Source organism: Lonchura striata, chromosome 2 (assembly GCF_046129695.1).
Source record: "Lonchura striata isolate bLonStr1 chromosome 2, bLonStr1.mat, whole genome shotgun sequence".
NCBI classification, from domain to species: Eukaryota; Metazoa; Chordata; class Aves; order Passeriformes; family Estrildidae; genus Lonchura; species Lonchura striata.
The window spans coordinates 8,735,263-8,879,441 of NC_134604.1; the positions used below are offsets into that span (position 1 = coordinate 8,735,263).

The 144,179-nt window shown below is 40.0% G+C and overlaps 1 protein-coding gene across 8 annotated transcripts; it reads left to right on the top strand.

Annotated features, from left to right (window-relative positions):
• The first annotated feature begins 13,637 nt into the window (after positions 1-13,637).
• NRIP1 (nuclear receptor interacting protein 1) lies at positions 13,638-86,563 on the top strand. 8 transcript variants are annotated; one of them, XM_021532371.3, is made up of 5 exons: positions 13,638-13,918; positions 20,502-20,586; positions 36,302-36,394; positions 63,654-63,702; positions 77,739-86,563. In XM_021532371.3, exon 5 carries the CDS (start codon positions 78,095-78,097, stop codon positions 81,581-81,583), a length of 3,489 nt encoding a protein of 1,162 aa, XP_021388046.1. In that variant the 5' UTR covers positions 13,638-13,918; positions 20,502-20,586; positions 36,302-36,394; positions 63,654-63,702; positions 77,739-78,094; the 3' UTR covers positions 81,584-86,563. The 8 variants fall into 8 exon arrangements, with proteins under 8 accessions (XP_021388046.1, XP_021388044.1, XP_021388045.1 ...); XM_021532375.3 differs by lacking the exon at positions 13,638-13,918 and adding an exon at positions 14,118-14,179; XM_021532369.3 differs by lacking the exon at positions 36,302-36,394.
• The last annotated feature ends 57,616 nt before the right edge of the window (positions 86,564-144,179 follow it).

Here is a 144,179-nt window from a genome sequence, read left to right on the forward strand (position 1 = left end):
TTGCCTTTCTTAAATCTTCACCATTTACTTCTAAAGTAATCCCTTTTCTTTGTTTTAAATAATTTCTCTGATTCCTTGATATCCATGCATTGCAATTAGTTATATGTAGATATTTTTCATACCACCCCCATCCACTTAGCTGGTGAGTAGACAAGTAATGCATACTTAGCACTTTTAATTTTACCTCAGAAATCAATCATCATCGCTCCAAAATCAGTTACATTTTTTCTTAAACCATCATTCAGTACAAAGAGTCCATTATGCATGTCTGTGAATAATACATTAATTGTGTGGTTTAAATTCATAAACAATATTATACAATTAACTTAATAAAATTGCTCACTTTAAAAATTGTGTAGCTACAATTTCTATAATAGTAGCTAAAAGACAACAGCACTCAGCCAGGAATTGTCACTTTGAATTGCCACTGGTAAAGCAGAGGCCTCTTAAATGTGCAATTATGACAGAGAGAAAGTGTTACAGATTCATTCTTGTGTTACAAATTCATTCCTTTAAGTTCTTTCTCAAAGGTTTTCACCTTGTTTTGTGCTGCTGTGTACTAATGGTGTAAGACATGATTACTTCAGGCAATGGTTTTACTAATATAAAGAAATATTACTCAAGGATTTTTTTAAACTGAATTTTTTTTAAAAAGTATCTTTTTCATTGTGTTTTATTCCCTATCAGGTTGTTAAAAAAAGATTTTGGTCTTTTTTTCCTTTGGCAAACACTTTTCTTGGAATGGCATGAATAGCAGGATCTACAAGAAAAGGGTACACAATCCAAAACCAAAAGGAAGCATATTTATATGTTGATAATTGTTTGTTCCAAGTTTGAAGACTAAGCTGAGATCCATAGGCTAGACAGCAGTGAAGGTATTTCTGTTGTATTTACAGCATTTAGATAAGGTAGAGAAAGAGTTGAAATAGGCCTTTTACATCTGGGAAACAGAGGTGGGAAATGTGGTGAAGGAATCTGCCCAGCATTGCAGAATTTGGCAGGACAATCAGGAGCATGAGTTCCGGCCTCACCATTGAACCGATCTACAAGACTGTATTTATTCTATAATCTGTTTTTATGCTCTTTTCTATTTAATCTTCGCCTCACACCAATTTTTATAAGTATGTCTGCACAGAGGACTCCGGCAGAAGGGATGCTCCTGCAGATGAGCCCTGAGGTTTTTTTGTAGTAACGCTGAATGATCATTCCAGGGCGGTGCTCGGCTTTAGGATCGCGCACATCCCCACTGGCAGTGCCCCATTCCAGCGCAGGGAAGGAGGGTTTGCTGGCTCTTCTTGCGCCCTGCCATCGCTCCCGGCCGGCAGCAGCCGCTCCTTACATAATGTCACATATGTCACATATGTCCCGCCAGATTGCCCGATCCTGCCGGGGGCACGGGAGGCTCCGGCTCGCAGCCCCTCTCCCCCCGTGCTGCTCTCACGGGGAGGAAAATCCTGCGGAGTCCCGCTTGGGATTCTCCCATCGGGCTGCTGGGGATGGGAGCTCTGCGCCTCTGCGAGCGCCGCTGCCTGCGCAGGGAGCGGGGGATGCAGGGAGCGGGGGATGCAGGGAGCCGGGGATGCTGGCAGCATCGCCGGGCTCCCGGCCACTGCCGGGCAATGCCGGGGGGCTGCTGGCTCTGCTCCCCTTCCCACAGCGCTCTTCACCTCCCTCAGCTTGCCTCCTGCCCCTCCTTTCCATTTCTCCCCGTCATTCCTCTCCCGAGACTTAGCGCTGCCCTCCCGTCACCTGGATATTGGCACACAAGGGCTGCGTGGTCAAAATCAGTGTCTCACGGCCATTCTTAACCTCTGCTGCATAACTTCCCCCAGTTTGTTGTTTTTTTTTTGTTTTTTTGTTTTTTTTTTTATCCCGTGGCCTAGAGCTGTGGTGTAGAAATGCACTCAAATGAAAGCCCAGGCATGGAACGAAAGGATTTGGTACCCTGCTACACAAAGTAGAACACAGCCAGTAGCTCTTTGGCACAGGGTACCAGTTACTGCACATGTTATTTGTTTAAATTGAAGATTCCACCACTGCTGAGCTGCACCACACTGTGAAACTCCAAATCTGCTACCATTCCAGATTTATAAAACAGCATTATATGGAATATAGGCCTATCAATTTTACATTCTTATTTCTGATTAGATTTTACAGCACCTCTGATGAACTGCATAGATTTTACCCATTAAAAATGATGACCATCCAGTTCTGTCATTTTAAGTAGAATTAAAGCTAGTATTGCTAAGTATGATAATGTCTCATGGAAAAAAATGAACCAACACACACACGCACACACACACACACACACATATATATGAATTTAAATAACCCAGCACCATGTTATTTATCTATAGGAAAAGAACCTTTGCCAAGACAGTGGGACTGTTGCCTGTTAGTGCAGTCAAGAGCCTGTGGGTCTGACAGCTGACATCAACAGAAATTCTCCATTCAGGCTGATCAGGTTAAGTAATATTTCCTAGCACAGCTGGGTAATGTGTCTGTTGGTAGTTAAAAGAGTCTGCTAGAGCTGGTTAAGGAAAAGCATAGCATGAAGAATTTTCTATCAGAAAATAGTTTTGAAAAGAATTAAAATCTGTAGCATGAGTATGCCTTGTCTTAGAGGAAACAAATTGTTTTTTTAAAGAGGAAGAAGAAATCCAAAACTGAAACAATCTGTTCTTGGTTTATTTTAGATGCAGACTTAAATAAACACCCCCAAAACCAAAAATGGAAGTGTTTCAATATGAAAATAAAACTTCCCTTTTCTATAATGTCAGTTTTAAATTTGGGGAAGGGACTTACTCTGATTTGACACATCGCCAGATTCTGAAACCAGACATAAAATGACATTCTCACTTGGGACCTGACTTTCCATTTGCATTTGTAGATGCAAGGTACGTTTTTTAGCCCTGATTTGCTGCACTAATCCTGTTGACTTCACTTGAAAAGAATGGCACGTTTCCCACTAACTTTATTAGTGGCAGGATTGGGCCTTGATGCAATACCTCATGTCACAGCAGCAAAACTTGTTGCCAATAGTCTGTCCCAAGGGAGGAGATTTCCAGTAACTGCTCCCTGAGAACTATTCTAAAAATGCAGCTTTTTTCAGTCCAGCCATTGGGATAATGATATACTCCATCCCTAAAGAGAGGGGCATTGACAGAGCTTCATTGATGGCACCAGAGGTCCCTGCTGGCTTGTTCACTAAACAGAACTGGCAACTGACTCTGAAGATAAAAGTTCTTGACGTTTTTCCAAGCTGGTGGAAAAATGGAGCTGAGTGACACTTAGAAATAAATAGAGGAGGGAATAGTATGATCTTGAATGACAGAGGAGCTTTCATGAAAGGTTTTCATGGGGGAAATGTGGGATGTACTGTTCCAGGCTTGAGTCTAGGGGATTTGTTGACAGTTGGATAATGTGCATGTTTTCAATCACTTATGTGAAATTTAGAGGGAAACAAGGGGAAAAGCTCCAAATGAATCTTTAATTCCCACTTAAACAGTTAAACCCTAATACAGTGTATATCTCTTCCTTCCCAATAACTGACTCTACAAATTGCCAATCTCTTTGGAAATCTCTTAGAAGAACATTCTCCCTCCCGACAAGGAAGAGTGCTTCATGCAAAACATTTGTCACTTGTCTGTTATCATAATTCATGATCTTATCCTTCATTCTCTTGCTTGTTTAAGCACACAGAAATAGTACTTTTAACCTGAGACTTCAAAGGTAAAAATATTGTGAAGAGGTCTCCACTCTTTCTCTTCTCATCTGTGATCTCAGCCTTTGAACATCAAAGTGGCTCAAAGTTTGGGGTAAGTTCTTAAGGATCCAGTTACTAGAAAGAAATCAATTGATTTTCCATGTTCACATTCACGATAGACCAGAACAAATATTAAAATTCAAGAATAGTTTAATTTAATAATTTACAGCAATTAAAACAATTTGCTGCTTAATCTTTTGCTCAGTACAATGAAGCTCACTCATTCCATTGTATTGATATATGAAAAATCCTCAACTTCTGTCAGTCAGAATTTGCCAGGAAAAAAAATCATAGCCTAGGAATTACAAAACAATTAAGAATGTAAAATAAATTCCCCAAACAAAGAATGCTGCCATTTTAATTACAGTATCACACTGTCATGTAAAAGGTTAACACTTAAAAAATGAGTCTTGTACCCTCAATCTATTACCCCTAAGCAATTCTTATTTTCACATTAATTTTTGCAGGCTGCCATCTAAATTAAATACTTTTCAGCTCTCTCTGTTTATATATTCTCATTATAGCAGACTCTAGAGCCAAAATATTTTAAGCTTCAGTGTAATCTGTGTAGGCTCATATTCTTAGCTACAACTTTAGGGGTTCTACAACTGCTCTTTTCCTTTTAAATGGTGGCAGAAATTTTTTTTGCAGAAATTCATGCTCTTGTAATGACTTCCTATAAGCAAATATGTTTTGCAGTCTGTTGTGAAATTACCTTTGTTTTCAGTGCTAGAGACTTATAAATCCTCTTACTCCCTTCCAGTGGCTCTTGAAGTTCTGTGTTCTCAGGAAAGGTTCTAATGACACTATTCTGGAAGTTTTAAGTTCTGGTCATTTAAAAGCTGAGTCCTGGGAACAAAACTGTTAATATTTTCTTTTTTACAGGGAAGACCGAAATAAAATTAAACAGCTTAGACATTAAACGCTTTTTAAGCATTTCATGGCAGCTGTCAGACATAGCTGAAGCCAGAACCCCTCAGAAAACAATTCAAATTGTGAGCATAATCAGACCATCAGCAGGCAGAGTAGCCCAGAGTGCCTCTGTCAACCCTAGTGCTCTGATCAGCCTGGCAGAAGGGTGGTGGCACATGAGAAGTCTTCCTTTAGAAGAAAGTCAGACTTTGCAAAGAAACAGTGCCTATACACAGTCTTATTTCAATACACAGGGTGTAGCCACAGTGCACAAGCACTGAGATTCAGGGGCTGAAAAATGCTTCTGAATCTGCCAGTTTGGGATACACCAACACTTTCTGAAATATATACAGGATAGAAGCATAAATCCACCACCCAGTGCCCATGCAATAGCTTTAAGATCATGAGTAGACAATATGTGGATTTACCTCTTTTTTTTTTTTTTTTTTTTTTTTTTTTTTCTGTCTGAAGTCAATGATAAAGCTTCCATTATCTTAACCTGGTAGAATCAGCCCCCTGACAAATATCTCTTATAATAAGTCAAAGTTCATGAAAAAACTTGGTAGTACAAGAGCAGTAGCAGCTTAAATAGATTTTGTGGTGTATTAGTGACCACTGTGAGAGAACAGCAGGTATGAAACATGCATTAGTCTGTACAATACTTGCTCTGGAAACAGCACTTGCTACACAAGATGAAATTTGATAATTGGCCTCCTCGGCGGATCAACAAGCTGGGCATTAAAATAATCTAGCCTAGGGAACATAAAAGCATGGGTGAGCAATAAGCAAAGCACATTTAGTTCAACTAATAGTAAGAAGCCTTAATCTTTTGACTGCAACACTGAAAGAAGAGCTTGCAATCATAAAACATATAGGGTTTTTAGCCAATGAACTTGCATTGAATTTTAAAGCTGGGTTAGAAGTTCAAGAGGGTGTGGGTTGATGGCAAGAGCCAGCCATGAACAGCTCAGGGTTTTTCTCTGATTTTAACTGAAGAAAATTGATGCTTGTAGAGGCTTTTATGCTTACCAGTTTGTCAATATGGTAATAGCATCATCTGAAATTGCTGGTTTGGTTGAAATATCTGTGTCTTGTCAGTATAGAAAAGAAATCCAGGCCGATGCCAGTGACCAACCCTGCTCACAGGCAGCTTCAGATTGCTGAGTAAGAACAGAGCCAGAGTGGACCTACAGAGCACAATAAAAAAAAATGCTCTGGGAGAAGGACACAAATTATCCTTGAAAATATAATGCAGGTAAATGTTGGATAAACATGATTTAAGCCAATTTAGAACTGTGCCAAGCAGGAAGATAAAGCTCCTCAGGCATTCAAGAAGAACATTAAGATCTAGCAAAATGAGAGGAGCTGGTGTATGAGAGCCTGCCTTTAGGAGAAGGTTACATCTCTGCTGTCCTGCTGAATATTTTACGTAGCGGAAACCCCACCCAAAATATAGAATCCATTTCCATACTCACTGAAGTCAAAAGCAAATCCTTATGTCTTTTGGTGATGCTGATTTCTGGGGATGTAAAATAACACAGAAATTCTTAGAGGGATTTTATGTTTCCTGTTGTGTATCAACTTATAACAAACAGAATTATTGCACTGAGTGGCAATTCTTGCTTTCTTCTAGATTCGAGCAACTGAATAATGCTATTGCTACTCTTTTTTCATTTAGCCCAGAAGAGACAATAAAAAGATGATTAAACCTAATTCTAGGATGACAGGTTCTGCAAATCATTATTTTTTAAATAAATGTTTGAGAATTTAGGAACAAAATTCAGTAGGTTACTTTTTATTTTCTGATGTAGATTTTCTTTCTACCAGAAGCATTCTAGCAGGATCAGAAAGTATCAGTGAAAATGTTCAGTGCTATTTCTTCACTTCTCAGAGAAGTGATAGGGGAAAGAAAGAATGAAAACTCAAAAGAGAACAGCTGTTCAATCAGAGGAAAAGTATTCTCATTTGGAGTGTCTGGGCCATATAAATTATCCTAAAAACAATAATTAAAAATTTTTAAAAAGGGGGTATTTTTGGATATCAAGGTGGGAACTGGAAAAAACCTGATGAGTCATAGAAAACAAAATTATGTGTCTTCATGTCATGATTTACAGTGTGTTTTGCTCATAAATCCAAGTACAGCTTATTACTGGAATTGCAGTATATCTCTTATACTGGGAAAGAATTTCAGTAGAGAATAGTGAGAATCATAACACAGTAAATTGTTTATACCTTTTCTTTTTCTTTTTAGAAAGGACATGGACAAAATCTATTTACAATTGAAGTAATAACTCTGGAAAGCACATGAAACTATTTGTTTCAAAAATCCAAGAACTTATCTGATCTGTTGTGTCATTTATTATCTTCCTGTAAGCATCCATACAAGTCACATTAATCAGACAGCGTGAGTGGAAAATTACAAATAACTGGTATATAAAGTGACTTGGGAGAGGTGAAAAAATATTTATGGACTTAACTTTTTTTTTTTGCTGTTGCAACCTGGCCAATTTCACTGCTTAATAATTATTTGTTAAATAATTGTAACTAGTGATCACCTTTTCAGGAGTTTAGATCTGCTCTAGGCAAGCCACACAGACGATTTTTTTTTTCAAACAACTTTTTTTGTTTCTGCTGGTAGACAATGGGCCAGGCCATTGAAATAAGAGTTATTAGGGATGTGGAACATAACGTGTTAGGAACTGCCTGCAACAAGCAATGTGAGCCCTTACCCTTATATTAAGAAAGTTAAGAATAGTATGATGTACCAAGAGTTTCAGTATGGTTTACAATAAAGAAGGGATTTTAGGGGATGGAATAATTTTGAAAGAAGTTTTTCAGAAAAACATGGATCCATTTGCATTTTATATAAGATTACAGTATTCTGCTTAAATAAAATAACAAAACAAAGCAAAAGTTGGGCACAGCAAGTTAGACAAAATTCAGCAGGTCAAAGTCTTGTTTCCAAACCAAATAAATATGAAACAGAATGTTCAAATTATTAAAAAAATGCAGTTATCTTCTCTACTTAGTCTTTTATTTTTAAGTAGTTGTTTTGGCCACAAATGCAGCAAAATGGATATGGTTAAAATTAAGAATATAACCCAGATATTCTCTGTGCTAAGTCATCAAAACCCAGAATGAATGTTCTTTTCCACAGAAAATACTTCCACCTTTTTTTTTTAATCATATATCAAACAAGAAAAAAGAGATGCAATTATTCCAAAATTAGAATTACATATATAGAAACAGGGCATAGTATCTGCTGTTTATATATGGCAGTATCCTCACATTCCCACTCCTTTTAAAGCAAGGGCAGGCTTGGCTAGGCAGCTCTCTAAGATATATGCAAAAAGTGGGAAGGGAAATTCCCCAGCTCTGTGAGGGGATGTAACTTATGTGACCAGAGCTGTTGCTTTGTGGTTTATGGTGACTTGAGTCCCTCCTGTGCCTCTGACAGTTTTATGTCAGATCTAAACTGCTGGTGTGATGATCAACAGCAGCAAAGCTGGATTTGTTATATACCTAACATTTAGTGGAGCTAATGTCTCCTAATAAAACCTAGATATTTGTATGCTAATAAAAATATGCAACGATATATAGCTGGATCAGTTATAAAAGCACAGCTAATATGATTCTAATAAACTCTTCATGTAAAATACAATCGAGCAGAAACTTATCTAACTTTTTGTGGCCCAGTGATTTGAGTTCTTTAAGTTTTTTGATACACAATTTAAATTGATTTTCTCATTAAGCATCTGTATGTAAACAGAAACACTAATTAATCACTTGTGACTAAATTTGTGATGTTAGGTAGATAAGCAACAATTTTTTTGAGAATATTTCATCCTCGGAACTGGAACCATGTTTTCAAAACAGTCTCCATTTAGGTACCTAGAGATAAAAGCCAAATTTTCTTCATTATTTCTTAGCTGTATATAAGCTAATACGTGGGAACGAAAACAGATTCAATAAAAATACATGAGATGCACAGTTTAGCTTAGCACAGCAGTTTCCTGTACTTGAGTCAGAGCACCTAGTATCATTTTTACTAAAGAATATTATTGTAATTTTAATACTTAATTAAAGTGTTCATATATTTTAAAATGTTTGTCCAGCACCTGTGTTATTTTGAAGGGGAAACGCAGGACACTTAAGCTTTGCTTTTTTAGGTGCTTCCTAATGGTCCTCTCCAGAACTTTATTCATGTGCAGTGTGGTATTGGCTGCCAGATCGTGTGTGTATAATTCGTACGTACTGTTCATTTCATTTTGGAACATACTGTTTCAACAACATGGCTTGTGTCAGCCTGAGAACCATGGCAAAGGGTTACCCAGAGCTCGTGTTAGCCAGCCAGCAAAATGGGGCTGTGAAGCAAAATTGTCACTGAGAGTAACTCCTGAAAGCAGAGGGTGAGAGAGGGCATGATTCTTCAGTCCTCTTTCAATCTCTTGCTGCTGACATGGGGAATTCAGCTTTGTCAGAGAAAAATTCTGAAAGGAAAATGAGTGTTCTGAACAGCTCCAGCTGCATGCCTATAACCTTCTCAGACATTATCTTTGCATACCCCCAAGTAGGAGCAGTGCTTGTGCAGTGCAGTACCTGCTCTGCTGCTGCTTTCTCCTGCCAGTTGATGAGCAGGGACTCCAGCATGGTTATTTTCTGGATGTGCTTTCACACTACCAGGAACGTGACTCATCAGAACAATGTTCTCAGAAATATAATCTTCATGTTTGTGCAAGTGGGATGAAATGGAAGGAAATTCAGGAGTACAGGATGCTCTCTTCTGGATAAAAAAATCCTGGTATTTTGTTCTGGTAAAATAATTAATGTAAGGTAGTCATATCAATTTAGCGCCAGCCCCTTTGACTCTTCTATAAAAGGTGTCAAGTAGTGTTTATTTCCTGCCACTAAATGTAAGACCTGAAGTGTTATTCCTCATTTAGGGTCAAAAACCTGCAGACCTCTACCCCAAAAACACACATGGCAAAGTAAGCCTCACCCTAGCTCGTGCCTCAGAACAGATACAGCGTGCTGGAGGCATGGCCAAAACTCACCAGATGCTGCAAGCATATGATTCCTCCATGAGAGTTTATATGGTACAGCTGTCTTTAAATGTTTCTGTAATTGAAAAGACTCTAGCATCTGGTCCTTTGCTTATTACTCTTAGAATAAATAGTCACGATCTGAAGTCTACTTTTAAATAATGCAAGGAAAAAAAAAGTTAATTTGAGCTACTAAGGGTACATTCCTCTCAGATGACCTGCTTGGAAGTACTTGTAAAAATGGAAGTAGACTCTGTAATTAAAAAAATGAAAAAAAAAAAAAAATAGGAAGTGGAAAACAACTCCAGTAGGGAATGATAGATGTATGCATGCAAATGCCTTCATAATTTTAAATCTAGGTAGATGAAAAAGCACTGGTGTGTAGTTTTTATAACTTTCAGCCATAGAATATCTTACTCTTCCTTTTACACATCATTGTGTCATTCAACTCTACCACCAACAGCTGCAGACTTGCTGCTGTCAGGAGGAAAACAGGAGATGTCCTGTGGTACCCCCCTGCAAGAACCCTTCCCTGGACCAGTTCTTCCCTGATAACACTTGTAAGGCTCCCACTGATTTCAGGTACTCCCAGACAGTACCCCTGAAGAACAGCAGAATTTTGCACCTTACTACTTCAGATTTATGGATGAACACTGATATATGATGATCATTAATTTAAGCAAACCTCCTTTGAAGTCTTTTATTGAATAAACAGGATTCATCATAATTCCTTTTTTCTTTTTATTTTCTATTTTTTGGTGTGTGTGTGTGTGTGTGTGTCTCCCTAAATTCTGGAATAACTAGGTGATTTAATCCTCTGTGAAGGCACCTTTGGAATGGTGGCTAATCTGACATATTACGTGAATTGAACTAGGCTGAGTCAAGGACAGAATTTCATTATTTGTCTATGTAAGGCTGACAAACTATTTTAGAGGAAGATTTAGTCTGGAAATGCATTTCTGTAAAGCTTCTCGACCACAACCTAAGCCTCTCATATCATGATTGGATGCCATAAAGCAAGGCCTTAATTATTGTGATTGAAAAAGGTAGTTTCAGAGTGGTTAGCTTTTTGAGAGGCTGAGATAACCTTAAATAAAAATCAAAATAAAAGCAACTGTAGTTCTCCCAAGCTCTTCAAAGCACCTTATGTGATTTAAAAATGAGCTAGCATTAGCTTAAAAACATTTGGGAATAATAAAATAGCATTTGCATTTACTTTTTGATGATAATATGTATCTTTTTACCATATGGCACACACCAATGTGTTTTGTTTCAGTAAGTTGAAGACAAAGTTTGCTACTGAAGATGAATCCTTGCTTATCTTTTTTAAATGTACTATTGTAATCATCAGAATTATCAAAGATAAGTTGTAGGTACATCAACATTTATTTAACCATTTTTTAAATGGTCAGACAGATTAATTTTGTTCTTCAAGAATGTTAGAATCATAGTTATATTTTGGTTTTGATAGAAGTTTTCCTAGGTCAAAAATGCATTAGGATATATTTTTTTAAATATATAAAAGAAATGGTTTGCTGATATTACCAAAGTATGACACCAATAGCTCTCCACTAAATGTTTGCTTTTCTGGGAGTGAGTTCTAATGTAAGCTCTATAATAAGTTTCTCCCTTCCAAGACTGATGTAAAGGTAGTTTATGCTTCCTTGTCACAACTGGCCTTCCATTTAACATCATCTTATAGCGATGAATTCCCTTTGAAAAAAAATTGAGCAAAGTGTCCAAAATTTTGTGATGTCTGTAGGACAGTGAAGGTATAGACACCACCCACAGATGGTGGATTGGTACAGCCATGGATGCTCACCTTTTATGTTTGGGGAGTGAGAGTGTGTTTGGGTTTGGTTGAAGAACGTTCAGAAAGGACCAACAAGTTCACATCAGTACTTTCATACTTCTTGAGAGATGGAATTTACTACGTGATGCATTTTTTTCCTTTACTTGTACAGGGTATTTATTCGGTATATTGTTTGAATTCTCATAGTTAAGTAAACATGGACTAGCGGCACAATTCATTGTGATACAACTATTAAGCAGTGGAAACAACCTACTAAATCTTTATGTTTTATTATTTAATACAGTCTCCGTTGATTGTATCTTCTGAAACTTGTGTCCTCAAGCAACTATATGTTACCAGACAACAATCATTTTAACAAATACTCCACACACACATTTTTTTTTTATGTTGCTTGTCCAAGATTCCTCATTTTGTAGGTCTCTCATCTACGCAATACATTCCCTAAGGTTAAGAATGAAAGACGTCTCTACTACAGACACTCTTGATTGAAATAGCAGATAAATTGCTGCAGTAATGAGAAAATTTCCTTTTCCCCAGATAACTCAGCTGCTTAGCATTGAAAAAAATTTGAGATGAAGATTCTTTGTGAAATAAAAAAATTAGGGATAATTTCTTTACGATCAAAATTTGCTCATGAGCCTATAATGGAAAGGAAGAGAAAACCCATTCTTTTCATGGAAGTACAAGTAGGCTATATTATGAGACTTATGCTCTTAAAAAAAGGGACTTGTATAAACACTGTGACATGCAATGGCTTTAGAAAATGCTGCTGCATGTCTGGAAGAAAGTGGTTAAAAACACATGATGAAGTTAACCTAAATCTTTCATTGGCTTAAAAAAATAGGTCAAGTAATACATTACTAGCTCCACTCTAAGCCTGTACACAATCTGTACATTCCAAAGTGAGAGGTTTTATTTAACATTCCTACATCTACTTTCATTCATGTTATCACTCAGTTAAAATACTTAGCTTTTCATAAATGTGACTCCCTTTCGCTTTCTTTAAAGTGGAAATTCCTGTGCTCTTTAATATTAGTCTCCCACTAAAAAGACGCTTGAATAGATCATTTATTTTACCTGAGTTTTAAAACTAAAAGGTGGGCATGTGTTAATGCAGTAATTACCATGCAGTTTATATGTGACTTGCAAACAAATTTGTTTCTCTTTCGTCAGTCTTTGACTTGTAGAAGTGAAGTATCATGAAGTATTCTGTAAAGCGTTTGGCAGACAGTGTGCGACACGGCGAGACGTTTGTTAAACACAGGCACACAGGAGGTGTGATGAAGGTCGCATGCACTTTGTAGCTTCGTTTGTACAGCCAAGCTCAGCCTGTATCTCTGCGTACTCTCTTTGGTGGCAGCAAAGTCTAAAGAACAACTTGACATTCCGTGCAATTTCTGACAGCAGAGCTTTGGGGGACGTCGCCTAGCAAAATATAGGGCTGACTCTTCTTGGGAAGCACTGCTCTGCTCCGGGTTGGTTTATTATTATTATTATTATTATTATTATTATTATTATTATTATTATTATTATTATTTCCCTCCTAAACTGCATTTATTTGCCACGTGGCTTTAATGAGCTGGTGTGCCCCCCCGTCCTCCTTCCCCGCGGCACAGGGAGCGCCGGGCAGGGATGCTCGCCGCTCCCGGTGCCCTGGGAGAAGGAGATGCGCCGGGAAGCGGGGCAGCGCCACCCCGGAGCAGCCGCAGGTGCCGGGGCCGCTGCCGGGAGCATCCCGGCTTTTCCTTCAAAATAGCGTAGTAACAACAACAACAATAATGATAATTATAATGATAGCACTGAACTTTCTAGCCCGTGGTTTTTTTTCGGAGGAAAGGCTGAAAACTTAAGCTGTAAACTGACAAGTACTAGTAGCACGAATAGCGCCCTCCCCCCTATTATTCCAAAGCAGCCGAAGGGGGAAAGGAAAAAGAAAAATAAAAAAAGGGAAAAAAATAAAGTGTTATTTATAAGCCACTGCCGTTTTCATCCGATACGGGTCCTCCGGTGCTGTCGCTCGTGAGTTTCCCGGAGGCTCTGCGATCTCAGTCAGGTTAATTAGAGGGGGCAGGAGGGGCTGGGATTCGCGTACGTGCGGGCGGCCGCCCTGCCCTGCCCTCGCCGCGGCGGGCGGGGCGGGGGGCGCATCCCTGCGTGCCCGCATCCCGCCCCGCCTCCTGCCGGAGGTTACCAAAGGGTTAAGAAACTTGGCTGGAGAGATGAATGGCGCGGCGCGGGGAGGGGCCGGGCTGCGCCGCGGCGGGCGAGGTGGAAGGCGGAGAGGGAGGATCGCGGCTGCGGGTTAGGCTTTGAAAGTCAGCCTCGCAGGCATTGCAGCAGAGCCCCGAGCCGCGGAGAGCAGCGCAGCGGAGCTCGGCTCGCCCCGTATGTGCGCGGGGATGCGCGGGGCGGGGGGGACGCGCGGGGCCGGGGGTGGCGGGAGGCGGCGCGTCCTGCCCTGCCCGGCCCCGTCCTGTCCTCCGGCCGCGGGGACCCGCCTGGGCACTCGGCTCCGGCAGCCGCCGCTCCCCGGGGCTCAGCGCCGGGACCGGCCGCGGCAGCAGGGCGGCGTGCGCGGCGGCTGCGGCCGGAGCGGCTCCGGGGGGCTCGGGCGGCCCGGCCGGGAGGAGCCGCGGCGGCCGCGGGGTGAGCGCGGCGCTGTTCCGCCGGGGAAATGGCCGAGCGGGGCCGGGCCGGGCCGGGGCCGCGCTACCGGGGAACAATGCCGGGGGGAGCCCGGCGCGGCGGCGGCGCCCGCGGTGCGGGCGGAAAGTTTGCCCGGCCGCGGTGGGTTTGGGGGAGCCGCCGGAACGGAAAAGTTACTATTCCGCCCCCCCACCGGGACCCGCGCCGAGCGCACGGCCGGGCCCCTTCGGCGGGGACCCGCGCCGCCCCGCCCGGTGCGAGCGGCGGGCGGGCGGGCGCTCGGAGCGCGGCTGCGGCGGGCGGGCGGGCTCGCTCCGGGGCTGCGGGCAAGGCCACGCCGCCCCGCCGCCTCCCGGCGCTGGCGCTGCCCGCCCGCCGCCACCTGCGGGCCCGCCGCCAGCCCGGGGCCGGCCCCGCGCGGCGCGGCTCCCTGCGCCCCCCAAAGATGCCTTCTCATCGCTTCGGGCTCCTTAGGGACGTCGCTGTTTCCCTTCTAGACTAAAGGTTACTTTTCCAGACGTGGTGGTTCTTTTTTTTTTTTTTTTTTGGTGTGTCCCCGAAGCCCTCTAAAGGTGAATTTTAATTTTTTTTTCTTCCTGCCACTGCCACCCTTCGTTTTTCCCTGCAGAACGTGTTGTTTGAGGCTTTTCGTTCTAAGTGTCAGCGGGTGATTAAGTTGGGAGGTAGTGAGACCTAAGGAAACGTAGTGTAGGCAAAACGGGGGCAGCGTTGTAGCGAGCAGACAGCCTTGTGTTTGTGCTGCACCTTTCTTCTTCTCTCTTGTGTATTCCTGGGGATTTACTGGGCTTTTAATTTAAAGAAGGATTCAGATAAAATAGCTTGACACATGTTGGAGGTGTTGGGAAAAAACAGCAGGATTTCTGGCTTTGGGATTATGTTGTTGTTAAGAAGGCTGAAGTGGAAGTTGTCCTCTTTTGCCTCATCTCTCTGGAATCTGGCGACTATATTATTCCTTGTTTTATTTTGAGGGGACCTGCTGCAGTGTCAGACAGCTCGCAGGCTGATTAGAATTTAACTGAGTCATGGCACTATAAATGCTCAGAGATACGGTAAAGCTTTATTTAACAAAGAGTGTGAATCCAATCTGTGAAGACCTATGGGGAGGAAGCAGTCACTTGTGGAAAGGAGGTGGTGTATTCCTGAGCGAGTAGGGAACATTTTCTTTAATACACAAATGCGATTTACTGCTTCTAGGGCTGACTGAACACATGAGAGAGTGACACATTAAGATGCCAGATGACAAAAGCTCTCTGAGCTGAGGATATCTTGTGGTTGGGATCAGATTTTAATGGTATCTGAGTAATTCTGCTCCATGGGTATCAGTAGCTAACATCTTGGAAGGCACAAGTTCTCATCGAGAACAGTGTTCAGGCAGCTTTGGGGTTTTCGCTATCTGAGGCAGCTGTTTTCCCAAACTTGTGGTAGAGAAGTTTGACTTGTTCTGTCGGTGGTCTCCTGAGATAGAGTTGACATGGACTCGGAAGGAAGACTGAGTTGATCATGAGTGAAATGCGAATGTGAGGGTGTTTGTGTTCTGTGAGTTCCATGGAGGAGGTAAGGAGTAGTGACTGCATGTTTTGGGCAGGGTGAAATCTGACCTGCTGTTAGACTGGCCTATGCTTCTGGGTTACCTAATGAGCAAGAGCTATCAATGGCTTTCAGGTTTTGTAGGCCATGCATGCACAGAATGCAACATGCAGTCAAAAGCCAAACCATGCTGGATTGAGGTTTTTGGGTTTTTTTCCCTTTTAGTCTTTTGGCAGAAAATTGCAGATGGAAAGATGCTCTTCTTCTCTGCTTCCCATGCTTGTTTCTTTTTCTAAAGTGAAAGGTGTGCTAAGCAAAATTTATTATAGTCATAAAAACTATGTTGATAAAGAAGTAAAAGTAAATAATGCTTTTATATTGTAAACTTAAAAGGGTGATCTAATCACTGGCTGTATCACCTGCAGTGTTTGATAGTTGTGTTTGGGATAAATCTGTTCTGTAAAAGGCATGAAGACATTTTTTTAAGTGATTCAGTTAATTCAAACATGAATTAACTTTATAATGCTCGTATTTGCCTGTAGTTTTGCTTATTGCAGGGATTGCTTAAAAGAATTGACAGAGTCCTGCTTGCTTAAAACTTATTTTGTCTCTTCAGAGCTAACTTTATTTTTCAGGCTTTGAGCATTGGCAGAAAGTTCATATAGTGCCAGCTTTATTATCATAAGCAGTGAGAGCACTGTTAATTCTACCAGCGACAGTGCGGGACATGACTACAATAAAAGAGAAAACCTGTTTTGCATTGAGCCCAGCACATGTATAAACTTGCCCAAGGCATTTCCCCAGGTCAGCTGTCCTGCTCTAGGGCTGTGCTAAAGACCATAAAGACCATAAGATCTTTGAATTATTATTTTAGAATAGCTCTTCAGAGCTCGCCTGTACTTCAAACCCCAGAAGTCTTGTGGTTGTGTTTCTTTTTCCTGTGTGTGAATGTACAGGGAATGGAAGGAATCCAGAAGAGAGCCTGGGGAAGTGTGGGGTTCCCAGCTGGGTGCTTGGTTTTGGGGGAACAAACCCCTTTTTCAGGGGGGGCTTTGGTGGCCGCCCTCCCATGTGTGGGGCCTGTGGTAGGGCAGGGATCATCTCCCACGTGCTGAGTGATGGGTTAGGTGGTGAGCAGGTGGCAGGGTTAATAGGATAGCTATCCTAAAATACCCTTTTGGGACAAGAAGTGTAAATTTTGAAGTATAAATCATTGCTGCTCAGGAGGAGGCAGTGACAAACAAGCAGAAAGGTACACAGGTAGGGAATGAAGCCTGAGCAAGAGGAGAAGGTGTGAAAGAATATGCATAAATGTACAAAAAAATAGAAAGCATAAATTTGACAGTCTGTCTAAACAGTCTTGAACTAAAGACAAAAAGGTTAATGGTAACAGCATTTGTGGTTTGCTCTTTCTTCCTGCCAGCAGGCCAAAACGATAAGAACAGTAACTCTGAGCTGGCCTGCAGCAGCAAACAGGGGGAGAGCTGGGGGAAGGTGTTTAGCAGGGTTGTGGCATTGCTTTTCCACATTCTGGTGTTAAGGATTCACTGGTTGCATTAGAAAAGACTGAATTAGAGAACAGCATGCAAGGGTTGGCACCCAGTCCTTCTGGGTGAACATCTGGGATCATGTGAAAACTCATGTGCTTCCCAGTGGGAAGATATTCCTTGGGAAAAGTGGGCAGAGGGACTCTTTTGGTCAAGATGAATGCCTGCTCTTTAGGGTTTCCGGATTATTTATTTCAAATACTTGGAAATGCTTGCAGACCTATTTAGCACTTGAAAGAATTAATTTGGTAATTTATTTGGCTGTCTGTTGCAGGTCACTTGGCTTGATGGTTGAAGAAGGAGAATAGAAACTAAAACTCACGTAAATAAATATTCATGTGTAGAAAGGAGAAGAAGCAGTTGCTAGACATCATAGCTTGGGTCAAACCCCTCCTAGCATAGTCTTCTCATACTTAAATTGTTATTGGAGTTCATTGCTCTTGTTTAATTGCCTGTCTTGAGTGAAATTCTGTTTTCATACTACTTATTTCTAAAATGCCTTCAGCAGAGGAAAACCAATGTTGCTTGTAGACAAACTCAGATTAAAAGCAGAAGCTACAAATCTTCTGTTTTAGTCACTGGTTTCTAGGACTGTGAGTTTAAAGTAGGAGAGAAACTCGGTGTTGGGAAAGATTTTTGAGGGGATGATCTTCCTCCTCTCAAGAGAGGAAATTGTGAGGGAGTCCTTGTGAAGAGATCAGGTGCTAGATGTAAAATGTGTTCCAGTCCTGGGTCAAAGTGTCATTTGAAAATAAACAAGGGAGTATTTAATTTTCCCCAAAAAAATAGTCCATGAAGTTCTGTATTGAAATGTAGCCAAGCAGCAAGTCTTGCTCACAGATGAACTGTATTTTTGTTCTCATTGGTTGGTATTGTTGTTCTGATATTTTTTCCATGCCAAACTTTTAAGGCTCATATCTACCTGCTTTCTGCTTCTTCTCTGTGCCCCATCCCACTGTAAAAAGAGATAGGGAAGTGAACTGAAAAGGCCTTTTCAGTGATGTCAAAAGCAAGGCTTGCCTCAGATGTAAAAAGAAATGACAGTTCTTGCCCCAGGAAATGGCCTTGTTGGTGGTGTTCATGTTATCGCCTATCCTGCATTTGGTAGTCCATAAAACAAAACAAATCAACATTCCAAAAACCATAATGTGTGTAAAGCAAGTGGTTCAGATACAAAGAGTTTGGGAATAAAATATTTCTCTGGAAAAGTTTTTTATTTCTCCTCAATTTTTGAAACATACTGAAGGAATATGGTATTTTTACCAGAAAGAGCAAAATCTGTTGTTGGCTTTTCACTGAACTCCCATAAACCTTTTGTAGTTACTTGGAACAATAAAAAAAAAAAAAAAAAAAAAAAATCTGTTGAATACTGACCTAAAGGAAATCCCATCTATACATTGAACCTTGATGGCAATACTCTATGGAGTGCATTTTTATTTCTTATTCTGTGTTTTTCCCTATTACATTGCAATCTCTCTTCACTTGGAAGTAGGCATGATTAAATTCACCCACTTTTTAGTGTTGAAAAACATTTTATCTACGTCTATAGCATAGAGCAGTAATAGTGAAATTAACTATTTTTCTCAAATTCAGGTGGCTTGTTATTTATCATGCTGATTTCTTCTGCTCTTTGGGACCTCTTGTCCTGTTTATTATTGTCTAAAAGAGATTCCACATCCATCTTATTTTCCTTTTCAGTAAAATGGAGTTGAGAAGGCTTTGAACTGTGTTTACTGTTTGCTAGCACCTTTGTCACTGTACATGTAATTTCTCTGTTAGTTTTTACTGTGATGGTAGATAATTTTTTCCCCTCCTAACTGAATACAGATTTTGAGGATTGTGCCCCTTCTATGGTGCAGCTTACCTTTTCATTTTGTGATGTATATGGAAGAAGGATTTAAAATAGTGTCTTCATGTAGTGTTCCAGGGTATTTACTTATTTTTCAGCTTAATTGGCTCTATTGCTGGGCATCTTTTGTTAGGTCTTGGTGCTGGCAGTAGTCCAGCATGCTGCTGTTATTTCATATCCCTGAAAGCTTTAAATAGGTGTTTTCTTGGGTGATGACCCACTGGTCAACACCTGTATCCTTTTCCCCAGTTATCAAGCACATTGCAGTGGTAAGAGTTAGATGTTTCCTCTAATCTGGCTTGGACCCAAGTGGTTTTGTGGAAGATGAAATGCACGGATGTACCCCCAGCACACACACTTCCCACTCTTCCCCCTCTGTCCTACCCACCTGTGGGGTCCTCAGTGCTAGAGAAATTCTGTGATCAAAAGTTTTTGTATGCATTTTTTGTGGGAATAGAGGCTAAAGTTGTTGAAATAAGGAGAGGAACTCTCCCATTGCCAAGTAGAAGCAGGGAGGGGAAAGTTCAGCTAAGTGGTGGGGAAAGTCTCTTTTTTTAAATTTTTTTAAACTCTATTTTATTGTATTTAAAGCTGACTCTATGCATAATAAGCTTGCTGCTTTGGTGGTAACTCGAAGGCCTTTAATACTGAGGCTTGTCACAAAAACAAAGCTGAAATAGTAGAAATAAGAGTGATCTGGGCAAGCTCTAAGTTTGCAACCTTTAGCAGAATTTCACTTAATAATGGACAAATGCTGAGAAGAACTTTTAGGGTTGGGATTGTAATGGATAGATGGATAGCATTCTCAAAATAAAATAGTGTTATATACTATTGTTAAATCTCTGAAAAGCAAGTATTTCTTCTACTTGGTTTAATTTTTTTGTTGCATTTTACATTGCACTCACCTGTTATAGTATACTCTTGTCTTTTCCTTGTGTATATGTAAATTAATAGAGGCTCTTTAGAAACTGATTTTGATGTTCATGGGTGCAGGTTTGAAGTGTTAAGCAGTAACCACTACATAGGAAGGAGGGCTTTCATGTCACAGCTGTTTTTTGAATGAAAGGAAGGAAAAGAGGATTCTGGCTTAGAGTTGAATGTGGATTTTGTTCTTGCAGAATAATGTCCCTTAGTGCAAGTCCAGACAACATGAGTTGTTTCTACTAGTTTTAGTCATGGTTCTGTCTGGAAGGTTTTGATTTCTGAAGTTTGGAACTACATTTTTCTTCTGATATAAAAATATTACTTGCAGTTTGTACTAAACAAAATAAAGCATTGCTTTCTGTTACACCAACAGTAAGAAAGTAGATCAAGGCACATTAGGTAGGAAGGAACGATTTGTAGATTTTCATAGGGTGATTTCTGCTGTTCTTTTCAGATCAAGCATGAAATTTTTGAGGAAGAAAATTAATGCATCCTTGGACTCCTGAAGGAAGAGCTTTCCTAATGGAACCACATTCAAGGTAAATCATTTGTTTGGGTTGTTTACCTTGTCTCTTTGGTTTGGGGTTTGTTCTTTGTCTTGCCAAAGCTGTCAGACAGCTGTGTGCCATGTATAAGCCTTTTAGGATTATAATATGTTTTGAAGTGATAAATGTTGAAGTTAATCCCTCTCATTTACTGTAAGAGTTTTTTTTCCATATGTGTGCTGATTAAAGAAAAATAAGTATTTTTGTAATGTCTGAACTTTTTCTATGTAATTTGCTGTTAAGTTCTGAAGATTTAGCCCACTTGTTTGGGAGGTAGCTGAATAGTGAAGAACTTGATGTACATGTAATTTCAGAGTGAAAGAGAAGATTAAATAACACTTACTGTGTTTCCATCTCTGTTATTTTTTAAATAAAACAGATCCAAATTGAGCTTGTGTGGCAAGGGACTGTCACAGTAAAATCATTATTAGATATTACATTACCATGGCTTGTAGACATTTAGCATCGCTGTCATTTTGTTTGGATCTGCTCCCTTGGTTCCCATTTCCTAAATCCTATTTTTCTTTGATACCAGGGAATAATTCCCTGAGTGTTGTCCAGTGATTGCTTATGTATATGGACTTTGGGTTGTTGAGTCATTTTATTCACTTGAGTAGCCCCACTGTCCTCGGTGGGCCTACATGCGTGCCTAAGAACTTGAGAATGCTGATGAGCATAAAGAATACAATTTGGGCATGTAATGGTTGACAAGCAGTTGTTGTTTTGTTTCTTGTCTCTCTTAGGACTCATTTGCATTGCCTCCAGTGGCAACTTTTGTGAGCATTAGTAGGGAAGGTCTAGAAGCTGGAGGCAGTCATACCAAATCCCAGCCTGCAGAGCTTTCTCATATCCATTGTAATGACACAGATTGCAGATGCAGGGATATATTTTTCTCTTATTTTAAATAAATCCATGTGTTGCTTGACTTTACTCAAATACAACATTGGTGTAGTGCTGTTTGAGCATCTCCAACACAATAGAATATAGCCAAGTGAAATTATTAGAAAATATATACATTGTAGGGATTTGGACTTAATCAGAATCAGTGCTTTGGAAATAACCAGAAACTGAGATTAGAAATCCATTTTTCCCTCCACAGTGTTATTTTTATTTGACTTTTCAAAAAAAGAAGTTGAATGTTGCTGTAGTGCATTTTATAGTTGTCTGCGCAATTGTATTTACAGGAAAGTTAATGGTATTACTTGCTGGTCTCTGAATCGGTAAGACAGGCATTTTGGAATTAAAACATAATTAATTAATTAGCAATTTAAAACTGGAGAATTGTTGTGATCAGCAGCAGATGGTCTCTTATAGAGCTTTAATAGAACTTAGTAGACAGTGGCTTTTGTGGCAGCAAGCCTTTTGAAATTTTTCACATCTTCAAAGTAATTCAAAGCTTTGGTTCAAGATTATTTCCTCTTTGTGAAAGGAGTTTTATTTAGTCAGAGTTGCAGAAACATAAACTGTAAAGAAGGATGTTGCACTAAGTGTTCAACTTGTCAGTAAGGTGGTTAAGCTAAAGATTTGAGAATGTGTTTGTACACATGGCTGTAATCCCCGCACAGTTTGCATTCTTTCTGTTTCTAACCTATATTATAAAGCAGTTATGGGCAGTCATCATTGGTGTTTTGGAGTGGGGAATAGGTTTGTTTACTAGTTATGAGCATTAATTGTGGAATACCTCTGTTGGTATACCAAGCTTGCTTGCATACATAAATAGCTTTATTGTGGAGTCCAGTAGTGTCTTGATCAGAGGTTTGTTACTGTCACTGGAATTAGAGTTCTTGTTTAAATCAGAGTTCTGGACCCTTAGGGTAGTCTTTCTCCAAAAGAGTACTGCTTTAACAACAGATCTACTGCTCTTGTTTATGTTGTGTAGCCTTCGTGAATTAAGAGATAGTGGAGCAGGAGGCAGCCATGCTTTACTTGAGCTTGCATAAAAGGAAAAGTGTGTAGCTAGAATGAATAAATTATGTCTTTGTTTAAGTCTGTGCAAGTCTGAGAAACTTCAAAGGATGCAACTCACCTGGAGATGGGTATGAGAATCACATACTAATAGTAAGTGTAACTATCTTGTCAAAAGAGCAAGATGGTGACTCAGTGTGAGGAGAGTTGGCAGAGGCAGCCTTCAATTGAAGAGAAATTGGTCACTGTAAACCAATTATGTCTTATTTTTAATAATGGGTTTCAGAGAACAGGAAATTAGTGCAGTGTGATCTTGACTGATAGCATGTGCTTTTCTTGTTGGATAAAGACCCAAAAGCCTGAGGATATGAAGTTGCTTGCAGAAGTTTCACTTTTTTTTTTTCCCACTTCACCCTGCTCTGAAGAGGAAAAAGTAGGTTATGCTAGTGGAAGAAACTCGACTTTTTTTGTTGTTAAACTGATTAGTGTTCGATCATATTTTGTGTATGGGGACTAACACAGGTGTTGGTAACTTGCAGGGTAGAGAAGCATCCCTCATTCTTTGTGTAGCTTGGCATTTAATATTAAAAGCAAACTTTTAGGTTTAACATATTTGAACTTGTACTAGATAGGGTTAATAGGCTAGAACAAAAGGTCAAAGCATAAGGCATTAGGCTTAATTAAGGGAGAGCAAGAGTGGCGGGAGTATGTGACAGTTAAATGGGTTTCCCACAGACTAATGTCTGTTACAGTGCAACCATGCCTCAACTTAAGTGGGTTATTTTGTGCAAAGGGCAGCCTCGATTAGCAGTTTGACATGCCAGACGTTTCTGGCCAATCCCATCTGTTTTGGAGGTTAAAAAGCATACCTTTACGAGCTGATAGATTGATTTGTATGCCCGTCTGGTAAAGATTAGGAGTCCAAGGCCGATGCTGTAAATGCCAGTTATGGAATATTGTTCTTTCTTCGCCGCTCTTTGTTTAAACTGTGGTGCAATGGGGCCAGCAGCTCAAGAAGTGACCGCGTGGCAGGGGTGCCACGGTGAGTGTTGGGAACCAGAAACGCTCTGGGAAGAACATTTCCTCCTTCCTCAGGTTTGTTTTGAATGTGAGCCTGGAGGCTTTGGGCGTTCTGCAGCGCTTTCCTTGGAAGGGGAATCTGGCTGAGCGCGTTCCCACGTAAGGCTCACGCCTCTTCCTTACTGCAGCCGCTGCTCGTGTGCTGTCCAGAGGTTACCTGCCTCAGCAGGAACGCTTCTGCAGTTCCAAGCACAGCTGGCTGCAGGACAGTTTTGGTACTTGAAAGGTTTCAGCATTTGTCTGAACTCATTATGTTGTCTGCATCCTTCCTGCTCTGCTGTTCAACTGGGACGACATATGCGTATTCTGTTGTTTTACCTTTGTAGCTCTTACTTTCAGGATGGTTTTTCTGATTGTGTCATGAGGTTGCCTTAGAAGCCTAAAATAAAATAGGTAGCACAATAAGTCTTGACTGTGTTTCTCGTCATCTTTATGACTTTGTAAAGTCAAAGTTACATTACTATTAATATAAGACTATTAATAAATCGTTGATGCAATAAAACTGTTTTTGATAATGTTCAAGGTTCACACACAGTTGAAGGTGATTATCCTATTTTAAAATCAAGTAGAGGTCAGACTGTATTGTAAGATAACTGACTGTGGCCCAAATGGTATGTGATAGCTTCAAATCAAATGACAGTCCTCTTCACTTTAAATATATACATGGTTTAGAAATAAATTGTAAACTTAAATTGCATTTTGTGTGAGATGCTGATTAACTTCCAGTACATTTTGAGAAAAACAGGGAGATAGATGCAGTCACCTAAAAGTTATGCTTAAAGCTCTCATTTTTAAGGCACTGTGTAAGGTTTCCCTGTTCTGTTTGTCTTCCATTCAAGCAGTGACACTTGTAGCTAAATATAACTGAGACGTATTAGAGACAAATTAGCATTTGGCTGCCTGCATTTAGCATTTCTGCATTAACTTTTAGAAGTAGTCACCTGTCTAAAGTTTCTAGGTTTTCTCTTTGCAAATGTGATTATATTTCCCTTCTCCATTTAAAAGAAAATGAAATTGGATGATAGCAATGATTTGCTATTCATGCTGTGAAGATTCCATGTACCTGAGCTATATATTTTCTGTGGCACCTGTGACCTGTTCCTAACGAGAGTTCCTAATTTGCCAGTAACTTGTCTTCACTTTAGGAAGCTCTGTAAGAGCCACCCTAGTTTTTCTTTTTTTCTTGTGAAAGTGTCTTCCTTTTACTTCTGTTTAAAATGCCTAGAAATATTTACAGTGTCCTTTAGGATGAGCAAGGCAACATCATTATCTTGCAGTTTATTTAGTAACATGGAGCTGAAATGGGCATATGCAGCATCATGTTCTCTATGGAATAATATCTATTTAAATGATTTGGATCTAATACATATTTACATGAAAAAACGTCTTGCCCTTCTCTGTGGGGAGAGAAGGTGAACAAGCATAAATTTTATAATACTCATTGCTTCTCTTGCACTAAATCATACTTAAATTGCAGAAGGTTGCTGGCTTGAGAGTTGTATAAAAAGTGCTTGGCTAGTAAAGTAGGGTGCAGGGAGATTTATCTAATTTAATACTAAGAAAACGTTGTCAGCTGCAGTGTATTGATATTGGACTGCCTAAATCCAAAAGCTGTACTTTAGATTTTTGTATATGTATATTAGTAATAATTTAATGGTTATAATACACAAAATGTAATCCTGAAATGATCCATCAGTGCAGTGTGCATGTGTGCTCCATTCTGGCTAATTTGATTGCTATTGATCATATCTGAGCCATTATCTAATATCTTAGGAATGGATGGACTGTGTCTATACTTTTCTGCTGTTTCAGGGCATGTCATGAAGTTTCTTGCAACAGTCATTGTTAAAAGTTCTTTCTAATTGCTGCTTGAGCATTATTGGCATTTCTCACTCCAGGTGTATCATGGATGAAGCAATGAAAGTGTTCACGTAGCATTCTAAAAGTTGCAAACTTGTCAACTTAGTGTTCCCATGTAGGAAGGCACTGTACCAAATATTCACTAGTTCTCAGTGATATGGATATATTTTTTAAAAGTATATTTTTTGTTGTGGGTTTCATTTAGAATATTATAAAACATTTGCATAAGGTGTTCATACAGCTGGATTGGGCTTTAGGCATTAGAAACAATTCTGAAGTATCTCTTGCTTTTGACTTTGAATAGTCTTCAAAAAAAAAAAAAAAGGGAGAGATGCGAGATGGGCTTTCTGTTTGGTGTTTTAGAGGATTAGCTTTTTTTGACCTAATTGATGAAAAGTGAGTACTTGGTTGGTATCCCTGACCCTTTGCAAACTGGGTTAGAAAGATGCTGCATAGTCCTTGTGAACTGGCCGACTATGGATTTCTCCTTATTTTAGATTTCCATACTCTTTGACCTTGTAGTTGTTGACTTTGGTCTGGAACAATTTCAAAGTCATGTAAATGAATGTAATTAAGGTATTGCTTATCATCTCAGAGAGTTCACAATGATGCTTATTGGCTAGAAAGGTTTGTTTACTTAATATGGAAGGTTAATAGAAGGTTAAATTTTACTGTGTAAAATGGCTTCATAATGTTTTTATTTAGCAGCTGAAGAAAATAGTGTTTGAAAAGGCAAATAATAGTTTTATTTGACCTCCATGTGTTTCCTGGAGCTTGCATTATTGGGAAAATTTATCTTCATTGCATAGTCTTATTACAGTTTTCCTTTCTCCTTGTTTTACAAAGGGAACCTCTCAGAACTATTTGGAGGCCTTTGTGTACAAAAGGAGCTACATTAAGGAAGGAAGTGCAAAAATGTTTGACAATAATTGCTATAAGTAGTCCATCCACTTCCACTCTGTCTTTTGTTCCCCCTCCCTGTTTTTGCCAGAATGAGATTCAGGCTTTGTTCTTTGGTGGTGCTTTTGTCTTTATTCCCACTGCTACAGAAATACAGTGAGAAAGCAGCATGAAGCAGCAGGGAAGAGCATCAAGATTCTGGTTTCTGCCTTCATTTCTCAGGCAATAGAAAGAACTGGGCCTAGGCCTCTATTTTCTTGCCAATAGCCTTCAGCTTTGTTTGACTGTAGTTGTTTTGCTTATCGTTTATGGAAAAAATTGCTTGCCTGAGTGGGTTGGTTTTTTTCCCCCTCCACTCAGGAGTTTTTGTAGTTGGCAAAGAGATGAGTACGTGACAAGTGTCATATTAAACAGAACAAAAAGATCCCCAAAAAACTTTTTCCCACGTTTTTTATCTCATGGTGATTTTCTAGGATTTCAGCTTCCAGATGGAGAAGCAGACGTCCCTGCTGGGTTGGAGGATCCAAACAAGAGTATTCTTCCAGTCCTATACTGGACTGAGTTTGGTGGGGAAGGACAAAGCTATCTGAAACATGGTCACAACTATCTGCTCAGATTTCTGGATCCATTTGGGCAACAAGGACTGCTGGCTGTGTTTACCTTATTTTGCAGAGTGCTTGGTTTTTGTGATTTCTCTTATCTAACAAGAGAATCATATGGGCTCCACACTGTTGAGGTAGCTAACGTTCTTCTGTTTACTTGAATTTTATGTGCTAAAGTAATTATGCAACAAAGAGAATATCCTTCAAATGCTCATTAGTTCAGTGAACAGTCTTGTTTGACTGTTTCTAGATTGTGGGGATGCTCTGCAACTCAAACCCAAGAGCTCCCTTTGCCCTCCTATCTTTGCAAGAGCTAAAGGTTTCATGTTCTCTTCTTCCTAATTGTGAAGATAGAACATTTTTCTTGAATTTATAATAACCATAAATTGAAATGATCTAAAAGTGTTTTCAGAAGGTGGATAACAAAATCTCTTTGGGTGAGATGTGAGAAGGATAAGAAATTAAAGTTCAAAACCACAACATAATGATCCAAAAGGCTTGGGGACGCTGGGGAGGTGGAACATCACAGATAAGTGTGAAATCCTTCTTCAGTTTTGAAATCAGGAGTGGTGGTGTTGAGTTCTCAAAGTCCAGAATTTCACCTGAATTCCATGATCATATGTTTAAGTCCTAGAACTCCCAGAATAGTGGATATCTAGAGCTGTGTGGCTATAGGGAGGAAAGGCAAAACCAGCAGAAAAACCCCCATAATCTGTTAGTTTGGTTCCTGTTTATGGAAAATAAGGGAAGAATCTATGCCATTCTGTGCATCTTTGCTACTTACTTTTGCTTAGCTAACATAGTAAAAGCAACACTGCTCCAATCTGGTAAACAGTGGCCATGTAAGAGTGCAGAATTTCTTGAAGAAAAATTTTGTCTTGCCTCTGGAACTCCAAAGGATTTTTCAAGAATCTGCCCTGGTCCTCTGACTTACTGGTGTTTCAGTCTCTGCTACCTTAAATTTTATCCTGCTACAAAATAAATACAAAAAGACCATTTAATAAACTGTGCTGATACTATTTTGTAACCTCTTTGCACTCCCTCACATAGGTTTAACTGTTGAGATTAAAAGATAACAAGGTTGTGCAGAATCACATTTACTGTTTACTGAACTCTGGCTCATCTTTAGATTACAATATCAAACATGAAAATTTGAGTGTGTCTCATGGATATAGCTCTTGAGCACAGCTGTCTGGAGTGCTTGCTCACAAACTTTTTTTTTTTAAGCTTGTTTGTCATATGCCCAAGGCTATCTGAGCATACATATGACCCAACTGGTTTTTGATCTGAAATGCATAAAAGGTCACTTTGCTGAAATTTATCTTCTGGACTTCAAGTTTTACCATCAGTGTTACTCTACTGTGAATTTCCTAAATGGAAAAAAGGATCTGTTCAGTGTGCCCTTCAGGCTTTCCAGGCAATTTCACTTTTGCCTTACCCTGCTCTGCTTTTGTTTTCAGAGTATTCTAACACTTGCTAGAGGAAGTGAACAGCATTTGGACACTATTTTTGGGGTAATGCTGAGTATTTTGGGTTGCAATGCTGTATTCCTCTAGCTCTGATGTCTTGTCCAGACAAATGTCAGCTGCATTGTCTCTGCAAAACTGAACTTGAGCATTAAGGCTGGTCATAAAATATCCTCTTTGTGCTGATGATCACACTACTTCTGTGTCTTCTACCTCATGACTTTGTTGTTACTTTCTGAGGAAAAATTGTGCATGCTTCACAAGATACCCGGAGCACAAAAACAATCAAATTTCCTCTGTTCTGGCCTTCTGGGGATATCATAGGCCACTGCTGTTCTGCTTCTTAAGTAGATTTGGAGCCTCTGATACCAGTTACTCTTTTGGAAAATGGATTGTATGAATTTAACATATAAGCATGCTTGCCTCCTTTTCCTGTCCTCCGTAAAGGTCACTGTACAGGAGGGAAAGTTGAGTCATGGGCTATAAACACTTGGAGGTCTGCTATCTGATCTAATTTTTGTTAGCTTATTGCTCGGTGCTGTGGCAGGTGGACTTTGTCAGGTTTCTCCGTGGCAGTGCTGCTGACCTTGGTGACCTGCTCCATTCCTGTGCAGAAGGTCCCTTCCCTGCAGGGAGATGGCACAAGTCAGGGCGTGTCATCTCCCCACTCGCTTCTGTACCTTGCTGAGCAAAAAGTTGCTTGGAGATGCAGCTGTCCTATGTGTCTTAATTCTACTTTTTTTAAGTCTAAAAACATGCCGATGTCCCATGTACATCATCTTTGGTATTCAGAAAACTCTGGCAGAATGTCCTGCATTGTAGAAATAGCAGTGGTTGTTTAAATAATTCAGGAAAGTAACTTAAGATACTGCAGTATTTCTGTATATTGTAGCTATCATGTTAATAGGAGAGAGACTATGTGAAAGGGCAAGTCAAACAGGTATAGTAGAGCTGATGATACTGGGAACAGCAAATACTTCTAAGAGTGAGAGGGAAGTAATGGATGGGAACCATTTTTACAGTTTCTGAACCTCTTCATCTGTCTGGGATGAAACACCTACTGTGATCAGCTTTTTAGGTGTTGTCAGTTCTGGGGTTGTGTTTTGTTAGTTGGTTTTCAATCCCGGTTTAGATTCTGTAGTTAAGATATCAATCAAATGACCTCATACATTCTTGTTTGGAAGAATTAGGGCAAAAAGCCACTTTATGGCATAACTGAACTTGTAGTGATGCAATTTACTTGTAGAAATTTTAGGGGAAAGAATGTGTTGATAGAAGTTTAGGAAGGGAAATGTTGCGGGAGTTTGTAATATGTGTTAGTTTTGCATCTTTTGAATTTTTCTGGTGAGAGCCTTATTCCTTCTGGGCAAAATAGGTCTTGCTTGGATGGATCAAATGTTAAATTTTTAAGTATCAATTGTGGAAAAATTGTTTGGAAGCTACTTACGATTGATTTGAAGAGTTCAAATAATGCAATGCTCTTCAGTTGTAATACATAAAAATGAGATGGAGAAACAAACACCTTTCAGCCTGCATAAACAGCCTTGTTAATTAAGATAAGGGCAAATATCCTTCCTAGTTTCCTTTTTGATTTAATCATTAGACTGTATTAAAAATGTGTAAACATAATTCATAAACTCACTTTCCTGAGTTCTGACTCCCTGTACATGTGCTGGTGTGTTCCAGCACTGTTCCTATATTTGTTATTTACAAGTGAGTCTCTTAAGAGATGTAGAAATAACTGGTAATTACTAAAATGAGATCACAGAAGAGAAGAAAAAGATGTAATATCTGTGCTTGTATTAGCTCTTCTTGGTTACCTTGTGTGTGCTCTTAAGGCTTTGCAGATTGCTCATGTGTAATGTGGGGAACACGTTTTTGTCTGGAAATGCAGTAGTTTATTTGAGGAGTTCAGTGGCCATGGTATGGCTGGGAGACTTGTCTGGATTTGACCTGCACTGGATATTTTGATACACTGTGGTCTGTGGGCACAGCTTCCTCTCAGTTTACAAGTGCTGTTTACCACTCCTTGGGACTACACGTAAATAACAGAGGTCTGAACTAATGTCAGATTGAATTTTAGTCCACAAAAATTGCTCACTGAGCATCTTACACAAAATAGCTGGTTAAATCCCTCTCCCCCTACCCACTCCTTTTAAATCACCATTGCATTGTTTTTCTCAGCTGTTTGTAAATGGAATGGGAAGAACTGGCTTAGTCTAAAACAACTTACTACTCCTTAAATAGTTCACACTGACATCAAGGGTTATCCGAAACCCGTTTCCTTTCAAAAGATTTATGATGTATACAGGCTTTCAGGTACAAGACCCTTCTAAATAAAAGCATATAAGCAGGCTTGGGTTAAAATTGTCACATTTGTGAACTAACATAGCTAAAGCTGTAGAATTCTATCTGGTAAAGAAAACTATAGGTTTAGTTATGTATTTATCCTGTAAAGTCTCTTTAGCTTCTTAGAGAGATACTGTCAAGCCTAAGTCTGAGCTGGTTACTTTATAGATGAAGGCAGGTATGCTTATTTATACTCTTTTCCTTGAAAGAGGTACTTTTTAAACCTTGCAGCATTTAATGAGATGGCTTCAAGTCATCATCTGCTGTGACAGAAAGTACATATAATAGCATGCCTGCTGTAGGAAGTTATGGCTCTGACCCTGTAAGTGCTGTGCCCTGTTCGTTTCTACAGGCTCTCTATCCTTGTGTTGTTTTAATTTTAGTGGGAAAGGGTGGGATGCAAACCTGTTGCAGGCTGACTTCCATGTCCTTGCAGCCTGCAGTAGTGGAACAGACTCAACATGGATATCTGGGCAGAGAGAGAGGGTGAGAAGTGTCCAGACTCAAGTTTAAAAATTAATCTAGGAAGGACATTCTAAAAATAGGTTAGAGCATGTGAACATATAGCTGTGAGAAAGGGAACGTACAATATTTTGGTCCTAAAAGAGGCTTTTTAAAGGGATAGATGTTTGCATCTCTTTCAACATGCTAAATTTCATGTTTCTGGTGCTTAAAAATATTTATTCAGTTTTTGAGGGAAACCTGTCCTGCTTTGCTTTCAGTGCTTCCTGCTTTCATAAGCTTTGACACCGAGTGTGAAAGAACATCAGGCTTAAAAGGAACACACCTAAATTTTGGGGAAATAGCCCTACTGCCTGCACAAAGTGAGCTCTTTTTTAGAGGTAAAGGTTGAGCTTGTGACCAGTTTGCACTGTTTCTAATATGCTAACATTTGTTTTAATTGTTCCTTTTAATAACTACATTGCAGTAAATGTGTTTTTTCCAGGGAGGAGTCAGTCCCTTAACCTCATACTACTACTGATTTCAGGGGGAGCTTAGCATGAAAATTGGTGAAACTGTAGGGTCTTCTATGAGTTGATGGTTCGGGTATTGTTGTTTCCTTTTGCTGGAAGGACCTAGGGAACAAGTGATTCCACCCCCAAGTCTGGCCATGGTTTTCATTTCCTATGCTAATGAATATTTTGTAACACAGGAGTACAGAAATGGTGGCTGGAAATAGCACTCCATTGTGTTTTGGAGCAGAAAACCACATGCACACACTAAAACAGGGTAAGAATAAAATTTGACAGTATTTGTGGGGTATGTGTGGGGTATTAAGTTGGCCAGAGGATTCAGAAGGGAAGTCTGCAGCAAGAGAGCCATCCCAGGGTCCCAGGGGCTTATGCCAGCATTACTTGAGTTTAGCACTGACAAACACCTGGTTTTAGTTGCATGGAGCCATTATTTAATGATAGAACACTGGAAAAAGATTGCATAGGACTGGCAGGAAGGGTGACATCTTTGTGGCAGTGCATTGTATGAAATTAGCCTGTGGAGGAGACAGGGACAAAACTAAGGCTTGGTGTGACAACAGGTAACCCTCTCACCAGATAGTCTATATTCAGAAACAAATAGAGCAAATATCCCTTCTTTTGGTTTTTATGTTTATTTCTCTTCTTGCTAGACTTGGAAATTAGAAGGCACCTGTGCTTTAGTCTGAGAAATTAAAGTACCTCTCTAACTTGAGCTCATCATGTGGAGGCAGAAGCTCTGCTACCTGTGTGAATGAATGATGCAGTCGGGATTCAGTGTTAGTAGTGGCAGTGGTCTAGCACCCAGTAAAGAATTTTCATTTTAAACAGCTGTCAAATAATGAGAGATTTTGCATGTACAAAGACTGGCATTGCACATGTGAGGGAAAGCTTGGGCATATTCACTTAATTTGATATGGAAATACAACAGCATAGCAAGAATGACTCCTTACAGATAAAGACAAAATACACAGATTGATATTGCAGCTCAGTTTTCTGCCACTTCACTGGTACAAGCTTGGGTTGTGGTATTGCCCCTGTGGGAGCAGTTTTAAAGACATACAGTTATTTGTCATATTAAAAGCATAAATGTTTGTGCCATCTTCATTTCCTGAGCCCACTGCAGGATGAGAAAAGGGAATGGTGTTACTGATCAGAGGTGGGAGAGCTGGAGGATGTCTAAGGAAGGCTTTGGATGAGAGCACAAGTGGAAGTAAAGGAAAGCAGGAGACTGAAAGTGAGGGTTTTTTATATACTTTATTTCTGCCTCCCTCCTCAGTAGGCTCGCTTGAGCCTCTTTGCAGATAATCGAGAACAGCAGCAAGAGTTGGGTTAAGTAAAAGTTAATAAATAAAATGAGTAACATACGTTAGGTGATTCTCTGAAAAAAATGGTGACTGTTTCCTTCTGAGAGACTGTGTCAATGTTCAAAGTTTTTTGGGTGTTCCCCCCCCCCCCCTTTATTTTGTCTTTCTTTTCCTTTTTTTTTTTTTTTTTTTTTTTTTTTGGCACTTCTCCAAAGTAAAGAAAACACATAATCAGGTATTTAAGTAGAGGATGTTTCTGAATCAGGTTTATGAGATACTCTGCTCCAGTTTTGCTAAAGGAAATTTTATTAAAACACAAGTCCTGACTCATCTGTTTTACATCCTTTCATTGTAAAATTCAACTCTGCCAGGGTTAATAAATGACTATTTTAGCCTAGTATTGGATGAAAAGGCTAATATTGCTACAGTAACTTCTGAATGCATCTGGTAATCGGAACTAATTTAAACAAACAAAACCAACAAAAAAGAATTTATGAAGACCACTCATTTCCATCTTTAATCTGTGCAGCTGATCAGGTGTCTGCATTAGGACATTAGGAATTTCTGTAGGTAGCCCCTGGTATTCAAGAGCTTTGCTCTGAAGACCTCAGGAGACCTATCTCAAAGTATTGACATCGTTATGTGAATGAAGGGGTAGAAAAAGCACCTTTGGATATTTCCAGATCAAAAAAGCCTTTTGAAAACTCTTAATAGGTAATCAACTTTTTGATGACTAAAAATATGTGTATAAAGTCATGAAATGTCCTGATTTGGAAGGGATCCATAAAGATTGTTGAGTGAGTGCCACTCCTTGCAGGACTACCTAACACTAAACCACATGACTGAGACTGTCATCCAGAGGCTCCTTGAACTCTGACAGCCTTGTGCCGTGACCACTTCCCTGGGGAGCCTGTTCCACTGACTGTCCTCTCAGTGAACCACCTTTTCCTAATGTCCAAATGGGCATGGGAGAGATCTGATCTTGTCCATAATTGCTGGGAGGGTCAGCAGACTTTCTCCCATTAATACAAGCAGACTGTTTTGCTTCCTGTTGGCATACATGGAGAAGTGTTATGCACTTCTTCCTACAAGTATTTTTAGGGTTAATTTTGATTGTCATAATATTTAAATGTTTTATGCCCTGCTGATCTGTAAAGTAGAAAAAACACCCCAACTTCTTAAGTAAATGTTTTAGATTGTATGTTTTATATTTGCGTTGTGTTGTTGTTGTTAATTTGATTTTGATTATTTATTTTTGAGTGGCACTGGCTAGGGTTTTAGGAAATTATCCTTGACATAGCTTTGTACTTAGCCCCAGTCTGTTGTTTGTAAAATTTTGGACAAAGTGCTAGTTATCTTTACCAGCCAAAGAGCTTGTACATGGGGGAAATAAAGCCTTTTTATATTGTCATTGGACTGTATAAGCTGTCAATTATCCATAGTATTGCACGTGCTGTAACTGTTGAATAGTTCCATTGACTGATAAGTTCTTTTTCCCAAATACTGTTCCTGCTTTGAGGAGTTATTTTGACACCTGTATTTTTAAACTTTTGAATAAAGTAATACAAATACTGTTGAACTTGCTGTAGTCTTTAGGTTTTCCAGCTGTGTTTGGGTCTATATGGGGTTATCAGGTTTTATGCTAAATATTAGCTAAGAGTCTGCTACTTGAGTATTGTATTACAGTACTGTAAAGGAATTTTATAACAATACAAATGGGAACTTAACCCATATTGGCTTTGCAGAGAACTTCAAAAACTACAGTCAGACTCTAATCACATACAGTTATCTATAATAAAATTATTATTTCTGGCACTTGGACATCTAAAAATCATTAAGATTCAGCAGTTCTTAAATGCAAAAGAAAATATTGATTACAATTTGGAAGCCTGCTATGAGTTATGGAGCACAGCTATATATTTTCATCTTTTTCTCTTTAAAAATTAATTTGTTCCTTTTCTGCCCATTGTATAAATGGATGCATTGTTCAAGGTGTGTGGAGAAGTAAGATGAGCCCATAGCTGCTTTCTTTTTCAGCTATAAGAATTGAAAAGGTTCATGGAGTTGTTTCTTCTTGTCATGAACACATTAGGTACCTGAAAATTGTGTCATCTGCTGCAAGATATTTTCAGAAATAACTGGAATATGTGGAAGGACATACCCTTCACATGGTAGCAGTTGTTCCTCCTTTGACAATCTGACCTCTTTGGCATTGGGTTTTCTGAGTAACTGAGTCACCTGGTCTTGTGCTCTGGTCAGTCAAAAGATGACTTGCTTTTCCAGGTAATCTTTCCTTTGCAGTTGGAAATGGCACATTCTTTACCTTCAGAGTATGTAGAGATAAAAGAAGCAGCAAACAGAGATAAAGCAGTAAAGGCAGGTGCTACTATAGTTTACCAGCCTCTGGAACATTTCACCTGTCCTTTTATCTAAGTGTTTTGTAACTCGCTGGTTTTCTGAGGTAGGTACAGCCAGCAGGCCCCCAACCTTCTGCGTGAGGACACAGAGAAATGTCCTCGGGAGGTGGCATGTCCCAGGGGCTGCCTGTGACTCTGTGACCTCCGTGTGGAGCCGCGGAATCGCCGGCCCTTGGTCAGCGCTCCCCGGGGCAGGAGCGGCAGGAACACGCTCGGGCAGTTCTTCAACAGCTGCCTGGCTTCCTTCTGGCTCCTGGGTACATTTCAAGGTTTTGGCCTTGCTTTCTTTCAAGCCTAATGTGACTTGAGCTCCGGCTAAGAGGCTGCCTGCTTTTTTTTTTTTTTTTTTTTTTTTTTTTTTTTTTAATCCAACATAGCAATTAATGTCAACTGGGATACTTGACCTAGATCATCCTAGTTTTTAATGTCAAGTAGCCATTGGCAGGAAGTTCTTCGAGAAGTACTTCTGCCTGTGGAATGTGCTCCCAACCTGGGCTGGTGGAGTCGGCTGGCTGGGCAGGCTCTGCGCCAGGCCGATCTTATTTCTTTGCCTATGGAGATGAGGGATGGCTCAGGGCATCTCCTGTTCTCCTTTGCCCCGGAAGAAAAGCAGGTTAATGTGAGTTTATAATCACTGCACCAAGATTTTTCTACTTGAGCCATGTGGGAAGATAAGTGGAATGAATATATGTGAAAGAAAAAATAGCATGCATGCCTTAGTATGGAAGGGCTTTCTTCCTGAGAGAATTTAATTGAATGTTTTGCATGAAATGAAAGCAAAAGACGTTTCCTCACACAGACCAGTTTAAAAGTGTGACAAGTTAAATTTAGATAAGTGCTATTTTCTTTCAGCTTTGTGAAAGACTCTACAGCCAGGCATGGAAAGTTTCCTTCCTGCTGGGAGAGATTTGTCAAACCACTAAAGCCATCACTAAATGCTTTAAGGTAAATCACCATCTCCAGGTTTCACAGCTGAACAGGCTGTGCTGATAGGGCCCACTTTGGCCCAGGGAAAGGTGTTTGGTGAATTTTTGTAGCTGTGTCGTTCGTTGTTTAGTTGTTGGACCAAAATGTTCAGGATCAAAAGCAGTTTTGAGGAGGAGGGATTTTGTCTGGAGTGCTACATGACAACTGCATGCCAAAGCTGGAGTGACAAACTGTTGGAATATAAATACAGTCCCAACTTTGGCCTGGAAAGGCTCTGTTCTACAACCACTGTGGGATGTCTGAGGGTTTGTTGGCAAATGCTCAACAGCCAACCGAGATGACTGGTTATAAAGGATGTGAGGAAGGAAGAGGGGAGATAAATTTCACCTAAAGCAACTAAGACTTGTTAGTTCAGTGTGGAACCAATTTCTAACAGTACATCAATATCATGTCTCTTTTTGCTCAGGTGAGACACTGCTTGGCCCTACAGAATGAGGGAGTTCAGCTTGCCATGTTTGCTTTGGACAGCATAGAAAAAAAAAAATTAGTTACCTCCCTTTCCTGAACATATTTTAACCCTTTTCTTGTCAGTCTGGATTCTGGAGTGCTTTGGGAATATGGTTTAGGAGGAGAAAGAAGAGGAATTAAATGTTAGAAGTAAGGAAAAAAAAAGTTATTTGTTTCTGGGAAAGGCAAGGAAATAAATCAAAAGTAGAATTAGGAAACCTGAGAATACTAATTGCTATAGTTCTTGTCTGTCTAGTAAAAATGAGGACTCTACAAGCATAAGTAAGAGATAATGGAGGTGATAAACCTGAGCAGGTAGCTTGTTTCAAAGTCAAATTAAGATTTGCTGTTTTCAGTAGATACTGGGTAATATTTTTAAGTATAGGACAAAGGGAAAAAGGTTTAGGATTTGAGAACTTGAGGAAATAAGGTAGAAGAAAATATATAGGTACACCTAAAGAGAGATATTTTGATAAAATGTTCTTTGAAGACTGGCAACAAAAAGGAAGTTTCCGTTCTAATGAGAAAAAGTTGCTACCCAGAATCAAGCAATTCTTGTGACATCTGAGAGGAAAGGTACTGAAGGAATAAGTACAAAGTGACAATTAATAAATAAACACATTAATTTGAGTCATGTAACTGAAAGCAGTTGTGTGAAGGACTGGTGTTACCCGGGATCAGGCACCCACTGTATTGAGAGGGAAATGCTGGGAACTTATAGAAACAGTGCTTTGTTACTCATTTCTAACCTGGGAGGATTAAGCTGATGTTAGGACAGTGTGGATTTTGTCTCACCTGTTTTATTAAGGTCTAACTCTTGAGTGGAGTGGAGGGAAAGCCCTAAATGTATCCAGCAAAGAGAAACAGGAATCCTGAAGAACTCCTGTCAGGTGAGAAGCAGAAGCAGGCACTTGTAGGATGTGATTCATTTGACCTCCTTTTGACATGTTCTGTAGGAGGAGTTCAGTCCAAGAGCTGAGTTCTTCCCAGGGAGGCAAACATGACCTGTTCAGATACAGACACCTACACTGTAAACATCTTCATTTGGTCAAGTGAATCCTGGCTTGGCATCCACATCTAAGAATGGGAAGAGAAGGTTGCTCTGTTATTATGGCTTGTGGTTAAGTGTCAGATGCCCTCCATCCTACCTGAGTAAAAGACTCAACACCTTTCCAAAATGGAAGTTGGCATTCCGGGGCCTCCAGAGGTCTGCCCAGGTCGGGCCAGCAATTCCTGCTGAGGCACTGTGAGGGCATGGCCCTTGTGCCATCTCTGTGTGGGCAGTCACCAACCCTGGTGACTCCCTGCTCCTCTGGTGTTGGTACCCACGGACACCGGGGTGGATCCCAGCTCTGGAGGCACAGTCCTGGTGGGACCTGAGCGCACGTGGGCAGCTCTGGAGCAGGGGCACGCTTCCAGGAGCTGGGAGCAGTGGTTGATGGAGTGTCCCTGTGGCAGTGAGTGATTTACAGGTGAGCGTGTGCGGGTGTGACAGCCGGCTACACCGTGAGCTCCATGGGGACACTGGTGCTGAGAGCAGGGGTCTGTGCTGCTGACAGCCCTGGTGCTCACCTGTACATCACGCCGTGCGAGCTTGGTGGGCCATGGGCAGCAAATGATTTATTGAACCTGGTTCCTGGGTGAAGTTGGAGTGTTGCCCTGTGTTGGTGAATAGGGTCACATAAAGCACAAGAACCCAGGTTTTTTTGTTACTAAGTCAGTAGTTTTGGACTATAAGTAATATGCAGATGTTACCACTGTGTTGTTTCTGTTATATCCATACAAATGTGTTTTTATTGCTTCATGGGCTTGAGATTTTTGTTTATGCTGCAAAACTCCCAAATAAATAGACACGTGTATCTGTATTTAGTTGGAAAACTCTGGGGTTTTTTTCTCCTGAATTTTTTGGTGGTTTATTTAGAATACCAGCATATTATATGGTAGGTGCAGTATTCTTTCCCTGGGTATGCAATATACGTGATGTCTCTGGAAAAGATTTTTTTTTTTTTTAGTTTTTTAAGAACAAAACAGAATAGCTTTACTATTTCATCATTGTGAAATGTGTTCAAGTTAAATTTTGTGGGAAGTTTTGATACAGAAGAGATTTATTCTCATTACCCTAATTTTAATTTGATTTTAAGTTGTATTAAAATTGAAGGCACTGGACTAATCCTTTTTAAAGAAAAGGACAAGTGTCACATTTAGTGTTATTATGAATTGTTTTATTCAAGTATATTTTAAAAAGTAGCCTTGTTGAGAATGTCTTCATTTTTATTGCAGAAAAATGTAAACATATTCTCATTATTGCACCTATTTTCTTAAAGTGCTCATTGTCTCTGTGCAGGCTCATTTTATAATGTATGCATCTGGTAATGAAAATAATAATTAAATTCTTTCACAATGAAACAGTGATTGGGGGAGGGCTGGGGGCGGAGAAAGCTCAGGCAATAGTAGCAGCTGAATTCATACCCAGCAAAGCTATAGCTAATTCACTAGTAAGGCTGATTCTACCTTTAATGCATTTTAAAGCCTAATGTTACATTTTTAAAGAGATGGTTCTCACTTTTTTTTTCCCTAATTGGCACTTCATATTTGGCAGTACCACTTTCCTTCTTCCCTCCTTTTATTCTTCCAGTATTTTTTTTCCCTGTTTCATGCTCCCCAGCCCTCCACAAGTTTTCTCCCCGTCCCCATGTGTGTTTTCTGATCTTCAGCCATTGAGGAATTGCTCTTGTACTGGGGCTGTGAGTGACCCAGGCACTGACTTGGAAGGGCTTGAAGAAGATGCTACTGGGGAGGTTTGGGAGGTCCGAGAGATTGTGCTTCTGTTGATCTAAAAAGTGCACAGGGTTATGAGGCAGGCTGTATGACCAAACCCTAGCAAAGTCTCTCAGTTCTGGGAAGGACAAGGATGTCACCTGGAGCTGAGTAGCAAAACCAAGCTGATGTGGATTAAGATACAATATTTGGGTAAGTGCATGCATGCTGATTAAACGTAGGAAATGATGTAACATAGCTGACCAAAAGTATCTGGTTGATATACTTTTTTAGTTCTTAATCTCTTTGCTTTTCATTGTATCATTGCTAATTTTATTTGTTTGGGATGATGTGTTCTCTTAATTCTTTTTTATCTGGGTTGGGTTTTTTTGGTTGTTTTTTTCTGAATCCTTGCCTTTTTCTTTTTAAATCTGGGTTGGGTGCTTTTTGGTGTGTTTTTTGTTTATTTTTAAATTTTTTGTTCTTTATTTACGCCTTATGCCTAAGCAGTGTTTACTTTGCTGTATATCCTTCCTGTCTCTTTCATGGCACATTCAAAGACATTTACTCTTCAGTCAAGTCTTGAAAATGATAGAAGCAGCATCAAATGTTTTGAGACATTAGGAAACTTCTGAGAGTGCCCAAGCTCAGTGTAGCCCTGGATGTCTGTGTTAATGTTGTTGTGCAGGCACAGAATAATGCTGAAATAGTCTCACAGCCTTGGACTGTGTAATGATTCCTCTTGTGTAACACAGGGAGGGAAAATGAGGTGGGAAAGGTGTCAAGCCTTGGCTGGTATGTGGGATTCAGCCTGGGGGAGCTGTGGTACCAAGGCTCATCCTTTTCAGAATGCCTTTCACTCATATCTAAGGTCTGGGGTGGTCTGAATCCATATCAAATATGATTTTTGGAAGCACCAATCTGACCCATTATGAGTGCTGCACGTTTGGTATGGTGTCAGTGTTTCCTACTTGAGATTAATCACTGTTACATCTTAATGAAATGGATGTACAACCTACTTTATTAAAAAAGGCAAATGGTGTACAATATTAAAGATCTAGAAGGTGCACTAAAATGATGGCATGCAATAATAAGATTTACCTTGTGTGAACAAAAAGCAAAGTGACTGTATTTGAAGCTGCTGCTCCATCATTAATTTAGAAACTAATTTTGGTTTTCCTTGAACTTGTATAAGCACGCTGTTTCAGCCACCACCTGCAGTAATTCATTCTGCCACCCTTAGCATTTGGTACTTCTGCAGGACTGATCTATTTAATGTGTTTTCAATCAGTGCTTTGAAAATCTGTTATTTCAGAATGTCTTCTTTCTTGATGAGAATTCAATCTGGATCCTTTAACATCTTCATCACAAACATCTGAGGTCACTCTCACCCTTTTTTTTGTTTTGTTGACATTTCTTCCTTTAGACCTTAAAGGAGAACAAATAAGTTTTCCTGTTTGCCCTCAACAGCTGTATCCATCCCCCCCCTTCTTTTTTTTAGTGTAGTGTGGATTATTTAAAATATACTCCCCTTGTTACCTTCTTCTAGAGTAAGTGTTCTTTTCTGTAAACTTGAGGGGGGGAAAGAAAAATTTGGTGATGAAAAGCCGAGTTTGTCATGGCAAAAGTCTTGAGTTTCTTCGGGGGTTTTGCAACTTTGTGTGCCCATTGCAAAAGTTTTGTTTTGTGTGACAAAACCTGATGGCAGACTGTAAATCTGCAGCTTGGTTTCTGCTGTTCTCTTTGGCTGTTATGAGAGAAAGGAGTAGCCCAGGTGCTCAGCTGTACTAGTGGCTGCTCTGGAGGGGGGACCAGCAGATCCCAGGGCTCACCTGTTACCTGCCAGCCTCCATGGGAAGCAGCTTCACCATCTGGCATAGCTTCCCTCTCAAGGGAACAACTGCCAAGAACACTTTCTTTCTTAAATGGATCCTATTTTCAGGGTAGAAGACTGTCTACTCAGTGTTTTTGTTTACATCCACAGAACTAGAGTTAAGATGTCTTACATCTGACGAAAGGGACATATTTTACATGGATATTATTGAGTTCAGCAAGTTGTAATCATTGCTTGTTAAACTCTAATTTTTTTTAAAAGAGATTGTGGTGATGCTATACATTTTTTGGCAACAAACTGGGCATGGAGAGAGCAGGAACAGAGAAGGTTCTTTATCGTTATGAAAAACTAGCAAATTCTGTCTTCATGTGGGTTCATGAATTTTTATGACTAATGGGACAAGTTAATTGAAGCATGCATTTATTTCAACTCTGGTTTTGTTTGTTTTCTTCTTCCATACCACTAATTCTCAAGTTTCTAGGATAGGTCATGTGTTTTGCAGGACATTTCATACAATTTATCTTTGAAATAAAGCCATACTGCCAAAGGGTTTCACTACTTTAAATAATATAATATTTTAAATAGTAAATTCTAGTCCAGTACATTTGTTCAAAAGAGCACATATCAGTGAGCCTTCATTACTGTTGAATTGATGCTGCTTCTCAGTTGCACTTCTTGATCTCGTGGTGTATCTAAGGAATGGGAAGAGATTTGTATTTCATAGGGTGCTTGGTTGGTGTCTCTGAGATCTACTTATTCTTCTGTCAGTCATGGTCATTGATCTGCCTTTGAATTTGTGGACTCAAATTGGCAAATTTTGGGTTATTCCCATCACCCGTCTGTTGTCCCCGCTGCTCATGACTGACTAGTTTTGAGGCTGGTCGGTTGATTCATGAGATTAACTTACTCTTGCTGTATTTTTAGTGTTTAAATTTTCTGCTGATAAATGGAAAAACTGTGACTAGAGTTCACTGTTTAAGAATTCTAGCCCTTACAATCCAGAAAAGTTAGTTAATACGGCAATAATAACTTGATGCTCGTACTTATATGTGGTGACAAAGAAACATCTGCTTGAAGAGCTTGCAGTGACCCAGTTGAAATGGTCTGAACAGCACTAAAACCAGGTCTACAGTATCGGGATTTTTTTTTTTTTATTTCTCATTTTGAAAGAATTGAAGACAAATGTCTTGCACGTTAAGGAGATGAGCTGTAATAAAGCATATATGCATGATATGGCAGCAGTCCAAGAGCATTAGTATGCATGCCCTGTTGGAGCTGTGGTGGCAGCTAGCAGTCACTCTCAGCTTAGAGCTAAATGTTACTCAGGGAGCATGGAGAGCCTTCCTCCGTGAGCTGGACCTGTTTGGGAAGAAACTCACCCCAGTTCTTGCCTGGTTTGCTGTAAAACATGTTGGTTTGGAAAACTAGAGTCCAGCTTTTCCAGGGAGCTGCATTAGTGGCAGAGGGTCAGGACTGCAGATGACAGTGTGTGTAGAGGTGTGAATAACTGGGGTAGGGTGTGCACATGGTGTGTTGTAACAGAAACGTGTGGGCAACACACAGTTGTCCTGACACTGGGCTGGTAGTGCTAGCAGACATGGAGCAAAAGTCATATTTATTAACAGGCATTTGGAGATACACAAGCACCATCACTACACGTGGTAACTTCTGCCGTGTTTTTTGATAGAGCAGAGGCTGCAGGCCCTTATGAAGCATAGCAGTGGGAAATCAGATGTGAGGGTAATTCCCTGAGCCCTTTTCTGCTTCCTTTCTAGATCTAATTAGCCATTGGGGAGGACAGTAAGGAGTGGGCAGCTGGCCAGATGAGTTGTTGCAGTGGATTGGATCTGGATTGCAAAAAAAAAAAAAAGGTTTATATGAATTTGTATGACTCCAGCTTGCCTTGAAAGACATATGTTAGATGTTGATGGTTGTTATGTTGAAAGACCAGGCTGTTCCTGTGTTCTTAAGTAGCAGGCTTTTGAAAGGTCTTAGCAGTTTCTTTTCCTCGATTATCTATTTATTCCCTTTGCTTAGGGCAGGAGTTATCTTTACTGCTTCTCTGCATTATTATATGCTTCTTGCAAGTGTTCAGGCTTTTACTTTATTATCCTTTGGAGACTCTTTCACAGAGAAATGAACCTTGATGTCAGGTGGTAGTGAGCATGAATATTCTACAGCCAAAATGTTCCTGCTGTGGACTTCATACATAAGAGAATTAAGGGAAGGAAATTTTCTGTGAGGTTCTTCCCATATGCATTTATTTTCTGTTCTTTGGGTGCCAATTGTCAGTGTGACAGATGAGAGGAGAAGGCTGCCTCATGAGCATGGGAGATCCTTTGGGTGATGGGGGGGATACACAACATGGAGCCATCTATGTAGGTGAACCATATGTACAGTTGTTTTTGTTGGTCACTTTATGCTTTTGGAGAGTACTAAAATGTTTATTTTGCTCTTGTGAGCAAATTAAATGGGTCATTTAATTTTTTTCTGTGGACAGTAATTTGTTGTTGATGCCTTGTTTGATGTTTGTTAGTACCAACACAAACATAGCAAGGAGGAAAGGTTTAGAGTTTTGTCAATTCTCTTCCTATTATGGCTGATCCATTAACCATAGAAAGTTAAGACAACCTCTAGGAGGACATTTGATATTTATCTATACATCTGTTTTATAAAATATGTAAGTTATATTTAGAGTCGTAACGTTCCATCTTCATCTTTTTCCAATTAGTACTCAGTTTGCCTTCTCCCAATGCTGGATTTCTTCTTATCCATGGTTTCTCAGGTGCTTCACTTGTATATCAGGAAAGATGGAACAGTGGAATAATGCTGGTTTTTTATGATTATATTCATTTCTAATAACTCAAACAATTTTTGTGATGTTCATGAACATTTGGAAAGCTGACAAATTAATCTTAAGTTGCTTTTTGTTTTTGTTTGAGGTAAATAGTTCTCCCAATATTTTAATTTGGCAAATCTGTGTTTTTATGTAGATCCATGCCTCTTGAAGAATGTGTTTTATGTCTGTATTTGGAACAGACATACCGTTAGTCATCTGTAAATGAAAATAATTGAAAAGTGACAGGGCTTTTGTAAATGTTTTGAAATCTCTGGGTGCATTTAAAAAAGTTGTGAAAGCTTCATATTTCTGATTCTTTAAATCAGCCAGCCTGGGGGTGGTGGTGGTAACAGCGGTAATATTGGAAAAAGACTAAGAATTAGACAAACTTGAATGAACCATTGCACACCTTGAGAAACTGGACTTACATTTTGAGGCATGCACTAAATAGAAACCTAATGTGTCTTCTGAAAAAGCAGAACCATTTTAGTCTGCTCTCTGCTTTCCTAAGCCAGTAGTTTGGCAAGACCTGCTGTAGTTAGAAAAATTGCTGAGAGTATGGAGCTGTTGTGTATTTGTTTTATAGAGGCGTTGTGTTTGGACCGAGGGGTTATGTTTGCTACAAGACAGATCAGAGGCTTTGTTTCTAAAAGGATCCATCTAGTGTTTCTGAGAAAGGGAGAGCAGTTCCAGGATAATTGCCTAGGAGCTTTCTTCCATTACTTATTGTTATTTCCATTGTTACGTATTTTAAAACTATTGGTTCCTAAGTAAATGAAGAAATGGTCCTTACTTAAACTTATGGCTTGACTAGGAACAGGATAAATCTCACTTTCCTCTACTTAAGTTTCTATTAACTTTAATGTGAGATTTGATACCACTTTCGTGTTCTGTGCTAAGCAGTAGTCAAGAGGTCTGAATCTTGCAAAGGTATTAGAGATTCATAACCATTTGGATTTCTAAGGCTAAAAAAAAAAGCCCAATACATTGCAAATTTAGATGTGTGCAGTAAAGTGGGAATCTCTGGCTTGAGTATAATACAAAAGACCTGTAATTCTAAATTGAGACTGTTGTAAGGTGAAATAACAAAATAGCAAGAGAACACTTGTGGTGGGTGGGTTTCTGACACCCTTGCTAGCTGGAGAGACAGGGAGTCTGAGCCACTGCACAACCTAGGAATTAATGAAGCCTGTTTTGGAGAAGCAAGTGCTGTTGGCAGCTGAGTGCATAAATACACGTAACCAGGAATCGCTGCTGACTGCTGTTGGCTTCAGCTATTTTACTGGACACATGGAAACAGCATTACAGTGTGATCATTGCTGGAACCCTACAAGTGTAATTCACTTTTCTGTTGGGCTTCTCTGGTTGTCAGCTTCTCTTCTCAGTGGCCTGGAGTATCAGGATGAAGTGTGCATGTCTAATGTAGATGCACACACGTGGAAGTTCAGTGTATACAAAACATGCCTGCTTGCCAAACACTTCCATCTTTTAAATTTTCATGGCTAGCTGTATTTTCTGTAATCAGTATGCTGCTTCGTACTTTGTACTGAGATTTGCACAGACAAAAAAAAAAGAGTATTTAAACAAGAGTATTTGAAGGTGAACTTTGGCAATGTAGCCCTTCAGTGATGATGCAGAGACTGATATATATGTTAAAAAAACCAACAAAACCCCCAAAACATGCTATAGTCTTAGTTTCCTAAGCTTGTGATGTTTATCAGTCAGGTGCTGATAAAATACTAATAAGATTTAATACACTTCTGATTGTACTGTAAATAAAATAAGTGCTTCCTTATATTATCCCCTTCAATCCCACATCCTTAATTATAAGAAGGAGGAAGTGATACAGAAGCTTAAGGAGGTTAGTTGGGGGGATGAAAGAAGATGACTGAGGAATAGGGAACTGTGTTTAACTTTATAAAACATAATATAAGCAAACTTCTGGATTTTTAAAAAATATTGCAAATTATTTTTTGTATGTAGGTAGCTCCTCACCCTTACCCCCCTTTTAAGTGCAAATTTAGAAAATGTTGTGTCTGGCAGAACAGGGGAAGGAGCTCAAGGACTTGACTGTGTGTACTGGATGACTTCAAAGGCTAAGAGTGGGAGGTGTAGCTTAGACATTGAGATTGCAGGAGTTGAAACTGATTTTATATCATGTTTGTACCTTCCAGATATGGGTGGGTGCAGAGATGGAGACGAAATTAGAACCTATGGTATTAAAGGTAGCCAAGTAGAATTATTAACAGGAATCTGACTAAGGCAACTTTAAAGGTGTTTTTTCACTATTTAAAGATGTTTCCAGACATCACTTTGCTCTGAAATCCACTTTAAAAAAATTCTGTGCTCTGCAGACAGCCAAAAAGCTGTGCTTGTGAATGTTAAAAATGACCTTGAGCAGAAGAACTCAAAGGTTGTTGGTGGCTTTGTACTGAATAAAATAAACTGGCACAGCAGTGAGAAAAACCTGCATTAAAGTTCAGGGTCCTGATTCAGCAAAAGACAGTCTTAAACACTGATACAGTCCTTATTCTTCTGCAAATGCTCATGTAAGTCAAAATCAGGACACAAATATTAGAATAAAATGTATTTGTGAGTATATGTAGTATGAAGTGTTGATAATGTCCTTAATTGTCTCAGTATCTGAGATGATTGAAGCAGGAAATGAACACCCCAAAAGTGAATAGTGCTGTCTGGGTGTGTCATCAGCCTTGTTTTTTTGAGATCCACTTTTTGAAAAGATGTGCCAAGTTTGGGAGTTACTGTTTTTGACACATCTGCAGAAGATTGCTGTGGTGAGAATTTGAGAGTCAGTGGGAGACCTAAATTAAACACTGGACTTTACTAGCAAGCTGTGGAAGATGCCTGTGTGTTAGTTGAGATCTCAGCAGAAAAAGGTTATTTTACTTGTACCATAGGATCATAGCCTGAGCTGGAAGGGACCCCAAAAATATTCTGGTTCCACCCCCTTGCCATGAGCCAGGGACACCTTCCACTATATACCAGGTTGCTCAGACCCCTATCCAGCCTGGCCTTGAACAATCTAGGGATGTGGTATCCAGAACTCAGGGAAATCTGTTCCAGTGCCTCACGATCCTCAACAGTAAAGAATTTCTTCTACTATTCTGTCTAAATGTATTTTCTGTCAGTTTGAAGCCATACCATCTTGTCCATCACTCCAAACCCTTGTAATATAGTCTCCATCTTTCCTGTGGGCTCTCTTCAGGTTCTGGAAGGCCACAATTAGGTCACCCCAAAGCCTGCTCTGTTCCAGGCTGAACAATCCCAATTATCTCTGTCTTTCCTTGGAGCAGAGCTGTTCTATCCCTCTGATCACCTTGGTGGCCGCTTGTGGCCTGGCTCCAGCAGCTCCATGTCCTCCTGTGCTGGGAGCCCAGAGCTGGATGCAGCTCTGTATGTGACTTGTCCAAAAGCTTCTTGAGCTCTGTCAGGTTCAGTGCTGTGACCACTTCCCTGGGAGCCTGGTCCAGTGCCCAGCCACTCTCTGGGTGAAAAACCTTTTCCTGACATCAAACCTAAACCTCCCCTGACACAGTCACAATCTCAGGCCATTCCCTCAGGTCCTGTCACTGGTCACCAGAGGGAAGAGATCCATGCCTGCTTCTCCACTTCCCCTTGTGAGGATGTTGAAGACCAAAATGAGGTCTCCCCTCAGTCCCTTCTTCTCCAGGCTGAACAGACCTGTGCTCTCAGGCAGTCCCCATGTGGCATCCCCTCCAGACCCTTTGCCATCCTTGTGGCCCTCCTGTAGGTGCTCTCCAAATTGAGAATATGGAAAGGATCACAGTATTTGATCACTTTAATATACTTTTTGCCTTTACCTGTTACTGTCAGGTAATAATTACAATATTAATTTATTTTATACTAGTATAAGTCAGTTATTGCATAGTAGTGTAGGAAGGCCAGCTATATCGAGCATACTTAAAACTAACACACTAGTGATAAAGCTTCTTACAAAGCAGATATACCTAATGTTTTATAGTAGTGTTAATTTTCATTTTTCTGGTAGACCAGGGACTTCTTTGGGTGCTGCTGGCAAGTTAGGCCAGAAATGTTGGGAGACATGGTCAGTCACAAAATGATTTTTCAACTGTTTCTGCAAATGCCGATGGGGTGTATGGTTCCAGGAGAATTGTTTTGTCAGTAGCATCCTTAGCAGTTATTTTTTATATAAGAATAGTGTCCAACTGGAAATAGAATACATTATATTAACTTCTGCCATCTTTATCCCTTCTTTTTTTTCTGCTGCACTGAGGTACACTCTGTACAAAATAAGTCTTAGGTTTAAAGAATATGAATGTTGTGTATTCAGAATCAATAGCTAGAAAATGGCAGAATTAAGATTGAGTGGGAAACTTGTATTTGGGTGCTCTGTAAAATACTCGTCCTGTCCTGCATGGATAGAGCTTGTGTGTACTCCTGTGAGTATCCCTGTGGTAGGAGCAGGCCAGGAACAGCCTTACTCTCTGCAGCTTGCCATGCCTGAGAAATTGTAGCCACAAAGATCACTTTCATGGGATGGGTAGAAACAAGTGACTGTCCATCTCCACAGATGTGACATTGTCACAGTGGCTGTGGTTTGGGTGGGTGGGCATGCTGTGTAACTGCACTCAATGTTTCTGTCTGAACCTCCTAGGGATGGCCTGATTTGGAAAGTTCTTCCTGGGCCACAACAGTTCAGTAGAAAAGCTGCTAATTTGTATTTTTGGCTTTTGGCTTCTAGTTTTGGCAGGGCCACACAACGTGTCCCATACTTGGCAGCAACGACTGTGTGGCTTGAAAGCTGTTGTTGCATCTTTGAGTCACCCTGCTCAGCTGGAACATTGCAATAGGAGCTCTTTGTTTTTGTTTTGGGGGTTTTCACAACACTTGGTGTTTGGAAAAACCGTAATGTAGTTTTTTCTTGTTACATGTTGGAGAATCTTAAGAAATCATAGATGTTGCATGGCCATACCATGAAAATTCATTTTAGTGTTTTCTACTAGGCTAACTAGGCTAACATATAACATGGGAGCTATTTCTACTGGTCTCTTCTAATCCCTCTTCCTGGTAATTGGGGTGAACTGGGAAGCTTTCTAAGAAGCACAGCATGGAATGCAGTATTGCAATAATTGTGTAATAGACTGAGGGCTAAACTTTTTTTTTTCTTTTTTTAAATCCCCTGCCACTGTTGGCTGCCTGTATGGCATCCCATCACTGAAAGGCTGCAAAAAGAACACCTTTGTGCAGGAAGATCAGAGAATAACCCATGTGTGGGTGTGGGCAGCCTCCATTTGCCAGGGTCCGTGATGTTTTGGAGAAGGCACATCAGGTGTGTGCCACCCCTGCTTCCCTGGGGGAAGAGATGTGGTGGCCTCTGTGGCAGAGCTGCTCTTGGTAATCACAGGGGTTCTTCTGACAACCAGGTGCTGTGGGAACACCGTGGCCTTCTGTCCAGGTGTAACAAATGCCTTGGAAACCTTAGGCCTATGGAAAAGCATCTTTATGGTGCAGTTCCTCCTCTGCTGATGCAGAAGGTACCGTCACTGATGTTACTGAAAACTAATGCTTAAAATTGTTAAAGCCTTCTAACGAGGAGGGTGTTTTGTGAGAAGAGCTGTGGTTCTTGGGAGTGAATCTATTTTAGTGGTAGGTGAAGGGTAGTGTTATAGCAGTTGTGACATAACTGCTGAAGCTGTGTCCTTCTTCAGTAAACTTAAATGCATTTTGTTACCTTGTACCAGACCATAGTGCCTAGAAAATGACTGTACAAAACCAGACTAAACTAAGCCTTCAGTGTGCGAGCAGAGAGGAATCACAACACCCTCTGCTGGTACGAGTGACTCCTTTTTCTCCTCAAGGACTTGCCTGGTGCATATCCTTGAAACAGTAAAAGATAGTTCTCAAGTGTGATGCTGGCTCCCTTTTATTAAGCGGAGGTTATTTTAACCCATTTGTAGTTATTTTTTTCCCCTTGTAGAAATTGACAGTTTAATCTGACCATTAACATACCACCACTCAAACAGATGGGGGAACATGGTGATGCCTTTCTCTCCACATTGGGATATGGGGATCCATGTTGCTTTCTAACTAAGCGTTCTCCTACTTGGCAAAACTTCACTGGAGGTGGAGTTGGCGATTCAGTGTGCAAATACACTTCTGAAGGAAGCAAGGAAGCATCCATCCCTTCAATGTGCCCGTAGCTGTATTCGAATAAAGCTGCTAAATCCATTGGGTAAACTTGTGGTTTCATGGAGTAACCATGTGTTCCTAGGGACTTTCCTAGAGGTTATCTCTGCCTCTGTGGCACTCCGTGGGATGATGAGCAGTCCCAGGCAGGCTGGGAATTGCTTTATTTGTTTTGTTTCCCCTGTGTGTACAGTCATGCTCTCCAACTCTTGGTAGTCCCGTCGCATGGCTCGGGATGACCGAGAAGGAAATCACAGGTTAGGGCGAGAAGAGGTCACTTTTTAATTCCTTCTCATAAAACATGCCTGATGCCTGCCACAGCAACCCTCTGCATATTCCCGACCCTCCTCCTCCCCATCTCCTCATGCACAAGATGCTGTGATGGGTGCTGGTGCTTCCACCTGGAAGTCTTTTTTTCCCGGGATATTTGTGGAGGCGCTGAGCTCCGCCGTGCATCGGGCGAGCATTTCCCCGCGGGGTGCCGGGGAAAAGGCATTTCCAGCGGCGGGGAGGCTCGCAGGAAATGGTGCCTTACATAATTTGGTTACGAAAGGATCGCTGCGGGTTTGAGCCTCCCTCGGCGCCTTCCCGGCACGGCCGCGGCGCTGCCGCCTGCGCGGCAAGGGTTAAGAGGAGACAACATCCTGTCAAAGACCTTGTTTTTAATTTTGCCTCTCACACTGGCACAGATCCGGCTAAGAGCAGCCCAGATTAGTTCGGGAAAACCTTTGAAGAGATTTAAGATGTCCTTCAGCCAGTTTGAAGGTTTTTGTCTTGCAAATCCAGTACAAGGGCGCCTGCAGGCATCTCGACCCTTGCTGTGCTGCTGATGCAGCTCAAGGTCACACTAACCCGCCCTGTGACATTCAACAACACACACACAAAAATTATGCGGTGAAACTGCTTCAGCATTCAGCCAACCAACAACTTCCTCAGTTCCTCACTAAAGGAAGAAGTATATATATTTTTTTTTCTTTTTGTCTTTTTTTTTTTTTTTTTTTTTTTGGCGTCGTAGATTTTTGCTGCAGGAAATAATCCAGGATTTCTGGTGTGTGTGATGACAAGGTCATTTCTTAATTAGAACACATGTAAAGAACAAAGCTAAATGGCTTCAAAACAGCTTTGTAGTTGATGGAGAGGATTTAAATTATTTAAAGAGATAGTCACCCAAGTATGATGGAAACTGAATTCTAAACACATTAACTCTTTCAGTACTCTACGGTTTCCATATGCTACTCAAAAGGAAATGTCAAACAGGATGAGCATTATTGCAACTGCTGTTAAATGAGCATTTTTAACATTATTTATAGTTAGTGTTTTATTATCCTGTCTCTTATCAGAGTTATGACAGCAAGATTTTTTTCTTATTAAACAGTGGAGTACTCACTGTCTAGACATCAAGAGATAGCTATAGGAAATTGCTTGTTGGAGATCAGTGGTTTAATTTCTGCTCTGTCTCATATTTTGATGGATGTATTAGCATTAATATATGTATGCATGTGTGAGTACATGTATGAAATATAGTGCAAGAATACAGGTATTATTCAGAGCTGCCTCTGGGAGGAATCTGGACTCCTGTCCTCAGTGCTCAGCGTGGTTGCAAGGCATAAGACCATATTAAAGGTGGATTTTGGGATTAGGGAATAAGAAATGAAAGAAGAGAATTGGCAAGAAATGGCAATTTCATTTAGTTTGAAATGACTGTGAACTGTCTGTGAAGAGGAGATGCATTTGAATTTTGTTCTTCAAATTTACTTGTCACTTTGAGTCAAAGCACCTAAATACAAAGGTGTTGGTACCACTGTCTCAACCATGGTTTCATGTGGCTATATCTTAATTATTCATACTTTTAATCCTATCCTCCTGTTTTTCTTTGCCTTATTCTTTTTTTTAAGCTGCTTATTCTGTAAATGCCAGGGGCTGGTAAGGTGACCACTCTTCTGTGGTTGCCTTGGGCATGCAGAGCCCCAGGTATCTACGGGTAGTGCTCTGCTGTTAAAAGGATTGATCTGATGCACCAGAGGAGAAGCTGGATTTACTGTAGACTGTAGGACCTGCCTTTTGGTGCCAGCACACAGTAACTTTCTAGCTTGTCTGCTTAATAAAACAGTGAGGGCTGGAAAACACTTGTGAGTTGTTCACTAAAGGGATAAAGGCAAAAGAAAAATGATGGAGTAGAAACTTTGCTTGCAGAGTTTGGGCTCTGTATATGCACAGAGATGTCACTGCATGATTTGTCTGCGAACTGAAATGTGCAGAAATTAGTCTTCTGTCATCAAAAGTCTAGCACTTAATTCAGATTTAAGTGTTTCAAGAGTAACTGACATGAAGTTTACTGGGGGGATTTATTTTTTTCTGGTTGTTTTTATTCCTGTTTTGTTGGGTTGTTTTTTTTCCAGGGTAAACTTTATTCAGCTGGAACTTGCAGTGCAGTAAATGTCAGATGGAGTGTGCTTACTAGAAAGAGATGTGCTGGCTCTGAGGACCTCCTGAGAAAGGAGGAAATTGCAGTTTCCAGGATAAAGAGGGAAGATAGGGTGCTACAACTTCTTTCTTCTTTGGGTTGCTTCTTTTTTCCCTTCCCTGCACCATCTGGCTCAGGCGAGGCTTGTGAGAAGAAAAGGACAGAGGGAAACAGGCTCCACACAAGCAAGGCACGGATAAGACAAAACTGATGTGCTCTGTGAAATCTGTATATTCCTGCCCTTGCCTGGGGTGTGCTGTGCCCTTAATATTATGGGAGACCTAAGCTCACCTGCTAGTAATTTCTAATTTACTGTCCTAATTCATCGATTTGTTATCACTAATTGTACTTCATTTACTTCTGTGTAGTTTCCAGTACCTAAAGGGTTGAAAGGTTGCTGTAATTGGCACCCGCAGCTGCTCTTTCTTTTGACAGGGGATAATTTTGCAGCCTATGCTTTGTGTGACAGCTGCCTAATTGGGCATTCTCCCCTTGTAGCAAGCCTGCCTCCTCCAGCCTCCCTGCTGACAAATGGTGGTGGATTATAGATGAGGACACGCTGACCCGTTCGACCTTGCTGAGGCAGCGGGGAGGGGCCTCCTGCTACTTGAGGGAAGCTTTGGGTCATTTAAAGGACAAGGTCATGAGCCAGGTGGGGAAATGACATGATATCACATGACAACAGCCCGATGACACGGTCAGTGTGTCAAGGACAAACTCATCGGTATTGATTAACGCCGCTTTTTTGCTGGTGTCTCTGCAAAGCCACTGATATTTCAAAAAAATACTTTGCTAATTTGTCCTAGGTAAAGTGGCAGGCATTATTTTGGGGAGCATTTGTGCAGTGTTTTCTTCTTGATTCGGATCATGTGCAACAGCAGTGTTGTTAAAACCCTGCTGATGATAATTTCTAGGGTTCATCTTGATGGTTTTGGTGAAATGCACATCTGGTTATACTGGAAGGAAAATGCCAGGAAGGATGCGTGACAGGGCAGAACTTGAAGGGGGGAAAAAAATTCTCTGCTTTGAAATTTCAGTTTTTCACTTTTTACTCCTTGAACGGTACATATGTGAACCTCTATGAAAACACATGTATCCATATGTACAGCTGAGTGGAAAGTGGGAAAAGTCTTTCTTTAAAGAGAACCAAAGAGAAAAGTTAAATATAAATTGGATGTTTAAAGAAAAAGTCTTACTTATATCAGCTCAAGGGCAATACAGTTAAGATAATGCCCTACCTATTTTAAGAACTAGAACAGTATATCCAACTATGCCAGGCAATAAAAACCTGCTAAGTGGGTTTTCAAAAATGTTGTGAATACAAGTGACAATGTTTTGAGAGCATCTTCATGTTGCATTTCTATGCTAATAAACTTCAAGGTAAATGAACAGCTTGTTTGACATTTGCTATGTTAGACAATAATAAAATGCTTTCTTCTGGAGTAATTAGACTTGATAGATTGATTATGTTAAGAGGTAAAGATAATAATCAGAAAGAGACCTCTCTCGAAGGGAGTTAGTGCCTGTTTTTGAACTTTGCCGCTGTGGTTGTGGTTTAGCCAATGCCTGGTGGTGTGCACACACACACACACACATGCACAAACACACGGCGTGGTGTGCACAGAGTTTGAGAAACCCGGAGAGGAGCAGTCACCTCCGAGCCCGGTTCCCTTCTCCGAGAGATCCGATTTGTTGTGGGAAACTGTTGTGTCTGAGCCTCATTTCACCGGGATGTAATTTTACTCCCCTGAGGTAAAAAGCCGTCAGTGGTAAAGTGTGATGAATTAGTTCACTCAAGTAGATGCGCGTGAGTGTGTGTGTGTGTGCGTGTGTGTGTGTTTAATTCTGACCTTGCTGTGCATGTGTTGAGCTGCTCTCGGTGCCCGAGTCAAGCCCGGTGGAGGTTTAATCCTGTGCCCTTGTACACGTATACTTGATTAGTAGTTGTGGTTATCTCAGCAGAAGACATTCTGCCCTCCTTCTTGTATTGGTCGGGACCCAGGCATTGGGGAGTCAAGTCGAAGGAGAAAGAAAAGAGATTTTGCATTAGTATTCTATGAAAGCCTTACTGTCTGCAGAACAAATTGATTGCTACAGTGTACCTGTGCTTGGCACCACTGCTGTGAAAGAAAGGTATGGTTGTAATCTGTTTTATTGTATTACATATTGTGACACTCCAGGAATGTTTAACATTCGGCGCTTCTATGGCACATGCTAGAAGTCTAAGGAAAGAAAAATATGTGAATGAATGAGAAGTGTGCGAGGCTGTCGTATCGGCAGCTTTGTTTACTACAGCGAACTAAGTAGCCCCTGCTAATGAGACAAATTTATGTGCCAATGGCAGTGTAAGGAGATGATTAACTGAATTCTCTGTGTTCTATTCAGTTCCTCACATCAGTGTCAGTAGTTGCTACGTACCTACACAGATAAAATTCTAATTAATGTTTTAAGGGGGTTTGGGTTTAGCTTTTTGCGAGATGATTAATGTGAAATATACTTGAACATGGATGTGTTTGCCTCTTTAAATGAAAAGGTGTTGTTTTTTTTCCTAGTTATTAATCTGCTGTGATGGTCCTACATGTGGTGGGGGGTGGGGGGGTATGTGAGGGGGTTAGAGGGGTTCAAAAATCTGCAAAGCTTAGATGTGCTGCTGTGATAAACAGCACAAGAACAAAGCTGAGGAAAAGTCTTAGAGGATTTGAGTCTTCATATCACACACACTCACCACCCCCCCTTTAGTAATGTGTAAATATACATTCCTATTTTAATGGGAAATCTAAGGCTCTTTGTTTCCTTAACCCAGTTGTAGACTTTGCATAGTTGATTCTCTGGTTTTAAAGATGCTCAGCTGATGTCAGTTGTGTGGGAAGTATGAAGCACTCCATTAATAAAATTCAGGCTGTTTCACAGAGGGCTGTGCTTAGTGGTTCGTTCTTGGCATCACTGAAATTTTGTTGCTGATTATTTGGATGTTTGCTTGTGGTCACTCCAAAACATCTGAAGTATCTGCTCTTGTCATGCAGACATTCCTAACTAATTAAGTTTAGGACAGGTGGCAGACTCCTCCTGGGCATTTAAATCTGCGTGTAAACCTAATCTAATAACTTGATGAGAAAATGAAAATCTATCTTTCCTGGTGTGTTATCACCACGCACAAGCCACAGAGGTATTTGTGAAATCCTCTCTCTGCTCTTTGTCCTGGCAGGTGACAAGTAAATGAGTTCCTTTAAGGAAATGAAGGACTTGGAAAACACTGTATGTCCTGAGCAGCAGTCATGCACTGTAATAGTTACTTCTGTAATAAGGCTATGCTGATTTAAGATTAACACTTTATAGATGTGGGGTGTATTTATGGGTGTACCTTTGAGCTTCCATTTTACACCTTGCAGGGAGTGTCAATACAGCCTTATACATGCAAGTTATTGATCTTGGAGATCCCTTGACAGCTAAGAAAATTTTTGAAGAACCCCGGTTTGTGAGGCACTGTGATGTGACTGTTTGGACTCGAATATGATGACTTTAGTTGCAACTAATTAGTCAAAACTTATTTATTCGAACCAAATATTTTGTGAATAGGCTATCGTTCCCCTGAATTACTTTTTTTTATTTAACATAAACACATGTAACAAAAAACAAAAGTTGGTAAAAACAGTTGCACAATTCACAAAGCAGATGGGAGGATCTGGGGACTTCATCATATTTAACCATATTTAAGATAATTCAGTAATGCTATAGAAATGGTTAATTCTTATCTCAAATTCTGTAGTGATTTTTTTGCAGATTTTAACCAGTTGGTGACAGGAGGTTGAGTTTTGAAGAAGGTGTTAGATAAATACAGGGCAATACTGCATTTCAATGCAATTAACTTTTGTTCATAAATAATTCAACCTATGACTTTAAATAAATGATCAGAGGAAAAGAAAATGACATGTGATTAAATCGAAGACCTTGAAAACATTTTACCAGTCAAGATTGCTGTGACCGCTTTGGACTTCTTATAATTCCTGTGTTGAGAAGAGCCAGTTCTGAGAGTTGTGGAGATTTTGTTTCATTTTGTTTTTTGTCAATTCTCAGCTTGTCATTAGAGATGAGGTATAGACTTTTCAGATCATAGTTAAAAGAGGACTGATGATGTGCTACTTTTCATTTTGTCTTGATTTTCTTAGTGCCATGGAATATATCAGCTTGAGTAGCCTGTGATTTTTCCTAGGTTTTTGGTGGGATTTTTTTGTTTGGGTTTTTTTTAATGGAAAGTAGAAGGATGTTTGCTGAATTAAAACTTCTGCTGCATACTTTATAATGGCATCAGTCATGCTCAATCAGTAATCTTGAGAATTTTGGAATACAATTTGGCCTGGGGTAGACTGCTGTTTTGTGGGTAGGGTGATGGAAAAGGCACCAAATGAGGAAGAAAACCCAAAGCCAAACACAACCCCAGCTAAATAAATCAGATTTTAAAAACAATCCTTGCTTATAATGGAAGTACACAGTTGATTCCAGCATTGGTTACCATAGCTTTTCCCCTGGAAAGACTTAATCTAAGTTTTAAGTAAGAGTTGGTACTTGAGTGTTATTATCAGTTTAGGCAGATTTTAGAGGTGAATTCCGGATTAGATGAGTTTTTGAAAAGTATCTGTGCCCTGCTTGAGATTGCGAAGTGCTTGTTCTCCATCTCCACCCCTTTTCTTTCTGTTGCCATGCTCTACCATAATAAAGAAGAGAGGAAATGGAGGTGTTACATAACTTCAGGTAGGTAGATTTTTGGTGCAGATACTGAAGGCAGCCTTAACTCAACCAGTGCTGTCACTACCAGAATCCTGCTAATGCTAAAGGCAGTTGTGTAATTAATGGCCTTGTGTACTGAACTGAGACTGCTGCAAAACCTCTGGAGGGAATTATTGTGTCTATTGTTGGTTAACTTTCCCAGAAAACACAGGCTGTTGCTGATAGTTTGTTGGGGTGATGGGGGAGGATTTTGTAAGGCGTGATGAAATATTCTCTGGCATCCTTTTCCTGACCACTGGGCAAAGCATCTGCGGCAACAGAGCCAGGTTGAATGGTTGAAATGGAGCTGTTAATAAAAATGAGATTAATTTTACTTCAGGAGACAAATGTGGTATGACAAGAAAATAGAAAGCCGCAGTTTAAACTTTCAGTGTGTTTTAAAGATATTTTTGTTGTAAAATCATATAAAGAATTCAGGCCTGGTTTTGATACTAGCACCTTACCTAGTACAGCGGTGGTAAATGATCTAAAATAGATGAAAATTATTCATAGTTTTTTGTCTAATCTGTTCTCCTGAAGCCATTTATAAAACCTTGTTAAAAGTTCCAAAAACCTTTTTTTTTTTTTTTTTTTTTTTTCTTACTTTGGATCTTTGTTTCTGCAGCATCATCCATAGGTGGCACTGACTATTAGCAATTAGAAGGTTTGGGATGCCTCCCCTCCTCCCAGAATTGGATGCTTAAGTAACTGGCAACTGCTTGATTCATTTTCTCTCAGTCTGGCAAAGAGGACAGTGAGGCAGGTATCTGCAAGTTCTACAGATGATAAGTATAGGAGCCAAGTTACTGAGTTTGGTCAGTTTGGAAACTTCCAGCTTTTGAAGCTAGAATTTGAGTTTGTACAAACTCATTGGGAAAAAATGCTAATATTGATTACTGAGGGAGAGTAAACTTGTTTTTGCAGGCTTAGTTCTAGTTATTCAGGAGTCTTGCAGAGGAAGCTCAGTCAGGCTTGGAGTATTCAGGATTCCAGAGGCTGGGCACCACTGAGCAGTTCAGCACAAAAAAAGCTGTCTGCATTCACTTGCTGCTGCAGCATCAGTTCTTCCACTGCTGCTGGCACGGGCTGCTGCAGTTCTGCCTTTTCACTGGTGGAACCAGGGATGAATGCACACCCTGTGTTCTGGTCCATCTGAGCTGCGAGTCTATTGCAGCTGAATTAGACTGGTAAAAGCCAGGTTTTAACAGCTTTCTAAAGCAAGGAATTAAAAATGGACCTGTTCAGGCAAGAAGTGCTTAGGTATGTGTACAGACATACTGGGCTGTGAGAGACCCTTGCTTTGGGATTGAAACCTTCATCCTACTTGGTTAGGAAAGAGACTGAAAGTGGTCAGTGCATCAGAAGAGCTGCTGTGCAGTGGCTTTTGCAGCTCCAGTCCATGTAATAGTTCTTGTCCAGTTTATTAGGACTGCTTCCTCATGTTAGATGTCTGAGAAATAGGGAAAGTTGATGGAATTATATTTTTGATCATAATGCCATAATTTGTGTTTACTTCAGTACTCATACTTTAGTTCAGTACTGATGTGATGTTTTGTTTGAGAGAACATTGTTTCAGCAGGTAGAGTGGAACCACCAATTACTGCATTTGACTGACATACATCTCCACCTGAGGGTGATGGGAATGCCAGTAATTTGTCTCATCTTGGAAGAGAAAGGCATTTACTGTAGTGTGCAATTCCTACTGCTTTAGTAGTAAGCACCATTGTTTCCTCAAGTTTAAGGTACCCAATTGTTGTTTGGTTTCACTAATAGAGGAAAAAATGCCCCAAAACTAAAACACCCACAAACTGTATAGAGAATATGTAATTCAGTTGAAATTCAGAAAATCTTTATTTGCTGTGGATATGGAGTTAATGTGCTACTGAGCAAGCTATATAATCTTCTCCTGTCTTCGCTGTTCCTCTTGCATAGAGTAGCAATATTCCAAAGCACTGCTGTGATATTTTCATGGATGTTCCTAAAATGTTCTGTTTTGTTCCAAGATGCAATCTCTTTTTTCTTGCAATTTTGACAGTACCCAGTAGCCTCCAACATGGTTTAGACCCACACAGTGCATGTAATGAGAGGTCCTGGTGAACAACGGAGGAGTGAAATTACTATGATCAGTCTGTAAATAGCAGCAGCCATCTAACATCAGATATTTAGATGACAGATTGAAACAGGTCTTCGGTAGCTGAAATGCCTCTTACTTGTTAGTTTGCTTGTGAGTGGGGTTTTTAAATGATCTCAGTTTATGTATAAGCAATATGTAATTTAATTCTGTAGTTCATGCAAATCCAAAATAGTTTGGGATTTTAATTCCAGATTCATGTAGTGAATGGATAAATCTGTGAAAGTCCTTTCTGTACTTAGGATATTGCTTATACTCTGCAGCTTGGTGGTGGAGTACATTAAGATTATTTTTTTATTGGTATTATTATTAAGTTTTTAAATTATGGTTGTATGTTTCATCAAAAAAGCCCCTGATGCTTGGTCAATTTCAAACATTTTCTTCTCAGCTTTTCTACCTGTGACTGTCATTTTACCAGAGAAAATAATTTCATGGGAGAGTAGTTCAGGTGCATGTTTTGTGTAATTTGCAAGTGTGGACACTTACACATAGTTACAGCTGACAGAGTACAGTCAGCAGTGGAAGAAGTATCTTAACAACAGTTCCCTGTGCCTATGAAAATTTCTTCTGTTCTCCAAGATTTATGAGGTTGTGATGTCAAAGGTTTTTGTTGCATTGAGCTAGTCATCATGGAGTGCAAGCCAGTTTGAAATTAAAAATGACTGGATGAGCTTTATTATGCAAAAATTAAGCTCATAATCAAATTTGCCAATTATACAAAAAGAAATGTTAAGAGAGGTTTTAGTACCTGAAGTGGCAAAGATTGTGCATACATATCCCTATCAACTCGTCTGGGTTTTCTGGATGTGCATTAGAAAGACTGCATAAATACTGTTAGATTTCCTTTGATTATTATTTGTGAGGATCATGGATCATGCTTGCTCTTGAAAAATCTACAGTTGCTTCAAGTAAAGTAACTGAAGTGATATACAAGAATTTATGGAAAACACAAGAAAGATGTTTTTAGATATATTAGCGAAAAGGAGCTTGTTGTTAGTCGGTGTTGTTGAATAATTCATGTCTTAATAAGCAGCTGGCAAAAATAAGTTGCATTCAGTGCATGCTTTATATTTTATGTGTGGAAGTGAATTGCAAGAATGGTTTAAAATCTGTTAATTTTTGTTTTGGAATCTTACCCCACATGCCCCCATATAAGTGGAGCTTTTGGTCTTGCATGGTGATGGATACGCAGTAATTTACTGTTTTTTCTCCTCCTTTCTGTCCCTCCTGTTTTTCAGCAACAGATTGGAGTCAAGATGTTTTAGAGCTTCCAGTCCTTCCTCTTGTTCCTTTGGTCAAAATCACTGTAAAAATAGTCTAGACCCATGAAAATTTTGGGCTTTCCCTCCATATGCATTGTGACAAAGTTTACTGCAGTTCAGTGGAAATGCTTCCTACAACATGGTAGAGAAATACAGCTGTTGTTTTGGGAACCATGCTACCTAGAATTTCACCTCTGGAGGCAAATTGATTATAATGATTTACAGTGTGCAGCATCCTACCTTAACCTGTTTCTGCTTGTCATTTTTTTACAGTTTAGAGCTCCATGCTGGTCAGGCAGCTTGAATGGTCTCACAATCTTTCCTGGCGTTGATACTTTCTTCCTCTTTTATACTTTTTCCCTACATGTTTCTGCTTCGTTATCTCTGCATCTCATCTCAGTTTGTAAGCACTTGGGGGTCGTAGTCAGAATTTACAGGAATATAAAACATTTTACAACAGTAATTATGCCAAATGTCAAGCACAGACAGACTCGCTCTCATAAACCTGGCAGCATATAAAGAAGGCAAGTGGAATTTGCATCCTGGTAGGGTATTCTTGGTCAGTCAATCTGTTCAAAGTGCTACAAGCAAGCTCTGGTTTGCATGATTTAATAGAGAGATACGAGGCGACTTCGGAAGCAAGGATTACGTTTTATTTGCAGTAAAACAGAATTCAGACATAGACCCAGTAAATCAAACCACTCTGGGTTGACATGGAGAAGTTATGTTCAAAAAAAATGGAAACTTAGAGTATTAAGCCTGCTGTTTGAGCTGGGAAGGTTGTTTCACAAAGGCAGCTGGGACACAGAAAGCTTCCTTGTTTCATTGGAGGGGGTCTGGGTTTACGCTTAGCCAGTCCCTGGGACAGGTGCTCCCTCAGCCTTCACCTTGCTCCTCAAAAGTTTCCTCATTCTTGTCATTGATGTGGTCGTGGTTAAAAGTAAGTAAATAGTTACGGTCTCTCTGAAAAGAAGTATCTCTTTTCTTTCCTAGGAGCAATATTTTTTCACTTTCTGGTCTTTCTTGCCTCTGTGCCCTCTGAAGTGATAGCAGATTGCATCAGGGTAGGGGTATTGTCATTGTACCAGCTGGAGAAGTGAAAGAGCTTTCACTGGACTTTTTAAAAGTAACAGCTCAGGAGAAGGGGAGCCCTTTGATGCCGTATTTTAGCCCTTCTACATTATATTTTAGGCCTTTTGTACCCTTTTCTTCCTATCATTAGTCTTTGTGTTCTGTTGATCTTTTAGGGTATATCATTCTTTATTTCCCTTCCAATCATATGTAGTCAAAGAAAGGTTAAAACTGTTATTACAGCAGTACTTATTGTTGTACTGCAAAACCAATAAATGCATTTTTTTTTTCTGTAAGAGGAAGAGAAAACATACTTATTTTGGAGGCCAGTATTGCTCTAGGGCTTCATTTAATTGCTGTCCAGCTGAACTTGTCAGCATCTCACAGGTGCAGATGTATTTATTTTAAACTTCATATAGACTATGATGACGAAAAGGGAACAAACAAGTCTGTGAGGAAGGGCAACCAACATATATCATCTGTGTTTTGGCTTGTGGTCTTGCAGGAGGTATTTTGGTGGATTTTGATTAATTTTTGCTCTGGTAATTTACTGCTGGAGGAGAGGAAGAAGTACCCTCCAGAGTGTAGATGATCTTCGCCTGGGGAGCAGTGCAGAAGCGTAATGGAATTTCCTGTGTGAGAGGTGCCTGAGTATTATAGTAGAAATGAGTGTTTGTGGAAACAAAAGGGCAAGGAAAAAGGACACAATAAGTGGTTAGGTTATGTGGATAGAAATGAAAGTTATTAATGTTCGTAGAATTCAGATGAAAAATTTTCAACTTAATCTAGAGCAAGAGAAAAACAATTGAAAAGTTGAAATAAAGGGTTATATGAACAGTGTCTTCAGGGGAGAGATTAAAATAATATATGTGTTTTGTGTAGTGTGGAATGGTCTTTGGATGTCGTTAATGCCACACAAGTGTGGGTTGTGGAAGTGGGGAGCTGGGGGAAGATTGAATGAGGGTAATGATGAGAGCAGGAGAAAATGAGTAAGATTTGAGAGAAGCAGAATGCAGTGCCATGGGTGTGTTGTGTATTCCTGGTTTGTTTCTGGTGGTTCGTTTGGAGCTTTTTTTTTTTTGTCATAATGGGTAAATGGATAGCGGGAATAAATGGATAGTGTTAGAATAAAGGTAATCTTCCAGTGACAGCTTTTTTTACAATGTGGGTAGTATTAACCAGGCAAGGAGAGCTATCTCTCTCTTGGTAGGTTACCATTATCAGCTTGCTCAGCTCAGTTTCATTTGTCAAGTTCGGATACTCTCACAAATCAACCACAAGTGTAACCAGCTTTTGGGGAAAACTTTATATTAATCTGTTCATACCCTGTTAAGAAGTAAGACAGGCTTCCTTTTGTGAGCTGATACTTAACAAAATTACTTTCCTGTTACTGTAGAAATATAATTATTTTCCACCATAAGTTTCTACATCCTGATTATAATGTATTTATTTTTGGCAGGGAGGAGTGAAAACCAGATTCACAAAGATCCTGCATTGACATTTGAAAGGTATGAGTTTCTGCCCTGAATTTGAAAAGTTTATTAACCTGTATTTTTTTCTCACCCCAGACACAGAGTGGTAACTTTGTCTCATTCACACTAGCTTTGGTCCTTATCCCTCTTAGGAATTCCCAGTCAGAAGATGATTCATTGCACATCCCTGTATAGTCCTGATCTCATTCTCCTGACATTGCTAACTGGGGTGCTGAGGTAACAATCTGCTAAGTTTCCTGAGAGGCTGAAGACATGCTTACCTTCCCACCAGCACTTCTGCCTTTTTCTCAACAAAAGGATTTGAAATTGTACGCTTTTAAGAGCATTAAGTCCCTTTGAGAAAATGTTTTGGGTTGTGGGTTTTTTATGGGGTTTTTTTCCCCTCTGGTATTCCTTTGTTGCCCTCTTTGGCTTGTACCTCCCTTTCCAATATGATTTGCTTCAGCATTTATTTGGTGTTTGGGAGTTGTTTGTGATTCAGTAAGATTCTGCAGGTGCTCCAAGTCTTAACTGCTATTGAATGAAATCACATTTGATTCATTTGAGTTCTTTTGGACTCACACACTGATGAAATTGAGCAACAGAATTTGAACAAAACCATCCTTCTTCAGCAAGATTATGTATAAACTGAAAAAGAGAAGAAACAAAAAAAGTGTTTTAGTAATAATGCAGACAGTCAGTGAAATTTCCCTTCAGATTTTTGACAAGGCCTTACTATATATTGGTTTAGAAAACACTGGCATTATTGATGCTACATTGAGCTGGGAAATGACTCTTCCAGTTACACCAAAGAAAGATGGTTTTATACAACACAAAGAACATGAGTTGTGACCTGTCAGTCATGTCCAAATCCCTGCTATGGCAGGGTAAACTGGAAATAAAACATAGTTGATCAGCTGAATTGACAGAGTGTGGTTGTAGATAATAACTATCAGATAATGACTTTACACTACATCATACATGGTTTGAGCTACCTTGGTGCAGTTTCACCTGGTTATTTGCTAGATTCTTGACTTTTAGGTTTTTTGTTATGACAGCTTCCCCCACTCTCACCACATTCTTTCAGTAGTCATTAAGTGAATAGATTAAAACTGTAATTCTGAGATATTTCCCCCAGGGCTGAGACAAGATTTGCAGAGAGAATTCACCACCTACCTCCCACTGCCTTTCATTGTTACAAATTTCATTTGATGATGAATCAATATCTGACTTCCAGCATGTGGGAGACCAAATCACCTGCAATGGTTGCTTTGTGTTGAACAACTTGAGGAATGGGAACACTGGAATAACTCGTGTTGCACATCTTGGAAATCCTATGCTGTGTCCTGAATGATAGAAGAACAGTTTAAATGTTATCTAGTTTGCTTTTAGTAGTTCATGATGCTTAAACTGGTGATGTGTTACTGGGTTTTAGCATGGTAGATACCCCTTTGTCCTATGCATATGTCTACAACTTTAATATTTTTTGAATCATTTTGATGCCTTCCTCATGCACAGATCTGCATGTGTGCATAACCTTGCCATTATTTTATTGGCCTATTAAAATTCATAGGTGTACTTACGTCAGGGAAAATAAGTAAAAAGGAAGTACAAAGTTCAAGAACTTACCACTACATCAATATGGTGCTTTAAGATTTTTAGAAACTTACTTGACATTTCACACATGTAAATATAATAATTTCACACATGTAAATATAATAATGAACAATGTTTTTTATAAAAAATAAGTAAAAAATGTACCTTTACAGAATTGGGGATTGATAGCCATCTAGTTCTTTAACATAATCCATTGTTGTGGACTGTTGTTGACCAGTAAATTGACCAGAAGTACTTTTTGCTAGCTGTCATATGTATTGTTGTTACTGTATTGGCTGGTTATTTGCTCTTGTTTGTCATTACCCTCTTTTGAAAGATAGCACCCTTGAATTGCTTTACATTTGGATCACTGTGTGGAAAGATGCCTGTTCCAGCTCTCCAAAGAGGAATGGATAAGAACTGGATTGCAGATATTTTTTATATAGTATCACAGCCAAACCCACCAATGGCTACTGACAGCAGCCTGCACATCCCTGCTGCTCAATAAGTGGGGGATTTAATCCAAAGTTCAGGATAAGCAGAAACCTCTTGCTTCTTCAGGTTATGTGTGTAAAGAGTGTGAGCTTGTACTTAAAAGGAAAAAAACCAAACTCACAATGGCTGCTGACTTGTTTTATCAAAGGTTTGGTTGTGAAGATTAAAGAAGGTTTTTATAGTGTAAGCTTGACAGAAGACTTGCCATGACACTGAATGAACAGTTACTCACTGTAATGCAGCTCAGTTAAAGCAAAGGCTTTTTCATGTGTTTGTAAACTTACAAAAAAGCTGTGTGACTCCAAATAAATTTGCTGTAGGGTTTCAAATGTTGGGCAGCTGTACTGCTGATGTGTTTCCTAAAATGTTTTTAGTTATGAAATGTCCTATATACATGTTTTCATGTGTGCTTGGTTCTCAGAGTAAGCTGTTGATTTGTGGATATGGAAGGAACTGCTGGTGTGTTGTAATCATTGCCTGATTTACTTTATATTATTTTTCCCTTTGTAACTATTCAATGCAGTGAGAAGCATTATCAGCTTTTCACAAAGTAGGAAGGATAGAAATTCCTCTTGGGGAAAAAAATTAACCAACCTCCCCTTTTCTTCCATGAAAGTGCTTACAAAAGGGGGACTAAGGAAGAGCAGAATTGTATTGCCCTGGGGTCTGCAACTTAAATCAATTTGATCTTAAACCAGTGACTGTTTTAAGGTCTGATGAATCACTATCAGAGTTAAAAGCATCTATACCACACTGCTGAGAAGCCGGCATCCCAGGCTTCAGGAGTGATTTGTATCTGGCCCTAGTAGCTCAGGCAATACTATTAGTTTAAAAGGGTTACAACCTAATTCTTGTGAAGGATATTTTCAAAAAGGGGACAAATTTTTAAACTTTTTTTTCCATCTTTTTTTTTTTATTATTATTTGAGGCTTTTCCATCAGTAGCTGAGACAACCCAGTCATACAGGTAGAGAGCTGCAAATGTGCTACCTTTACAAAAATGGAGGGAAATCAGTGAACAAATGTTAAATAGCTGAAACAAGATGCAGGAGGGTATGTGATGGCATGAAGGTTTTACTAGCAATGTCCAAGATGCCCACATACTAGTGAGTTCTGCAGGTCACCCCAAATGACCAGTAAAAGCTTTAATATTTTTAACACAGGCAGTCCTAGTTATAGACATATCTCTCTGTCTAAATATAAATTGCTCCCACTCATGTCCAGACTTACATCAGAGCAGTGCTGGTGTTGAAAGTGGGGGTTAAGAATTGAGAGTACAAGCCACGCTATTCTTTAAATTACTGCCTATTACAATGAGCATATAAACTTTGTGGCAGCAGTGCAGCTTTGAATGCCAGTGTGTCACCCAAGAAACTTCTTCCTCGTGTTTGGACATCAGGAGGGTGCATGTGGCAGACGTGACCTGTAAGCTGAATACTCTCCTGCATGTGTTTAAAGCTTTGAGAATGTATCAGTGCGTGGATGGATGGATAGATCAGTAAATGACTTTCATTGCTGACTATTTTCAGCAGCTGAGTTTTAATGAGTCTTTCAACTGTTGCTACTGTGTTTAATCTGCTCACTTACTCGGCGTTCAGCATTAGAGGCTTTCTAGGAGGTAAATGTTGTCCTGATTACAGAAGAGGTTAGTTTGATTGTGTTCTGCACAGACCTTGAGGTTTTTTTGTTAATTGAGAAATATATGCTGTGCACACAGATAATTAGGATAAATAAGCAAGTGTTGTGCTTGGAAGTACACATCCAAATATGCAATTGTTATATATGATAAGCGTCTTGAACTGCTACAAATTAAAACCTGAGGTCCTGATTCTTTAGCACTCATTTTGCTATGTGTTTGAGTGGGTTTTCCTTTTAGATTTGTAATTTAATGTATATTAGCAATGGCTGAATAGAGTGAAAAGGATGGCAAAAAGTGTCTTCCTTTTCATTTAACATAAGAGCTTTTCCTTAGTTTATTTCCTGTGCTGCCTAATAGCTCTTACCAAAATAAATAAGGTTAGAGCAGCTGATCTTAAATGTAGGGAATACTTAAAACATGTAAGGTACCAATGGGAAGAAAATGAAGTGTAGTGGTATTTCTGGTAAGTATACTAAAAAAAAAGATACGTACAGAAGCTTTGATCAAATGCCAGCTCTTACATCAGTCCTCTTTGTAATCTTTCTTGCTGATCTGTGACCTTGACCTTGTGTTTGTGTTTGTATGTCAAATCTATTTTAGGGATGGACAAACTAAGTTCAGTTTAATAGGATTTATATTCCAGCTTCACAGGATATCTTAGTAAAATATAAAAATTAAAATATTTGGGTCAGTTAAATTTTCAATTGTCTTTTAAGATTTCAGTGGGTTTGAAGACATTGACGTTGTTGTTCTTGGGAGATGGTTCTTACAAAGACATCTTTAGCTCACCAATAAACTCTTCTAAATTCAGCATGGACCTTCTGCCTGGAGGTTGCCTTTTCCCTTCAAGCACCTCACCAGTAGCTCTGCTTTTGTTTGGCATTGAGTGAGGCTCCACAGTAAAAGTAGTCCCTGCCCTGTCCTGCCTCATGCCACTTCTAATCCTGTGTTACCATAAGGAGAACTGCACAAACACCTGGCAGGATCATTGGGGGCTCTTTGGACTGTGACAAGGTCCTCAGTCTGGGCTTGCCTTGTGCCATGTGTACTCAGCAGATTCTTGAGCACAGCCCTTATTTAAAACATAAGCAAACAGAGTTGGTTGGTGTAACACTGGCACTTTGGGCATGTGGGTCCATAAAGCCTTAGTGAGGTTGTTGGTTTCATGGGCATTGTGAAATAGGGTCCCAAGTTAGCTAATACTTATGTGCAAGTATGGAGTAATGGATTTATTTTTAACAGGTCTTTTATTTCTGGGGTAATGTTCTTTTATGTAGGAAATCGCACGCTTTCTTCAGAAAATCAGTCACACATCTATCTTAACTTTGTTTTATACTTTTTAATTTGGCATCAACATCTTTTTTAACTTGACAGTAATGGAAGAAGCAATAATAATAAGTAGCTTTTTTTTGTTTTTGCTATTGCAGTTGTTTTCTCCATGAAGAACTCATTAAAAACTGATACAAAATGTTTCCTTTCCACAAATTTTTGATGGCATATTATTTTAAAATGCATGGCACCATTATCAGCATACATTTTGAGAATTATTTAGAAGAATAAGTTCTTACAGTAAGGAATAGTTAAACACTTGCTCTTATCCACTGTCCACTGGTTTTGCTATGCCTTTGTGGCAGTAAATGTTATTTTCCCTGGTTTTGAATTAAGTTAGTATTTTAATTGTTCTCATTTGACTCGTGGCTAGAGGTGAGGTCCTGTTCTTTATGTGTGACAGTCAGATGATCTCCTCTGTATACATCTATATGACTTCAAGTCCTTTTAATATTTTACTTAGGGATTTATGTTGTGAATGTTTTTAGATTAACTCTGGCATCATAAGGACTCTTTGTCCTTTTGTCTTTACAGGATGTTATGAGCCCTTTCTCCCAAGGTTTCATTAAAGCTGGTTCTTACATTTTATCTTGAATTTTTGCTTAGCTTTATTGCTGTTTTGGGGAGAGGAAAAAAAAAAGATATTTTTTTAATTTGAACTGAGCTAGTAGAGACCATCTTGCTAATGGAGATTTTTCCTTTCCCATTTAAATGTAGGTATATGAACCTTTTCTGTGTTCACAACAACCTTTGTAAACATCGTCCACAATAAGCTGAAATCTCCTATTACAACAGAAGCTGTAGTGTCTCCTCTAGCTGTAGTGTAGTGATTTGATCGCAAATCATCAGGGTCTCCAAAATGGATTTATGGGAGTTTTTCCTATAGCTGAATGCTATGTGACTGTGATCCTGTATTTCACCTTGCCTGGAATTCCTGTGTATTTGTGTTCAGCTAGCTGAAATCTATTCTGTTGAGAAGTCTACAAAGTGACTTTCATTCATAACCATCAGATGCTTCGTCCCAAGTGAAACACAGCTATTACTGTCAATAAAATACTTTTTTATTGCATTACTTTTTAGTCTTTTGTTGCACTCTGACATCTGAAACCCTTTCTTGGTTAAAATAACATAAAGTGACTTAACATATGCCAAACCACCTAACGTAGTTATTCCAAGAAATACACTGTTTTAGTGCTGCTATCAGTAAATGCCTGTATCTTTAGATCCCTCCAACAAGCAGGTCAGAGTTGTGTGGAAATGCATTATCTGCATGCATTGATCATAACTCAAAAGCATTGCCCAGGAAAGGACATTGATTTCTTCAGTGAATATTAATCACACTTTATTCCTGGGGAGTTGATGTAGGGTTAAATGCATAATCAGTGATTTGGTTTTGTAGGTGTCAGAGGGAAAGGAAATCTGTTCAAGTTTCCTTTTAATTGCTTGTTTATAGGCAAGTGGTTTACCGAACAGTGGAAAGGTGCATCCTCTGTCCATTCTGTTGTATATCGTCCTCCTCTGTTCTGAAAACAAGTCTTTATATAGATTTTTGTATGTTTTTTGCTCTTGGTCTCTTGAATAAGAAGACTCAATTAACCAGAAGCCTTTCTGCTCACTGTATTTCTGAGTTTGGATCAACACCTTTTCCCACGTTAGTTGGGATTCAGTGGTACAAGCTATTTCTGGATCCGTGTCCTTAATGGATGTGCAATGGGGGTGTAACTTCTCTGCATTAGCTTTTAGTTTCTGCCCTTTTTGTTTTCAGCAACAGAAGACCATTGAGCAGTAACTAATGGGACAAGTTTAGGTGTCAAATATTTGCTTCCTTCACAGGTGGTGCTTGTAAGTTGAATGCCTGTTCTTCCTCATTCCTTGCGATTAGCAAAGATTTGGCAGAGAGTGTTTCTAAGTTCATGCCTGGAGTGTTAGCAGACCTTAATCAGCAACTGAGCTTGAAAACGTCCTTTAGAGTGCTATTAAAGAACAAAATAGAAATATTCCAAAATACAAATATTAGTATTTGTAAGAACAGATATATATACGCATGAGTCTGGGTAAGGAATTGACTGAAATGTCTGTGAAACACCAGGTGAATCATAAGTCATACAAACAGCATGGGGTAATCTGTGTCTAGCAGTGATTATTTTTGTGATGCTCTGATGTTATATTTGTTAGAATAAGAAATACTTTCTAAGGTAGGCTGAGCTATTGTTTGAAGTGTGTCCAGACTTTCCACCAGGAGGTTTTGACGTGCAAGCCACATTTGGATGAAGCTGTGTATGGTGCTTAAGTGTATTTGTAAACCTTGGAGAGATGCTACTAAGGCTTTCACAAACTCAGTTTTCATGGCAGTTGTCTGCTCCCCATTTCCTCCTTCCCATGTGCTTAATCTCTTTTGGGGCTTTCATTAGTTTTGGGAATATGTTGGATGAGGGCTTCTTTTTATTTCTCAGGTAGGGTTTCAGTTGGTTGTTTTGGCTTTTTGTTAGGGCTTTTTATTTAATTTTCAGTATCTTTCCCACTCCTTACTGGTAGCTTCATGAAGCAAGATACAAAAACACAAGTCACATGTAACTTGGGGAGAAATGTCTGCCTGTGGCCTTCTTCAAGCTGTGCACCATGATCTAGAAGATGTGGCTGGGATGGGTTGAGAGCCAGCATTAGATGAGTCTCATGGGTGTAGCCAACAGTGCTCAGAATTTGGGTTTTCTACGGGGCAACACATAGCCACAGAGTTTGAGGTGTTCTGAGTTGCGTGTCTCCCTTGGCAGGGGGTGCAGCCTCATCTGCCACCTCCCCAAGCAGCCCTCTGCGTGGGTATGGAAATCTCCTTGACATTTCCACACCTCATTTCAGCACACGCTGGAAATGTCCTGCTCCCCCTTCATATATATTACGTACTATCCCAAAGCTCCTCGTTGTCGTCATGGGCTGAGTGAGGCACAGATTCCCGGACTGGAGAATCCCATGTGAAATCTGAGGAGTGGAGGGACACTTGAGATGGGGTGACTGAATCTTCCTTTCCACACCCCAAATGGAATGTGTAGGAACAGCCTCCCCTTCCTTATGTGCCTCTGGCGCTGCTATTAACAACAAGAGTTGTGGAAGAGTCATCGCCATTTACATTTTAGTGGTCTCTTAATAGCTGAGTAAATCTAAATAGTCTCTACCATGAGAACAGTTGGGGTTTTTTCTTCCACATGCAGTTGTTGGGTCGCTAACATTTCAGTCCAGTGGTCTGTCAGGTCTTAGAGGAAAAACTGTGTCTGTGCTCTTGGTTTTGTGTTTCTGTCAGTTTTGTGTGACTTAAAGACTTCTCAGTTACTCAGGATTTGTGTGCTTTCGTAAAACGAAGATTTACATCCTTTTGAACTGTTTCATCATCTGTAACAGAATTGGTTTGCTCTAGTATGTTTCAAAATCCTATTATTGAAACTACTAAAATAAATCTGAAGGTTTTGATCAGGCTGGTTTGGGTCTGATCCCTTCTACACACCCCGTCCCACTGCTGCCCCATCCCATAGTGAAGAAAACACCTCTTCCTGTTGTCTAAAACTTAAAGTCGGGTCGGGGCTGGGTTTGGCAGCACACAGCTTAACAAAACACAGCGGAAAAGGCTTTTCCATCGCCGTGCTCCTGCAGAGCTTGGCCGTGAAGCCGTGGCTGCTGCTAATCCTGCATGATCCAAGGGGGTGTTTGACAGAGGGAGGGTGCTGCCGTGTGCTCCGTGCCAGCCTGGAGGGAACAGCCCCGGCTCGGGATGGGGAATGCCAGCTCTGCTGGGCTCAGAGTCTCGGGAGCCTCTGCAGAATTCCTGGCAGCAGCTGGAGCTTCTCATATGCCCTCGGATACGCTATCCTTTCCATGTTTAAAATGTCTTTTGGAGTCAGTCAGCAGGCCTAGGAGGAGTGAATAATGTGCCAAGCTCCTGGGAAGAAGCTTATTTTTGCTTTCTCAAACTGATACCCTAGAGTTAGTTGTAGGAAAAGAGCCTGATTTATTTTATTTAAATGAATTAGTTGTAAAAAAAAGGCTTCTAGATTCCCAAGTTCTTTTGAGTGCAGCTGTGGTAGAATTAACCCACTTACTGCTGAGTTTCTCTCCCCCATCTGATAATTTCTGCCTTTCTTTTTCTCTCTTTAATTTTTTTTTTTCTTTTTTGTCTTTTTCCAAATTACATTTGCAAAGGGAACCTTCAAAATGTCTTGGCTGCCTGAATCAAAACTGTGAAGAGGTCTCAGCTGCTCCATTCATCTGAACAGATTTCTGACACAAATAAAGCGTGGATTTCAGAAAGCAAAGCACTTAAACACTTGATTCTCTTAAAGCACGTGCTTAAGTACCATTGAAGTACCTGCTCCTGTGTGCAGCTCTGTGCATTTGGTGCCGGGGTTGTTGATCAGGGCTGTTTTGCTGCTCAGAACCTTTGCAACAAGAGCCAAGTGAAGACTGAAGTGCTTTTACCAGCACTCTGAAAGCATCCTTCCTGCTGAAATCAAAGGTGTGCAAATTGAGCTTAATAACAAAATAATTCGGAGACAGCAAGTCTCATTACCCCTACTCATTCTTAGTTCACTGCAAGGTTCTGCTGCAATTCCCAGTGCATCTAGGAATTTTTTTTTGAGATCCTAATTTCATTGTGCAAGCAGCCATAATGATGGAGAATCACTTTAAAATCCTGTTTTTTAGATACTTACTCATTGCTGCTACTGGAGCTGCTGAGTAACATACGGCCTTTAATATATTTATCCTCAATTGTCTTTCTGAAGTTCCCATCTATTATGACTCCATCTGGGAAAACAGGGTACAGAGAAGTAAAACCAGAAGTCAGACAGCCTGTCTGCAGCACAGTGAGTAATTGGACCCCTGGATCCCAAGCTGCCACTGTAATCACTGTACTGCATTCCTCAAATCTGTAATAATTAAAATGACAGTCTGAGCCATTGGCTGATGTGGTGGGCTGGAGCCTTTACACTTGGGAATATGAGAATGGGAAGTCAGTGAAGCTAGTAAGAGGCTTTTTCTGACTCTTCCAGTAGTTGCTAAGCATTAGACCACCAAATTTATTAAATAACTGAAGATTTTTATTTCACAGACCAGTTTGATTTTTATCTTTACAAAGGCATGTTTTGATTCATCTCGACTTAAAAATGGAACATAAAATTGCTATAGGAGTTTAATAGTCATGAAAGAACTCTGAAATGTAGTTAATAAAAGTGTTTTATCTGTGTGAACATTTACTAATCTCAACCTCTATTAATCATTCTAACAATGTGCATGAGTTTGGGTAATGTGTCTTCTAATAAACGTTCATGTGGGCAATCTGCTAGCCATTGCCAGTTTCCTAAATGAATACCTTAATGGTTTCTGTAAGATATTTTTTCCTGTGATCTTCAGTTTATACTGCAGAAAAAGACACCTTGATAATACCAAGTTTTTTGAATTACCTAATAGATTATGTAACCCTCATACTCAAATAATGTTAGTCTAGTGTGTGGGTTTCTGTTCCATTTAGCAAAAGGATTTAACTGCAAACAGTTAAGTTATTGGAAAAATGTCTTACAAATATGGTTTTGCTAGTTAAATTGTGAACTTCTAGAAGTTCTTAAATAGCAGGTAATATCTATTGGGTGGACTAAAAGTCTGCTGTTTGTTTAGAGTATCACGTTTGCAGTTGAGGTTTTCATTAATTCAAAGAATTCATTAAAAATCAAAAACAAATATTCAGGAACAAAAAGCAATTGTTGCACTTTAGCATATTAGAAGCTGTGTTCTCAGATTGCATTATCTTTTGCAGCAGTAATACATGGTAAGCAAATGATCTTAAAGTTTGTTGTTATTTTTTATATTTTAAAATCTTTGTGGTGGATAAATATATTTGTAGTTTGCAAACAAAGAAAAACTTCAACAACTGCAAAAGTGGAATTAATTTTCAGGACATATTAAGTTCAGTAAACATCTTAATATTCCTTTATTTTCCCTATACTGCCTACAGTTTCTCCTTAGGCACATTTTTAAAGGCTGAAGAACTGATTTCTCTTGGTGTGCTTCATGTGGGGAGTGTCAGCATTTGTGCTTTGGGTTGTGCTGCTACTTTAGTTTTGTGTAGGTAAACATGGCTTAATAAACTGTAATTGGTTGGTGCTCCTGGAGGTTCTGCACAGCAGTGGGGTTTTTTATTTCTCATGGTACAAAAGTCTGAGAGAAGATCGTAGAAGTGACAAAAAAAGAGTGCAATTAGAGTAGTTGTGGTCAGGAAAGCACATGAACTTAACAATTTATTTTGTCATAGTAATTAAATATAATATTCAGGTAAAGCAGCGTAGATCTTAGCAGTTGCTGTATGACTTCTCCTTTCTCTTTTCTGCCTTTTCTTTTAACTTTCTTTTCTCTTTCCTTAGGACTGCTCTGTTAATTTCTTAAATATTTAATTTAAAGAAAAAATATTAACATTTCGGTGGGTCCTGGGACATTCTTTTGTACAGTTTGTATGTATTTAGAAGGTAGCTGAATGGTTGCCTTAGTGTCCTGCTGAATATTAATTTCCAAAGCTGGTATGGATTTGGCACCTCTGATGGACATTGTCATGTGAGAATTTAACACTGTAATATCTGTTACAGCACTAAATCAAAAGAAGTTTTTTAAAAGGATTGATGATGTCCTGTTCTAATGTGTTAAGTGCTTTCCAGATTTCATTATCTTTAAAGAGGCTTCTTTGCAGCAACCTGATTTCATTAAATTTATCAGTATTTCCCTAGCACTGGGTAATTAAAATTAAATAAAAAAATGAAAAAGATGGCAAAACACTTCTTAGAATAGTTATTGTGTATAAACTGTACTGGCTACAAGTGTCATCCCCTGCAAGAGGCTTTTGGAGTACCTGAGGGATTTGCATAAATCTTTGTGTTGTCTTTTTTGAATTACCCAAAGGCGTAGTGACTAAAACTGTACTGAATATTGCCTTAATGGTGCATTTGTTTGGGACTATATCTTAAAGGTGTCCTGTAAGCCTTGCTTTTACCAGATAGTCAGAAATCCTGACACAATTTCAATTGTATTGTCTTAAATGCAATACTTTTGGAAGCAGGAAAAATATATTCTCCAGATAAAGTGTGTTCCCAAATATTTGAGGAAATTAGTCTAATTGTATTGCTGTTACTGCTGCTGGATATTTGATGTTTTCATTGGAAGCCGTGTTTTAGGTTGGTTGTTTTTTTTTTTTAGGGATTTGTTATTTGTGATTTTTATTCTGTTTTTGAGTTGAAACTCTGTAAAAGCCCACTCAGAGGTACAGAGGTTTTTGAAGGAACAGTAAGATGATTAGTAATTTTCAGTTAGCTGAATTCCACATTTAAGTTATTTCATGTTTGAAGGAACAGTGTGGCTTCCACAGGTAATTCTGTAAATGCTAGTTAATGTATTTCTGAGAGAAGTACTGAGACCTCAATAATAGCTAAAACCTTTGCATTTTATATTTAAATGCATGGATATACACATTTACACAACAATGCATTGCTGGTTAGATTTTTTGTTTGGATTTGGTTTTGTCTTTTTTTTTTTTTTTTTTTTTAAGGTAGCTCAACTTTTAGAGTTTTTCTAGATGACTTAAAACCAAGTAAGGGAATATTTGCCCAGGGAGATTAAGGATGGTTAACATTACAGCTATTTAATAGTTCTTATTCTTTACATTTTTAAGATCTGATTATTTTCTGACTTCTAGTTGCCTGTAGGTTTTGAATTAAAAGCTTGCCTCTGGGAAATCAATCATAAATTATTCATTCACTTTAAGGAGACAAGGATTTCATCTATGTACATTCCTTTTAAACTTGTAAATACAAATTTTCAATGGAGTTTTAGCCCATGAAAGCAAATTACAGATCTCAGTATGCAGAAGGACACTTACCTTTGCTCATGTTGAGTATTTATGCTGGTTTAGTAGTGAGTGAGTGAAGGAAGGTGCATGTGTGGTGTAATGGTCTCACTGCTGAGGTGTGGTCACTGAAATGTTGATGCTGCCATTGACCAGCCCAGTAAGTGAAACTGAAGAGATTAATCCAGCACAAGCACCATTGCTGTGCATTTTAAAACAGCTTTTTCTTCCACACTGCCCCATCCAAGGAGGTATTTAGTAGAGATATTATACACTCTTGAAGAATAACAAGACTTCAGGGAAGAACTGGTTTGGTTTTGCCATCGTGTATTTTATGTACAGAAAAAACTCAAAGGTGAAAATCCTCCAGGGAAGGGAGGATATTGATGCCAGGATTTGTGTTGCATCAAGAGCATAAGCAACCTCTTCCCCACTCTTATCACATGATTGTTCTAATAGCTTGTGGTGTTTGGGTGTTGTAAGAAGAATAGATTTCACCCCTGTTGTGTTACCATACTGGATTTTGCATTGGTGCATAGGCCTGGGCAGCACTAACAACTTTGTTTCTACTTTCAGCAATATCATCCACCTGCCAAACAGAAATGTACTCATATATATGATGCTGTCTATTCTGTTATTTGAGAACTTATGCAATGTGAAACTAAACATTAACTTTAGGTCTGCATTTTCCTGTTAGTTCAATTTAAGAGTGTTAGGCTGCATGTTCTGTGTATTTACATTTACAGAAGAAAAGCTTATGTAACTGTGAAGTAAAATTCAATGGATTTTTTAAAAACTGTTTAGAGTGATATAAGATTTTCCTGTCAGGTTTGCTATTCCTTATATTTAGCTGCAGACTAGTGAAATTTAGTGAAGGCTTGTAGTAGCTGTGCTTGTGATAAGCTTAATTTTTGTGTAAAACTTCATCTCAGAATTGTTTTCATAATGTTTTTTTTTAAATTGGATGCCATGTATTTTGTCCTTTATTTGATTTTTAGTTTCTTCTGGAATGCATGTGTTTATGTATCATATATCTCTGCCTAAGACAATGCGTGGGGGGGTTAAGTTTGGAGGCTTTTTTTAAGGAAAAATGTCTCTATATCTTAATCCTAAATATTTTCTTTCTCTTGTGTTTTTGACTTAGGAATTTTATGTGCTTGGTGGAGATGGAAAAGGAAGAAAAGCAAGCTGGCCTCCTGAAGAAAGAAGGCAGCAAATATTTAATGGAACTTCTTTTCTGTGAAACCATGTTTTGAGTGTTCCTCCTCGACATTGTCCAAAATATCCTAGTATCAGCTGATTGCTATGATTGGAAACCTGGCTCATCAAACAGTGTACACTGGGAGAAGCCTGCTTAGGATAATAAATTTTCTTTTGTTTCTGAAAGTCTCTAAGAAAGCACTGTAGACATCTACCTGTTATTAACTCTGCATCTTGATTGAGCAAAACTAGTCTTTGAAGTGAACAGAAACAGAGCCTTTTTGGAAACTTGTATTGAACATGACTCATGGAGAAGAGCTTGGCTCTGAGATGCACCAGGATTCTGTTGTTCTAACTTACCTAGAGGGATTACTAATGCATCAAGCAGCAGGAGGCTCAGGTACTGCAGTTGACAAAAAGTCCACTGGGCATAGTGGGGAGGATCAAAACTTTAAGATTTCAGGAAATATATTTCCCAGCTGCCAGAGTAATGGTCCCGTTCTTAACACAAGTACGTATCGGGGATCTGGCATGCTGCACCTCAAAAAAGCAAGACTGTTGCAGTCTTCAGAAGACTGGAATGCAGCAAAGAGAAGGCGGTTGTCTGATTCCATTGTGGATTTAGATGGAAAAAAGGAAGCTTTGTTGGCTGGCATGGTTGAAAATGTGCCTAAAGGCAAACAGGATAGCACATTACTTGCCTCTTTGCTTCAGTCATTCAGCTCTAGGCTGCAGAGTGTTGCTCTGTCACAGCAGATTAGACAGAGTCTTAAGGAGCAAGGGTATTCTCTTAGCCATGATTCTTTACAAGTGGAGAAAGATTTAAGGTGCTACGGTGTTGCATCCAGCCACCTGAAGACTCTGCTGAAGAAGAGCAAAGCAAAAGATCAGAAGCTGGACAGCAGCCTGCCTGACATCACTAAGAACCTGCCCAAGGAGAGGTTTATAGAATCTCCTCATGCAGTGCAGAGCAGCCCTAAGGTGATGAATGAGCCCCTGTCGTGTGCTGCAAGATTACAAGCTGTTGCAAGCATGGTAGAGAAACGATCCAGTCCTGCTGCTTCGCCCAAGCCCAGCGTAGCGTGCAGCCAGCTGGCTTTGCTCCTTTCCAGTGAAGCCCACTTGCAGCAGTACTCCAGGGAACATGCTTTAAAAGCACAAAATGCCAATCAGATTGCAAGCGAGAGACTTGCAGCAATGGCCAGGCTACAGGAGAGTGCTCAGAAGGACATGGGCCAGTTTGGTTTGGCCAAGGGAATGACAAGCCATCTCAATGGTCAAGCAGGATCATCCCCCAAAACAGCTGCTAGCAAAGGCAATATGGCACCGTTTCAGAGTTCGGTGGGAATCGTGCACTCGCCTCCCAAAACTGTGGGATACAAAAGCACTGTGGAAAGGAGTAACCTGAAAACCTCTCCCAGCAACAGTTTGCTCTTGCATCTGCTGAAAAGCCAGAATACCACCAAGCACGTCAAAGGGTGTGAGCAGAGTGAGAGAGCCAGCATTTTTGAAGACAGCAGCACACCAACAACTGTTGATGAGTATTCAGACAACAATCCCAGTTTTACAGAAGACAGCAGTGATGATGAAAGCTCCCATTCTAACTGTCTTCCTATAGACCTATCCTTTAAACAGAGGACAGATAAACCAGATGCAGGTCCACCTGCATCACTGGATAACCTGACTCAGTCCTTGCTTCGTAACTGGGATCCAAAAGTTTCCTGTCCAGAGAACAAGGAAGAGAAAGACACTCCGAAAACTTCTAAGCTGAATCCCCACCAAAAAGTAACACTGCTTCAGCTGTTACTTGGGCATAAGAGTGAAGAGCAGGTAGACAAGAGTAACGATCCTCAGGGACCACACAGTACAGCTGATGTGGCAAAATTCACTGTACAGACTGGGAAAAGGACTCCTGTTACCGACAGTCCCAGTGCCAACCGAATGACTCCGTTAAGCACTCCCCCCTTGCTGGCTTCTACAAAAGCAGACTCTCCCATCAATCTCTCACACCAGTCGCTGGCTGTCAAGCGAAGCTCGCCACCCTATGCCTGCAGCATCCAGACAGACAGACTGATGAATTCTGCATCTAAACATTTGATAGACCTGTCCAAAAGCAAAGAAATTCAAGGAGCTAAGCTGAGCAGGACCGATAGTCCCCAGAACCCCTCGGCATTCAGCGCCAGCAAGCTGCTGCAGAACCTGGCTCAGTGTGGCATGCAGAGTTCCATGTCGAGTGAGGAACAAAGAGCTAGCAAACAGCTGCTGGCAGGGAACATGGATAAACCTGTGGGCTTGATTGATAGATTGAACAGCCCTCTGCTTACGAATAAATTGAGTATGCATGAAGAAAATAACAAACTATTCAGTTGTCAGCCCTCACCCTCTGAACAAGGACTTCCAGGTTCGGAAATAGAAAATCTCCTTGAAAGGCGCACTGTCCTTCAGCTGCTTCTGGGAACTCCCAATAAAGGTAAAAGTGAAAAGAAAGAGAGGATGCTTTTAAGAGATGAAAGTTCTCAAGAACAGACAGACAAGGCTTTGAATGAGCAAATATTGACGGTGAAAATAAAAACTGAACCATCTGACGAATCAAATGTTCCTTATAATTCAAATGCACAACAAGTAAGAGAATGCAAGGGTAACAAATTCCAAGGGTTTGCTCATTCACTGCAGAGAAACACAGCTGCTTCTCCAGCATCCGAGGAGGTGAAATCTGAGCCTATTTCACCTCAAGATTTCTCTTTTTCCAAAAATGGCCTGCTAAGTAGGTTGCTGAGACAGAATCAAGACAATTACCCTGCAGATGAGCTGGACAGGAGTCACAGAAACAACGAGCTGACACACCTTGAATCCAAGAGTCTTTGCACAGTACCGAAGAAGAGGAAGCTTCATGCTGAGCCTTTGGAAAGCCCATTAAAAAAGATGAAAAGTAATGTGTCTGATGCTGGAAACAATCACGCTTCTCCTACCGAGGCACTGTATGGGCCTTTGCTTAACCAGCAAGAACTGAAATTCAGCAGAAGTGATGCTGAATTTAAATATGCTGCAAGTCATGGTTCAAATAGTGAAACTGAAAACAGGAGCTGGTCTAGAGATAGTAAAGGCTTTAATGTGTTGAAACAGCTGCTTCTCTCTGAAAACTGTGAGAGAGATCTGTCACAACATAGGAATAACATACTAACAGAGGGCAAGAAAAAAGGAAACAAAACCAGTGCAACAATCAATAAACCTGAATTCACCATTTCTTCAGTAAGATCATTGGTGGGAAGCCCCGTGCAGCAGAACAATTGTGTAGATCACAGAACATTTCAGTATCCTGTAGCAGTAAAAAGTCCGGCCAGCTCCCCCTTCCCTGAACATCTGGGGAGTACAGTGTCCAGGCTGGAGTCCGACCAGTTCAGCATGTGTTCCGTGCCCAGTGAGAAGGGCCCCATCAGATGGGTGATCACGGGCGTGGACAAGAATGATTATGAGAAAGACTCTCCAAGACTGACCAAAACCAATCCAATATTGTACTACATGTTACAGAAAGGTGGCAGCTCTGTCAGCAGCCAAGAAGCACACGACAAAGAAATTTGGAATGAACCTTCATTTACTGAGAGTTCAACTCGTGTTACAATCAAAGAGGAGTTGACATCTGACACAGAGCTTAAAACTCCTTTTAGTAACTTAAGAAGCCCTTACAACAGCCATATGGGGAGTAACACCTCCCATCAGCATGGTGGTGTGAATGGAGAAGTGCATGGACTTCTGGAAAAAGTGCGAACAATCAAAAAAGAGCCAGAATAAACTGCAGCCTCCTCAGTGAGTTTACAATCAGCGGTTTTGAATCTTTGTTAAAAAAAAAAAAAAAAAGAAAAAAAAGAAAAAAAGAAAAATGAGTATGAACTTCACTACTGTATAAATTGAGCATGATTTTAAAAAAAAGCATGGTCTAATTGAAGCGTTTTCATTTGATAAACTTTTTATTTTTCTGGTGATGTTATTTAAAATACATGTAGATAAAATTTGCTTTACAGTAGATTGTCACAAGGAAACTAGAAGGGTTGTAATTTGTAAAAGACATTCTGTATGTATCCAATTAAGTTATGACTACTCTTTGATCAGAGTCTTATTTGGATCTGCAAGCTTTTGGTATCACATAAAGTGTAAGCGTACAGCCTAGGTGGTGGTAATGCTGCGTTTCCTCCCTCCCTGTAAAATAATCCTTATTTTTTTGAAGCCTGAGCATAGAGACAGTGTACTTTTTTTTTTCTTGAATGTTTTAATATGTTTTGTGAAATTTTAAGAATAACTTTTAAGAAGTGGAGCAGTCCGTCCAAGGTATTAGCTCGTCATATTGGAAAACCTGCGTCAGTGTTAATAATTGAAGTGCACTGAAATGTATTTTTTAGTGCTTCCAAAATTTATATTGTTATTTTTAAATCTTGTTTGTGGTCCTGCCAGAATAGTGGTGTAAAATATATTTTTCTTCCTTGCCCTGCTCTCAACAAATGCCTTCCTCAGAATTCTTAGCCATAGTTATGAGTTACTAGTTAGAATTAAGAGGTTTTTCTAGGTTTTTATAAAAAAGGCAGATTTTCATAGGCCATGCAAGTACTGCATGAGTCCTTTTGTCGGCACATTCCTGTCACTTTCCTGCCTAAAAGGGGAAAGCCAAAATGCCTCTTGGAGTAGTGTGATTGAGAAGGCTTAGTTACATCTATTCAGTGGGGAAAATGCTGGAAAGCTTGTGAAGGGGATGAGCAGAATTATGTGTTCAGCACCATCCTGCTTCCCTGTGGAAGAATAGCAACTGCACTAAAGCAGCACATCAGACTTCCACTCAAAGATGGAATAGGATTTTAATGAAAAATGTGTTGGCCTCTTCCTACAACCAGGGAAAAGAATCTATAATCTGCCAATATTTATTGCTCTCTGAACAGCTGATACATGGTTTAATGCACTGCCCTTTCACTGCAGAAAATCTGGCTTTAGAATAATTTTCCAGGTAGCACTGAGGATAAAACTGTGGTTTTGTCATGTTCTGTAATGGATAGTGGGATATATCTGAGAAATCCTTCCCTGCCCTTTTCCTCAATCCCCACCTGTGCTGTGATTTGTAACATCTGGCAATATCAGCCTGAGATGGGAGGAACTGAAAATTGCAGTCAGAGCTGAGACATCTTAAAAGAATTGCTGGCTGGGGAAGAGTCGCGTGGCTCTGCTTTCCCGTTAGCACTGTCAGTGTTAACTCCATTTGCAGCCCTTATTTCTCTGGGGGCAGGAAGAGGACAAAATCCAGTTCCTCTAAATTATATGACATATTGGCAAGCAGAAGTTTTGCTGGACTTTTTACTCCCCTTAAAAAAAAAAAAAAAAATTCTCTGTGGCTTCTTGATTTCACTGGTAATCCTCTCTGCCATCAGCAAGCAGCTAAGCCATTGTCTTGCACAAATAATGAAAGCCTCACTCTGGTTTTATTTTGTCTGTTTTCTCCATTGCAAGCCAAAGACATGACAAAACTGCTGTTTGTGTCCATCCCATGTCTGCATAGCAGACATGAGTGATGGGGCATTTTGCTCTTTTCCATCTGGTTTGGTTTCAGAGATCCTTATCCCAGACTCCTGGCTTGCTGAGACAGAGCAAGCTGTCATCCCCCCCTTGTCCCTGTCCCCAGCCCAAGATCAGTTCCTCCTCTTTCCAGTGCAATTCCTACTGAAAGGGATTTCTTCTGTCTGACCGCTGGAAAATGCACCACTATTCTATTTTGCCTCCCTCTGGGGGATACCTTTCTTTAGGGAACACAAATATTTGGCAGTATCTGGTATAAAACATTCCCCCTGGTTTTTATGAGAAATAACAGAGCAATTTAAAGATATATTTTTATGTTACTTTGGTGAAGCATAATATATTAATGGGCTGTACAAAGAAGATTTATATTTTAAAACCTTCACACAAATCTAATATCATTTTAAATGTCATTGTCTGAAGTATAATATAAAAATAAAATTTTGTTTGTCTTTAATATTGCATTTATAAGTAGCCCAATGACAATTCAGATGTCTCATAGAATAATCATTAATGAGATAAAGTATATTTTGGATTGACAGTGGAACTGAATTCTTTTTATATGAGTCAACCCAGCAGAAATATTAAAAAGATGGTATTTGTTCCATCCATTAAATGTCTTTTAAAGTCTTAATTGATTATTTTTCTTGAAACAATGTGTATATAGGTAGCAAATATATACAGTATAGAATAATAGATGGTCCCCAGACTAAATACGGGGTTATAATTTGCTTAAAGAGCTCCACAGGAAAATACAGCATGAGAGGATGTGGAATTATCTGGCTGAAAAAACTTCTCCAAAGCTAAGTTGAGATGAGGAGTGGGGAAGAGATTCTAACCCTAAAAAAAAATAATACTGGAATCGAGCAATGCGCTGACCTTTGTATTTATTCTAGGGTATTCTATTGTTATAATATATACTTTTGAACATTTAGTTTTGAAAGTTTTGTAAAACAGTTAAGTTAAAATGTTAACAGTTTAACCAGTTAAGGATTTAGCTTTCTTTTTAGTTGATGCTAACAGAAGGGTATTGCCATTCTCACAGACGTCAGTAAACTCTAATATACAAGAATTTAAGTTTGGGACTTGGTGTTCATGGAAGAATCTTATCTCTTGTAGACATTGCACTCTCAAACAGCAGGTAACAAGGCTGAGGCCCTTGAGAGAGGGCAGGACGTGCCAAGGGAATGCTCAGTCAGCTGCTAAGTGGGCAGCTGCCCCCTCCTCTATGGAATTCTCCAGTATCACTGGTGTTACCCCCTCCCAGGGAAGAGAGGTCTTCTTTGAATCTGCCCCCTCCACATTTACAGCATTGACACCTTAGGACCAAAGGCTCTTTAAATTATTTTTTGTCTTGTAGCATGGGTGAGTAAAAAGGAGTTGCTGTTTTTATCCTCGGGGACTTTTCCACCAGAAAAGAGGGATGTGGGAGCTGGGTTTGTTGTCCCAGGAGGGACTGGTAGGGCTGGCCACGTTTTCCCAAGCAGCTCTAAGATCCCTGATTTCCACCAGTCCCTGTAGATTAATTGGGCATCTCTTGAGTAGCCCTTGGTACTCTCAGCACCTCCTGTTTCCTCTAGGCCCTTAGACTAGATTTGAAGCAAAATGGGGTCTTGGCAGATCTTGGCAGCAGCAGCTGTACAGGCAGAGCAGTGCAGGATCAGTGGGTGCTGGTGTGTGATCCCACCATCGAAGGAGCAGGGAGGGAGGGGAGAGCACATCCCAGTTCCAGCCAGCAGAGCCTGCTGGGGGGAAGCTGCCAGCAGCTCTCAGACCCGTGAGGAAGTGAGGTGGGGAATTGTCTCTATGCCACACTAGGAGTGCAATTGCAGCCTGAACTTTAACCTGAATTAACTCCGGCCCCACTCAGCTGGGAAGGGCTGGGCTGCAGCAGTTGCGTTGTGGAGACCCCGGTGCCTTGCTCGAGGGGGTGTCACCAGTGCCTGGTGGCACGCCCAAAGCCGCTGGATTTGGGGATTGACTCGGAACTGCCACGCAGATGCTCCTTTGCTTTCCAGAGGGAAGTGTCTGGGACTCATATCCAGGTTTCTAGTGTCTCCTCTGCCAAAGCTTGAGGAGGAGGTGGTGGGTGACGCTTGATCACAGAATCCAAAGTGGAGAGCTGGAGGGCTTCTCTACTGATACCGCATAGCTGGGCAGCTCAGTTTGAGAAGTTTATATGAGATCAAAAAGGGAATTCAGCCATAACTTTTACTTTTCGTAGCCATTTGCTCTTAGTGATGTTTTTAAATCTTTAATTTACAAATGTTTTTAAAAGAAAGAAATGAGTGGTTTAAATTTTCCCTGTTAAATGTTGGTGAAAGTATTACAGCTCTCATTGACGTCAGTGACATGATATTACCAGTTTGTTCTCTGCCACATCTTACAGAGGAGTAAACTGGTAAGTATATATTATATATATATTTATATATAATGTAAATATGTTGACTTGTTACGCCTATAATATGTTGAAATTGGTTTTTAAAAGGTGATGTAAATAGTGGTTTCCTTAATGAAAAATACATATTTTGTATTGTTCTAATGCAAAGGAAAAAAACCTTTTAATCTTTTTTGTTATGTATATTCCATGTATAAGTGTAAATATGATCACATAGGTTTAAAAACTTTTGCATGTATGTATACAGTTGCAAGTCTGGAAGAATGTATAGAAAAATTCTTTTATTTAAAGTTGTGATTAACTGCTGCATGAAAAGTGCATGGGGGACCCTGTGCATCTGTGCGTTGGCAAAAAAAAAAAGTCTTAACAAGTCAGGTCAGTTCAAAACACAACAGTATTCCACTTCTGGACATGACTTCTGCTGTGGTATTTTAGCTTTGTGAAAGAATGTGCTTCAATTCAAAAGGGTCTGGAAAAAAAAATGCAAACCTACTTTTAAAACATGAAGTGCTCATACAACTATAATAAGTCATGCAAGTTCAGGACTCCATTTTGCGTAATTGAAATATTGTACCTGGACTATTCCATCCCTGTAAAACAAAGGAGTATTGATTTTCATTGCCATACATAAGAATTCGGGATTTTACCACAACCAGTTTTATTGTGATGTGTCTTCAGTAATTTAACTGGTCTCATTTTTTTTATTAGAAATTAATTTCCTCATGTGATGTCACAAAACTGTACATACTGCAGTGTGAAGTTTTTTTAAATCTTTCAGTGTTTACTTCCTGCAGAAGATTTGAATAAATGAGAAAAATGCATTGTCTTGATGGTTTTTAAATCTGCTTTATTTCATGTGTACTTTGTGTTACTGGAGTGTTAGTGGGCTCTTTGCATCAGTGCTGTTGATGCAAATTCTGACTGCAAAAGTACCTCAAGGAACTTAGGCACACACAGCCTTCAGCAAGGCTATTGACTGGAAGCTGAGTGTTGTGGAGCTGGAAATGAAGCAATCTAAATCAGATTAGCAGCTTTACTTCACAAAGCTCTGTATTATGTTTTATTTAAATACCCTCTGCTTATTGACTTGAAATCAGTGACCATAAACTGGAAGCCTCTAAGTGGGAATTCTCATGTGAAAATAATTTTGAATATTAAAACATTGTTCAGGTCCCTCGTGCAGGGCAGAAGGATCTGTTTTCCCACTAAAATCTACTTTGGTTCATATCACAAAGAAGATTTCTCAGTTTCTACATGTTTGCTTGAGAACATAAATAGAATAATAACTGAACACAGTGTGCCCATGAAGCCCACACAAAAGTTTAACAGTGCACTTCCATCATATTTTGGAGTTAAGTCAGTTTATGACATTACTGCAAATGATGGATTGCAGCATTAGTGCAAGTGCTGTTTCTCCAGAAAATTTTTATTCCAGGGTGTCCAGACTGTCTCTGGAGCTGTACAGTTGCAAGCAATCACATAGGATAGGTCATGACTGTTTTGGGTAACACTGACAGCTATTTTTGTGAATCATCCTGTGCTTCCTGGTCTCAGCAATAAATTGTTTGCCTGAGGTTCCTTAGAAGCATTCTGGAAAGCAGAAAATACAATACATAAAGGTAATTTTAAAACAGTAATTCCGAGTTCATAGACCTCAGCTAGGGCTTCCTGAACTGTATGACTGAGCTTTTTAATTGTTCAGTGTCCAAAATGGAGCAGCAGGGGGATGCTGTCTCCCTTTGGATCTATCCCCTTGCAGTCTGGGTGTAATGCCACCAGTGATGCTCAGCTGTGCCTCGGAGGGAGAGGACCCTGACCCAGCTTCTGCACAGACTCTTCTCTCTGTAAGCAGGCTTGATGTGAGGGATCAATGGCTGAGCCACAATGCAGCCACCTGAAAAAGCAGTATTGCTAAGGAGCCAGTCTGATCTTCTAATGGCAGCCCAGCTTGGAAATAATTTATTGAAATACGTGGTTTCATCACTGCTGTGTTTCTTTCAGATTTGAGTCTGCCCACCAGGCAAAGCCAACGCTCTACCTCTGTTTCTTAAGTGGTGATGCCCTAGGACAGTTCCATGGAGCACCTGAATATCTCTGACTTCTCTGTTATTACTTGATGGGGGTTTCAGGCTCTTGTAAATTCACTGTATTTATTCAGTTGTGCTGTTACACCAAGTAAAACTTGCATAGTGTCTACCAGAACAAGCAGGGCAGTGGAGCTGAGGGCAGGGTGTGCTGAACAGCCTGTGGGGTGGTGAGGATGTGGAAGGGCTGTGATATCCCAAGAACCATTCCCCTCTGAGTGAATGTGAACAGCATTTGCTTGGTGATTCACAATAACTCACTCAAGAGTGCTTCACACTGCCAGTGAACTCTTCACAGGCAGACTTGTGGTCACATGGAATCTTCTTGATCCCCATCTAGTTCCTCACAGAATGAAAATTGCATGTGGTGTTGGGTTTTTTCCACGAAACAGCTGCTGCATGAAGGAATTTTCATTTCTGCTTCAGAGATTTCCAAACTGGGGGGGAGGCAGAGGACAGAGGGGACAGCAATTGTATTCATGGGACTTGGCACCCCAGTCTTCTCTGCTCCTCAGTGAAATGAGCTGCAGGGTCAAGGACTGGTGTGGACTCTGATAGATCATTTGCAGGGATGTGCATTGTGGAAACCTTTACAAGAGTAGAGAAACTTCCTGCAGTAGTACAGACATGTCTTTAAATAAGAAAAGTAAAGCAAATTATTCTTCAGTGACTGTAAAGTTGCCAGGAAAAATGTGTGTTTGAAACAATGACAATGTTTTGCTGTATGGCACAGCTTGGCACATTAGGGCTGTGGAATACACCCATGGGAATGTCTGTAGGGACTTGATATGAGCCTAGAGCAGAGGCTAGGATATGCAGGCAGTAATTGCTGATAATATTTTTATTTCCTTTTGATTGTCAGAGTGACTCAAAGGGAGCATGGCACGAACTGGGGGCATAAAAATCCTCTCTGCTGGTAGCTATCAATGCTGTTAATGAAGGAGCATATGCTGATCCAAGCTCACAGCAGCCCACTTTGATTTGGCTTTCTAAGGAATGCTCAGTCTTAATGAATAAGGAGATTTGTCACTATTTCCAGACTACTTTTCTGGTTAAATTGCTCAGAACTTAGCTGAGTGCAAAACAAACATAATTGACTTGTGAATATGCCAGTTAGATAAACCTGATGCCTGCTTCCACAATTAAAGTCAGTGTGTGCTTTCATTGCATTGTGGTGTGCATCACTGGGGAGAGATGGAGAGAGAACTGTCCTCATCCACAGTACAGATGATCTGGATTCTCTTCATCCAGTCTAGTCTGGAAAGGTGGTTAAAATTTCTCACTAAATAGGAGGCAAAGTGGGCTAGTCTCTATGTTAGTGGGGGCTCTCTGGCCCCAGTCTTTATGGAAGCTGCTGCTGACTTGGAGAGTCCATACCCTTTTGTGTGCTCCAGTTCCTTCAAAAATTTCAGTACCGAGCTCAAAGTTACTTCTGCAGATGAGTCCTGGGTAGCCACTGCAACAGATACATGGAGTCTGTTGTTACCTCAGTATATCTGCCTATCTGCACCTCTGTAACTCTAGCAAAATGTACAGCTTTTCAAGTTCTGCCTGACTGGATTCCATGCCCAAATCCCCAAATCTCATCACAGGTACCAAGTGAGAATAAGTGATGAAATTCAAGGATGGTTTGGAGTTGGATGCCCTGGTGCTCAGTCTCTTGTATGCTGTGATTTGGGAAATGCTTTACTAGAGTTTCTGTGGAAGAGGGAAGTTCCTCCAGTAGCTGATATAATTGCACATTTCTTTTTTTTTTTTTTCCCTGAATTCACATTTTACTCTGAAAGAATCCTTTGGTTTGGTGTTGGGTTTTTTCAAGAAGCCTCATTGACTCTCACATGCCTCACACATGGCTCAGTGATTCACCTTGGGACAGCCAAGGGAGTCTGTGTCCCTTCAAGTGATGTGTGCTGTCCCCACAGGAGTGTAGCTGTGCCTGTCCTCTGTGTGTGTGGTAGGGGACCAGTGACTTGGGCTCTTAGCTTTTGTGCCACATCACCTTTAAAGTGAAGGAAGAGAGTGAAGGCGAATCTTAAAATGCAAGCTACAAGATGTTATTCCCAAATTCCCTTTACTTTCTAATCCCACTTCATTTTCTGCTATTTAACATGGCCACAGTAAAAAAATCCTCATTAGCATTTGCAGCAAGAATTAGATTGATCCAGAAAGCAAAAATATTGTGTAGCTTTTCATGTCATAGGTTGTGGACTCATAGAATGGCTTGCCTTGGGAAGGAGCTTAAAGGTAATTTCATTCCAACCCCTCTGCCATGGGCACGAACACCTTCCACTCAACCAGTTGTTCACAGCACCATCCAACCTGGACTTGAACACTGCCAAGAATGGGGCAGCCACAACTTCCCTGGGCAACCTCTTCCAGTACCTCAGCACCCTCACAGCAAAAAGTCTCTTCCAAATTTCAAATCTACGTCTACCTTCCTTCAGCTTAAAGCCATTCCCTCTGCCCTAGGTCCACATGCCCTTGTGAAAAGTCCCTCTCCAGCTCTCTTGAAGCCCCTTTAGGCACTGGAAGGTGCTCTAAGGTCTTCCCATAACCTTCTCTGGACTAACAACCCCAGCTTCCTCCCAGCAGAGCTGCTCCATCCCTCTGCTCACCTCGGTCTCAGCAGAGCGGGGCAGAGGGGCAGAATCCCCTCCCTGCCCTGCTGCCCACGGGGCTTGGCATGAGCCCAGCACACCTTTGGCTGAGTGTGCAGAGATCAGTACCACCACTGAAATCATGGGGCATTACTGATGCAGGTTTGCTTGCTTCCTAGTCCAAAATCTAAAGGAGCTTTACATTTCATTATGAACAAGTAGCAGGAGCTGGTTGGTCAGCATGTAAATATGTTTAAAATTGGAAAAGAACAGTTTAGGTAATCCTTGCATACAGTGATGTCTGTCTCTTGTGTAAGGAACTGTTAACTCTCATGCCATTTCCCCCCTTCCTCTTACCTATTATTTTGAGTCCTTTCATCTCATCTTTAAACTACACAGGAGCCCAGTCATCACCCATGAAGGGCAGAGGAGACAAAAGAAGTATATATTTTTAGACAACTCCTTTGAAATAAGTGTTTGCCTAAGGTACTGCGTTATGCATTGGCTATGCTGAATGCTGTGTCTTGGTCTCTGCTCTGAAAGCATTCACCCAAGGCATTGCATAGTGCCTGCACACTGAGAAGAGAGGTGATGACATCTAACAGCAGCTACCCCCAGCACCCCCTTTGTTTTAGAATGCTGCTTACTGTGGCAGAAAGAAGCAAAGTATATGACACAAAGCTTTTTTCCCCCCCCAAAAAAAAAAAAAAAATTCCTTTTGAAAATGGCACAGAATGAATACTGCAGGTTCAAGGTCAGAAGGGGAAAATGAGAGGGGATTTTTTTTTAAGTGTTCTCCTCAGCATGGTCTAGCTAGCTATCAGCCTGTTGCCTGCTCCCATCCTATTCCATCACCTGTTTCCCAGAGGGAAGGCACTATGGTGGTGCAGGCAGTGGTTGTTTCTCAGGGGGCCAAATTTTGCCATTTGCATGAGATCTGACTCAGAGAGCTGGTGGCAGCTGCTTCCAGCACAGACGAAACTGTGGCAGCTCCTGATAAAAGAAGAAAAAGCACTGAAATCCCCTGCTGAAAATGTTCACAGCCCAAAGAATCATCCTGTATTTTTGCATGGCATAGATTTGCAGCTATTAATTTAGAAGTGGAAGGAATAATTGTCTAGGAACTGACAGCAGCTATCGTATTGAATACATCTCACTCTTTAAAACTTAAAAGGTCTGGGGATAAAATAAGAAAAAATCAACTTTTTATGTATTCAGTGTTTCAACAGATTTTTTCATTGTCTTCCAACATCTGCCTAGCACTTGAAAGCCTAGTTTTCTTTAGTCAGGAAGGTACTATTCCAGCCTTCCTGCCATCTTTATATCTTTTTTTTTTTACCATTTTTGTTGTGCTTCTACTAGAACAATATGGCTTGCTATCACTTGTTTGATTTCAAATTATGCCTGTAACTCTGTACAGTGCTGCTGCAAAATGTCTCCTGACAGTCCCAGGAAGCTCCTGCGTGGAACAGAAGTCTCCTGTGACCCAGGCTAACTGCTGTGCCTCTCTCCTGGGGTGCCTGCAGCAGGAAATGGTAATGTTGGTCATCTGTGATTCTGAGCACTGTATAAACGTCTGCCTAGTTCAGTTTTTCTATCTCCCACTTCAGATCAAGGGGATATTGAGATTTTTGGCAGTACATTATGGGCTGCAGGAGTAGCAGCTGGTTTCCAGTCATCTTCTGTGTTCCTGTTAGCCTACATTAATGGTGCAGCTGTGCCAGTGTCACCCTTTGAGCCTGTGCCCAGTTGGCCTGAAGCAAACACAATTCCACAGGAGCCCAGACAGTGCTGTCCCTTTTGATGTGGGACATGGCTGCCTGTGGCATGGAATTCTATGCCTTACAGGGAAGTAGAGAGCTCAGCAGAGGAGATCAGGTTCTTGACAACTGTGGAAACATCTGTATTGCAGGGCCCAGCTTCTTGCTTTTTGCAGTTTCACTCCGGATGCTCAGAGTTCACTCTCCTTCTCTGCTCAATCTGAGTATTATTCTGGAGTGGGAACCAGGAGGGGAAGGGTCAGATGGATGAGAACAGCATTTGTGGGGCAAAATTCAGTCCCTGGAGTGAAGACCAAGTTCTGAAGCACAGAAATCTCTGTTCTGAAATGCCTTAAGGCCAGGACACAGCTGCAGCACTCTATTGGTCAAAGGAGTGCTTAACAAGAAACTCTTTTTTATCTGATATTCAAATTCCTGAGACCTGACAGGGATTAAAAGAGCTGCTATAAAAGGGGCAATAAAATGGAGCCCTGCTGGCCACAGGGGCTGCTGCTGCTCAGTGAGGTTGGGGGATACACAGTGGGTCCCAGTCTGGAGGGAAGGATGCCTGGGTTGAGTTCACTGAAAAGGATCTCAGGAGAGGTGCTGTGCTACCAGGATACCTTCCTTCAGCATCTGAGCAAACAAAGTCAGGTTATAAAGCCAAAACGATTGAGACTTCCTGTGACAGTAGGAATTCTGTTTGCTGTATTTTCTTTTTCCACAGCAGAAGTTCCAGATGCTATCTCATCTCTGCAGCAATTGCTGCGTTTTTCCTGCCGTGAGCAAGCGTGGCTCTGTCACAGCATCCGTGAGAAACAGATCTGTGTTGCTTTCAGGGGTTGTCTGTAACCTGTCGTGACTTGTTCTATTTCCTACCACAACCCTCACAGAGAGGAGAATACTGATGGGTCTGCAAATTATTACTGAGGAACCCCAGATCTGCATTGCAGTTGACTCAGGAGTTTGATGAAATTTCAGGTGGGGCTTATACTATATGTCAGGATTTCTCTGCAAAATAGGTGGAAAAAAAAAAGAGTTCTTGTTTTAGAGAAACTTCAGTGCTACTGGACTATCAGCTTCACATATATGTGATATAGACAGGAGAGTATAATTTGAAGTATTTCAAGTCTGGGTCTATAAAAATTCATAGAACATGGGTTGTCCTTTGAAATTAGAGCACCTGAATGTGAGGGTTCCTATCAAATGGCAGCATCCCTGGCAGTGATGGCACTGCTATGATGTGGTCAGGAACATCTTGGCAAGTGAAAGATCACAGAGTAGCCAGTGAACTCCACAACTCTGATGCAGTTTCCAGTCTGCATTGGTTATTTAAATCACATTCTCTAACCCTGCCTGCCCCTGCTTGGGTTATCTCACCTGAGACCTTTGAGTAAAACTAGGTTAAAATGTACTTGTAAGAGAAACATTTTGGAAATGCAACTCACTTGAGGGGCATTAAATGAACAAATTTAAAAGCCAGCGTGAGTGAGGAAAATGAAAGAAAGCTTTCTGAAGCCAGTGAATAACCAAAGCAGAAACAGGACACTGGCTGTAATTTGTACCTGAAACCTGTGAAAGCTGACCTCAGGCTTGCAATTGTGGAGCAGGTCTAACCCCTAATAGGCTTGGACAAGTAAATAAGACCTTGCAGCAGTGAAAGTGCCTTATTGTGACTGTGCTTGTGGGAGCCAGTGTTTTTCTCAGCCAGGCTCCACCTCGCTGTGTTCTCCTCAAGATAAAGCTCTTTCACTTAGGCTTAGTTCCAGTATTCAAGACTTCTGTGTATTTTTAGAATGTTGTTTGTTTATCATCTGCTATATATTTCTTACAGCAACAGCAGGGCAAGTTAAACATGGGGTCTCGTGTCTAAAATAGCTTTTCTTGGAGAACACAAACAGTGATTTTATACTCTCTGATTAGGTATTTTTGGGGGAGGAAAGGGGAACTTTTATAAAAAATAAGTGTAGAACAAAATAAATAAAAGAATAAAAAAGTGGAAAATCTTCGAACCTGACACTACAGCTAAATCAAACTGGTTAGATTTATGTGCAAAGTAAGGAATTTTGGTGCAGAGGGTTACTTTAGCATTTCTTTCTGTGGAGAGAAATGTCAATGAGCATGAATGTGTATGTACACACACAGAAGATGGGTACAATGACTCATGCAGACAAAAAAAATTTAAGAAAGGTGACAATGCAAGGGCTGGTATTTAAAGCAGGAGGGGTGTGTAGTGAGCATTCTTGTAGAGTAGCCATTATTTATTAAGTAGAGGCAGAGTGAGTTGAGCTATACAAAAATATAATGAGACATGCTTCAAGGAATTTGCAGCCTATTACAAACTCAGAAAAAACCACTGCGGGCACATAAAGTACATTAAGTGCTGGTACAAGTTAGCAGTAGTGAAGGAATCTGGCTGAGGTCATTGTTGAAAAGCATTGTGAAAGGAATGAGTCTGGAGGAGGAGAGGGGAAAGTCATCTGAGGTGAAATTCTTTGGAAACTTAAGTGGACCTGACACCAGCTCCTCTGTTAGGGTGAATTTTATCCTTGATGCTGGAGAACGATGACTTCCTACTTGGAAAGGCAGCTGGGGGAAGGAGGAACAAAGTGAGGCAGGTGGGACTGGAAGGAAAGGTTTTATGGTGGGGATTGAAGGAGCTTTTGAATATCAAGAGGAGAAGACAAGAAGGAAAGGGGAAATAATTGGGATGTATGGAACTACAAAATGACAACTGAGCTTGATTTGGAGCTGGTCAAGGAACACTGGTTACAGATGGGACTGAGATGGTTTTTCAGAGCTGAGTCAATCCAGAGCATTCAGTACCATAGGAAATGTAGAAAAATTGTAAATAAAACAAGAGTAGAGGAGGGGAAAGCTTTATTTAATTAATTCCTTGCCTGGGCATTGGCTATCCTTATTTCAGGAGTGTGTTGTTTCTTAATTTAAAACAAGAATGATTATCTATGGCCCATGTTATTGAGGTGATCAGAAAACAGAAGGTATTGCTATTGCTGTGGGGTTGTCCAGCGGTGCCTTAAAAAAGAAAGATCTATGAACCCAATAAGTGTGAAGGAAGAAAAGGGAAGATCAAAGGTGGATGAAAAAGAAGTTGCTTATTAAAGTGCTGAGAGAAAAAAAAAAAAAGTATCATCTGGATTTGACAAATGAGTAGTAGTGGGGTAAAAGCAGGAAAAGCCATGTGGAGGGAGTGACTCCGAGTGGCCCGGTGCCTCCCTTTGTTTATATTTTGTTGCTTTTAACTTAGACAGAAGTATACCTGGTGTGAGGGTGGTCCCCACACAGAACTCAAGGCTAAGCTTTGCTTAGTTAAAGGTGAGTTATGACAGTACCATCTTATCACAGCAAGCTGAAAAAGAATGTAATGGGACTTCCTAGTTGTGAATTTTAGGGAATCTTCTTGGTTTCTGGTTGCAAGGGATAAGAAAATAACAAATTGTGGCTAGTATAGCATGGCTCTTGGGCAGGTTTCAAACCAGCCATGGTTTTAAACAGAGTCTGATGAAGTAGAAGACTTTACCCACTCTATAAATCATAAAAGAAACTCCTTCCACCTTCTCTTTTTTTCATATTATTACTGTGTACTCACTGGGGCTGCACACTCACAGGAAACCAAGTTCCAGGTAGCAGATGATCCTGGCTGCTCTCTAAGCAAACTAGGGAGAGGAGAGGCAGACAATCTTTCTTCTAAGATCATAAATTTCAGGGAGGAATTCTTTCTCTTTTTCAAAAATATGCAAGAGCATCTTTCTGACCCTGGGACTGTTAAGCTGTGAATGCCCAGCCTTAACTTTTGCACTGAGAAAAGAGAGCAGCCCTGTTGCTTTTGGGTGTGAGCTTTGGCTCTCCTGTGGCATAACTTAATGAGTGTGGTAACACCTCACCTCTGCAGCCTCACCTGGCTTACCTTTGTGGGGGGGACACTGAGGGCTGAAGAACAGTGCATTTAGTTACAAATATAGGTATAGTTACAAACTACGTGCTGTTTCCCAGATATCTGAATATGCACTTGAGAGTGCATATTCAGAGAGGGAGAGTTTGCCATTGTCTTCAGTTTCTGCATTTCCCAACTCCTCAATTCAGAGCAAGGGTTCTGGAATTGATAGCTTCCTACATTTATTTCATAACAGTGCAGATGCTTCAAAGTCAGTGAATTCAACTACATGTTGCTTTTTCCAGCTGTCTCTTGCAGGGATGCTGTGGCCCTACTCGAAAAAATATCTCTTGTTGAGAAAGAGTCTCTAAAGATTATTCGTGTACCATGAGTAAATACTTAATGAAAGAAATATTTTTTGAAATATTTACTTGTATACCAGATGACCTTTCATCTGTTTAGCGTGGTAGTTAGTGGGAATATACCTTCTGTTTATGTCTTCAGCAAAATCTGGTTAAGAACATTCCACACAGATCTGGAAAGAGAAACCTGCAGTTTGGGGAAAAAGATGTATCTGTGGACTGCTGCCCCTGCCAGTTTTCAGGAGTTTATTACTCTTAGGGGAAAGCTTAATAGTCTGTTAATTGAGAAGACAGAAGATCTTTTACACTTGGCTGCACACTATTATTAGGAGCATAGCAATAAAGGGAACAAACCTTAGACCACATATTCAAGTAAAAATTTGCAAAATAAGTTTAACAAGGTAATGATGAATTATCCATGCTACAATGTGTAGCAGAGCACAAAAGGGCTAATAGCAATAAAAGCATTGATTACTGAGAGGGATTCTGCTCATTTTTATTTTGTCCATTGACAAGGTACTTGTTTCTGCTGCTTCTGACTTAATCCACAGGTTGTAAAATTGCAACTCCATAATTCCATGGCAAGGTGGAGTCCAGACTAGCTTGCAGAAGATTACTAATTTTTCCAAAATCTCACCACTTTTTCAACTTTGGATCCAGACAGCTAGATCAGAGTGAACACTGAGTTCCTGGGAGGTACAGAACAGTTTGTTCTGAGGTTTTGCTTGCTTTGTATGCGGGCAAAACTGCTGCTTTCAGAGGGTGGGCTGATGGTGCTGTGATTCACACGGAGTAGCAGTGGTACCATGACAACTTCCAATTCAGCCGTGCCTGTGAATTTCATCTCCACTGCCAGCCCCATCTTTTATAATTCCCATGGTGGCTTTCTTGATGGGTTGTTTGGTATTTTTTTTTTTTAATAACGGTACAGTGTCACTGTGAACTGTTCCTAACATTTTAATGCAAGTTGTTATTGTCCCAGCTTAAACAAAGAAAAGAACACAACATTAAATTTGTGAACACTTCTGGGGCTTACGTTTTTCTATCAAAGTAAATTATGGCTCTGTAGACAAGAAATGATTTGATAAACTTGGTTGTGATTGATCCTTATCTACTTAAAAGAAGACCAGCAAGCGGCCATGCTGCTGCTATGGAGTCCATGAAATTTTGATCTCAGGCATTCTTGTGATGAGCTCCTGGTTTTCTTGCATGTGGCTTTGCCAGGGCAGGACCTGAACCTGTGTCTCTGTTCCAGGGAAGCCAGCGGTCTCTTGAAACAAGGCTTTTCAATCTGCATATCTAAATCCAGTGTGTTCCCAGTGGATATGAATCATTTACCACTTGAGAGAAGAGCTTTTTTAAAGCCATGTTAGGAGCACCTACACTGGGATGCATAGAGAGCATGCAAGCTTTGCAAAGGAGTAATATATCTTTTTATGCTTTGTTTTAATCAGGCCATCATCTGTTTTTGTAGACAAACAATTAGTTCCAGGACAGAAGACAATGATCCAGTGGAAGGCACAGCACCATGATCTGTCCCTAGAGCCTGTAGCTGTCCAGTCCCGTGCCTCATGGAGCCCTTTTGGGAAACCAGGTATCTGCAGGAGCAGTGTGCAAGCATTCGTATCATGGATATTTTCAAACCTTTATGGTTTGCTGAAGAAGCTTCTGTTTATGCTCCTATTAAAAAAAAAAAAAAAGAAAAAAAAAAGAAAAAGGACTTCTGTGCAGCAAGGGTTTGTACCTGGCATGGTGTACCTGGCATGTACCTGGTTTGTACCTGGCATGTACATTGTAGGGAGCAAGGATTTTACCAGGAGTGGGATTTGGGATTTTAAATAAATTCATTAACTCCTACTGCAAGCACATGGGTGTAGCTTGAAGCAGAGGAGCAGGTTCTGTTGCTGTACCATATTTGTGTTGACCATCAGGTTGTGGGACAGGATGAGTCCTTGCTGGTGCTAAATTTACAGTATTTTCTTCTGCAAAGTTGTTTTTTTTAAAAATACATAAAACTAGGGCTATTGGAGTGTGTGTCAGGGCCCTGGCTGTAGTGGTCCTGTGCCATGATGGGAGTAGGAAAAATAATTTCTGTTGTGCACTCAGATGAGGCAATTCTCCTTGTTCAGGAGGAGCACACAGGAGGGGCCCAGGCAGGGCATTTGATGGTGGCATCTAAGAGCCATATATATTCCAAACATCTGGAAAATATATAGAATTTGCATGCAAGATGTGCACTATCCACTGCCATACCTTTGTAAATCCAAAAATGGAGAGGGGGGTGGGGGGAACAACCCCAAGCTGAAGAAGAGGAACTTCCCAAACATTTCAAATGCAATTTTAAAAAGCAGATCTATTGTGTCTCCTGATGAGTTCTGACTAGCCTGAAGTCTTCTCATACAAATTGTGTCAGCTCTGCCAAGAGCTGAGATTATTTTGGGCCTGCCTGGATCATGTCAAAGCCGTTTGCACCCTCTTACCCTGGCGCCAAGTGCACGGATGTGCTGCTCTGGCTGGGGCACGCCGCTGCCCTGACCCCATCAGGTATGATGCACACACTAAAACCAAACAGGTGCTGGGTGTGGGCACTTCCTCCTCTCCTGGGTGAACAGAAGGACTGTGCCATGTCCCAGGAGAGGGCTCTGAGAGCCAGGACTCTCAGGGGCACTTGGGCAATGCTCAGGAAGGAGGAGATGGGGTGTGAGGAGAGCACTTCTGCTGATGGCAGCTCTCCTCCGCCAATGACTCAATAAAATCTGGCAGCCAGCTGGATCACCACCAACACAGTGTTTTGAGGTATTGCTAGGACAAAGTAAAAATACTGTGAGTGGTGTGGCATCTACACTGTGCCGCATCTACGAGCTACTCAGAGTCAAGGTAGTCTAAGGAAATGTGAGCCTGCTGGAGCTGTCGTGGTGAAATTTGCAGTAAGGTGCTAGCACGATACAGGAGACACTGCATGAGCTGATGCTGGCTTCCATCTAAGGGTTCCACAGCCCTTTCAGCAAGGTGTGCCATGTGTGGAGAAATGGCATCATAGCCATTTCATCAGTGTCACCCTCTGCGGGGGAGCCTTGGCCACTCCTCAAAGCAAGCACGTGGCAGAGACTGAAAGGCACGCAGCGAAGGGGACGGAGGTTTCTGGACTCCTGGAACTGCTGTTCTTTTTTCACCCTGGCGAAGCTGAAGCCTGCACAACCGCGGGGAAGTGTGGAAATCCCTCGCGAGGAAAACTTGTGGCAGCGGCTGGCGCGTGCCGCCGAGCGGAGACGCCGCCAGACGGCTCCAGGGAAGCGAACGGGAGCTCCACATGGGAACAGCAACATCTGCCCACCAGGATCTGAGATCTGGGACCACCTTTCCCAACAAAGGACACCAACTGACACAGTCTGAGCTGCCTCTGTGAATGGGGAGCCTTCAAAGATGCTAATCTCTCTCCATGTGTGACTCCTCGTGGCTGCGCTTCCCTTCAACACTCGGTTTCCATTCCTGCAAATGGACTTGGTGCTCTGGTAGCCCGCCAGCTGTTCGGTTTTAAGGCAACAAACACGTCACAAGTAGTATTTTTCTATATGTGCTTGTTTCAGTATGTTCAGATGTGAAAGTACTTAACTGCACAATGCCCCAGATGTCTGAAGGCCTCTTGGGGATGAGAGCACGCACTGCTGATATTGTAGCCTGGAACAGTGTTTTTTGTGTGCGTTAGGAGTGACTACAATTAGCAATGAAAATTTAGGACAGGAAACCACCTACCCAGAGAAGAGATTGACTGCAGACAGACCCAGGCACAATAATTCTGAAAACTGAGAAATATTTGACATCCAGATAAAATGAAGATAAGTCTGAAACTCAGCCACTCAAAATCCAAGTTAAAGTAGGTCAGTGAGTTTAGACCCAGCACTGCAGTTTGAACAACTCACAGAAAGTATCTGCATATTTTTCAAAACATAGGCACTGCCTAAAGCCATTGCTTTGCAGCAGATCCAGAAGTCGACTGAACATCCAAAAGCCTAATCCAAGACCTTCCAATGCTGCAATAACATTGAAAATGAGACTAAATCATCATCCTTTTTTAAGAAGTGTTCAGTCAGGGGAAAAAATTTAAAAGGGTTAAGCTTCAGCTGACACATGCCCTACTTCTCATGTGAGCTTACTAGGAACAGCAGCAGGAATACATCTCTGTGAGAGCAAGCCAAGCATGAAGCTTGGTTTTGGCCTTGGAGTCATACTGTTATGGCCCATCTTGGGGTTTGTGTGGGGCCACAATACTTCTCCCAGCTCGCTCTGCCCACCAGCTGCTTCCTTCAAGGGCAGAGCCTGCCCACAGCCAGGGCTACCACAAACCTGCCCTTTGACAGGCTTTGACAAGGCTGATTCACTGTTGGGGTGTGGAGAAGAAAAGGCAGCGAGTGTTGAGTGTCCCCTGGGCAGTGTAGCTTAGCTCCAGGGTGGTACTGGCTCTCTCAGCAGGGCACCCAGAAATGCAGCAGGCTGGGACAATCCCATCTGAAACAGCTGCACCAGTCACCTTTAGGAAAATGTGCAGCAGGAGTCCTGCTTCCTCACCCAGGTCCAATGCTAGTAATAAAAATAGTTAATGTTAATTTGTTACTGGGGAAGAGCAGCAGCATTGGCCAGTTATTGGGGCTGGCACATGACTTCTCAGTTTTTGTTTTGGAATTTCCTCTCTCCTGAAAACACAGAAGCTTCTGGTTCTGGCATGCCATTTCTCTGCAGGTTTTCAACACATAATATGAGAGTTCATTAAAAAAAAAAAAAACACTAATGATGATAATAATAAATAAAAAAGACAGAAAAATCACCCCAGTCAGAATAAAGTAACACCAAGTAGCTGGCTAGAGTCCTTAATCTCTCTTGATAGCACGGGAAAGCTTGTACAAACTTTCACAGTGAATGACTCAGGTTGGTATGTAAATTTATTTGAGAAGAAATCACCCTAAAAATATAAGTGAAGACTGATGCAGTTTTCTAGGTTAGGTCTGCCTTATTTAGTGAGCCTCATTACATGTTCAATGACATAAAACCAGGTGGCAGTTGACACACTAAACCAGTCTAAACAGGTCACAGTCTGCTCCAATGTCAATCATTTGCCTGGGGTCAGGAAGTAAAAGTAGGCCATGACTTCATTTCTAAAAGCATCAGATTCGGGTTTGTTCCTTGTTAGTTTTGCTCAGCTCCTGTGTTGAAGTGCAGTGGTCACATCCATCCTGAGCAAGCTGCTGAACCTGAGGCTGCATCTTCCCCGGACTCCACTGCACGGGTTTGCTGCTGCTCCTCGCTGGGCAGCCTCCACCCCTGCCTGTTCTGGCTGCTGAGGGGGTGGTTCTTTGTTATCCCTCTTGCCTTGAGCAAAAATCATTACGAATTTCACAGAGCAGCTCTCTCCAACAGCTCGTTCCATGTGTGCCAGAGGTAGAGAGATTCATGAAACACAGGCACTGGGATAAAAGTCTTGGCTAATGGGCTGGCATCGAGATCCTTCCTTTGGTTCACATCAGCTGATTGATACCTCTGGTGTCTCTCTTTGCAGTTAGCAGAGTGATTACAATTACATACCTTTTATGCTGAAATAGAGTTTCTGAAAATACAAAAACAGCTGGTGCTGTGGAAAACAACAGCTTTTGTAAAACTTCATTTTCTGGGAAAAAAAGGCACAGACTTATAACAATGGGCAATAGTTAGTAGTGCAATCCTATCAGATCATTCCTTGCTTTCTTATCTCCAAGTAGTAGCTCCATAGGAAAAAAAAAACACAATCTTTGAAGTAGGAAGAACCAAAATAGAACATTTTACTTTCTTTTCACCTCCAGTTCAGCTGTAAGACCAGGAATTAGAGGACAGGATCTTCAGTGCCATGTTGAAGTGCAGAGAGAGCAGTGGTAGGTCAGCAGAGATTCAGCCCCAGAGTCCTGCACTGGGGACAACCCCAGTCTGAGTTTCCTTTAGTGTGCAGCACCACTCACTGTGAGATATTTCATCATGGCAGTGCTGCTTTTGCCAAGTGTTTTGGAGGCTTTAGTAATAAAAACATAGGCAACTGCTGAATCAAGTGAAAATTAATCACAATCCTTTTAGATAAGATGCTGTAGGACCCTTGACACAAGTCTTTCAGTGATAAATTTCTATTGTGTGTTAAATAAAATTACTTAGAATCATATTCCAAGTTTTAATTTCAGGCAGCTGTGTGGATCATCAACATTCCTAAAGGATCTGAGGTAAATTCAATTACTGAGAAATGTTTCACCTGATATAGAAAAGTTGAGTGGTGTGCATTACATTATTAGATGTTTGTTTATTGATTTCTGAGGGGTTATCCTATTATAGTTTTTTAATCCTTCTAAAGAGTGCCTCAGGTTTTTGAGAAGCACTTTGGATTTGAACAGCCACAGTAAAGGAGTGATTTATTTGGTCTTAGTACGAGAAAAAAAAAATCAGCATTTTAAAACTTGTCACCAATTGGAAGCTGAGATTTAAATTTGAGAAGGGTCAAATCTGGATTAAGTATTTTAGATGTATTTCTCAATAGAAAAGTGTGAACAAGCAGAAAAATTCTGAGACAGGTCATGGATGGAAAAGAAAATATTGCTGTGCAAATATTAAGAGAGAAATGTGCCGGAAACTAAGCTGGAAACTTTCTGAACTCTGATACTTACTGAAGCATAAACTGGACTTTGGTGGTATCTTCCATTAATTGTTGCGTGTACAATAATTCTGTGTGGAACAATAATTTTTATATAATATAATGCCACTTGTCTTAGCCACTCATATGGTCTCTTTTCTTGTGGCTGGTTCAAAGTACCACTTTACATACCAGACAAAAAAATTAATTCTCCAGTTCCATATGTCTGGATAGAAACTTGAGACTGAGCCAGAAGCAGTTAAAAGTAAAATTCAAGTCCTGAGATCTCAGAAGGAAACTTGTGCTTCACAGATTCATAAATACATTCCAGTTTTGCCAAGTAATATAGTACTAGTGCTTGTCATTAGGTGGCAAAATAAATATATGATCTGTTTTGTTTGGGTTTTGTTTGGTTATGGTTTATTTATTTGTTTGGGTTTTTTAAGAGTACTTTTTAGACTTGTTTGTGAAGCTCCAAAGCAGGCTAAAGTTGGTTGTGGGAGTATTTGATGGAGACTGCAGACTAAAGTGAGATTGTTTTCCCAGTGGAAATGTTGATTACTCCTTTTTCTTGTTTTCCTTCCTTAGAACTCTCTCCAAGGTTATGTATTTTAGGATCAGAAGTGTAATTGTATCCTCAGAGCATATCAGTTCAGTTTATGTAGGGAGCATCATGGCATGTGTCATATGAATTCACTGGTCAAATGCTGTCTAATGCTGGTCTGCTTTAGTTCAGATTATCAGTAGTCTGCAAGTATGAAGCCATGATCTCTGTTGTCATTCAATAGATATCTAAACCAGAGATCACCAAACTGTTTCTTGGTTGTCCTGCAGTGGATCACATAGGCTCCTTAGCAGCAGAAATAAAAGTACTCAGATTTGTTGAGCTTGTTTTGCAGAAATTAGTAGTGCTGTGTTTTAACTTACAGAGCAACTGGAAAATAACCAGTCATATTCTATTTACAGAAGCACATTTTCTTGGATAAAACTGAGAACTCAGCCTTGTAACCACAGCTTAGCATCTAACATTGAGAAATCAGGATAAATTTTAACAAGGTCTTTAATAAAACTGAAGGTGTATATTAAGAGAATGTCACAGCTTCTGGAAGTATCACAGCTGTACATATTTTCAATGTAAAGTATTATTGGCTTAGAATAATATAATTAAAGTATAAGGAGGAAAGATGTTCTACTGAAAAATCTATTTTTATCTTCAAAGAAACTTAAATTGAAGAGGCAGAAAACATTAGGTCACTGATGGTGTTCTCCAGAGCCCTTAGAATTCAATGGGAAGTTCTGGATTGAATGCAATCAACCACAGCAAATGTGAAAGGCTGGTATGAAAATGCCCCCAGAAGCAAAGAGATACGATGTCTGATGGTTGTGCATGCCAGAAAACTACTGTATGTGGGGATTTTGAAAAATATAACTTTTTCCAAAAATAAATGTTAAAAATATTGCATACTATGTTTTATACCTATTTTTCAGGGTCCAGGCTTTTAATTGCAGCCCAGTGATTCAATTAAGAGTGAGGAATTCTAATGTGTTCAAACATTTCTCTAAAATCTGTTAGTTCTTCATATAACTCAAAAAACCACCTAAGTTGAAACTATCTTTATGTATTTTGGCAGTCTCCTGAAATGCATTGCCATTGTGGGCAAGTTTTCTGTAATTGTTACTGAACCAGGTTACTCCTTATTTCAGTTCACATTGTGTTAGCATTTCATTTCTAGAACTGGTTCAAACCTGTGTATTTTGATGTATCTAGTAGTGAAATCTCCATTTAAGCAGAGGGGCTGAAATAACCAATATTTACATTGACAGAGGAATGCAGGAAAGTTTCCTTCTTGTAATATTGGCTGTAGTGAGTTTTATTAGCCTTTATTTCCCTTATGTAGCCAGGTGACACTGCTTATTCGCTGCACAATCTAAATTAAACAGCAGCTGGTTGGCTCCCACCAGCTTATTCTGTATAAGGATTTCAAAACTCATCCTGGTGTATCCATATGTTTCACGCTGAATTTTAAGCAGAGGAATGTCTGTCTCAGCCTTGATACTTCCAGTCACACCTTCCTGGTATACAAAGTCCTGGTTAATAATTTAATCACAAATATACTTCTAGATCCCTACAAGCATTGGCATTTGCTGTTGTTCTTCTCAATTCCTTAGACAAAAAAAAAAAGCCCAAACAAAACTAAACCAAAACAACAAAAAAAGGGTGTTGGGGGCAAAAAACTTATTTTCCCTTATTTAAAAAAATTCTGTCAGAGCTAAGACCACAGCAGAAACATAAAATAGTCAGATGTATACAAGGGGAAAATGCATTCTGTCTTTTTTTTTTGTTCCTTAAAAAATGACATTTTTAGTGTTTACATGTTACTCTTGCCCTGATTAGCCATATATCTTAGTGAACTCATTGAACATACACAGTAAGATCTCATTTATCAAGATTACAGGTGAAAGCTTAGAAAATGGAGAATTTTAATAGAATCAGCAGCAAAAGGCCAGGAGTGTCTGTGTGCTCCCCAGGCAGTGGGACAGTGAGCCATGCTGTACAGGTGAGAGGGGCAAACACCTCTTCCCTGTTTGCTGTGCAGTGTGAACACTTGAATCTGCTCCTAAACCCACAGCTTCAGGTTTTTCTGTTTCAGCAGAATATGTAGTTTAGCTGTGGCTGATATTTTCTCATGCTGTCTCATTGTTTTTGTGGGTTTTCAAGGCTATTCAGCAAGAGAGAAAGCAAATTATGAAGCTTTTCTTAAAAGGGTGTTCCTTTCTCCCAGGGTCACCTGTGTCAAGGAGCAGATTAATTTGAAGAGGCAGTGGAGCCATAGTGGCTAATTTGGACAATCATGAGTGAACACTTTGATTGTTTCTTGTTCTTCTGATGAATCATTCAATTATTTAGGTTGGAAAGGACTTTAAGGATCACCTGGTTCCAAGCCCTTGCCAAGGACAGGGACACCTTCCACTAGACCACTTTGTTCAGAGCCCCATCCAGCTGGCCTTGGACACTTACAGGGATGGGGCAGCCACAGCTCCCCTGTCCAACCTTTTCCAGGGCCTCACCACCCTCACAGGGAACAATTTATTCATAATCTCAAATCTAAATCCATCCTCTTTCAGTTTGAAGCCATTGTCCCCTGTCCTGTCACAACAAGTTTTGTAGAAAGCCCCTCTCCATCTCTCCTGTGAGCTCCCTTCAGGCCCTGGGAGGTGCTTAAAGGTCTTCCAAAGCCTTTTCTTCATCAGGCTGAACAACCTGGACTCTCTCAGCCTTTCCTCACAGGAGAGATGCTCCAGATGCTGACAGGGCAGTGATGTGCAGCCCAGCTGAGGAGAAGGTTCAGGGGCATGTTGTCAATGTGTTTAAATACCTGGAACAACAAAGACAACAGCATCAGGTTTTTTTTTTTTTTTCAGTGATGCCCAGCACCAGGCTAAGAGGCAGCATGCACAAACTGAAGCACAGGAGCTTTCAAGAGAGTTGAACTTTTTTACTATGAGGGTGACATAGCAATAGAACAGGAATCCCCATTCTTGGGGATATTAAAAATTCTTCTGGGCACAGTGCTAAGTAGTCTGCTCTAGGTAGACTTGCTGTTTACAGCCCTTTTATTGTTAAATTTTGGAAATTGGGGGTTGTTTTCCCACAACAGGCCCCATACAATAAAATATAATATTTATATAGCTTTTTCTTTTCTTTTGCATGTCTAGAATGGATTTTTCTGATTTTAATTTTTCCCAGTTATTAAATGAAAAGTATTATAGCTGGTTTATCTCTCAGACTATGAAGTTTCAGAAATGAAGATCATTCAGCTGCAGGTCTGTTACATCAGCAGAGACAATAGCAGTACAATAGTATCTCCTCTCAGGCTGTAACATGATTCCTGAGCTTGATCTGTAGCTCACTGAAGATAAATGGAGAATGCCTACTGAGTTTCCTCAAACCTGAACGGGAATGGGAATCTGAATTAAATTCAATGCACAGAGAAAGATAACCTTTTTTTTTTTTTTTTTTTTTTTTTTATCTGCAGGACTTGAAATTCAGTGAGCAGCTTTGCCCACTGGGTAAAAGTCACTTTTCATTCACCAGCTTTTGGGTGCATAGCCTTAAAAAGAACATGATTTATTTTATCATCACCGATTAAATTACTTAGGTTATGAGGCTTCTGAATGTGAATGTAGAGAGTCTAGTTGTTAACTTTCTCACAGTATTTAACAAAAATTTAGCATGTATTCCATGCGTCAGAGACACCTGGACTGAATGTTGTGGGGTTTTTTTTACCTGAGTAACTTCTGAATAATTTGTAAGAAGAGATAAACATTGAGGTTAGGATCTGTAAAATACCAAGGCATAAAACAGCCAAGCTCCTCATTATGAAGATCAGCCCTATATTTTTGATACATGTCTAAGTTCTGTAATGATTTCAGTCTACATTTGAAAATGCCTAGGAGACCTTTTCAGCACCTTATCTGTTTCAGTGCATCCTAGGTTTTGCTTAAATATGTCTGTCTCTGTTGATACTCTGCCTAAAGGCCAATAGAGTAGTTTTTCATTTGGAACAAGTACTAAAATTTAAATTGGGAAAAGACCTCTTCTGCATTTTCTGTCAACTTTAGAAAAAGTCTATAGAAGAAATTATATAACCTAGATTCACAGTTACAAAAAGATTAATAGTAATATTTTGTATTCAAGGGAGATTGGTGTTATATAATATTTCAAAGCTGCTGAACAAAGCAACTTGATAATGGAGGTAATACGAAGTGAAATATCCAAGATTTAAAGAAACAGATGGAATGGTGCTGTTAAAGTCACCAACAAGGCTGCATCTCTAGAGATAGCCTTAGAAAGGAACTAGGCCATCCAGCTGAAGCTCTCAGCTTCATCTTTAATAGATAAGAAGCTCGTTTTGCAAAAAATCGGCGTAGCTTAGTTAAATTTGGTCTCTGGTAATTATAGGGGCTGAAGTTCCCTCTGTTAGGGATCTCTTCCATGCTTTCTCCTATTTATGCTTGTGCTGCCTTGCTCTCCTGCCACTCTGCCTTTATTCTTCCACCCTCCAAAACAATACCTGAGTTGACTGGTTAGATATGGTGCCCAAGGAAGCCCAATAAGGGGCATTATGGTCATATTTAATATCTAGAACAATAATAGCTAATGTGTATATAGGAACTATCAAGAGCAGCCTCAGGTTTTGCAAAGGTTTCGTTAAACTGTTTTTCCAAACAGCTTTTGATAATTTACATGTAGCTTATGGGATCTGGGTTTTTAAGCCTAATCTGGTCACGAAGCACTGATGAACTTTTGGGACCCACCTACAGTACTAAAAACTCTGCAGGTCCTTAAAAAACTGGGACCAGGTATCATAACACTTACTGAGCCCAGAAGAATATAAAGCAGAGAATGTAGGAGAATTACAAGGGAAGATCAGTGCAAAATTGAAATACTGAAAATCAGAGATAGAAAATATGTTGAAAAAAATCCCCAGAGAAGGAACAGGCATACTGCTTCTGTTGCTGCCTTTTCCAATAAAAAAGAGTAATAACCATTTTTTACTTGATTTCCACCTGACAAGATGACAAAAGAGCACTTGGAATGACTGTGACAAGAGCCTATGTGCCCCAAACCCTTACTAATTCATGTATTGATTTTTTTTAGAAAAAAAAAAGTCTAGACTTTCATATGTCTGGTAAATGTAGATCAGTGACTTGAATTAGCAGCTGCTTACTCTTATATGCATAAAGAGATGTGATAGTCTTAACTAGAGGGATTTGCAGCCTTATTACTTTTTATCTCTTTTGGAAAATTTTAAATTGGGTGTTGAAACTGCAGTGAACCTTATTAAATACCTTCCCTACCCCCATTGGTTGCTTTAAGTGCACAGTAGTTCTTTTGTGTTGCTGCAAGAGGGATGAAAGATTTAGAAGCTCAAACCTGTCCAAAAGGCAGCAGGCACATGCAGATCTGGAGAGGTTGCTTTCTCATTTGTAACAATGCCAACGCTTTATTGTGATGCCTTGGAAGCATCTCTAGGTATTGATTCTGAAAAAGGTTGGCATGGGTTCAGCCCCAGTGAAAGCAACAGAGTCAGCTTATCCAGCTTGCTTTTGAGGACTTCAGCCATCTATCTATCAAGTAAGCAGGTTTTGCATCTCTAGATGAATAATTCCTGTACAGCAAACTGTACAGCAACACTTAGCTTAATCCCATAGCTGCTAATCTAATATATATTTCACAGTTAACATTTTTTCTTCCTCCTTCAAAATGGACGTTCAGTGACTTCTTGCTTTGGGATTCAGGTTCTAACTTTAAACAAGTGATTTTTATTGCCAGAGGAGCTGTCGGCCCGTTCATTACCAGTCACATGTCCCCTCCCATTGTGCCTGTGCATCTTTTCCCTTCTCTGGCTCACGCTGCGTAACCTCCTTTCCCTCCTACGTCACAGGCACTGCAATCCTGTTCCTTTTCTGTTCCCTGCCCTGCCATAATCTCCTGCTAACGCACCAGCTCGCACTAAGAGAATAAGCCCTGCCACCCCCAAGCTCAAGCAGCTTCCTCAATAATGCCACATGATGGGAGATTACACGCTTAAAATATAGTTCAGTCTTATCGTTTTCTTGCGTGTTCTACTTCAAGCCCTTCCCTGTGAGCTGTGACATGTCCCAGATCCCTGCCTCAGGCCTAGAACCCTTTGGCCTGTTTTTTAGGATGATCTGACTCCACACTGGACTTCCAACAAGTCTCCAGGTTGCTGGGAGGCACATGCCTCTGATGTGCCCTCAGCTGCCACATTACCACATCCCTCAGCTAAGATACAGCCTTCAAAATAAGGCTGTGCCTTGGTGCAGCACTTAGAGCCCCCCAAAATTGCAAAATAATAAGCAAAACAAATTGCATTTTACAGTCCTCCAGTCCTAAAATGCAGCTGGCTATTAACCTTCTTGTTGACCTCTGAAAAGTTGTGCGTGTGCATCTGTGTGTCCACATTTGTCTAGCTGGGGAACTCACAGTGTTTTCAGTAAGTAGGGGAACCATAAATCTTTGCACCATGTTTCTGGAAATACAGCAAGCAGGTTGATATATGTGATTATCTTAGTATACACTGAGAATGGGGTCCCTGAAAAGCTGTATCACAAAAACTCTAAGTTGGTGTGCACATACTGGGGTAGATAGGTGCTGCTTTATGAATTCTTTTAGCACTAAAACAATTTTAGAAATTTGATAAAATGCTTCTTTTCACCTCTTTTCATCTCTTAATTTTTAAACTGGTACTTTTCCTTGGACTCTGAAGCCTGGCAAGCAGATACTTTAGGTTGCAGAATTGTGTAGTGAGGTTTTGATTCATCATGCAGTCAGAGATCTATAAGTCACTATTTTTTTTTCTTCTGCAAAGAATCTAATATGTTTTTTGGGGGGTTTGTTGTTGGTTTTTTGGGTTTTTTTTTTGGTAGGTTTTGTTTTGATTGATTGGTTGGTTGTTTTTGGTTTTTTAACAGAAATATAGTTACATAATAAAAGCAAAGTTATGCAGAATGCCTGAATCCACTATGTGCTCTCCCGTACAACTTGGAGAGGGATATTTTGCTCTGTGAAATGCTAGCTGTAAAATGAGAATATTAGTTCTTGCTTTCTTTAGTAAGTCTATTTGAGGCAAGATAAATGTGAAGGGATAATTATACATTATTACTATGATAACACTGTTCTTTTTAATGTATGTTTTCATGCAAGACTTCCTAAAAATCTTATTGTTATTCCACTGAATCATTCATTAGCCTTTTCTCTGTTAAAATATGGGGATCTCTTTATTTTTTTAGAAGACAGTATGTATTTACTCAGATAACTGTCTTTCTGGTGGGGACTTTCCACCACTGCTGAACTGGAGAGAACAGATTTCTCTCTGAGCATGCTTTTCTTGGCAGGCTCAGGTGGATACATTCTGGAATAACAGAGAAGAGTCTTAGGGTGGAATTAATTTTCTTTTTATTTGGCTATCTAAAAATTTGCTGTCCAGTCAAAGTTAATTGTACAGCTAAACATTTAACATAAATATTAAAGTCAGCTGTCAGTCTTCCTCATAGTCTGGTTATGCTTTTTGAGTCTGTTGTAGAAACAATTTCAGTGATCCAACATAATGTGTGTTTTTCACATATGAAAAGAATGAGTTTTCTTTCTATTGCAGGGTTGTGATTTTTTATTTCTTTTAACAAGTTTCTGTATTTAAAAGGCATAAGTGGTTTTAGAGGTAGTAGAAATAATTCATCACAAGTAGTAATGTAAGGGAGGGCTAGAGCATAGAATTTTTTTTTCTTGTGATTTCATTTTGTTGGAACTAGAAGTACGGCTAGCCAAGAGACAATTATTCCTTCCCCACTTCATAGCTACAAACAACTGAAAATTCAGTGGCATTTATTACAAACCTGGAGAGAATATTAGGTAGCTTTGTTTGGATGGGTTTTCTGAGATGTAGAAGCTTTTAGCTGGATTTTCCTCTAAGTTTGAGCTGTGATGAGTTAATTTAAAGGGCATCAGGTAGCAAAAGGTCAAAAAGTGAGGTCTGTTCTGTTTGTTGGTGTCTCTAGACTAGAACATGGTACAATTTAGGACCAGGGTTAAGTTCTAATGTCACAGGGCAAAAGCTGGACTGTGATCTCTATGCATTGCTGGGTTTTATTACCCTGAGTGGGACTGTATGTGAAATACCATGGCTTGTTTAAGCCTGGCTGACTCCTTTGAAGCATTGGTAGAACACCGACCGTGCTTCTTTCAGGGTGCCACATGAGCTTGCACTTGAATTTTATGGACTGTTGGGTGCAGAAGCTTGATCATCCACTCTGACAGCTGTATGGAAACTGCACAGGTCCAACATAATTTCTTCCTCGTTTTAGATGGCAAAATATGTGGCACAGGGAAGGGTTGCATGGTTGAATGAATCATAACCACAAGAAGTCTCTAACTGAGATCTATTTTTCCTGACTCCTACTCCACGGCCATGTCTTCCCTTACTCCACTGGCATGCTGTCATAAAGTGCCATGTAGACTTTGTTATTGACACAATGAAATTATGAAAGAAATCAAATTAGAAAATGGAAATTCTTCCATTTAACCCTGTTAGAAATTCATATCAAAGGTAGCGAGAGGTCCTGTAACACCTTTACCATAAGTTTTCAGAAATACATTTTATTCCTGCATTTATTGAGAAATGCCATTAAGTAGATTTGAGATGAACAAGAGAAAAAGCAAGAAATTATCAATATAATTTTAGGCCAGTCAGTTCTTAAGACCTTGATTTGCTGAAAGACATCTGTAATGTTACTTGAAGTCTCAATTTTTAAACTAGATATTTAAGATTTTAGATTTAAAATGAGCCTGAGGCTGTGCTTAGCCAGAGGCTGCAAACACTACCATGCATGTTTAAGATGCTGCTGCCCACTGCACCCAAGCTGAATCAGAGCAGAGCTACCTCAGAGGGGGTATGAATTCTCTCAGATTGCCTGGGTATAAAGCTAGCTGGATTGGCTTAAACTGCTGTTAAAAGCAGATAAGGCATTTGACAGTCGTGCTTATGTTACTGTGATGCAAGTCATGGGAGACAGTTTAATGTTTATGAGACAGCTCAAACATTTTAAGCAAATCAATAAAAGCAATAACAATAGTAATTAAACTTCTTACCAAGTATACAGAGTATGCCAAATACTTCAAAAATTCTCAGAATTATTTTTGTGCTGAAATATTCAATCAGGATTGGCAGGAACAGTAAACTACTGCTGGATTCCAATGGAACGTCTACAAACATGTATATGGCATCTAGATTAATACCAAATAAGTCCTTCATTATTAATGTTACCATGATGAACACCAAAATTATTATCAAAGTCTAGAACAACGCTGAGACAGTGCCAGCAAAAAGATGACAGTTCAGTACAAAAAGATGATTTTCAATATGAAAAAAATCTATGTCAGATTTAAATTCATATTAGAAAGAACAGAAGGATATGACTAAAACTGAGAACCCCTGACTGTTCTCTTAGAGGTGCTGCAGCCTGCTCCTTTCTGGTGAGGGTGACATGCCTGTGCTGTTCCAGGGGCAGTCTGCATGGACAGAGGTGGGAGCTGTATTCAGCAGGACCAAATTTGGATCCACCCAGGGACCTCTGGCAGCATTGCTATGTACAAGGAATGCATTTCTATATTCTGCCAAATATGGTTTTCTTATAACTCAAATAAGATAAAAAAAAGCCCAGCCCAGCCCTTGAATCAATAACTGTGCAGATGGCACGTGTGGGTAGTACATGAGAAAGTTTTTCTTACAAGTTTCTTTGTGTATAATTCCCCCATAGACTTTCTTTTACCTCAGTAGCCTTCTCACCTTTGCCTCTAATTTGCTGCAGTTTATTGAAAGGATTAAATTTAATTGGAATAAGAGATTATCTGAGGATTTGTTTTAAACTATAACCTAGGAAAGTTTGTGTGAAAATGAAGCGTTTTGAAAATACGATCACATATTTAAATTACAGACAAATGTTATTAGAATTTGGTGGAGTCACGTGGCAGATAACTGACCATCTGATCAATGACAACAATGAACTGGTGGAGCTACCACAAACAAGGCATATCCACTGGGCATCATATGGTGCTGTAAGAGGAAAGAAAATGTTTGGATGTTTGTTATTTGCAAGTAGAAAAGTGCAAGGATACAAGAGAGTTTGATCCAGCACACCGAGGGGATTCTTACAGGTAAAGAGAGATGGAAGAGGCCACAGAATCTGAGTCACCTTTCCTGCCCTGCATCTGAGAACTTGTCCTCTGCAGTGGCACCCAGGGCCAGGGGGAGGGGAGGCTGGCTCAGAGTCAAGGGCTTGGCTCAGCATGTGCTATCTCATCCCAGTTCAGAGTGAACATCCTGCCACTGCTGATCCTCAGGTCACCGTGACCCCAGCCTCTATTTATTGCCACGCTGTTTTGCTGGCTCTGGAGCCACGTGGGCATGATGTATGTGATCTGCTGCTAAAGGGAAAGATTGTATGGGTTGAGCCCTGTTATGTCCTTCCTGGGCACTGACCCAAGCATCCACTTTTTCCCTGCCATTCTCTGCATGGTTATTTGGGCTCCTTACAGCTGTCAGAGTGTGGGTCTGTGCTCAATAAACTCATAGCTACCCTGCTGTGGTCCCACATTTTCCCTGAGAGTGTGGAGCTGCACAACTTTTTCTGGGAATCTCTTCAGCTACACCCAATGTTCTCAGAATACAGTACTCCTGACAAATTTTTCCCATTTTTCTAATCACCAGTGAAATCTTAGCAGCCTCTGTTGTGATGGGTGTTGGGAGCTAAGCCTCTCACCAAAGGGAGCTGCCAGCCTGGGAAAGTGTAAGCGACAACTGGATGAACTGCAGTAAAATAAACACCCTGATCCAATTATAGTCCTATTCTAGGAATAGGTACTTAAACATTTTTAACTATGTTACTGGAAAATGAAGGTGAATATCCAGAGACAGTAGAACTTAACATGCAGTGAATACTTTATTTAATGGATGTAAATCATCTATGTCCATGGAATAGCTCAGTGAAATCTGTGATGTCATTTAAAGCATTCATTGTTCAGAATTATTTGACAAAGCATAACTTCAATATTTCTCATTTAAATTAAGCTTTCAATGAGATTTTTCAGTACTTTTTTCTGAAGTCCTATTACTTAAATGTGAAAGATAAATTATGCTATATTGAATTATCCTCTGATCAGACAGCTGTTGCAGGCAAGACACTCCCCCATGATTATAATTTCTTTTTTATATCTGCAAGACTGCTTTTCAGGCTAATTAAATGCAATTTCATAGGTATCTGTCCAGTTTGCTCTGCACAGAAATTGAATTGGTATAAATTTTAAAACATTTTTAAATAGTTGCAGGTTTAAACCCTGTCCAACAAATCTCCTAAACTTCACTCTGTATAATAGGCAATACAATCTGGGGCACAGAGGAGAATGCAGATATGAGAGAGAGCCTTATGAGCTCCCATAGACAGTTCAGGAGATAACTCCTGTGACCCATGGCTGCAGTTCAGCCACATGGACAATGTTAGTGCAGTGGAGCCATTCCTGAACCAGCAAAAAACTTTTCAGCAAAATCCAAATTCTCTCTATGTATGATTTTGTTTTTTTTCAAGAAGTTTCCTTTCTTTTGAGAAACTGGAAATATGGCTTGCATCTGCATTTTTATCAAAGGTGATGTCTTTCCATGGAAGAAAATTGGCTTCATGGTCATAGTGACAGGACCTTCCTTACGTAGACTACAGGAAAAAAAAAAGATGATAACTGAGTTTTCAAAGTTCCAAAGCTGCTCTATAAAATCCTTCTTCTTTTCAAACTGGTATTGAACCCAAATAGCCTAATTGTCTCAGCAAATATGCAGCTGAAAGTGGTCTGCTGCTAGAAAGCTTGGCTTTGCCACTTGAGCTAGTTCTGACTCCCTGGGTGAACTCTACCAACAAAATTAAATCTCTGAGGAAAAAGAATAATTTATGTTATTTGCACCAGAGATTTTATTGCAAAATATTCATGTAATGAAATTTATTCTCTAAGTTACATGAGAGATCTTTTGTCAGACTATAGTCTTTGAGAATCAGCAATGAAATTTTATTAAATTGAAGGGTGAAGCTTTTTAAAAGCAAGTTTCAGTCCAGAAAGGAGCTTTTAAAGAACTTGTTTGTGTTGGGATAGCTGAATAACAGGATACGAAGCTCAGGACAGCAAACCCTGCTACGAGGGAAAATACATTGGATCAGGGTTGGAGTTATGCCACTGTGGTTTGTGCCCCTTCTAATTCACCTGTACCATGGACAGAGCAAACTCACCTTTGTCTAAAAAGTGGTATGTGGGCATAGAGTGAGATGCAGCTGCATTAATATACTTTTGTTTAAATAAAAGTAGTACCAGTAGAAATGTTCCCAGAGATAGAAGTAGGAGTAGAAGCTATGGCTGCAAACAATGGCAGATGGGATGATAACACAGCCACTTTGAATTCCTATAATGTTTAGTGGTCTACAATGAAATAATTTGACTTTAAAAAAATCCGATGTCAGTGGAGTTTTTCCCAAGTCACCACATTCACTGACCTTTGCACTGAGTGTTCTCTGTGAGCTTCTGAGACAGGGCACATGCAGCATGTGGAGTTCCATGTCATTTTGGTCATCATTCTCTGCTTGACGTTTCTTATGTTCCTAAGTCAGTATGCCCCAGATTAATGAGGCATTTGTTCTCAATCAAGAAGCTATTTAAGAATACATTTTTAATTATAATGAGTTGTGTATGATTAATTATGTCTACATGGCTTACTCATATTTTTGGATAATTCAAAGCAGAATTATTTTCCACTGGGCACTCCCAAATCTTATCAGAATTCACATTAGTTATCACCCTTTATTTATTGAATTGTCTTCATGAGATGCTGTGAACTTTGAGAAATTTGCCTGGAGCTCTTTGCTATAATGACCTTCAACGTTCTTTGTAAAAGGAAAGTGAGGGCTAACACACAAACTGGTTTCAAAAAAAGTGTGTTTAAGTTAATTTGCAGGGTTTTTTGAAAGACCCCATTGTTTTAGGACTGTTCATCCCACAGATGTTTCTGATGAGAGTATGTTGCCATTTTTATATAGTTCTGTACTCATCCTTCCCTTGTTCTGTGCACATTCTTCTCTTTTAGGTCAGATGTGTCTTTAGAAGAAACTGTGTTTCAATGGTCAGTACATTCCAAACTGGACCAAGTTGTTCCCTCCATGTGTGCTCCCTGCATGAGGGATGAGAATCCTGCCATGTGTTTTCATTTGCAAAGCTTGCTCCAGACTTTTTTCACACTCTGAAGAATTTCCGTTTGTTGCTGTTCTTGAAAGGACAAAAAGCTTAGTACTTTAGGGGCCTGGGTCTTGAGGGATTACTTGAAAACTGTGAGTTTTATGACCTTTCATTTCTCTTGGTGTCAGAGGACATAATTTTGGCATGCAACTGGGGACCTAATGGTGGTCAGCACACCAGATTCTAAGCTTAGGTGATTCTGTACTCATAAGGGGAGAAAGGATTTTCTCTCCTCTTAATTAGTAAATCATCAAATTAAAATGAGTCCTACCATTCACATAAGATTTGTTGTTTGTGGCTGCAGAGATTGCAAATGAATCACCTGCAGAAGGATTTGGGTGCAGAAGGGGAGGCTCTTTCCCTTTTCACATCACATTTGTCTGCAGCTATCAGAGGGATAATCTGATCATCTCCTTACAAGACACATCATCCTTTTATTAAGTGAGTCCATCCCAGTAAAATAATAGACATGAAAATGCTATAATAAAATAATAATAAGAGCCCAAAGTGCTTGTTAGAGCTTTCTGTAGATGGTTTGCTCTTCACTGTGACTGAGTTTTTTCACAAGTTTTGTGTGAAATGTACTGTGGGCAGCTGGCATCCAGCTATTTTTCTTGTCTCTTTCCATTTTAGATGAGCAGGAGCTGCATTAAAAGGCAAGATCCATTTGTTCAAAAGGACCCATTAGGTCTAAACTTAGGGGCTATAGCATCAGATTATGTGCTATCTGTGGGTGGCTTTCTTGTAGCATATGGTGATTGAATCTATGTTCTCTCCTTCTCTTCTCATACTGAATATGTCATGAGGAGCAGCAAATCCAGAAGAGCTTTCTCTGTTGGAAAGACGTTCAAATTACTTTGATTTTTCCTAATATCTATCATGGCAGTATGTTCCTGCAGGGCAAGGGACAGAGCTTTGTCAGCTGGGTTTACAGTAAAAGGGCACAAATGGTGCAGAATGACTTAGCAGAGAATGAAAAGGAGGAAAAGCAAATGAAACAAACCATAGTAGAGTCATGACAAAGTGTAGAGATGATGAAAACACCCAGTACCTGCCCCCTGCCCCACCCCTTAGTGTGTCATTCAGGGCTCTTCTCACCAGTGCCAGTGACTCATTTTGGAGAAATTTCAAAAGTTAGAATCTTTCCCTGTCCCTTGGTGGGGAGGTCACCACCCTAGATGCAAAGGTAACAGATCTGAATGTGTGATTGCATATAAGCTACCAAAGATTGTTGCTGATTTGTTTTAATTTAAACTTCTGCATAGTACATTAATACACAGAGCAGAAGAATGAGGCAGCAGGAGGATGGAAACACTTGGCTGCATTGCCAAGCAATGGGAAGCAGGTGGGAAGTGTAATCCTCTAATCTTCCCAGTTCAACTTGATGGTACTCTTGGGTCAGAGCTCTTGTTCTAGAAAGCACTTTTCCTACCCTGGCTGTCAGAGGGTGAATTTTGCATTCAGAAGTGCTTTTGCATAGATTCATGCCTGTGAAGGGGGTGACATGATGGCAACAATAAATACTTTGAAGTATTGTTTTTGGACTCTGTGGCTACAAATGCACTATAAAAAAGCCCCCAACAACCCAGTTTCAAAAGAGTACAATATGTGTTAGCAGTTTTGCATGGGAAGTTTCTTTTGCTGCGAAAAAAACCAATGTTTTAGCCTGAAGGTTAAGACACAGCAAAAGTCTTAGTCCATAGAAACATGGAGAAGCTACAGTTAAAACAAAAGGGCATATGTGGAGACTGATAGAGAAGCAAAAGTGAGCTAGAATAGTTCATATCTCACTGAGTCTGAAAGAGTATGCTCCATTTAAAATGATAATTTATGGATGTCTGATTGCCAGGTATTCAATTTGGTCCTGGAATCACTTGAACTCAGATTATATTTGTGAAACAGTCATGCTTTGCACAAATATTGTCAGTGTCAGCTGTATTGAACAGTCTGTGCTATTTTTTTTTTTTTTGTATTAAGCATAATTATAATTAGTTGAGTAAAATGGCAATTATGTCCAAAAGGGACCTCTTCCAATAAAAAATTATGCAATGCTACCTATTGCAAGTCTCATAAGTGGCTCCATAATCAGATTCAGTCATCCTTTCCTCTATCTCGATGGCCTGTAGCCTACAGAATGTGTTGTTAATTTGTGAGTTTGTGGTCTGAATGGAGCTTGCTGAGAGGGTCATGCAGAGTTGAAGCCAAGCACCCTCTTCAGAGAGCCTGGTGAAAACACAGCAGGGCTGGCCCGACCAGACCCTTGCCTAAGGTCAGCATCTTCAGCTGAACTTTGGAACTGTTGGACCTAGTAAAGTAGTTCTGCCAGAATTGCAAATATTTCCTGCTGAACTGAGCTTGAAACAGCTCAAGAGTTGGTCACGTAAAGGAGGGAGAAAATGTTTATCAGAATAATCAAGGAAAGCTTATCTTTGCTCTGGTCTTCATCGCCAGTGTAAACAAGGGGTCAAAATGATAAAAAAGGAGATGCTTGTATTATAGCTTGATGAATGATAGGTTAAATGGAATATCAGGTCATGCAAAGTCTGTAGGAAAATTAAAAACTGAAAGAGTCATTTAGAAACCAGCAGATTCATTGCAAAGTGCATTTTATAGACACAGTGGTGAATACTGGTCTCTGAGAAAGATCTGGAAATGCAAAGTGTGGGTTAGATCCCAGTTAAAGAAATTTCAGAGTGGACCTAAATTTAAAAGCTAATTTTTCAAAACTAAGTAGTCCTCCCAAGTATGGGTCAGGTGGAGTGGAATGATCTTGGGTTCTGTTCTGAGAGTGGGATGGGCAGACCTAAAGCTTTCCAAAGGGTATTGATTTTGCTGAGGTTTCCATCAAAGAACAGTCACAGGTATTGGTCAGAGCAACTCTTTCAGGTACACAGTGAGGGCTTTCTGCTTGTGGGTACAGCAAGCACAAAATGTTGAGCTTCAACTTTTTCATAAATGAAGCAGGAATGGGAAATGAGCTGTTCTGGAAATATTTGAACTTTAATAAGCTGATCTTCAATAAAAAGGCCACTCACACCATTGCAATCCAAAACTCACATTATAAAGATTCCCTAAGGAAAGCCCAAATTAGAATTTGTTGTTTTTCAAGATTTTCAAATCCATGCATAGCAATCTATTATCTTCCAAGCCAAGGGCATTTCCTATTTCAGTTGCATAAATACTTATCCTGGCCATTAGATGCGGGACAAATACTAAAAACAAAAGTAACCTTTTTGTTGGCTTTTCCTCTTTCTGGAAGCCTTCGACCCACACCAATTAATATCAGATGCTTTGCACCTATTGAATACCCCCCAGGGAACTCCCATAGCTCAAATCTCAACTGTGTTATATAAAACTAGATATAGTTTAGATTAGCTGGTTTTTAGATTTTCTAGCAGCTTAGTTTCCAAGGGGCAGCAGGGGGATCTTTGTCTTTAGAGAGTGAAGATAGTAAGAACACCTATACTTGACACATTCCCCATTGTCAGAAGTGTGAACCTGAGCTTGTGTGAAAAAAAACTGTGCAAAAAGTCCTGCTGGAGAAACATCTGTGGCAAATGTTTCAGTAGGGAAAAGATATTGCCTGGCTGAAAAACGTAGAACAAATTCACAAATGCAGCATGTGGCTGTTTAACAGATATACGTGGCCTTAGGGACCCATGTGGCTCCATTACTCGTCCAAAGTTCAAAATAAAGAGAAAAATAAGTTTTGACAGTCACTTGTGAGGGAAGTGATAACAGATCAAAGGACTTGCTTTTATTGCGATATTTTCATCATTATGGAAAAGAATCACTTCGGACTTTAGCTGCTGTTTGAAATCTTTACCTTCTAATAAGTGAACTCTGTAAATGTAGCTCAGAGAACAAAGGTTCCTCTTTTACAGTTAAACTTTTAACCCTTGAGGTTGAATTGGTGGAGACCAGAGGGAAAATCCACTGTGTTTTCACTGAACTTTTTACCCTTTGAAAAAAACTGAACAAGTTTAAAGTTCATACACTGAGCAAGAGGTCTCTACTGGGGATTTCTGGTATTATTAACTTCCTGACCTCAGATAATTAAAAGGGAAGAGTGGAGGCAGTGCAGACTTTGACTCAACTTTGAACTTTTAACCTCTTGAGGAACGTTTTTAGTGTTCAAGTGCTACACACAGTAAACTGTCTTATTAACTTTCTTTAACCCATGGACACGAAAACTGTCAACAGGCCAAAATTATCCATTGTCCTTTATGTCATATTTCTATTTGTGCAGCAGTTAAAACTCTAGGGGGATATTGTTTGGATACAAAAAGTGACAAAGACAACTCTTTTCCAGGAACTGGCAAGTACAGTAGGCAAGCAAAGGGAGAAGCAGCCATGAATCTGGCACTGCAGCAGGGTTTGTCATTCAGACTCTGCTGGCTTTTACCTTTAGGACATACACTAGAGTTTTAGTGTTGCCCCTCAGCAAAATTTTCCTTACACTCTGTAAGGTGTTTCATCTCTCTCTCCGACTGGGCTTTGTTTCCTCAAGCATTAAAAACAGTGAAACTCAACAGCCCAGGAGATTATGGATTTATTGACTAGGAAATAATCAAATAAGTAGCATTGTGAGTTCTGTATTTAAGAACATATTTACTTCCTTGCAGCTACAATATAAATAAAAGGGAAAAAAATAATCTTTACTTCTTGTCTTAGCAAGATGGAGATTATCTGTGATTAGTTTTTTCTCAGGGATACTATTTACTATGAACTAATCTGGGGAAAAATGTGAGAAGATGTAAAATTTTTACTTTAAATTCCTAGCAATAGTGTTATTGGGGTGTAAAATAGAATTATTGTGAATCCATGTAGTTAGTCAGAGGTAAAAGAACTCAGCTGAAAGAAACTACAGAGAATATTGGATGAAAATATTTCCTGAAAGAGAAAGCTGTAAGCTTCTGGGACAAAATGTCAATATCCTTTCAATTTTTAACCACAAGAAAGGATGAACACCAGTGTGTTTATGTCTTACAGTTCTCTAAACGTTTATTGCATATTATGGTATGTCCAATCATAACCATTTTTTGTCATCTCCACTAGGAACTCAACAGTGTTCAGTATAAATTGTAGCATTCATTTCAGTTTTCTTTAGCTGCAAAAACACAATCAGAAAAATAATGCAAAATGACTTTTGGAAGCAGATGTGCCAGAGCATGAAATTGCTTTATTAAGATTATTAGATTAACAGAAAAATCTTGAGGCTGGCTAGATGTTGTGGCAAGTATGGATGCATGCACCTCCAAAGTGTTGAATTAGGAAGATTTTTTAAACCTCTTGTTTAAATTCAGCCAAACACTGAAAAAAAACCCCACACAAATTAAATTGTTGTTTAGGGCATCATCCTGTGTGTCCCAGAGAAAAAGATCTCTTGAAAATTTTGAATTTTGGAAAAAATGTTTTTCTACTTGGAAAGGCACTGATTAGCCTGGTTTTCTATTCTTTTGCATTGCTTTTCTACTGTTTAAAAATATTGTCTACTTTACCAGGTAATGTGACACAGTTCAAATAGGTCTGTGAAGTGAAACTGTGAATAGGCTAGAACCTGATGTTTGTGCTGTATTAGTCAAAAACCATAGTGAAAGGAAAAATACTTGTGTTACTACATATAAGAAAGTTCATTACTTTTTCTCAAATGTAGATTTCACCATAAATTTTCTCATGTCCTGGATGGGGACATGGCCACCTCTTCAGGGCATAGTAGAAGGGACATGGGGATTTGCATATAAAATCCAGATTTCTTCTGTTCCACTTCTGTCGGAATCTGAGGTATTGATGATTCTGAGATTGTATAAAGTCTCTGTCTTTCAGCCCCGCTGCCAAAGCAGAAGCCATAATTGGTCTGTGCTGGTTTCCAGGTTGTTTATTCTGTTTATCTCTAACATGTTCTGCTGCCCTGCCCAGCTCTGTCCTGCAGGGCAGCATGTGGGGCTCTGCCCTCAGTGGGATGTGACAAACATTAAATACCAGAAACTCCCTGGGCTGGATTTACAATAACGTGCCAATATCTGTCACCTACGTTGGACAGTGTGTCCCCAGCCTGAACCAACAGAAAAATGCCAACACCACAGTGAGACATGGAGGGCATGAAGAAGGAGAAAAAGGACAAGGCACACCCAATTTCCTCCATCTTGTCCCCTTTGAACCGCTTATCTGGAAGCCTAAAATTTTACTTTTGCACCCGTGCCACACTTAATTATTACTCATATCAAACACTCAGAGCTTGTAATTCATTCTGTAAGATTGAAAACTTTTGCATGGACAGAGATCACAGACAGTGTCTCTGGGGGCTCTGTCCAGGGGGGTTCCTGACCCCTGCCAGGGTCCCAGACCTGCCAGGGCAGCCAGAGGGAAGCCCTGGATTATGACCCACTTATGGAGTAGGGTGAATCCTTTCCTTGTGCCTTGGCCTCAGAGGAGAGCATGAAAACCATGGCACCATCTCGTGCTTGCCTGGGCTGGTCCCTCCCCTGCTGCACCAACAGCATCGAGAGATCCACAGGCTGTGCAGGATTTCCCTGCTCCCTTTGCATCTTTTAGCTCTGAAGGTTTTTCAGATTTTCAGCTGCAAGGTAGGAGGCTTCAAAGTCTGGTAACCAGGCCAAAGTGATAATTTTTTCATGTGGATTGCAAGAATCACTCTTAGGACAAAGTCTCAAGTCCTCCAGACAAGTTAAATCCATAATAAAAATTATGAGGTTAGTAAGAGCATGTATTCTAGCAGGTTAGCCAGATTTTATTTGTTTTTCAGCACAGACACAACTGTGTGTTTGTCCCTGATCCAGATCACTGAACTTCTTTAGTGCAGTTTTTCCCAAAAGCATTCAGCTTGCAGCATGGGCTTGGCACAGAAAATTTCAGCTGGAGCTAGACAGGAGAAGTTTGGCAAAGTTACAGGCAATTGATAGCAGGATGTTCATCACAACAAGCATTGGGAAACCTTGCTAGCAGCCCCTCCTGCAATCTCACAGTTCCCACATGGAGACAGGACATGTAAAATCAGCGTGAGTGTGTTTGCATGTGAGCTTGGGGATGGATGGGAAGTGTCCACGTGCACATGAGTTTGTGTGTACTGCACATAGAGAGCTCTCAGGAGGTAATTATATAATACAGGAAGATATCATTGGGACAAAATTACATTTTTTTTTTTTTTTTTTTTCCCTGAATGGAGAATACAGATATTATAGAAAGAAATAAAATATAAGCCAAATAATTATTATAATCTTTATTTAAGTGGAGAGCAAAAGTTAGATTATTTCAGTACAAAACTATGTCAGGATAAAGTTTTCAAAAGTGTTGTCAGTCCTGCACTCAACCCACAGGTCAGTACCTTTATCATTCATGCTGGATGAATGTAGCTTTTCTTTTCACTGCTTTCTGCATGGGCGTGTGATGGACAGAGTTTATAAAAATTGGAAAGCAAAATTCTCACCTGGCCCTGCACATTGAAACAAGAATGAAAGAGGAATCCTGGCAAATGTCACATCCCACACACTCTGCCCTTGAGTCCTTCAAAGCCAAATGTCCAAGGCTCAAATGTATTGCGTGGAAGGAAGGAAGAGGAATTAAAAAACCTGCTCCAGCTTGCAAAGGGATTCTTACAGCCTAATTCTGGTCAAGGTGAAGGACAGAAAGGAGATATAACTGAATTATAAACCCTGGCTAGGCATTCAGGGGGGATAGCACCCTACTTACTAGAGCCAAATGGGAAGGTCACCCCCAGCTCTTGGCAGGTCAGTCAGGGTGAGAGTAATGGCAGTGACAACTGGCAGTGCCACTTGTGTCCTCTCCTGGCACAGTTCTGCCCCACCTGCAGCTGCCCTTGGCTGCTTCAAGGGCTGCCTTAAGGAGCTGGAACAGAGGCTAGACAAAGTTAAGGGGAATAAAGAGGATGTTTACTGAAGAGCCTCCAAAGGCCACACCCTGGCAGTACCAGAGCCACAGTTGCGGCTTTGCCCAGATGGCTCCAAGATGGAAGCAAAAGGGGTCTTGGTCACAAGATCTCACACTTTTATAAGTTTTGGTCCATTAGCATATTGGAGCTAATTGTCCAATTACAGCTTTAGCACATGAAGTCCAGTCCTTCTTGTTTTTCTCTCTTCAGTCCACTCTTGTTTATGCTCTTGGGCCTGAGATCTGGATCAGTTGTCCTTGGGTCCCCAGCTAGAGAAGGAATTGTTTTGTCTCTCTACTCTGTGAAGAGAGCTTACTGTTCCTTAACATGAAGCCCAGACCCACATACCAAAGCAGCACAGAATCTGGAAAAAAAAAAAAAAGCTAAGACCCAGGCATCACAAGCATAGCTCAGTGGGGCTGACTGATGAGTTGAAGGCCAAACACCCAAGTCTGTAGTAGAACTTGATCTTATTAAAACTTTCTTCTGCAAGATTCTTTCACTGATGGCCTGTGGTACCTGCTTTACCCCTCACACCAAGTGATCATGCAGCCTTGGGAAGACCCTGATTCATAGTGTCCAGCTGGAGGAGTGATTTCTAGAAGGAGTGCAAAGGAGAAAACTTAGGCAATAAGAAGAAGCCATACAGAAAATTGAGAAAGTGATTCCTTGGCACCCAGAAATCAGACTCTTCTGAAGGTGTGGGCTTCATCTCCTCATTGTGTTTCTCAAACGCAAGCTTAGAAAATCTCACCTTGGCTCATTTTTATTCCCCAGATGTTGCTCTCTTAGATTACATGTAAGTCCAATAACATGCAAGGATTTGTCTGTAGTGACTACTACTTATGCCAGGTTAGCTGATGGATGTGTGTGTCTGTTTTTATTAGTTTATGACTCTGCAGAGCAGACATCTGAATGTCCACAGGGATGAAGAAGACATGATCCCTGATGAAAACTGCTTGCAATCAAATTTGGGAATTGATCATGAAGGATGACAGGACACAGTGGTGAATAGATGTAGGCTGAGTAGGAGTTTTATTAGAAAAACAGACTGCATGCTTATTAAAGCCTTCTTTCTTTATGGTGTGTTGGAAAAAGGTTTCTGTTTGGTTGGGGTTTATTCCCATGTAAGTAGGTCTGTGGGACTGATCCATTGCTACAGGCATTAGAAATGATGTGCCTTAAATTTGTGAAATAGCCAAGCAGATACTGGTGTACAAATCAAAGGAAAATTTAAATTTAAGATTGAAGGCCATCCTACAAAGCTGAACTTCTCCTAAGCCAACACCATGTTAAAAAAGTTCTTTCCTGTTTCTCCTTCTCTTCTGTGCCATGGTTGTATCCCCAATAGTTTTACAGAAGAGCATTCCAGTCAGGTTACCAACTACATTTCAGACTTCGTTGGCTAAGCTGCCTTCTGGCAGAGGAATCTTCCTCCCTTAAATGGTATTTTCTTGCCAGGAAAGGAGAGCATATTACACTCCACTGCATAAACTATAGAACCATATAGAGGAGGGACCCAATAATGGTCTTTTTTGTCTTCATGTCCAAATTTCTTATCATTTGTTTGTTCTTTATTCTTACAGCAGTGGGACTTCTTACACAGAATAAAGATTAAAACATGTTTTTGTATCATGCCTTGTGCCTAACCAAAGCCAGATAATGAAATGTATTTCTTCTTGTGTTTTTTGGTGGAGTTCCTTAGGTGGGGCCAAAAGACAGGTGACTTTATTTTAGAAGAATATAGTGGTTAAATCAGAGGTGTTAGTGAACAGGAAAACAAATAGTGAAAGAAGTGTTCAGGCTTCAAAGGAAGATATTTTGAATAGAAAATGAACAAATCACAATTGATCAGATTTTTGTTCTTATAAAATATTGATTTGTTTTACAGTCTCATCATTTTTTTAAAGCATCTTAAGGCACAAAATCTGAGCCTAAAATCCTACCTTACTGACCACAGGATCATCAGGACTGCTGGATGTTGTACTAAAGGAATACTTGTTTGTATGTGTGGGATTTCTGATGTTTATTACTATTTCCAAGGCTTCATTTTTTGACCTCCCACAAAAGTCAAATCAAAGCACAAATCAGTTGTCTGTGGCAATGGTGAGGATACCACAAAATGGTCACAAGTAGTACAGAAAAGATTATATCAATTCTATGCTACTGGAAAATTGCTGCTAGTAGCTCAGAAATATCTGTTTTATTTCCTCTTGTAGAGGACCCTTATTATATTCCAGAATTACATAATTATAATGAATTAATATTTATCCAGCATCACACATTGTCAAAGTCAGAGAAGAAGCAAATGAAATAATTGATGTTTGTAAGTTCACACTATTTAAGGAAATTAAGGTAAATGGTAGTAAAAGAGAAAGTTCAATAAAATAAAAAAGAGGAGCTGTGAGTCTGAGGCAATGAAAGAACATCAGGAGTCATCATTTGGCTGGAATTCTGGCTGTATCCCAGATTTCCCTCCCAAGAAATGCAGATTCACTCTCCTTTTAAAGCACATTACTACCTAAGCAAAAAAATCCTCTCATCTCTGCTAGTCACAGTTGTAAATTTGACATGCTTGCTTTGCTGGCGGATACACACCATGTTTAGCATTTAACAAAGTGCATTCACGTTGGGCCATAAGGTGCTTTTGTAAACAAACACCCTGTCCACTGAAGAAAGGTAATTTTAGTGTTACAAGGGACTTCATGTTTTGTTTCAAAGCACTGATACACCTAATGTAAACAGCCTCCCCTAAGGAAGAAAGGGGGAAAGGAAGAATACAGAAAGCACTGTGTGAAAACTTTGTTAGATCACCCCAAGCTTGTCTTTTCTCCCAGAGTGATGGGCCCAGCCTTGCACCCTCCTGAGTGTGCTGCCATTTTCTCCTTTTAGGGTAGCAAGCCCTGGTCTGTAAAGTCCAGGGTGGCACAGGAGCCACAGCCAGTTCCAGGAATCTGCTGCCGCTCCCCGGGTCAGCTCCACGGTGCTTTCACCAGAAGTGTCACTGCCATGGGGAGAACTCGTTCTAACGAGTTTCAGGAGGCACTGGCATAATCAGGTCAGCTGGAGGTGCATAAACAAGGGAGAAGGGAACAAAACCCACTGAGAAATGTATATCTTTCTCTCCTATTCCTGGGAGACACGAAGTAAAAAGCCTTTGCTCTCACCTGCTGGCATGGCATCCTTGCTTCTCCCTTTTCTCTTTCTGGCTGTAAGGCATTTTCATCACTGCAACCTGACATTCCAAGGACGTTTTCATCCATTGCTTGGATCTTAGGCAAATCTTCCCTTTCTTCTTGTTGTTATCATGGCAGGCAGATTTTTTTAATAGTCTGCTTAATGGTGATAGACCCCCCACTGTGGGGATATCCATCAGTGAGACAGAGAGAGGACAGGGTCTCTCCAGAGGCTGTGAGGCTGCTGGGGAGGGAAGAAGAGGGAATTTAAGGGAATATTGTATGTTACAGGAGCATCTAGAAAGCTGTGTCTCTGATGATGAAAATATTACTAGGCTTTTGTATTTTTCTTCTCCTCTTGTGAACCAGTTGACAGTTATTCATGACAACCACGATCTGAAGAGAGACAGAAAAAAATACCATGTTATGTAATTTGCAAATGGAGATGGCACATGCTAATGCAAACTTTGGTTGATTATAGAACACTCTGCTATTACAAATGAGGCTCAAAAATACTTTTTCATTAAAAAAAAATAGTCTAAAGGCATTGAAATTTCTGGAGAATCTTCTTTCCTGTTGTGACATAACAGATACCAGAAGCAGGGCCTGCAGTCTTGGCTGGAAGATGAAGCACTCTGGATTTATGGGGCATTTAGAGTACATACATGCAAACACACATGGCAATGTTTAACACAGTTAAACATTGCTATATTATATGAGGTAAGTGATTTAATGAGGAAGAAAAATGGCAGATTCTGTCCCTTATGCTGCCACTCTTTCTGAGGAAATAATTTTTTTTCTGGATGGAAAGAGCTTGTAAAATATAAAAAGGAGTCTTCATCAATCCCATCTTCTTTAAACATCCAAATTAACAAACAAATGAAGAGGCTTGTTGTAAGAGGGATATGGGAAACAAATTTTGTTGATGAGAAAGCTGTTTTATTGTGACCTACTGCAGCACCTGTGAGAACTCCTGGTTTAAAGGGACCAGTTTTAAGCAGCCCTCTTGGGGAAAGCTCGAGATGCTCTGCAAAGAAGATGCAGTTGGCAGGCTGGGTACTGTGGGCTTCTATTTACAGCTGGAGCCTGCCTTTGACAGTAGTGGGCGAAGATCTGCAGGGGTTTTGGATAAGACTGATGCCTTTGTAAGTACAATCTCCTGCTTCTGGCAAGAGAGTGGCAGTGTATCACTCTCTGTATTTGGATTATTACCATGCTTTCTACCTACTTACACTTCACTTGCAATTTTGGATAAGTACAGTCATTATGTTCATTTTATGCCCCAAGGTTTTGTCTGGTACAGCTGTGTGGTATGAACAGCTGCTGTTTTTTGTGACAAAAGTGGTGGCATTTTAGGAATAGGCAGTCAGATTTCTGCTGTACTGTTTGTTCAGCCAGTTTGTGCAGCACTCTCTAGATCCAGATGTGTAAAATAGTACTTAATAATATTTATCTTACAATTATAGTAATAATTGTAAGATAAAAAGATTGTGATGCATGTTTTGATGTGCAGTTCATGACTGATTTCTTATACAATATGAAGAAAATCTCAGGCTCATGTTGCTGATCCTCATTGAACAAAACTGCAGGTCTAAAAATTTGATTTCTATTCTGGAGCTTAGTCATTAAAATAAAAAAAAAATACTCCATTACTTCTATTTACATTCTTCCTGCAAAACAGGTCACCTTGCCCTTTGAGTTGTTTTCCACAGAATGGGCCAAATCTGTTCCCAGGGTGACTCCTTTGACTCCAGCAGGGTTGCACAAGAGATGACTGTAGTTCATAATTCTGCAGAATAACTCTATTTTGATTAGAGATATAAAATTGGTATTTGGGTGGAGTCTTATTCTTGCTATTTTTTTCCTTTTTCTCTTTTTCTTTTTCTTCTTTTTCTTTTTCTTTTTCTTTTTCTTTTTCTTTTTCTTTTTTCTTCTCTTTTCCTTTTTCTTTTTCTTTTTCTTTTTTTTCTTTTTCTTCTCTTTTCCTTTTTCTTTTTCTTTTTTTTCTTTTTCTTCTCTTTTCCTTTTTCTTTTTCTTTTTTTTCTTTTTCTTCTCTTTTCCTTTTTCTTTTTCTTTTCTTTTCCTTCTTTTTATTCTTTTTCTTTTTCTTTTTCTTTTTCTTTTTCTTTTTCTTTTTCTTTTTCATTTTCATTTTCTTATTTTTCTTTTTTTTTCTCTTCTTTTTCTCTTTTTCTTCTTTTTCATTTTCATTTTCTTATTTTTCTTTTTTTTCTCTTCTTTTTCTCTTTTTCTTCTTTTTCTTTAGCTAGGGATGAAGCTCACTGAGAACACAAATATGATGAATTAGAGACTTTCTAGAGATTATGGAATTGAGAGAAAGGTCTGAGATGTCTGAGAATGAGCCAGTGCAACTTTTTTGTACAGAGATTGGAAGAGATGACTGGAGCCACCCATCCAGTGCTGCAGGACTGCTTTCTGTGGACAGCTGATTTAATTCCCCTGTCTCTGCATGAGAGAAACTGGCCAAGACAGTCATCTTCCCATTGTCTTGTTTCCAATGACTTTGCCATAGACAGGGACCTGCAGTGCCCCAGACTGTGTCTGGTGGCAAATAAATAAATCTGATTGACTAGTGCTGTGAACATTAATTCTCTGGGAGTAGCAACAGCGTGGCATTGCCCTTTGTACACGTAAGGACCAGTAAAAAATATACTATAGCACTTTTCTTCCTGATGTTTAGCTGGAAGTAACATTAAAGACCTCAGCTCCTCCCAGCAGGTCATTAAGCCCCAGGAAATACCCTGTCCCTCTATCGTTATTGCTTAATTATTTTCAGCTCTGTAATCTAATTTGCAGTTTGACTCTGTGTTGATTCTAGCTGCCATATCATAACCTTTGCAGCACAGGAAATGTGACGCAGGGCTGCCTCTGCTGACGTCTGAACCTTTTGGTGAACAGGATCTTTTTACAAGCCTGCAGCTTCAGGAAATCACTCATTTTCTAGAAAGCCCGAAACCTTTAATGTTCTGGAGAATTCACTTTCTCCTGTTTTCCTGCAAAAACGTTTGATGGAGTTTGCAGTGCACAACCGAGGGTCTTTCATTATGTATGTGCCATTCCTCTTTGGTTTTAAAGCAGGATGTTAGAGAAATATGTCACACAGAGGAGCTGTTAACATATTCATTCTATTTTAATTAATTATAGCATATGCTTCAAGTGTTCTAGAAAACAAGGAAATAAACCCATAGCTATGAAGGGAAGCTATCCGAATATAGGAATTGCAAATGAGATAAATTAACAGTTGAAGCATTTAAAGCTCGAAACATTATTAAATAAGGACATAAATCAGATAGTTTTATTTCAAAAAGAAATAACTGATTTTTTGCAACATCTAATACCTAACTGGTTTCTCCAGAAATCTCCAAATTCTGACAGGAAATTAGAGCCACGGGGAGCTGTCTGCTTGAGGTATGTCTCATCAAGACACTAATTTTTATGTCTGGAATTGTTTGACAAAATGCAGAGACAACACATACAGTTCATAGTACGTGATGCTTTTGAGCTCAAAGGTTCATATGGATGCATATTAGTCATGAGAGCCTGTGGGAGGGAACCCAATCTGAAAAAAAGCAAAAAGGGAAAGAATGTGAAGGGGTGTGTGAAGTGTAAGTCTCCAGGAAAAGCCCTCAGAAAAGGTGTGGAGGAAATAATCTACAAAATGAGATGAGAATGTGGGAAACATATAGAAATCAGTGATCAGCAGTCTAGAGAATGTGTTTTGGGTGAATATCCTTAATAAGCAGAAAGCATTTCAAGCAAAGTTTTATTATGGTTTTCTTGTGGCCCTTTTATTTCCAACCCTTTCATGAATACCTCTGAACCTTGGCTTCACACCAGGTTAAATAAACCTTCCCATTGTTTTGCTGCAGATCTGGCTTGTGTCAAGGTGCACCGGGACTAAACCTGAGCCTGCAGCTGGAGGGGTCAGGGCTCAGGGGGGCAGAGGAGGGGTGGGGGCCCTGCTCTGTGTGAGCTGAGGGGCTCTGGAAGATTTGTGCAGATGCTCTGGAGCTTGGATTGCCACACGCTGGGGTCTGAAGCCTTTCCCATGGCTGGTGAGGGAAAAGCTCCTTCCCTGCAGCGTGTGAGGGCACAGGGGACAGCGGGATGTGCGGAGCAGCAGGTTCTGGGCTGCTGGACTCAGCTGAGCAGTTCAGCCCCAAAACTCTGTGTACCCTTCAGCCTGCCTATCCTAGGGGTATGGATTATGGCAATGTGTGCAAGAGTTATTCCTGCTCTCTCCTGTCCTTTGTCACACAGCTCTGCAGAGCTTTGTGAGCCTGCAAGCTACAGCAGCCCTTGTGCCAGGAGCATTGTGGTTATCCCCATGGCAGGGAATTCCAGGGGCTGGGTCAGTTCACTGAGGTGGTGTGTGCTAGCAAACTGTCACAATGAAAAACACAATAGCAGTCTCAAGTTTTCTCAGAGCTGTTGTACAAATGCATGTGTGTTGAGAAGGAGAAAAGACAAATTTCTCTTAGCCTCCATATCCCCTCCACAGGAAAATGATTGCTGTGATATCCAGATCACCTCCCCTCTCTGCTCCCCAGCCCCTAGTCAATGATTTTGGTGGGTCCACAATAGTATGAAGTAGTCATGGCATTGCAGTTGCAAAGCAGTGCTGTGACAGCAAGGCCTGCACTTTGATTTAAACTTTTTTTTTTCCTTGTAATAGAACTAAGTGAACTAATTCAGTGTAAATGAGATTGAAATGGATGTGTAAATATAACTCCATTGTTGCATAGAAATATTACATTATTTCAAGTCCACTCTTGTTTGCACGAGTTCTTCTCTTAGGGGAAAATATTCTCCTGACAAATATCTCGACTATCTAACTCCACTTGGCTGACTCAAATGAATAGGCAGATTTATGGTCTCCGTCTGGATTCATTCTTAGGCTTAGAAATTCTGACTGAAGTCACTGGGAGACCTTTGATCCATTAGTAATGCAGGATCAGATCCTTCTCCATGGAAAGGATATAACAAAGGGTGATGAAGTGGCAGCCTCCCCTTATTTCATCACACAGTGCGGTGACTCTTCTCTGTGATCAGACACCAACGTGGCGGCTCAGGAAGAAGGGCCGGAATGCTTGGAAGAAAGGTTGCCAGCAGAAGATATTCAAATGACAGCTGGAAGAAGGGGACAATGCTGATATAATTGGAGTAGACAAAGGATGTTCACTTTGTGACACATTTTGAGAAACATCCAGGAAAATTTGTTATGCCAAAGCGGGTTCATGGTTCAGTGGAAATGCCATCTTCCGATGGGGAAGTAAGCAGAACAGGCAGCGTGCTCTGATCAGACAAAGGAACAAAAATAGTTCAGGGTTCCACAGCAGATAGATGTATACAGGTTCAGATAAATTATTATGATAAAAGCCTTGCTAAGTGTGCACAGTGCTTTCCTTTGGTGGTTGTTCCACTGAGAAATGACTGCACACTACTGCTGTTTGCTGATGGAGGGGTCTTAATTCCCTCCACAAGCAGCAGTATTCAGATGATCTGCCTCCAGAAGTTGGCACTTATGATCTAATGACTCTCTGTGTTTATTTTGGTATTTAAAATCCATGTTAAGAAGGCATGGTGAAGCCTGGTCATGCTTTGAACAGTGTCTCATGGGAGCTCATTGGTGACATGGGAGCTATTGGGATTTATATACTCAAATTCTGGTAGTTCTGCCATGTAACAATGTCTCATGTAACAATATGCTATCACAAATGCAGTCTTTGGTTTAAAGAAAAAAGGATTGCACAAGTGCCTTTTTTTTTATTTTAAGCTTTTTATTAGAAAAATATTTATTTCCTCACTCAAACTGCAATGACTTCCACAAGGTTTTGAGGGCCTGAATAACATATTTGATATGGCTTATCTGTTGGTGATCAAAGGTGTGTATGCTGACTTTTATGTCTGCACACACACATTCACATATATAAATTAGTGCATGAGCTCTACAAGTAGTCTCATATCATATATGTGTGTGTCTGTCCTTGAGTGCAAGCATATCTGTATGTATTTTACTTTGTTCAGAGGTGAATTATGTTCCTTTAATTGTCTGGACTCAAATCCTGGGAGAAAGGATATGTTTGTTATTGGTGGTATGAGCAGCTGAACCTGGGGTGCATGTGTTCTGGCTTTAGAATGCAAGTATTAGATCTGTATATTGCATCCTGGAACATATCTCCTCTGTCTGATCAACAGAGTATATTCATTAGCCTTGCTCCTGCTGACTGACCTTAGGTGCATCCAAAAATGGTATAAGTGGGGGATTTTTTTCCTCAGGACATCAGGCTGAACTGCTGTTCACTGTGACAGAAATATTTAACAGAGGTACAACCCTGCTGTAACAATTCTAGGAGCCATATGTGACTTTTATTTCTTGATCCTCTTACTCAATAATTATTAAATAATTGCTACAAAAATTATAGTGGTTTAAGAAACCTATTTTATATAGTAAAACTACTATAAATGTATATTTATCAAAAGCAATGACCATGGGGTATGTCTTGCCAAGAGCTTGCTGTTGCTTGATGTTAACCTGTTTTTTTTCAAAGAGTTATAGATGTAATTTCCATTATTTTTATGGCACAGCACAGACCCTGGTGGTTTGATTTGCCAGATCTCAGCCAGCCCTAGAAGTGTGTGCTTGTTGTTCACTCATCTAAGTGGATTCTTCCATGAGGTGATCCTCTGTGTCAGCTTGCCCTCTGAGATGTGTAGCACATTTTGTTTTACAGCTGAACCAGCAAGGCTTTGTGTTGTGAGCAAAGGAATGCCCTTAGCCATGGCACTAAAAGTTTTGCATGATGATGCTTTTACCCTGGAATGTGTTCTTCTGCAAACTCTTTCCAGAAGCTTCTTCACTTCCTTTTAAATAGGAAAATAACTCCTTCTGAACATCCCATCTTTAACACAAAATCTTAAGATGACTCACAAGTAACACAGAGAGGCCTCAGTGTCCCAAATGAGGTATCCATTTAAGAGCTGCTTTATCCTTCAATAACTAGTCCAATATCTATTGACTCCTTTGTTAGACTGGAGAAAAATATATCCTTTACACTTCTCTTTTATAAAGCTGCTGTTGCTGGCATCACTTTGAGTATTTTGAACTTTCCATTGTGACAGACTACTGAAGTTTTCAGTGGAGGTACCTGCAGCACAGATTGAGGCAGATTTGGCTGAATAAATTGTCTTGTGGGACACACATTTGGTAGAAGCTGCAATGTAATTTGCAGGGTTATTAAAGTGATATTAGGTGTGTCAGAAAATAGCACACAATATATCTAATTTGGAGGAAAGCTATCCCTTTAATTTCTTTAATGCAATTGGTCTGTGCAGGTGCATAAGATGATTCTGTGCATGTCACCCTCACAGAATTGATCTCTTGGTATGAAATATTTGGCTCCAAGGGGCTTAGGGTTGAAAAACCAAGTAAATCACTATTTAAAACAAGAATTAATAGTTTGAAAACAGCGTTTGTTCCTTCTAATCTGCACATTTGACCTTGAATATGCCTCTAAGTCAAGCAACATTCTTAAGAGGTGGTGGCAGGATGTAGGTTTATTTCTTATGATGACATTCTCTAGGCTGCTCTGAACCGTGTTTCTGTGTGGTAAGCCAAACTTATTCTTGGAGTAAGACCATTTTAGTCAATGGAAGCATTTGGCCCATTAACTTTAGCCTGCCATAAAGTCAAGGGCAAAAGGATACTCTTATGCAAAGCAGAATCACTGTAGGTGTGCTACTAATCACTGAGGATTAGGATGAAGATATTCCTGCCTTCAGAGAACCTTCATATGGCTTTTCAGCTTTATTTTTTTTTTAATAGCAAAATTCCAAGGATTTCATTCTCTTATTTCTACAGAGAAATCATACTTTATTAGCACGAAGTGGTGAAACTTCATTAGAAATGCAGTTGTTTCCTACTGCATTTTAGAACTTCTGAGTGTGTGATTTCCAAGCAATGGTAGTTCCAATTACAGTATCATAAACTGCCTATGGGCAAAATGGTTGATTATATGTGAACTTTCCAGTATTACTGTTTGGGCTTGGAAATTCATTTAAACCTTTATGTTTCAAAGTAAAGCAAGTTCAAAATATCTATGTAGGACTGGACCCCATTCACCCTAATCTTGTAAGTAGATGACAGGGAGACAGTGGGAGCACTTGGTGGAATATGATGACATCAATTATCCTCAGGGTCCTGAATCTAATTTTAAGTGGCATTTTAGAATTCTTATTTTTATAATATGTAATGTTATGTCTGAACAAAACTACTAATATACTTCCAGTATTCTGATGACCCCATGACATTCCAAATAAAAGGGATTTTCTCCTTCAAAATTAACACTTCTTACATTTTTTATTTTGCTTAGACTCAACATTATTGGATTTTATCTGTAAATACTTTATAGTCTGTTTTTTATATATCTACATATATATAAATAAATGAAAGCAAATGATTTCATTCATAAAGAAATACAGCTCATCACTATATTTAATTACAATGTTCTGAACTGAAATACATAGCCAGTGGGAATAGGTCTATTGATTAAAAACCAGGGTAGCTTCTGTTTAGTCTGTTGGAGTCTCTTCCTTTTTTTCCCAATTACTGTGTGTAGGAGAGGTCAGTCTGATTGCATTATAAAACTAGGTTAAGAGACAGTATTTCTGTCACTGAATTGTATGTAATCCATTTCTTAAGAAAAGACACAGTAGAATAATTTAACTCTAAATTCAGAGCACTTGCATGTGCCTGGCATTAAGAGTTTTTATTCTGTCTTTCAAATTCCTTGTTGCAAACCCAAGGATGCCTGAGAAACAAAGAACACAAGAAACTAATATTCATATTAGTGTAAATAGTCTGTTTTATGTGATGTACTGGCCTTCCATTTGAGGGAAAATTTGCTAGGGAAATTAAAATAGATGTTTGGAGATCATAAAGAAGAAGGAGAAGCATCATGAGGATTTTATAGGAGTGGATCTCATAATAGTATTTGAGAATTATATATCTTGAGGACAGCATCTCTTATCTGACAGCCTGGTTGTGCTCTCTGAGCATCTCCAGCAGGGAGAAAAGTGGACTGAGAGTTGCTGAATTCCATGGACAGGGATTGCTGCATGTTCATCAAAAAGGTGACTCCTCTGTGGCAACTGTTTTTGTTTTGTACTGCAGTCAGGTTTATACTTGTCTGATGAAATATGCTAACTAATGAAACACAACAGTTTTGCTAGATTAATAAATAGGATAGTAAGATTTCCCAAGAAGACTTAATGCTGGTTCTCAATTATTTATAAATTGATAAAAAATAGCTGGAAAGGATCTTGAAGGGTCTTTCCCTCTGTCCTGAGCCTGGGTCAGTCCTACTTAAAGCACCCTGAGAGATGATTCCTCAGGTCTGTTCTTAAAAACTGCCAGCATGAGGACTTAGTGGCCCATACAGGGAATGTGCCTTTACACTTGGAAAAAAGAAGCTTTCCCTGGGAGCTGAAATTTACTTGGTGCAATTTAAGCTCATTATTTTTGTTCTCTCCAAAATGGATAAGAAGAACAGTTTATTCCCCTCTTTTTTCATAGCAACTTTTGACATAAGAGAAAACTGTTATCATGTCACCTCTTAGTCCTCAGTTCTCTAGGCTAAACAAACCTGGTTCTTTCTGGACTCTCCCAAGGGTCATGCTTGCCAGAATTCTGATTATTCAAGAAGTGTTAGGTGAAACTTCCACTGGCTTTGGGAACTGAGTTACATCTGCACTGTAAAAATCTTATATTTGCAAAGCATCTAGACTTAAACCGGCCATTTTTACATAAAATCCTTGTAATCCATGTCCATGTCTAGATGTGTTTGCTTAAAAGTAGCAGTGGTACATCTTAGCCATGACCCTGTGTGGGAGCACTCAGCCTTTCACCTGTGTGCTTTATAGATGTGCATGGGACAGATGGGTATCTGCAGTACACATGTGCCATTACATCTGCTGGTGAATAAAGGTTGTCATAAAGACAGAAAATAAGGCTGGGAATGTGTTTATAGGTACTCATGCAGTGCTGCATATATGGTAGTGCACAGGGTTGAAGAAGGCCTTGAAAACAAGACCAAAACAATTTGAAAAAAGTGTCCCTATTCTCCTTGAGCAATAAAGAGAATGTAAATGCTTCTGCCATCTCTGCTAGGATATGTAGAGCTGAAGAAAAGAGTATGAAATAAGATCACTCATCTAGAAGACAAAATACTGATGACAGTAGTAGAACTTCTCTTCGGGTTGTTTTGCCATTCCTTTCATTCCACTGCAGTATTGAAGTATTCATCTAAGGCAGCCACTGTACAGTGGTTTTTTGAGTAGTAAATAAGAGCTTTTAGAGTTCAAATCACCTAATCATATTTAGATATGTATTTCTGGATGAAATGAATTGCTGCTGAACCACTTTTTTCCACTCCATTAAATTTAACTGAATCTAGGTGACTAGTTTAAATGACTAGACTGCCTAAGTTTCCAACTATGTTCCTTAATGGGATTTTCTTTAGATCCTCTAGAATCTAGGGCAGGAAGTCCATGTTGTGGCTTCTTTAAAAGAAAGCACAGAAAAGATGCTGAGCAGTCACTGGGAATTGAGTTGTGTGGCTCCAGTGCTCAGCAGGTGGAAGATCTGACACTGGCATGACTCCAAGGGGAAGTCTGCCATGGGTGAAACATAGTTCAGGACAGGGGACTTGTACTGTCTCTTTCCAAAAAGGAAGGGAGCAAGAGTCAGAAGCAAAGATGAATAAGGGAGACCTTCAAAGACTCTTCAGGGGAGGACAGCAAAATAAAGGAACAGCTTTGGTGGAGACAGCAGGAGAGAAGCCAGATGTTTAGGAAAGACCACTGGGAAGACTATCAGAAAATTGCTCCTATTTTACCAAATTCCTCAGGCAGAGAAGTCCTAAAGAGGAGTATGCAGGAATGAAGAGGAATAGGTAGGAATTTCCTCTGAACTTCTACTGACTTCAGGAGTATTGACAGCTGCTGGAGAGGAAGAACTGGAGCAGAGATTGCAAATGAGGTGTACACACAATGTTCTTTGTTCTTGAGTTTGTGCTTAAGTGACTGCAAAATGTGAGAGAAAAGATGGGAACTCTGTGCAAGAGACGGAAGACTAATTGATTCAAGTGCAGCTGAAAGTTGGAAATTACCTGGATAGCTAGAAGAAAACTGAAACTGTGCTACAGAAGGGTAAACAGCCTACAATAATACCTTTGTCCTAAAGCCTGAGTTCCATAAATCATTCTCCCCTGGAGAGTATTGGTTGCTGGGAGCTTGTCTAAGGTGCAACTCTTTCCATGTCACTTTTTCCTTCCTGTTTCTGTGGTGCTGTTTACCTGTATCTTTACCCAGTTGCATTTTTCTGGGCTCAAATATGTGATCAGACATTATGAACTGAAGTCAGGGCCCTGGAGCCCATTCCTTCTTGCTGTTATTCTCTGGAGATACAGCAAGTTCAAGAAAAATTGTAATTGAAAAAATAATCAAGAAAGATAAGTATTTCTGACTCAAGACAAGTGTTCTTTAACTCCTACTAACTACAACTTATAACTTTTTTACCAACAAAAATGGAGTACGTCTCACTTATCTACATCACTTTTTGGTAAGTACCAAATTCAAGTCTTATTGTGACTCTGAAGAAAAGTTTGTTCCAGTTCTGGCTTGTCTTTCTGTTTTGTTTGGTAAGGGTATGATACAGAAATTTCTCCAAGTTTTGAATTGCTACCTTTCTCAACCTAATAATTGGGTAATAATGTCTAATCTTCAGCTAAGTATGACATCAAAGTACAGATTAACAGATTAATCAGTGATAATCTCAGTCCAAGAAATCTTCACAGAGTAGGAGTTTGTGGTTGATACCAAAACATGCTTCAAGCTACAGAAGCAGTTAAGTAATAGCCTGTGTCATGTCAGGATTGACTTACAGAGGGACTTTCCTGTCTGAGTCAAGCACTGATCAGAGATCAGTATCCAGAGCTACCCAGTACTGTGTTAACCTAACCCTGTCCTTGGCTCAGGAAATCTCTGAGTATTCTGTACAAAATGGACAAGTGAGACTGACAACAATCTGTCTAAAAATAAGCGAAGGTCAGTAGTGATGTCATTGTCATCGAGATCATCGAGGTTACAGTCCCTGCTCCAGACAAAGACAAGCTTTGAACAGGGTTTTCCCACACTGCAGAGATACATTCCAGTTAAACTAACTGAGGCAAAGAGAAATAAGGACTAATTCCTGCTTTTCCTGGCAGAACAACTAGGAGTGTGGAACATTCCTGAAAAGAAGCGGGGCAGGATGCTTATGTTCCTGCATGTTTTCAGGAATATTTCCTGCTTCAATGTGCTTAACAGCCTACTGCCAACATCTGCAAGATTCAGGTTTTAAGTTGAATCTTATTTTAGTTGCCTCTTAAATCTGAGCTAACACCTGTTAGCTGGAAGTTCTGTGTTGTCCAGACTTTTGTGACCAACATTGGCCTGTTGATGCTTATGGTGTAGCTTCAGAGATACAGCCTGAGCTCAACATGTCCCTGCTTTTCCCTGGCTCTGCCTTACTACTGACCCTTCAGTACAGCTGGGAGTGATGCTGAATTTCCTCAGGACCAAGTGAAATGATCTGGGTCAGAAGGGTGATCAAAACAGGCTCCTGTATCAGCACATTTAGGTAACCAAGGAATGCACAGAGACTGGAGATGAGAAGAGAGCTGGTGGAAAGGGTAGAGGGAGTGGCAGGTCTCTAAACTCTCCTTGTCACTCATGTACAAATGTCATGGGTGCCCAAATTTCACAAAACCACACTTTTAAGTGTAGGGTGTTTTTATATTGCTATGGACATTGGAAAAAAATATGTTATAGATAAAAGTGTTTTTACTTCATGGCTTAATTTTCATACTTCCTTTCTCTTCTGGTCTCTTCTGGTGCACATATCTTTCCACATATTTTCCTTTCCTTCATCTCCAATTACAAATATTTCCAAACTAATTAAATCACCATATTTCTATTTTATGTTTTACTGATGTGAGGCAGAGTTGATTAAAGGATAGGTAGGCAAGGACAGCACAAAATTTCTCAATGTATCTATCCTGCAATCTCCTCTGTAGCAAGTTTCCCTTAAGATGTTTTACACAGTTCACTGATGCACATGGAAAATTATGGTGCTGTAGTTAATAACCTTATTTTTTCTATTAAATTTATAACCCTTGCTGAGAATTAAATGTGAATAACTCACTTGATGTTTTTGCTCTGATTATAAAATCCATATGTTTCCTGAGGTATCCAAGTCTTGCCATTTAATCTGGCTACAGTGATAATCGTTTTTGGGTAAAACAGCTACCTGGTGAATAACCAAGAAATTTATTGCTACTTAAAACTATAGAGGACATACTTGTTTCTGTTGAAAGCTTAGCATTTGCTGAGATAAAAAGACATGCCCACATGCTTGTACTCAGTATTTCTTGCACAATCCATTTGTGTCTTTTACTTTTTTTTTTTCCCCAACAAATTCTGACGTCGTTTATGTTTAACACATCTGATTTAAGTGATATTTGAGGGCATTACATTCATGTCTTTTGCAGAAATAATGACTGTAAAAACCAAGTGTCTTTCAGAATTGCTTCCTAAGTATCAGCAGTTTTCCAGTGCTGACTATGATGCCTATCCTTGTTTACTGGTGCATTCTTCTTTCATGTAATCAGTGGAGCAAAGTCCAGCTGGAGCTCAGTCCTTAGTGGTGTATTCCAGGGGTCAGTCCTGGTCCAATACTATTTAACATCTTCATTGTGACCTGGATTCACAGGGGCAGAAGCTCTATCTGTTCTCAAAGCTGACTCTATTGATACATTTTTCCTCGTTCCATCAAACTTATTTGTGTTTCCAGATGCTCATTGTTTTATTTTCCTATTGTAGGAATCATTTATTTCTACGTTCTCTTTGCTCTACCTGATTTGCAAAATGCTTTCCTGAGACCATTAAAAATTGTGCAATATAAAAATTAAGGGTTTTCACATCCAAGACTTTACCTAATGTATCCCATGGTTCTGGGTTCAGCAGGACATTCTTACAGCCTCTAGACAAAACACAAATTGAGGTCAGGTGTGCTTGCAAAAGATGAGCTTGGATCTCTCAAACACAAGGGAGCATCTTGGCTAAAGGTCAAAGTAGTTTCAGGATGTTACTGTATGTGTGTTTGTCAGCCAGGGTACAGCTCTGGGTAAACAGCTTATTCTTTAAGCTCCTGTCCTCGTGTGTTTCCAAGAGAAGAGTCATGTGAGGGCATTGGGGTTGGTGGACCAAACGCTCAGTTAATTCTGGTGGAGCAGCCTCATGCCATCTTGTGTGCAATTTTTAAACTGCATCTCTGTTGTTTCGTGCACAGCTCCAAAATGACTGGTGAGTGCAGCTACTAATCCCAACTAATTCTTTTTACCTTCTGTTGTTAATTGATTACTCTAATGCAGGGAAAGTCTCTTAAGTCTAAAGCCCTGCTAAATGCTTGTATAATTTAAACAATGATGTTTCCTTCCCTCCCTTCCTTTCCTAGTCTGGTTAATTTAGAACAATTTAAGAGCAGGACATCCTCTAGCTGATTTTCCTTCAAACCTGACTCATTTTGGAACTGGTTGATTAACCTGATAGGCTCTATAGGCACTTTGTCTCAGCCTACTTCTGTTGGGAGAGAGGTGACTTTGGGTTGCATGGTGAAGAAAGCTTGTCACTACTTGGCTTTGGCAGGACTCTTATCAGCTACTGATGAAGGCAGTAGCATTGAAGATCCTTGTCAAATCTGTTCTTAAAAATCTCTGTAATAATTTCTGGCTCTTCTTGAGCTACATATATTTGGCCAAAATCCTTTTCATGTTGTACATAACCTTGACTTGTCTTGAATCTTGTCCACCTCTTGGCAGGTTTTGCTTTAGATGTCTTGTAGCTGTTTTTCATATCTCTGTTTCATGATTTAGCCAGTCAAGGCAAAGTATTTCCTCTGCTACCTCAAGCAGAGGCTGCTTTTTGTGTCATTTTCATAGTATTTGAGCACTCTTTGAATTATTCTGCTTATTCACTACTAGTAGAATCATTGTGTATGAATGGTGCTTATGGTATGTTATGATCAATGTTAATCAGTATAGATTCACTCAGTGAAGGACCAGGCCTATGTTATTCTCCTAACAAAAAGTGGGAATTTGGAGTTTTCAAGGTGACAGTTCCTGTAGTTGTTTGTTATCCCAGCTGAGCTGTAGATGTGAGGGCGGGGGAAAAGGGAATTTACAGTAGTGAAAATATGAAAAGTTCAGATGATAAAGCAAATCCCTTTGGCAGAATGCATTCCCTCTGCTGCACTCCTCCAGTTCATCTGCTCTTTTGTCCTGTGTATTAGCATGCACAGAGTTTATAAGAGGCAAATCCAACCACTTCTGTTTCTGAAATTCATCTGATTCATACTGTGACCTATTATCCCTACTGACACCTGCTGAGCTGCGTGTTCACCACCTTTAACTAGGTTTTGTATTAATATAAGTCAAATGGAGGAAGGTATCACAAACTTGCTGTTCGGGAAGTGTTTTTTTTCCTTTATGTCTTGCAGTTAGAAAGAGACTGAGTTATCATGCCAACATCTGGCATCTACCCTTTATCAAGAAGGCTCTTTCTGCTAAAGGCCTCTGTCATGAGCTGGCTGCCATAGGGAAGTTTACTTCTGTAAACATCTGAAATAGGGTGGTGGTGGAGATTGTTTGGCAATGTTAAACCAAGGATAGCAAATATCACACTGGCTGAACATTCTCACCAACCGAAAAACAGAGGAAGAAAAGTACATGAAAAAGGAAAGAAGGTATTTGTAACACCCGGTTTAGCAGAAATGCAGCAGTGCATTCTCTCTTCAATCTGTAATGCTGTGAGTCAGCCGTGCTCTCACATTCACTGTGGAGTTTTAAATAAAGTGATTGCCTCACAAATCAGCAAGACTCCCAGGGCAAAATCCAGAGCAACTCTTTAAAAATATATTTCAAAGTGATCAAAGATGCATGTGTCTTACATTGTTCACCAGGGAGGAGTCTTTCAATAGAAACCAGAGTTAATGCAGTCATGAACTTGAGCATCTTTCAGTAACTGTCTCACATTTTGCTGAGATTA

Bases quoted from the DNA above. Each gene is read 5' to 3' on its own strand.
- NRIP1 (XM_021532371.3), top strand. From the start codon at position 78,095: ATGACTCATGGAGAAGAGCTTGGCTCTGAGATGCACCAGGATTCTGTT.